The sequence below is a fragment of the Amblyomma mixtum genome, chromosome 1 (genome assembly GCF_055824585.1).
Source record: "Amblyomma mixtum isolate Tamu chromosome 1, ASM5582458v1, whole genome shotgun sequence".
Classification (NCBI taxonomy): domain Eukaryota; kingdom Metazoa; phylum Arthropoda; class Arachnida; order Ixodida; family Ixodidae; genus Amblyomma; species Amblyomma mixtum.
The window spans coordinates 309,887,822-310,003,159 of NC_143012.1; the positions used below are offsets into that span (position 1 = coordinate 309,887,822).

At 47.0% G+C, this 115,338-nt stretch overlaps 3 protein-coding genes and 1 non-coding gene across 6 annotated transcripts; 3 read left to right on the top strand and 1 right to left on the bottom strand.

Moving 5' to 3' along the window:
- Window positions 1-47,779: 47,779 nt before the first annotated feature.
- LOC149372393 (uncharacterized) lies at window positions 47,780-79,190 on the bottom strand. Of its 3 annotated transcripts, XM_089566857.1 has the most exons (8): window positions 78,477-79,190; window positions 77,792-77,864; window positions 74,651-74,743; window positions 59,017-59,251; window positions 57,891-58,028; window positions 53,450-53,659; window positions 52,098-52,232; window positions 47,780-47,950 (listed from the first exon to the last, which is right to left on the bottom strand). In XM_089566857.1, the coding sequence occupies exons 4-8, from the start codon at window positions 59,212-59,214 to the stop codon at window positions 47,858-47,860; spliced, it is 774 nt and encodes a 257-aa protein (XP_089422983.1). In that variant the 5' UTR covers window positions 59,215-59,251; window positions 74,651-74,743; window positions 77,792-77,864; window positions 78,477-79,190; the 3' UTR covers window positions 47,780-47,857. The 3 variants fall into 3 exon arrangements, with proteins under 3 accessions (XP_089422983.1, XP_089422981.1, XP_089422982.1); XM_089566855.1 differs by lacking the exons at window positions 74,651-74,743; window positions 77,792-77,864; window positions 78,477-79,190 and having other exon boundaries at window positions 59,017-59,733; XM_089566856.1 differs by lacking the exons at window positions 52,098-52,232; window positions 74,651-74,743; window positions 77,792-77,864; window positions 78,477-79,190 and having other exon boundaries at window positions 59,017-59,733.
- Window positions 48,823-48,896, top strand: TRNAT-GGU (transfer RNA threonine (anticodon GGU)). Its single transcript has one exon. It is a non-coding gene; the product is annotated as a tRNA-Thr (tRNA).
- Window positions 65,717-86,868, top strand: LOC149372395 (beta-galactosidase-like). The gene is made up of 16 exons (XM_089566854.1): window positions 65,717-65,785; window positions 67,786-67,946; window positions 70,265-70,415; window positions 71,408-71,471; window positions 71,567-71,661; window positions 73,397-73,598; window positions 74,687-74,695; window positions 75,186-75,366; window positions 75,520-75,563; window positions 76,117-76,235; window positions 78,676-78,750; window positions 79,953-80,039; window positions 81,177-81,284; window positions 83,023-83,154; window positions 84,470-84,700; window positions 86,662-86,868. The coding sequence occupies exons 1-16, from the start codon at window positions 65,717-65,719 to the stop codon at window positions 86,866-86,868; spliced, it is 1,935 nt and encodes a 644-aa protein (XP_089422980.1).
- Window positions 86,869-98,577: 11,709 nt separating this feature from the next.
- On the top strand, window positions 98,578-114,334 carry LOC149372396 (beta-galactosidase-like). Its single transcript, XM_089586276.1, has 16 exons — window positions 98,578-98,646; window positions 101,340-101,500; window positions 102,100-102,250; window positions 102,862-102,925; window positions 103,065-103,159; window positions 103,617-103,797; window positions 104,453-104,461; window positions 104,560-104,740; window positions 104,995-105,038; window positions 106,879-106,997; window positions 109,148-109,222; window positions 110,274-110,360; window positions 111,475-111,582; window positions 112,167-112,298; window positions 113,266-113,490; window positions 114,128-114,334. Exons 1-16 carry the CDS (start codon window positions 98,578-98,580, stop codon window positions 114,332-114,334), a joined length of 1,908 nt encoding a protein of 635 aa, XP_089442402.1.
- Window positions 114,335-115,338: the final 1,004 nt, after the last annotated feature.

Genomic DNA, 115,338 nt, shown 5'->3' on the forward strand with positions numbered 1-115,338 from the left:
AAGAGGCCTTGAGACAACTGAAAGCAAAAACGCAAATATGGCTTCCGCCGGCGCCTGGCAGCGGATGCGGAGGCAGACGTGGCTCATCGCAGGTTTCGGGGTTCTGTCTCTAAGACACAGTCGTATTAGAAATGGCTGGAAATTAACGCTGCTTTTTCGTCCCTTTATCCTATCCTAAGAGCTGCCTTTTTTTTTTCTTTTGGTGCCTCCACTGCACCAAAATTATAAAATTGTACATTGTCCAGCCCCATTTAAAAACTCTAACCTGCAAATTTTTTTGCAAATTTTCGAAAACCGCATCACCAGAATTTCTGCTGATTTTTACGCAGTAGCAGAAGGAGCTCGTTCTACTGAAAACCTGGCGCAGTCCGTCGTCCTTTGTCAGACGGGAAAAATCCCTACAGTTTCAAATAAAGCTAGCGAATTGTGGGAGGGTGCAAAGAGAACCAAAATTGGCGAGAAGATTCCTCTAATAGGAGGTATTTCAGAATATATAAGTAATCGATGAAAATAAGTTAGCCGCAATTGTGGGTCGAACCCAGGCCCACTGTGTGTCAAGCAGGAACTCAATACATAAGCCACGAAGTTTTAATTTTTTTTTTCAAAAAGGTATTGATTACAACGATGTGGAGTTTTATGTACATTAACTGTTCACAAATATTAAAATGGGGCAAATCAACACGCCTAAGCAACGAAGCGCGAGAAAAGAGCCAATGCAGACAACAAAGCAAGTACATCATAATACGCCACATCCAAGCAACAAAGAACTAAATAAAGGGGGGGGGGGGGGGGGGGGGGGGGTGGGGGGGGCAGCACTAAGAGCTAGTGCCACTCCGGTTCAAACTCGGTCTGGGCATACAATTATTTTAGGTTCACATCATTCTACTGGAATAGCCCGTAGCTGAAACAACCGCATCACAATGTCAGTCCATCATGCGTGTTTTCCACAGGCTCTGTAATCTAACCAAAAATAACATATCTAAGGGATCATCAACAAATAGGTCGTTAGTTCAAGCAGTGTAGTGTATTTGACTTTGTAATGTATGCTTGAAATGTGTGTATGAGTGATTGCTAAAGGTAATAGGTAATCCGTAATTGTGATTGATAATTTGTAATCAGTGATGTGATCAGTAATTCAGACTGTAATTAATGACCGTGATCAGCAAAAGGATCATGTATTAGTTCGGTTTGGTTTGGTTTATTTGGGTTTAACGTCCCAAAGCGACTCAGGCCATGCTTCTCTTCCTCATCGGGGATATTTTTATCTTGAATACATCGAGTAAAAGTTCTGCCATAGAGTACAAAAAAGTTTCAAATTTTCTTGTCTGCTACTATATTAATATGAATGTATGGGTACAGTTATTTACAGCTACAGCTGTTATTCGATGCTCTTCCCGGCGGAGTCACAGGGTAGACCTTTAAAACCCAGTCACATTAAAGGGCAACTCCGGCGATTTTTCAGCCATTTCAAGTTAATGGCTGTTTTGTGTTCCTAAAAATCTCTTGTAATGTGTACGATACAAGGTTTTCAAAAGCAACCCTAAAATAATTTTTAAACAGCAAAAAACGCAAAACTCGAAACCGAAACCGCGAAGCCCAAACCGGGGAGGTGCTTTCGTGCGGTATTTACCGTGACGTCACTAGCGTGTTCGCCGTGCTGCGAAGTTCGGAGCCGCGCAGTCGCAGTGACTGAAGCGCGGAGAACAGCTTTTCCGAAACCAGCGAGTCTTTAGAAGACGACACATTCGACGATTTCGGACTGGATGAGTTGCCTTTCAGGTATGATCCACCGCCGCGCTAGCTAGCCGAGTCACACCACAGGCCGCGTCACCTGCAGCATGGAGACGGTCTGAACTCGGAGAAGTAAGTATTTGAGTCATTTCTCGCACATGCATTTCTGACACAGTCGTCAAAAAAAAAAAGTTAATGTAATGCTCCCGCTGATAGCTGTTCGTGTGGCGAGTGCCAGCCGACCCAGCCTGATGAAAGAATCTGCTGCCGGAACGTTGCCGCGGTGCACAACATCCTTACAGGGGAATGCATCCCCAACAGTCCTCTCTTTGCGAAGCTTTGTCTCGACGGCGAGCTTTTGGAAGTGAATTCAGGCCAGCTACAGTTCTACAATCTAACATACTTTGAGCACGCTCACTGTGGTCCGCTTCCTCTTGACGGCCGCGCTTCGTTCAGCTGGCCGCTGCGATGGGCGGTTGTACTCGAATAACGTTGGCAAAGAATCTGCCTTCAAGCGCCGGTTGAACGAAGACTTAGCGAGTCCAAAGCTGCCTCTGAGGAACACGCTGTCTTCATAGCAATCTGGCGCGAAATGTTCCGAGCACAAGCGGGAATGATTCCTCGGAGACCAGTTGACACGGCGGACAGTTCTCACCCAATTGTCGCGAAGGTTCTTATCGCTAGGAAACCTATGGTAGATCATGCCCGTTGTCACAGATGAAGAATCTGTGCAGCGCACAGCACATCAGAAGTTGCCGTGACATATCCCTCTGGCGTACACATCACATCAGGCACGTTGAGATGGCGCGAAATTGCACAGGTGGTCAGATTAATTCCGGAGACCTGCACTAACTACAGCACCTCTTTCTTCTTTCACTCCTTTCTTACGTCGCGGTTCGGGTGTCCGTTACTGCGTCATTTACTTTCCTCAAAATCAATTTTCAGTTTTCCCCTGCACTGCCAACGCCAGCGCGCGCCCGACCAGCTTGACACTATTGACACGCCGACACGCTAGTGACGTCACAGTACAGGGTGGCCTGTAGAAGTTGCTCGATCAATGTGTGCCGCTCGCGTCGAGGAGCGCTTGTCTTCAAAATTCGCTTGCGAAAAAACTACGCCGCTTTCAGGGGCGAAATTTTACGTGAGATATGAGACTACCATAAAGAATACAGACTTAAAGTTTCATTTCGATCGATGAACATCTAAAAATCGCCGGAGTTGCCCTTTAAGGTGAAGGACGCACGGTCATGTGACCAGCACCCGGAACGTGGCCCTGTACCCGTTTCGATTGTTATGATAGTTCAAGTTGCCGCAAAGTATGCAGGCTTTAGACGTCAGTCTAGGTCATATAAGTATTAGCAAAATGCAGCCAACAACATGGTGGCAGCTTTCGCTGAGTTGAGCGCGCTAAGTATTTTGTTTGCCTATTTTAGTTTCTGAAGCGAGATTCAACCAAAGGCACATTGCCATTATGTCTAATTTTTGATGCCAAATCCTCAGCACATCTTGAACTAGAGCTAAGGCAACTTGTCAACCTTTCTACATTGTTAAGATCTCTTCTTTCTCCTCCGCCTCTTTCTCAGTCGATAGGATCTCCGATTTCTACGGATCATCTATTATCAAGGCTTTTTTTTTTCAGATGCGAAGACTCTTATGCGGTGTTTCGATCGTGAAGGACGACGTAGACACTTGTAATCGCGTGGGGCATGAACACTTCTCAAGACCGTTTACGCAAAAGTATAATCAAGCTGGTCACCCAGCGTAACTAAGCTAACTAGAAAGATGAAAGAAGCCAACAGCCACAGAAACCAAGGGGCACAGGGGATCTTTGTTTTTTAATTTATTTATTTTGTGGTGTTGATCAATTTAGAATATTACTGAATATGTTATCGCTTAAAGCTAATTGATTAGAAAAGCAGAAGAAAAAACAACCACATGCCGCCGGTGGGATCCGAACCCACGACCTCCGAATTACGCGTCCGGTGCTCTACCTCTGAGCTACGGCGACGGCTGTCAAATCTTCTGTTTTCGGGGGTATTTATGTTTACAAGTAACCTAACCTTGAGAGTGTTCATCAGCGCCACCCACGTTCATAAGCGGCGGACGTAGAACGTCCTGCATTACCGCATGTGTGACGTAGAACGTCATCGAACGGAGAGGGTGGAAGCTGCGTGAGAACCCTCTTATGCTTCCTATGGCGTCAAGGCTGCCAGAACCGAGGCCCTCGCTAAGCAATTAAGCAAACAAGGGAAGGGGAATGAGGGGCTCGTTATAAATATGAAAGAAGTCAACACCAGAAAGACCCTTTATGCTGACAGGCAACATACACATTTGGTTCAGATGAACACGTTAAATGTTCATCGTTAAGCAGCGAAGCCGCAAAATAGTTAACGACGACTCCACATAAAAAAAAAAACTATTTTGCGCAGGTGGGTGTTACACGTGGAGCCATGCGTAAAGTGTGAAAGAGCACGTCAACGCGAGAGCACTAGTATGTATCCTTAAGGGTAAGTCGCAGAATTTCCTCGCGTGTATTGATAAAAAACAAAAACTAACGGTCTGCAAGCCCGACGTAGTTGAGAAGCTACACGTGGATGAAACTTGACATCTCCCGTGATATCTGTGTCAACGAGCGTCGGAGGAAAGTCGTGGAAGAACCTCTCCAGCTCCCAACCCACGCGTTGCGCTAAGGGCGGCGTTTCGACAGCTTCAGCGGCTCTTCGGCACGTTTCGCAAACACTCCACAAAAACTCTCGTATAGCGCCGCACTGGCGCAAAACCTGACACCGGGCGCTCCGAGTGCTGTACAAATCCGGGGAAACTGCGACAATTACGAGTGACGTCAAAGGGAACGACCACAACCTCAATATTACCAACGTTGGAAATATGAAACAAGATTGGCAGCGATGGTGGTGCCCACCATATTTCGGTTATAAGGAAGCAATTTTCGCCTACAAAATATTCTCTACAAAAGCGGTGTGGCGTCGTTCTTGCTATATCAAGACGATCGCCATGGAAACCTCATATCCTGACCTGCTTTTTATGACACCCACACAAAATAAAAATAAATGGCATGCCTGAAAGAACTGTACGTCGATAAAGCATATTTATTAAGTAAAGAAGGCTAAAAATATGGTATCTATGAAAACACGGCCAAGATTCTTCCTTTTCTTGTGTGTGTTTGACGGCATGAAGTTTTTTCGGTCTACCGGCATGACACGGGAGCTTAATTATGTCACCTGATCTGTCAAGTAGTTTCTCCATTGCCGATATAAAAGTCATCTTTCTTGCCTTCGTTCTTTCTTTCTTTGATCTTTGCTCAGCATTTCCTTGCGCCTTCCGTGCTTACCTGTCTCTTGACACATAGCCGTACAATTTAACAGAATTCCTAATAAATGCTAACGAATGGCCTCCACACTCATCTGTCGGATATGATCCGCGCCGCCCTCCGACTGACGGTACTAGACACAGTGGACTCAGCGAAAGTCGTTCCATTAACGCGTCCATCCATCCTGTGCATGCGTGCCTTTTTGCATCAATAATTCACTGACTTTTTTGCACCTTCTTTACATCACGAATGCCTTCAGAGATTTATTTTTGGTAAGCGTCGAGCGCTGTGCAGAAATTATTGTATCGCGTTCATAAATATTAATCGCATCACTGAGTTTTCCACTCAGGTTAATTATATTTAAGCTTGAATATCTTTATGGCACTCATAGCGCCCTATGCTGAGAGCATCGCTCGATAAAAAGGCATTGAAGAACGGAAAAAAAGAAATACATTCTCATTCTTCGTGACGTTAATAGCTTTTCATCGTCCGCTTTTCTTTTTCTTTCCGGCTTACAGCCGACTGCGCTTACAATAAAAAAGGGTAAATAACAGAAACTGGTGCTCTGCCTTTAAAACCTTTTCAATCTGCACAGTCTATATTATAAGCTAAGGCAAAACAAAAGCTATGAAAAAAGTATAACCAAAAAGTGACGGTCGATGTGCGTAGTTAAGCAAAATCCTAATTAGGAGCACTAGCGTTTTGTGGTTCTTGTTTTGCATGGCTTATCACCCACCTGCCACCTACGTCACGTGCCCCTGTGACGTCATCACAGCCTTCCAGGTCGCTCTAGGCCAGCAGCGATTTAATAATTCGAATGACTGTAGCTTAATTCTATTTGTTCTGCTGTAACTGTTATTGCTAACAGCGACTGCTGACGCGCCACTGTTACTGCACCGTCGGCGTCCTCTGAGACCAGGGCGTATGCAGGAGGACGTGTTCCCTCCTTTTGCCCTTCATCAAGGCCAAGAGCTTTGTATTACCTCAATAAACAAGAAGTTCGCCTTGGAGAATTACGTCAATGTTCTTCTCCTGTTTGAATCTGTAACGCACCCTGGCCAATATCCCCCGATGGGTATGTACCGCTCCACCAGAGGCCAACAACAACAATAAATGATTTTATAGCAATCGCCCATCACGTCTCATTTTTCTTGGCGTCACGGAATATTTGTGGAAGCTTGCGGGGTATCACCCAACCCTCATCCTCCTGGCCATCATGCTTCGGCGCCTAGCGTCTGCGTTGATCCATCGGCTGCGGGTTCCTGGTCCGCGCCGTCCGGATGTGCCCCAGCGTGCTGGACCAGAACCAACCTCGCCATTGCTCACCCGCACCGTCCCCCGCCCCGACCCCCTGACACGACGAGACGCAACCGATTCAATGACCCGACCATCCGACCACACCGACCCGAGACGCCGCCCACATATGTGGACACCCCCTGCCCACGTCGTTCGGTGCGCCTAAGGGCCTCGGCTGGCGCTTTCTGGCGCCATGTAACCGGAACCTTCGTGGACCAAGATTCAGTCACCCATCTCCTTCGTCGTGACAGCCGGCACTTCACCACTTCGTCATTTCTGTTCTATAGTGTAACCTCAAATCCGTCACCATTTCTTGCGTCTCTTTGTCAGTGTCTACTATTAACGATCGGGACTACCGCTCCATGGCTCCGGGTAGTGTCACAAAGAAACCGGCGGTGGCGCGGGGCGAAGCGCTCGCGATAGGCCAGCAACCATTAAATAATCTCAAAGCTATCGATCCTCATATCCCAGTCTTCGTCTTGCGGGCAGCCTGCCATAGAGCAGGCTTCGGACAAATAAACACATAACGGCTAAATTTGGGGAATGGCCACAATAAGTGCTGGCGCCCTAAAACGTTGGGACATCACACTGCATTAGGAGATGTAAATGCTATATTATCCGAAGCTGTTGATGCATTTGCTAGAAGTCACTGGTGGGGCTTTCGAGACACAGGCTGCTCTTCCCGATCACCTGCCACGGTTGTTAGGCAGAGTAAAGAAGAAGACTTGGGCAGTCGAGGGATATTCATGGTGAAAAACAAAACAAACTAGACGGAACACACAAGAGAAAGAAATCAGATAAAGAAAGGTAGGAATATAGAAGTAGAGAGAAAGAGGCGCCATGGCCGATAGAGGCTTCACAAAGACGAACCTGGTATGCTGACATCACTTCTCTCCAGCTGATGGGCATTGCCGGTCTGGTCACGTCACTTCTGGCCTGTGACGTCACTGCAGGGCTAGTGATGTCCCGTCCCTTCAGAAAATGAGATTTCTTCGCTCTGGTGACGTCACTGACGACGTCACTGCCAGTCAGCCAATCAGGATTTTTCTGGACGACGCCAGACGGCGTCGCGTTTTTGCTCCAGTGCGGGTTCTATGCTATCACATAATATAAAGCTACGTGCACCTTTTTGTTTTCTTTTTCTCTTTAGAGGTGATTTTGGTATTTTATTTAAGCTTATTTCGTACTTTGGGAAGATTTCCAATGAAACTAGGAATAAAGAAGTTCAGAGGTGACCTATTCATAAACTAAGTACAGTTTTATAGACTGAAGGCCGAGGAACTTGCCTACAATTCCCAAATCATTCGCTTGTCCACCATTTATCACATCAGCAGCATCTAAGTGCTCGCTCACACTCAGTCGAAAAAATTTATTGACCACGAAGTTATCAGGAAGTGATAGGAAACGCACTGGTGTTAGCGCTATGCCTTCTAAAGTAATATTCTTCATTCAAAATTCTACTTATTCAAGCTGTATTCTCCATTTAAAAAATTAAGAAGCGGCAATCAGCTCTAGACAAAACTTAAAGTGGATTCAGCCACATGTTAGTTTGGCTGTACAACAGTTTTACCCATGCAGTACTCAGAAAAATGGTACAAAACAGAAATAAGCAAGTATTCTGCATTACAAATAGAGTTCGGTGCTGTGCGCAGTACCTTTGAATCTGGAAAAGGCGTTCATATAGGATTGTTTGTGAAATTAGCGCATCATGACTGTGACGTACCGTCATTTCCAAATATAACCAAATCACGGGGCTCGCTTCCTAGTCGTGTAACAGAGTACTTAAGGCACCCTTCGAGCTCCAAGTTTACCTAAGGTAAGGAGGACTCTTGTCCTCAATTTTCGAACCTTTTGGACTGTGGAGGTGCCGTAAGACTCCGTTATACGGCTGACACGCAAACCTTACTGCCTGTTTTTTTTTTAGGCAAAGAAGGTATATTAGGCTTCTAAAGAAATATTGCAAAGTAATATATTCCAAAATAGTTATACACACCACTCGAATACAAGAAATAATAAAATAAAGTTCCACAGCTATGGCAAAAATTCAGAAAGATTCAGTGGCACGTGCATTGATGAAGGCCATCCTGGGCTTTGAAGAGCTCTCTAGAGAGCCTCACAGTGTAGTGCCCGTCTGAAGGTAATATCGATCACTTCAGTGGGTCGCACCTTCACTCACTCCCCAGAAAACCAACCTTCAGCATTATACGCGCCGGAAACAATATCGATTTCGATCGCTCTGTCTCATGGGGGAATGAAAGCGTACGCCTTGCTTAAGGTAACCCACGTATTCCGTCTTCTGGGGGAAAAGTTTCGGGCTCGCAAAAGATGTAGTAGGAATGAAACTGAGCTATCAGTCATAGTGAACACAGAACCCGTCTGACCACAACGCAAGTCCTCTTGGGACCGGACTACAGGGAGCTGCGAGCATTATATGCAGTGCTAACCCCTACGATAAGTTAGTACAAGAAACAAGGCACGTTTAAATGCGAGATAAGTTATGCGCTGGTTATAGTCATGAATATCAGAGCACTGTTCCTAAAAAAAAATGCTGTCGGAATCTATGTCGAAACACGTTCATGCTACTTCGTCTCAATTTCTCGCTGTTTGGACTCCTTTGCCTCGCCTTACAAAAAGCTGAAAGGAACAACTGCAGTGCAGTTCTACGAAGCGGAAAAAAATATATTTGTGCCCATCGTAAACTAAAAAAAAATGTTTTTTTGTTGTTCTTTGCTGGCTCTATGATAATTCTCGCTAGGACGCAGTTCAGAAGTCATATTACCAAATATCAGCAAACTAAACTCGAGTTTTAGAAATCCGATAGAAGGTTAATATATGCCGTAGTTTGGCATATTTTCTCAAAGGAATACACTATTTATGCGAATTTCGACATTGTTGGCATTGATCCGAAAATTCTAAGCCAAGTTCTGTTAAGCAAACGCGCGGCTAGTGCAAAGAATAATTCCCATAGGAACTTCGAGTGCAGCGAGCAGACAGAACCTAAAGAAGCACAGATTGATTTGGCTAAGCATGCCAAGAAGCGGATAGACCCTTAGAGACGTCCTACAGATGCTTTCGCAGGAATAGCAACAAAGATTACGCCAAAGTGAAGGTTGTTACGAAACCGCGACGACCTTTTCAGAACTGACTCCATCCTGGCTCCCAAGCGACCGTACTGCGCCATAGCCGTCACGGGCGTGACGAGACAGCTTCTCTCGTATGTCTGATACAGAAACGTTGGCGAAGTTTTTTCGCGCAAAACCAAGAACCGCTCTATCGGCCGCTGACGGTGCGTGCTTCGAATTTTATCTTCTTTAGTTTCTACACGGTACGCCGAGTCTCAAATTAATGCGTCTGTGTGAGCGCAGACAGCATGTGACTTACTACAACATGAGGGTTAGCTAAAATTGTAAACCTTGCGAGAGTGACGAGCAGCTAACTAATGACAACGGCTTTTACGACGATGGCTGGCAGAGAATGTTCGTGCCGGGTAAAAGCTCGAGGAGAAAATTAAAAACACCCAGACTTCCCGCTTTTCTTTTTTTTTTTTGCCGAACAAGTGGTGGTGGTGATAGCGATAGCTGTAAACCTCTCCAAAAAAAAGACGAGCAGTCATCATCAAAAGCCTAAGGGATACGCAGCCTCTCTAACAAATTTACTGCAGCGCTTCCACATCGCGCAATCGCCCGTTATTAGTACCAGCTCAAAGAGCACGCACGTCCCTTCATGTCAGCGAAAAGGCCAGCTTTGGTGGCTGTCGTGACTGTCCAGAAATTATATTTTTCCTCGAACTTGCAACTACCATCTATGGCGGCCGACCGACATACCACTCGTGTTCTTTAGACCATGCGCTGGGTTGGTCCAATGTTACGTTCTAGTCAGTTGAACTTCCGAGTGATATGAAGGATTAATCGGTGTCTGGTGTCACCTTTTGGCTTCTTCGTAGCTTCTTCTCCTATTTTCACTGTACTATTTGCCCTACGCATCCATATATTATAACCGTGAACTCGCGTTGTCTTTTGAAACAATGACAGTTAACTAAAACAAGCATTACTGAGACAATCAGGACAGCACACGCAATGATGGAGTTGAGAGCATTGAAATGTACACCTGCCTAACATACCTATAACTGTTGAAGTTTTCTTTTTATGCATCAATTCTTCAATACAAAGCTTTTCATTCTATATTATCCGACGTTCATTGCATTCGGGTTCTATATATTGGGGTTTGACTGAGCCGCCCATCCCCACTATTCTACGCAGCGTAGAAAGGAAAAGCAGATTAGCCGTTGAAAAAAAAATGCAGAACGGGCTGAAGGTCTTCTCCGGGTTCTCGAACGGCGCATTCATGGATAAAAACAGTGACACCTCTTCCCCGTTCATGCAGTCTACATATTGTGTTAGTACGCGCAAGCACTGGCCAAGGCTGAACGTTTACTACGATTGCTTGTACTGCCAAATAGCTTTCGACGAAACAACGACGGGGTGAGATAGAGTGAGGCAAAAGTTCAGTACGACGAAGAATGGAGTGGCAGACCGGAGCGGCATGTCTCTGGCCTGCTGCTTCCTACTACGAAGAATGGAAAAGGCAGAAACAAGGTGACTGAGAGCAGGGGATGATGAGGGCTTAGTACAGTGAGAAACATGCGCAATATCCGAGGTAAATACGCCAGTGCACATGCATTATCGAAGACAAATGCGCTAGTGCGCACATCCCGTCCACACACATAGCCTGATCAAGCACATAATTGTTTCAAGGCAGTGCCAAGGGCGGTCTTATTAGCAGTAAGAGAGCGCCATCTTTGACTGTCTTGGATTGGACAACGTCTTTTAAAGGAACTTTTCACGTGCGAGTAACTTGCAAGCGACCTCGCGTATGCAGTCGACAAGGCTTCGATCCTCGTTGAAGCAGCAGCAACTTGACCAATAAAAAAAATTCTATGGCACTACGACACAGTGGGACATCGAAAGGCTTCGCTCTCTCGTTTTTAGCAAGAAAGCATCGCTTCCAATCAAGAGGCACCGAATCAAGAGTTCCGAAGAAAGTAAATAAACGGCGCCTGAGGAACGGCGTGCACCCACGAGGAAGAGCCGTGGAAGCCAAGAGACAACGGCCTCCTCCCAGCGTCCCGAATCCGGGACAGTCAGAACCCCGCCGGAAACTCGACGCTATCCAAACGACGTGATCACACAGTACACCCAATTACAGTGTCACCCGCACCAGTAATGGAGGGTTGTCGTCATGCGCGCTAGAATGCTAGGTGATCGCTCTTTCTGCTTCTTGAAACAATGCGGAATCCCAGAGGCGAAACCTTCTGTACCGTCATTTCGCCTCCCCCTCCTTCCCCCGTTTCCTGACAACTTCCACACGATTGTGGATCCAGTCGCAGAAACTGTCGCAGTGTCTGCGTCCCTGATTGGGCAAGAACCGTAAGGAAAGCGGCTGAGATTGCAGCTCTCCTTGGCGCCGCGAAAACCCAGGAAGTTGTTATCATTTCGTTCATTTTGTTTATAATGCCGCTAGTCTTAAGGCGAGAGCACGCCTGGAGCCAATCAATAATATGCTTAAACGAAAAATAAACGGGAACTGTGAAAGCACAAAAAATAAGCCAATAAAAGTATGCCTATAGAAAAAAGTGCCGAGCGGTGATTTTGCAAAAATAACGATTTTCAGAAACGGCTTGCTTAACCTCATAACACAGTCAACACCTTATGCATTAACACATTGCAAGAGAAACCGCTGTTTTATTATCGCTCATTTGTATGCATGGATTAAAAACCTTTTTATCATTAAAGAAAAAATTTATTACGAAGGCTGTCTTGAACTACGCGGTTCTTTGTCGAGCTGTCTAGTTTACCATGACAAACTAGCATTATATTCCCGACCAGCTGTGCTACGTTTGCATATCAATACCACGAAACAGCAGAAAGTTAGGAGCATTGAAGTTCGACGCTGATAAAAGTTGTGCGATATTTAGTGTTGACCTTCCCTTACCAATTTGCCTTCTTTTTGTTTATTAAGCACTGGTTTTGACGAGAATCATTAAGAGGAAAGAACTGTTTTATATAAACCGTCACACAGTGTTTCTGCTATGGAGCCATATATTGTAACGGCATACGACCTTCGCAACCAAGAGCGCACTGCGGTATACAAATAAAGAAGAGGCGCGGCGCGAGCGCAAGGGGAGAGCGCGCGGCGCTAGCGCGTGAAGCAGAGAACAAAGGTGAATCGCCGCGCCGGTTATGTCTGAGTCTCCTGTGTCTGAGTCTCTGTGCCTTTCTCTGCGCGGGCCCGCCGTCCCGTAACATTTGGTGGCAGCGGTGGGATCATGCCGCTCACCCGCTCCCAGAATCAAGTCCACGACGTGCCAGTCGACAGGACTCCGCCACCAGCCGACGGCGCCGACGACGCCGCGGCCGGCATCGCTACACCTGGGCGCTCGGAGGGGTTCGGTTCTCCGCAGCGGCTGGACGCCGGTATTGAGCGCCTCCTCGATATTTTTACTCAGCGGATGGACGCATGGGAGGCCCGTCTGACTGTCCAGGCTGGGGAGATTCAAGTGAGGCCTGTCAAGCATGTTATAAGAGTTATTGCCCCTGTTCTTGCAGATATATTTAACTTATGCTTTACTACGGGCACATTTCCTAAAAAAATGCAAATAGCCAAAGTAACGGTTTTGTATAAGAAAGGAGACCGCAATGATTTAGGAAATTATAGACCAGTATCGATACTCCCAATATTCTCGAAAGCTTTTGAAAAAGTTCTCTATACACGGTTGTCTGATTTTATTGATAAACATGACCTTTTGTCACCTAATCAATTTGGGTTTTGTAAAAATAAATCTGCCGAGTTAGCACTACTCGAACAAAAGGAATATATACTAACACAGTTTGAAAATAAGGCCTTTGTTATTGGTGTCTTCGTGGACTTCTCGAAGGCATTCGATTTAGTAAACCACAGTGTACTCCTGAAAAACTTGGAGCGTTGTGGTATTCGTGGACTGGCTCAAATGATCCTGAAATCATATCTTTCGCATAGAAAACAGGCTGTAAGCATAGACAATGTGACATCTGAACTAAAACTTGTTACTTCTGGCGTTCCCCAGGGTAGTATATTGGGACCATTACTTTTTAATATGTACCTAAATGATATCTCCAACATTAACTCCGCCGCAAAATTTATTATCTACGCTGACGACACTAGCATCTTTTTTACTGGAAATGATCTTGATCTCCTTGTTCGGGAATGCAATGACACCTTGAGTGAATTACAAAAGTGGTCCGAATCCAGATACATGCGTATAAATGAGAAGAAAACAAAAGCTGTCATATTTCGTCCTAAAAACAAAGTACTTCCTTCCCCCATCGAGATTAAACTAAACTCACGACGTATAGACATAGTTGAACAATTTAAATGCCTTGGAGTAGTTTTTTCTTCCAGCATGTCTCGGGAACACCACACGGACCATATTGTCACGAAACTGGCTCAAATAACCGGAGTCATAAGTCGGCTCAGATACGTCATTCCAAGAACAGTAAAGTTACTCCTCTACAATTCACTTTTCTACTCCTATTTAAACTACTGCCATCTAGTGTGGGGCACAGCTACGGTTAGCTGTCTTCAGCGTATCTACATTTTTCAGAAAAAGTTCCTTCGTCATGTTTACAATGTCCCCTGGGACTCGCCAAGCAAAGATCTCTTTCTACAAAGTGGTGTGCTAAAAATACACAACTTGTATAAATATCGCTTGAGTGTCCGGTTTAAACTCGAAACACGTAGAAACGTAAACCACATACGTAAACTAGCTGAACTGCATACCCGAGATGCAAGCTACACAACAAGGCATGCGGAGACGTGGATAGTCCCGACCCCACGGTTAAACTCGGGTAGAGAACGCCTGCAGTTCACTCTTCCGTCCCTGCTAAACGCGTATATACATAATAATTTTGACCTTTTCAGTTCGTCAAACAGGTCTTTGCGTGATTTGTATGCTAGCATGTAGGATTTTTGTTTTGTGTTTTTTTTTTTTCTCTCTCCTTTGCTTTCATTACCTGTGTCTACCCAATGTGAATATTGTGTCAATATTGTATAATGTTCTTTCGTTTTCTCTTGTATTGTATACTTGTTATCACCTTCTGTATTAAAAGTCTTGCTGTCAAGCTGCTGCCAAGCGAAAGGGGGCTGCGGCTTAGTCAAGCTGTTTCTCAGCTTTTTCTGCGCCTCCGCTGTCTGTATGTTTACAAGGCAGAAATAAAAAGAATTTGAATTGAATTGAGATGGAGGCGATCCGGCGCGACTTCCGTCGCCTTCTGCCAGGCGAGCCGAACACGGGTCCGGCGCCTCTGGACGTGCCCGCCACCGCTGTACCCAGCTCCGCCGTCGCTGTACCTGTGGTCGTAGCCGCCAACAGCGTACTCGGCGCGGGCGCATCATTGGACGTCGTGGAGTTGCCCACGTTCGACGGCACCATTTCGTGGGATGCTTACCGCATCCAGCTGGACAGTATTGCGGCGGCGAGAGGCTGGGACGAGCAGATGAAGGCACGGATGCTCGTCGCCAAACTGAGAGGCCGCGCGACTGAGCTGCTGCAGAACGTGCCACCTGACCAGCTGGGCTCTTATACTGTCCTGGCGGGCCTCCTCGCCGACCACTACAGTGCCTCAGGTCACCCCCGTGTGCAGTACCACCGCCTGCGAGTCCGCCGTCAAGAGCCCGGGGAGACATACCAGGACCTCGCCGCCGCCATTGAACGCCTGGCTCTGCAGTCGTTGCCGGGGGCGCCTCAGAACGCCGTGGCCCTGGTCGGCACCGAGGCATTCGTCGACGCCATCCGACTCCCTGAGGTGCAGCGCTTGGTCCGCTCTGGGCGTCCTGAGTCCGTCCGCGCCGCCATGGCGCTCGCCGTCGAGGCGGAATCGACTTTGCTGGCCACGCGGGGGTCGCCACCGTCTTCCGAGCACAGCGTCCCGGTGCAGGCTCCTCGGTTCTCAGTCCCCACAGCGGCCTCTACCCGACGCAGGCGTAATGACACCCGCACGACCTGCTTCCGCTGCGGCCTGAGGGGACACTACGCGAGGGACTGTGCTGGCCCTCCGACGTCGGAAAACGATTCGGTGGAACGGTGCCCCCGGATAAAGTCCGTCCCCGCACTCCTTAGTTCGGCGCGTCCCCTTCTTTCGTCGGCTTCGATGACAACGGAAGCTCCCTACGTGCTCGTTGACGTCGCCCTGCTTGATCGGCACGTAGCGGCCTTGGTCGACACTGGAGCGGCTGTTAATGTGCTCGACAAATCGCTTATTGTCAACGCGCCCCACCTGCTTCTTCCAGCCGCCAAAACCCGGCTCGTAGCTTTTAACGGCGCCCCGGTGGAGCAAGTCGGACGTGTTACCATCAACGTGACAGCACTCGGAAAGACCATCTCCACCGAGTTGTCGCGGACAGCCCTATTTGGCCAGTGGTCCTCGGGTGCGGGTGGTGCCAGCAAGCCGGAGTCGTTCTCAATTTTACCACCACAGAACCACGTGCGAGCCAAACTCTGTGTGGGCCGGGTTGGCTTAGCTGGATTTCCAGCGTCGGTGTCACCCTGTGGCAGTCCCTGGTGTCGGCGACCAAGCGTGCTTCAGGATCTGTGCGCTACCTCGGAACGAAGTGGCCACGTCGGGTCAAGCCAGTCGACGTCACTACCGTGACTGTGGCGACCGCCGTGACTCTGCCACCGGGTGCGGCAACTTGGGTGCATGCCAAGTCTGACAATCCGATCACAGCGGATGTGATTTTCGAACCTACCCGGTGTTCGGCTCCGGCCCGAGAGATGATCTCCCCTCGAAGCCTTCTGTCGGTGCTCAATGGAGAGGCCCACGTGTTAATGCTTAATATCAGCCGCGCACCGCTCGTGCTGACTCCCGGCACGCAATTGGGTGCAGCGTCAGTCTTGGACTCAGCATCACCGGTTGCGTCTTTGCAGCATGAAAAACCATCTCACCACACTCCAGCGCCGGCGGTCCTATCATGGGACGCATTTAACTTTGGGCCCACCCTGACCTGCGCGGAGCTCGCCTCTCTGAAGGCCTTGCTGCTCGAGCATCGCAGTTGCCTTGCTCTAAGCGCCAGTGAACTCGGCTGCACTTCCTGGGCCCAACACCGGATAAACACCGAAAACCGTGGGCCTATTCATCACCAACCTCGCCGTGTCGCGCCAGCTGAACGGAGAGTCATCCAGCAGCACGTATGCGACATGCTTGACCAGGGAATCATCGCCCCTTCTTGTAGCCCTTGGTCCTCCCCTGTCGTCCTTGTGCGCAAGAAGGATGGAACACTCCGCTTCTGCGTAGATTACCGCAAGTTGAACGCTATCACTCGTCTCGACGTGTACCCGCTGCCCCGCCTCGACGATGCACTTGACCGCCTGAACGGGGCCCGTTATTTTTCCACCCTAGATCTGCTCTCGGGCTACTGGCAGGTGCCTGTTCACCCCGATGATGTGGAAAAGACAGCATTCGTGACTCCCGACGGCCTCTACCAATTCAACCGTATGCCGTTCGGTCTCTCAAATGCTCCAGCCACCTTTCAGCGCCTCATGGACCGCGTCTTAGGCCATATGAAGTGGACTATGGCGCTGGTCTACCTGCATGACGTCATTGTCTATGCGGCCACGTTTGATGAACACCAAAGGCGACTCAAACTCGTCCTCGAAGCCCTTACCTCTGCTGGGCTTCGCTTAAAACCAAAGAAATATTTCTTCGGTTTCGCAGAGGTCAGGTACTTGGGTCACGTTGTGAGCCGGCATGGCATCCGTCCCGACCCGGAGAAGCTAAAAGCGCTTACGGCTTACGAAGCTCCCACCACTGCCAAGGAGCTCAAAAGTTTCCTCGGATTTGCTTCATACTTCCGTCGTTTTATACCCAACTTTGCCAAGCGAAGCGCTCCGTTGACCGCCCTACTGAAGAAGAATGCAGCGTGGAGTTGGACACCGGCCCAACAGCTCGCGTTCCTTGACGTCAAGCACGCGCTCCTCGAGCCTCCTACGTTGGCCCATTACAACGAATCGGCCCCCATCGTCCTCCACACGGATGCCAGCCAAGATGGGCTCGGCGCTGTCCTTCTGCAGGAAGACGAGTCTGGTGACCATAAAGTCCTAGCTTATGCCAGCCGCCAGCTTTCCGACGTTGAGCGCCGCCGCCACTCTTCAGAACTCGAGTGCCTCGCCGTTGTCTGGGCCGTCGAGAAGTTCCGTCCCTACTTGTACGGCCGTCACTTTACCATCGTCACGGACAATAGCGCTCTGACTTGGCTGCAGTCTGCCAAACACTTAAATGCCAAGATTGCACGCTGGTCCCTGCAACTTCAAGAGTATGATTTCACCATAGTGCATCGGCGCGGCTCTGCACATCAGGATGCCGATTTCCTTTCTCGCCACCCTTGTTCTGTGACAGCTTTGACGGACCTCAGGACTGCGCAAGCGCAAGATCCCGATGTTGCTGCCATAATCCACTCCCTTGGCACCGCCGTCGGCGCAGGTCTCCGCAAACTGCGCCGGGTCTATCAAATGAAGGATAACCTCTTGTGTCATGTGAAGTGGTCCCGTGGTCGACCACCCGTGTGGTTGCCAGTTGTGCCGGCAACACTGCGGTCGCAAATCTTGCGCGGCTTACACGACGCTCCCACGGCTGGTCACCTTGGTCGCAGCAAAACCTACGCACGAGTGTCGGAGCGCTTTTGGTGGCCTAATATGTCCAGAGACGTCAAGGAACACGTGGCGTCCTGCCAGACGTGCCAGTTCAGGAAGTCATCCACACGAGTAGCCAAGCCACCCCCGCAGGCGTTTTCGCCGCCGAGTTCACCTTTCGAACTGGTTGGACTGGATCATTTGGGCCCGTTCCCGAAGACACGCGCCGGCAACCGGTATATTCTGGTTGCGGTCGACTACTTCTCCAAGTGGGTCGAAGCACTGCCCGTTCCCGACACGTCGTCCGCTCATGCCGTCTTGTTTGTGGAACAACATCTTGTTCTTCGGCATGGTGTGCCACAACGCCTCATCACGGACCGCGGGAGCTGCTTTATGTCCCAAGAATTTGAGCGTGCCCTCCGCTCCTTCGGCATTGCGCATTCCACTACATCCGTCAATCATCCCCAGTGCAATGGCCTCGTGGAGCGTGTCAACGGCACCCTCACGGATATACTCGCTTCCTACGTCGCTCCGTCCCACACAAACTGGGATCGTTTTGTTTCTACTGCAGCTTTTGCACTCAACACTGCGGCTCAAGAAACAACGCATGTCACGCCGTTCTCAGTCGTCTATGGCAGAACGCCCTCCATCCCTCTCGACGCGCAGTTGGGCCTTCGCCATCCTACTGCGTCACCGACTGACTGCGCCCAACGACTTCGTTCCGCCCGCCTCGACGCTCAGCGCAACCTTCTCACGGCCCATGCGCGTGCGCAAGTGGCCAATGCTGCAGCACCACCACCTCCCTCCTTTCGGTCCGGTGACTTGGTCCTCGTTCGCCGCACCATCCGCGCGACTGGCCGTGCCGCGAAGCTCTTGCCCCGATTCCGCGGCCCTTACCGTGTAGTTGCACGGCTCGGCCCCGTTACGTACCGTCTAGAAGACCTCCCCGAGCTTCGACCACGCGGTGTACACCACATTTTTCCGGAACATGTCTCCAACATGAAGAGCTATGTCTCCGGCACCCACCGTGATCCCGACTTGGCTCCCACGTCCTCCCTAGTGCCGCCCTCCCGTACCAGCACCAGGCCTCCCTTCCTGAATGCCGCCCCTTAAGTGGAGCGCTGCTCCGTGAACGCAATCCCAAGTCCCGCGGTGCGAGAAGCCCTCGCACTTTTCGTACGGCGAGGAGTCGCCTACAAGCAGCCCCGGGATCTACCGGGACCGTCTCGTGTCAGACGACACTGTCATCACGACGTGACGATGCCTCCTGCGCACCAAGCTGCGCCGGTGCGAAGAACCTCAGCCCGGGCTCATCGGGACGAGTTCGATGCCGCCTGCAACGCGAAGCACGCGCTAGGGGACACCAGCGATGTCTTCCCCCTCTTATCTTGGAGACCGGAAGAGACTCTTATCTTCCACCTCTCCCCCCACCCCCCCCCCCCCCCCCCCCCCCCCGGTGGAAAGATGTAACGGCATACGACCTTCGCAACCAAGAGCGCGCTGCGGTATACAAATAAAGAAGAGGCGCGGCGCGAGCGCAAGGGGAGAGCGCGCGGCGCTAGCGCGTGAAGCAGAGAACAAAGGTGAATCGCCGCGCCGGTTATGTCTGAGTCTCCTGTGTCTGAGTCTCTGTGCCTTTCTCTGCGCGGGCCCGCCGTCCCGTAACAATATCAACAGGTTCCGCAAGCCAGTTAAGAAGCCAATATACAGGTGCGCAGTGAGCCTGCGCTGTGCTAAAGAAACTGCCACATTGCTCACTTAAATGCTCACGACGTGGGCAGTCACCCGGACAAGCTGCTCTTGAAGCAGTTTTTTTGTGGCTGCTCCTTTTCTTGTGCCGAGGGAAAGTAAACTCATTATTATTATTATTAATCTCGTCATAATGCCAAGAAAACGTGGTCTCTTATAAACGAGGTGAAAGGTTTGCCTTCAAACTCGGCTAATTACCATCAGAACAATTTATTCCGATTTTTCAACAGTCGCTAACAACTTCTAGAGGCAGGCTTCAAGAATTACTAAAGAATGAATGGTAGATTTTTTGGTTTAGTGCAATCTGTTTCGCTTTGTCTGATTTTGCGCCTTTATGCTCCTTTTAGTTTGATTTTGTACGGACTTACTAATTTTTAGTATGCTCGTTTCATCTTTAATATTTTTGATTTTCTTTGTCTATATACGCATTCTCACGCTTTTAGTCACTATGTATGTATTTTTTAGGCATGGTCCTACAAGCCATCTAAAAGCTTAGACCGGCCTGTCTCGCCTGGATTGCTATTGACGGTGACAAAATTTATTATTGTTATTATTATCATTATGTGCAATAAAATATTTATTATTATTATTATTATTATTATTATTATTATTATTATTATTATTATTATTATTATTATTATTATTATTATTATTATTATTATTATTATTATTATTATTCGATAACATTTTCACAGCCCTTGGTCTTCCATCCTTTCGAACGCTCTTTCTACTGACTGTAGTGGTAATGCATTTCTGGGACAGCAATTTCAAAGTGCATCATGTAGCTTCCCGAAGCCTACGTAGTACCATTCGTTTTAAGGTACCGCGCTCCTCAACAAGGTATGGAGAAGCCAGGCGCTGTGTTTATGTTCCCCAAATTTTTAATGATTTGCCAGAGGAGGTGCTTTCCGCAACATAAAAAAAAAACATTAAAAATCATGGTTCAGTCACTGTAACACGGTTATTATTTGTCTTAATTTTCATGATCAGGCACGAAGTGTTAAATTACTATTGTGTTAACCTTGGCTCTTGCAGTTTATTTTTATCTCTTGTTGATGTCACTTACCTGAACTGTTACACCTTGGTCACTACTCATTTCGTGTTATTGTTTTGATATGTTGTGTTAATATTATGCTCATATTTCATGTTTGTATTGCACGTCCGCCTGCCTACTTTGCCGGGCCTAGTCCCTCAAGCCACTAGAGGCTTTGACAGGCCCGTTTCTTTATTCTGTATTTACTATGTGCAATAAAAGATATTATTATTATTATTATTATTATTATTATTATTATTATTATTATTATTATTATTATTATTATTATTATTATTATTATTATTATTATTATTATTATTATTATTATTATTATTGTAGTGTGCCAACTGTGACAGGTTCCGCTACCGCCATGCGCCGACACTGCGCTGCGCCTGACGACGACGAAGTTCCCCCGCTCTCTTGGTGCTGGCTACGCCCGTCTACGCTGCCAGACCCTGCACAGCGGTTCGGTCTCTTGAGGACGCCTAATAAACGCACCCCTACAATTGGTGCAGGTGCTGGGTTCGTCCCCTACCAACCTGGAACTCCGGAGCCGTACGCTGCCGCCTGTGTCAACCATGCCAAATGAGACTGCCCCAACACCGGCGGCCAGTTCAACCACCGTCATTTGTTCTGGCGCCATCCGGCAGCGTGATCCTGCCCTCTTCAGTGGCACTGCCGACCAAGACGTTGACGACTGGTTGTCATCGTATGAGCGAGTAAGCAGCTACAACAAATGGGATGACACTATCAAGCTGAGTAACGTCATCTTTTATCTCACGGACGTGGCGAACCTCTGGTTTCGAAATCATGAGGCGGACCTACCCACTTGCCCCGTATTTAAGAAGAGTTTTGCGGAAGTATTCGGCCGCCCTGCGGTGCGCAAGCTCCGTGCCGAACAGCGCTTACGGGACCGCGCTCAACACACCGACGAGACCTTCACAAGTTACATTGAGGACATCGTTGACCTCTGTAAACGTGTCAACGCCGCCATGCCAGAAGCGGACAAGATCCACCACATCCTCAAAGGCATCGCTGACGACGCATTTCAGATGCTCCTCGCGAAAAATCCTACCACCGTCAGTGAGGTTATTAAGCTTTGCCAGAGCTACGACGAGCTCCGCAAGCAGCGCGCTTCCACACGGCGTGCCGGTGTCTGCGACGAGGCCCTCTCTACACTGGCCCTGGGCGGTACTTCTCCTGAGGACTCCCCTCTTCTCAACCAAATCAAAGCCTTCGTTCGTGAAGAGGTCGCTCGCCAGCTGTCCCTCATATCACATTTTCAAGACCCCGCCCGCCAAGTTCTTGACTCGACCCCGTCTTTGGCTTCGTGCAAGACCAAGTCGCTGACCTGCTACCGTCAAGCCCTGTGCTCCCGCCTGTGACAGCACCCCTGACGTACGCCCAAGCAGTGGCCAGGCCACGACATACGCCGGCACCCGATTCCTACCAGGCCGCCCCTTCTTTCCGTCCGCCGCCGCCGCCGTCTGAGCCCCCGTCTCAAGCTCCGTTCTCAAGAGTTCGCCCACATCCTACGAATCCCTGGCGTACTGCGGACAACCGACCCATCTGTTACGCCTGTGGTCGGGCCGGCCATGTCGCGCGGCTTTGCCGCCAGCGCCTTCCGCCTTCTCGACCTGATCTGCGCTCCTACCCGTACGATGCCGAACTATCCTCGCCGAGAAGTCCACCTGGTCCCCCCTTTGTTTCCCCTGATCACCAAATTTACACCACTCGCCGATCGCCTTCCCCTCGACGCCGTTCCCCTTCTCCGATGCTGCGACGTTCTAGCTCCGCACTTGAGGGAAACTAACAGCCGCAGTTCCGGGGGCAAGAACTGCGCTTGTTTCGAACTCCTCAAGTCCTCCGTGTCGTCCCGCTAATGTAATCGTAGTGTTCGTGGAAGGTGCCAAGGTTCTCGCCCTCGTCGACACGGGCGCTGCAGTATCTGTTATAAGTGAAGCTCTCTGCCGCCGACTCCGCAAAGTGACTACCCCACTTTCTGACTTTTCGCTTCGCACCGCCTCATCGCAGCGCGTTCATCCCTCAGCCGCATGTACGGCCCGTGTCCTCATTCAAGATGTTTTGTACACCATCGAGTTTATTGTGCTGTCTCACTGCTCACACGACATCATCCTGGGATGTGACTTCCTTTCGACCCATCGTGCCGTTATTGACTGCGCTCGAGCTGAAATCGCCTTTTCTCCGCTGTGTGATGCTCCCTTTTGCGACGTACCTACGCAGTCTGCCAAACTTGTGGTCGCGACTGATACCGACATTCCTCCGTTTTCTGCTGTCCTCATACCCCTCTCCTGTGCCGGCGTCACTCATTCAACTGTTTTCTTCACGCCTTCCGAAACCGCTTCCCGCCATCGCTGCCTCCTGCTTCCCTTTGCTGTTCTGACGATCGACCATGGACAAAGTGCAATTTACGTCTCGAACCCATCTTCGTGCCCGTCAGCAGTGCTCCGAGGTGAATGCCTCGGGCGTATTGAAGAACTTGATTCCTGCCTTCCCTACCCTATTCTTGATACCACCGCTTCCTTCGATGTCGATGTGCTCAGCTCCTGTGATGTTAAGAATGATCCACCGCCCTCCGACGTCTTCCACCGTGCCATTGACGCTGACCTTCCACCCGCGCTACGTGATCAACTCGTCGCCCTCCTCCAGCGCTTCAGGTCTTCTTTTGATCTTCCTCAGACTGCCTTGGGCCGTACGTCTGTCGTTGCGCACACCATCGACACCGGTACACACGCCCCTCTTCGCCAGCGCCCCTATCGTGTCTCGGCTTCTGAGCGCCGCGTCATTTCTGATCACGTGGACGACATGCTCCGTCGGGGTGTCATACAGCCCTCTCACAGTCCCTGGGCGTCTCCTGTTGTGTTGGTAAAAAAGAAAGATGGTTCCATCAGGTTCTGTGTTGATTACCGCCGGCTCAACAACATCACACGCAGGGACGTCTATCCCCTGCCACGAATCGATGACGCCCTGGACTGCTTGCAGGGAGCTGAGTATTTCTCCTCGCTGGATTTGAGGTCAGGTTACTGGCAGGTGCCCATGGCTGGCACTGATCGCTCAAAAACTGCCTTCATAACACCTGACGGCTTATATGAGTCCAACGTCATGCCGTTTGGCCTTTGCAACGCCCCGGCAACTTTCGAACGCCTGATGGACACCATCCTTAGTGGACTCAAGTGGGAGAGTTGTCTTTGCTATCTCGATGACATCGTCGTCTTTTCTGCGGACTTTTCTTCTCATCTCATCCGCCTGGAGCGCGTTCTGACTTGTCTTACTGACGCTGGGCTCCAGATGAATTTGAAAAAGTGCCGCTTTGCTGCCCGACAACTCACCATTTTAGGACATGTAGTCTCTAAAGACGGCATTCTTCCGGACCCCGCCAAACTTCGTGCAGTTGCCGAATTTCCGAAGCCCACCTCACTGAAGCAGCTCCGTAGCTTCGTTGGCCTTTGCTCGTACTTCCGTCGCTTCATCTTAAATTTCGCCTCGATCATCGCTCCTCTGACCCAGCTACTCGCAGGCAGCTCCAACCTCTCCGCTTGGACGCCTGCTTGCGATGACGCCTTCGACACCTTGCGCCGCCTTTTGGTTTCGCCTCCTATCCTGCGCCACTTTGACCCGACTGCGCCTACTGAGATCCACACTGACGCCAGCGGTATTGGACTGGGTGCCGTTCTCACCCAACGCAAACCTGGCTTCCGTGAATATGTGGTCGCCTACGCCAGTCGGACCTTGAGCAAAGCGGAGGCCAACTATTCTGTTACCGAACGAGAATGTTTGGCCATCATTTGGGCCATTGGAAAATTTCGTCCATATGTCTACGGTCGCCCGTTCTGTATAGTAACCGACCACCATGCCCTGTGCTGGCTGGCCTCTCTCAAAGACCCGTCAGGCCGCCTAGCTCGCTGGGCTCTGCGATTGCAGGAGTATGACATTCATGTCATTTACCGCTCCGGCCTCAAGCATAATGACGCGGACGCTCTTTCCCGCTCGCCGCTACCTAGTGCTTCATCACCTACTCCTGTGTCTGCTTACGACTTGTCCTCGCTTGCCACTGCCGACATGTCAACCGAGCAGCAGAAAGACCCTTGGATCGCCACTCTTATTAACTTCCTTTCGAGTCCTTCGACTGATAATTCGTCCCGTTCTCTCTTACGTCAAGTCCGTCACTTTTCTATTCGGGACGGTCTCCTCTACCGTCGCAATTACCTGTTCGACGGACGCAAATGGCTCCTAGTGATCCCCCGCCATCTACGCACCGACATTTGCGCCGCTTTTCATGCGGACCCACAGTGTGCCCACGGCGGCGTGTTGAAAACCTACACGCGTCTGCGTCTTCGATTCTACTGGCGTGGCATGTACCGCTCTGTTCGCCACTTTGTGCGATCTTGCCCATCCTGTCAACGGCGTAAATGTCCGCCTCACACCTCGCCTGCTCCACTGCAGCCGTTACCCTGCCCTGCCCGCCCGTTTGACCGCGTTGGCATAGACCTCTACGGCCCCCTCCCTCCCACTCCCGCTGGTCACCGCTGGATTATCGTGGCCGTGGATCATCTCACACGTTATGCTGAAACGTCTCTATTACCATCTGCCTCCGCCCGCGACGTGGCTTCCTTTCTTCTAAAGAACCTGATTCTTCGCCATGGTGCTCCTCAAGAACTGCTCAGCGACCGTGGACGAGTATTCCTGTCTGACGCTCTTGAGGCCCTCCTCAAGGAATGCCGCATTATTCATCGAACCGCTTCGTCTTACCACCCTCAGACCAACGGCCTGACCGAGCGTTTCAACCGAACCCTCAGTGACATGCTGTCCATGTACGTCGACGCCAACCACTCCAACTGGGACCAAGTTCTTCCCTTCGTCACCTACGCATATAACACTACGACACAAACCACCACTGGATTCTCTCCCTTCTTTCTTCTGTACGGCCGCGAGCCCCCCTGCACGATGGATACTCTTCTTCGCTACCGGCCCGATATTTCCGAGTCCACGCCACTGTCCGACGCTGCCAGGTACGCCGAAGAATGCCGCCAGCTTGCTCGCTCGTTTACCACGCAGACCCAGTGGCAGCAAAAACATGACCGCGACACTTCCGCGGCCTCTACCTCCTACCCTGCCGACTCCCTTGTGTGGCTCTGGGTGCCTCCCACAGCTCCCGGCCTTTCGCGGAAACTGCTGCATCGGTATCATGGTCCCTACCGGGTTCTCAAGCAAACATCTCCGGTCAATTATCTTGTTGAGCCTGTTGCACCCGCTGCGGACTTGCGTCGCCGTGGCCGTGAAACTGTCCACGTCGACCGACTGAAGCCGTACTACGACCCCTCTGTTCTTCCTTCCCCTTAAGACGCCAGGATGGCTCCTTTTCACCCGGGGGAAACTGTAGTGTGCCAACTGTGACAGGTTCCGCTACCGCCATGCGCCGACACTGCGCTGCGCCTGACGACGACGAAGTTATGCGCCGACACTACGCTGCGCCTGACGACGACGAAGTTCCCCCGCTCTCTTGGTGCTGGCTACGCCCGTCTACGCTGCCAGACCCTGCACAGCGGTTCGGTCTCTTGAGGACGCCTAATAAACGCACCCCTACATTATTATTATTATTATTATTATTATTATTATTATTATTATTATTATTATTATTATTATTATTATTATTATTATTATATTGGTGTTGTAGATATATTTGTGCTAACAGAAATCAATGTTCCAGATTCTTGCCTAGATTTGTTTACGCTGAACGGTTATCGACCAACGTTCGCAACTCGCTCTTCACGCAGAGGAGGTGGAATTGCTGTTTTTTTCCCGAGACACGTTTGTTGTATCTAGGATAGATATATCATTTGCACATGCAGAATGTCTAGCGTTGGAACTTTGCTCCAAGCTAACTTCATTAATGTTGCTGGCAATTTATCGACCACCATCAAACAGTATCAGCCGTTTCCTACTGGAATTGGAAAAGATTTTGCAGGACAATAGTACAATAGATCAAATTTGCATAGCAGGTGACTTGAACATTGATACATTATGTCCCACGAAAACCGTTGTGGTAGATTACCTAGCCATTCTTTCAGCTTGCGGCATAGAAAATGTTATCATCGCACCGTCTCGCGAGGAAGTGCTTGGCGGTAGATTAGTTCAGTCTTGTCTAGATCACATAGACATACGTGCTCCAAACTGCAATCTTTCTTCAGCGGTCATTACTCAACGTCTAGCCGATCATTACTTTACCGTTTGCCTATTCCTTGACCGTACTAATTGCAAGACTCTAGGGCCGTCATCTTCTAACGTCGCTCAAAACGACTTGCGCGTAACTATAGTCGATCAACACAAATTAGACAATCTAATTAGAAACTTTGACTGGTCGGCATTATGTAGGTCTAATCCCCCCTATTTAGTTTATTCTTTATTCTGCCAACAATTAAAGATGTTTGAACAAGCTTCGAAGCGGGTCATCCGCAAGCACCAAAGACGTAATCAGAGCTGGTTTAATGCAGCAATTATGAAGGCAATTTTATACAGGGATTGGTTATGGAAGCGGTGTAAACGCGCCCCTAAAAATCCTGAACTGCGCAGCGACTACAGAGCCGCAAGAAATAGAGCGGTTGCGCTTATTCGTTCCGCTAAACGGCATTATTACCGTGAGCAATTTAAACTAGCTGCCAAAAACCCCGCCAAAACCTGGTCACTGATTAACAATTCAAGGGGCGTGGACAGAAATGAGTCGTCTATTAATGATATTTTTTCAGGTAGTCCTCAAAAAACAGCTGAATTATTCAACAAGCACTTCGCGAGTGTATCTCAGCCCAATTCATCCTTGCCATAAAAATAGATGTTCATTGACACGTGCCATATCTGCGTCCGACTTTTTACCAGAACTGTCAGCAGTAGACCAGGCGCGCATAATCTTCAGTTTCAAACGTAACAAACCACCTGGGCTTGATGGCATTGCAGCGTCTACACTCCAGAGAAATTATGTAAATCTTGAGAATATCCTTCTTTTTATCCTTAACGGATTCTTAGAGACTGCCGCAATACCCACCATGTTAAAAACAGCGATTGTGATACCAATACACAAAGGTGGCAAGAGAGAGAACCTTGAAAATTATAGACCAATATCCGTTTTGCCAGTACTTTCCCAAATTTTAGAAAAATTTATTCTAGAGTGCATGACTTCTTTTGTGAGAACATTTTCTATTCTGTCTGACCGTCAGTTTGGTTTCATCGAAGGTCGTGGAACGCTTTCACTTCTAGAAGAATTTGCAGATGAATTGTATGCAACTTTTGATCACAATCTGTTTGCATGTGGCTTGTTTCTAGATATCTCCAAGGCATTTGACACTGTAAATCATAAAATTTTGTTGAAAAAATTATACCTGCTTGGATTTAGGGGCCCGTTTCATGACCTGTTGAGAAGTTATTTAGAAGATCGCTCACAAGTCGTAGCCCTTGATTACACCACAGCCGTTAGCAGCCGTCAGATGTTGGGGGCTGGGGTTCCTCAAGGATCTATCTAATCACCATTGCTTTTCAATTTATTTATCAATGACTTCGCCTCAGCAGTAACAAATGCCTTGGTCTTTCAGTACGCCGATGATACGGTTTTACTTACGAAGCATATTTCCTACAAAAGTGCTGTTGCTTTACTGCAAGAAAATATCTGTATCGCAATGAACTGGTTTTCCATGAATGGTCTTTTGGTAAACCAACAAAAAGCAAAACTGGTTTGTTTTAGAAACCCATTGAAGACAACAGTACTGAGTGAATCGGTTTTTTTGCACTCCCACAATGATAAAGACTGCCATTGTACTCCTGTTGAAAAGGCTGATTGCATAAAATATCTGGGGATTTACTTTGATAGCGACCTCTCATGGCATAGTCACATGGCTTACGTTTGTGGCAGATTACGTAGAACGGCATGGCTACTGTTCACAGTTAAATCTTTCCTACCTTTATCGGTAAAAAAGACAATCATGCATGCACTTGCATACAGTGTTATTAGATATGTCATCACACTGTTTGCACACTCTTCGCAAAGGTGGCATGATCGGGTAGACGCTCTTCTAAAATATATGTTGAAAAGTACCGCCTGTGAACTTTCCTTTCCCCCTCATGTAAACTTGTTTAATTTTCTTGGTCTTCCGTCCTTTGAAACTTTATATAAGCACACTGTTATTCTTCGGCACTTTTGGAATCCTGCTTTCAAGACGAGAGCAGTTTCTGCTAGAGCACTACGGAATTGTCAACGCTACACGGTCGCCAGATACGCAACCAGATATGGCAAAGCAAGACGATGTGTATATGTCCCTACAATCTTCAATACGCTTCCTGATCAGGTGTTGACCGCTACATCTAAAGCCACCGTAAAACAAATGCTCAAATCTGTGAAGTTTTAATTCGAAATTGATGCAATGTGATTTTTTTTTTCATCTCTTTTATACAATGTATCTTCCTTAGTATTTGTATTTCAGTGTTTGTGCACTTACCCTGATATTTTATTGCCTTTACTTTTCGCTCGCCGATTTTGCCGGGCCTAGTCCTGCAAGCCTCCCTTGGCTTTGACAGGCCCGAGTTTGTATGTATCACCATGTGTTGTGGCAATAAAATTATTATTATTATTATTATTATTATTATATTGTTATTATTATTATTATTATTATTATTATTATTATTATTATTATTATTATTATTATTATTATTATTATTATTATTATTATTATTATTATTATTATTATTATTATTATTATTATTATTATTATTATTATTATTATTATGAACTAGATATGGTAGCGCAATTCTGCGGCAGCTTGGCAGGCCGCCTAGTCTCCATAGCTTCACAAGGAGAAGTAGAGGCGGAGTGCAGTCAGACAGTAACGCCCTCTGGGGAGGAAGCTCGCAGGGACCCATAAAAAAAAAAAGAACAGTGCTCTTCCAAACATTACGCGCAGGACGGCGGGAATGTCAATGCCGCCATAACGTCTCAGAGACAGTATTTCCCTGACGGCCCGTGGTCTTTCTTTCGTCAGCTCGCCTTTTGCCTGCATGCATAAGGATAAACGATGCGGAAGAAGTTACGGTCGTTGCAAGTCGAGACGATTTGTTTTCTGTGCACAACGCATTACCTCGGAGGCATCACTTCGAGGGGAAACAAAAATTCATCGAGGACAAAAAGAGGACTGCGCATCTTTCAAAGCCGCGCTCCTTGCATTTTCAGAAGATCCCGCTTAAACAGAATCAGTAAACAAACCACCAAATGTGGAATCACAAGGAGAAGCATGTGCTACTTGCGCGTTGGACGGCTCTCTGAAAAAACAAAACACAAAAAATGCAACGCTACCGACTGAGATGGTTCCGAGAATATCATTTCTGGAGCTTAAGCTTCTGTTGAAAGAAAATTGCGTTGCCTGCTAGTAAAGAAATGAAAAACTTTTACTTTGTTCGCAGCACCAACGACAAAAATAAGAAAGGAGAACTGGCATAACCAATCCTCTTTGCCTTGACATTTGTGGCTTCTGGAAGCGCGCTACCACAGACGTTTTGGTGAGGTGCGCTTTTGTGACCACGCTTTGCGGTACCTTAGGCTGCATCTATATGGGCTGCAGTTGTTTACCCTGACAACTTGGTCTGGAGTAGGAGAGGTTCTTTGCAAAGACAAAAAAATAAGCAGGTGGCCTAGCAAAATGCTCCGTGGAGTTATATAAATAAGACTTGAAAGCATAGGACTGCACGCTGTCAACGCTTCTCGCATCTTTCTGTCGTTTGAAGACTGCTGCCGGAAATGAAAACAGAAAACTAATGGAAAATTCAACATTTCTCTTATTCAGCTAAAGCCATAGTTTAGAAATACTTCGCTGGCACTAAATTTTGCGCACCGGCATTGCCAAACACCTCAGTCCTGCCCTCTTCCCGTAGGTACGCAAGTTTCCAGACGCTGCTTGGCGATAACAGCAGACGTTGAAATTAGTGAGACCCAGTAAGGCGTAGTAGAGGATAGTGTACACATGGCGAGGATGTTGAGTTTGACTGCGAGGATCGGAGTGTTCGCGGAGCTGGAGAGAAAGTCCGATGGCGGTCATGGCTATAATAGTGGGCATGGGGCGACGATGCCAACGACAAACGACATAGAACATCGGGACAGAGAATGTGAGGAGTTTGGCCACGATGGCGTCATGGCAAATATGCGAATTATACATGTCGCAACGGCGGGCACAGAGATCCTAGTATGCTAACCGCGTTCAATGTTACAGCCGCTTCAGATCCAGTGATGTTCACAACATTGACGTTAGCAGCAACGGGTTGGTTCAACTAGCGGAAATAGAATGCCCAGGCGAGGTTATGGTCCTCGCTGCCGACTTGAACAGCGAGATTAAGAATTCCGGGCAAGCAACGACAGGTTTGGTTATTGGGTTATTGGGGTTTAACGTCCCGAAGCGACTCAGGCTATGAGGGACGCCGTAGTGAAGGTCTCCGGAAATTTCGACCACCTGGGGTTCTTTAACGTGCACTGACATCGCACAGTACACGGGCCTCTAGAATTTCGCCTTCATCGAAATTCAGCCGCCGCGGCCGGGTTCGAACCGGCGTCTTTCGGGCCAGCAGCCGAGCGCCGTAACCACTAAGCCACTGCGGCGGGGCAGCAACGACAGGTAGATCTTAAATTAAGAGTGCATCGCCGCAGTTGTTACGACCAGTGATCTCAGACGACCACAGCGCGCGAAGGCGTTTTCTAAATGTTTTTACCTCATGGCGCCTTGCAGGAAGCGATACCACGAATTTTGAAAGGATCATTTTCATCGTCACCGGATCAACGATGACCCAATAGGCCATTACTGAAAGGGGGAAGAAAGTGTTGGCTTTGGCCCAAAAGTGCTGCCGACATGACCACTCTGGCACCGAAACGGTTCATATCGCTGCGAAAAAATAGTCGTTTTCCGGCCCCGGAACGATCGCTATCTGGGTGATCGATGACCTTGCGAAGCAGGTCGCTACATGGCACGGTGATGGTGCCGTTTTATAACCAATATAGCGACGATCGGTCTGAACAAGCGAGAGTGTGAAGGGCGGTTTCGACTCCCGGCACGGAAGTTAATCACGTGGTTCGCGTTCGTGTGTGTTGTGCTGTGCGGGCGACTAGTGGATTGCTCCGGCTAGCGCGATAGCGGGGGCGTTAGACGAAGCTGTTTGGTGAGGGACTTAAATTTTCGTCACACCGTATATTCCTTTGTTACATGAGTGCATTAACACTTCATTGGAGGATTAAGGCCAGAGGATTCTACTGGCCTTTGCCATACATCCTCCCTTCTCGGTGATGAGCTACTCAAGCACTCGGGACAGCAGGAACTGCTTTCTTCAAGAAACGGGAAATAAACGGCAACTCGCGCCCCACTCTCATGGCATCGACCGCAATAGGAAATCTGCGCAAGAAAGAGAAACCAACTAAAAGCTGTTGTTTGTGAAAGGGAATATTTTGGAAAAAAAATTCCAAACGGACGGGGGATCCTTTCACGCATGCTATACTTCGCTCGCGCAAGAGGCATTGGAGCGAGAACAAAGTGGGCATAGAGGTGGACTTGAGGGCAAGCGTAAAGACACTCATTCACGCATGAGTTATTGAAGTAAGCATATTCTGAACTTCAAAAGAGTAAAGAAGATGTGAAAAATGCATGCGCTTTCGCAAGTATCGTGTAAATAAGCCCAGTAAATGTCGAGTAAACTTGCACACCGGCTTAAGCTGTTAATTTATATCAAATGTATTGCAGACAGAAATAGTATGATCTCAGATACCGTCATGTGAGCGTATGCTTATCTCAGATACCATCTTGTGCGTTTGTGCGTGCGTGTGTGCGTGCGCGCGTGCTTGTGCGTGCTTATTCGTGCGTTCATGTGCGTACGTGTGCACGTGCGTGCGCGTTGCGCGTGTGTGCGCGCGCGTGCGCGTGCGTGCTTGTGCGTGTGTGTGAGCGCGTGCATGTGCGTGCGTGGGCGTGTGTGTGTGGTTATATGTCGACATTGTGCCCAACTACCGGCGGCACCAGTTTTGACGTGATATCATTAGGAGTGTCTTGAAGATCAAAACTGTCCAGCGTTGGCGTCTTCCTAAATCCTCTACCTACCAACCATTCCATGTAGGCAGGTGGTATTTAAGGGTTTTCCTCTCTCTCCATCTGCACCATCCCCATCCCCACCCCGGAGTGGCCAGACTAAGAATGGGTATGCAAAAATAAAAATTATTACTCTTTTTTTCTTCACGAGTTTTATTTTGCTTGCGAAAAAATAGCGAAAATTAGATCCTGGTAAAATTTGGTATAGTGAACACTCCATCTCACTACTTCATACAATGGAGCTCGAGGCGACGCATTCCAGACGCGCGTGGTTGATTAGCGAGAGCATCGGAACAGCGCACTTGTAAGGTGAGCTCGTACTTTTCATTCCACTGCAGGAATCTGTCTGATGAAGTCACGACAAACGTGGGGCACTCTTAGGCTTGCCGAAGTGCAAATACGCACGATGCAAGATGGAAGCACTGTCTGCCCTTTTCGGAGAACATGCTATGCGCACCCCCTACACCCTAACGTTGACCACGATATCTATTTCTCCATGGGCTTTTCCCACTTTGCTACGATCCATTTCCTTCTACTTGCTTACAACGCTACACGCAAAGAACTTCGAGACTGTGGAGGAGACGTTTTCTTCTTCGTCTAGACCACTCCCAGGAGATATATGCGACTGCCTAGCCGCTCGATGCGTGTGACGGCTGGACGGCTTCTTTAACTGCAGTTGTTTGCTGCGCATACCACGTGTCTGCCGTCGATAAGAGCCCCTGTTGCCGGGGAAGTGCTTCCCCAAAGCCACATGAGAGCCTTAGCGTGCTGGAGCTCTCGTGGACGTTACGCAACATGCCACGTTACGTCGTGAGAGAGTGCCTGTATGAACCTCTAGTTAAGGCGGCTTTTCATTTACTTTCGGATTCTTTTTTTCCGAGGCGCAGGGACAGCACACTGCGCCACTGTCGTGCCGTAAAAGGACATTCCGCTTTCTCTACTGCTTGTCATTGCGGGATAATAAGAATTGATCTGCGGGGACTACTACTCTGCCTTTCCCGCCTGAGAGAGCTGTCTGGGTTTGCAGCCCTGTCTGTGCCTCGCTTACCTGATCTCGTGCAGTACAGAGAAGGTCACTGAGTTAACTACGTTAGCAGCTGGAGGGCTGACTGCATACTCCAGTTAGCGGAGGCGTCTGAGTTTATGCACTATGATGGAGTGCAGGCCGAGGTGAGGACTAATAATAGTCCCTCGGTGTTTGTTTTCCGGCCGGAACCTAACGCTAGCTTTGACTTGAACAGCCAAGCTGCATCGCATTCCGGTGACGCTCTAGGAATTTCGTATGTACAACTGGGGCCCGCGACAGCCGGAAAAAAATTAGATAAAACTGCATTGCCGTGTGGTCGGACGCTGCATTTCTGGTGTCGAGACATCGCAATGCGTATGCGCGTCCTTTTGTGTTCGCAGGCCTGTCTGTTTTCTTGCTTGCAGGGGACTAGCTGATTACATGCAGCGCTTTGCGGTAGGGGTCACTTTTTTATTCACTACGTGACGCGCGCAGTTCGCTGGGTTCACGGCTAGGGTGAAGCGTGGGCTGCTCACTTTGCTCTGATTAGACAGATAACACATAGCGGCGAGATTTCTGTTCTCTGAACGTGCTATTGTTCATCGCTGCTCGCAAGTGGCTTTTTTACTTTCTGTAAACACGCAGGAGGCATTGTAATTTTCATGCTTAGTAGGCGCGAGAATATTGCTCCGGAGGAGTGTGATCATACATAACACTTCCAAAAATGTATCGTACTATTTGAGTCATTATAGACTTTCTCTCCGAAAAGGTTACGGTCATTTCGTGTATGTGATCACGTGAAGCAGTGGCTTGTCTGCGTTCAATGACAGCTCAGTGCAGCGGCAGGTATTGTCCCTGACAAATTTTCTATTGGCGGGAACATGTTCCCTAGTAAAAAGTTTAAATTCCACGCCTGCCTGTCCGTCGATTCTATGTGCCGGTGACCTTACCTGCCGTCATCGCCTCGTGTCTGTACGTTCCTGCCTCAGAGACTAACCCGTAGAGCAATTTTTTTCTTGTTCATTCGGCTTTCTTCTTACATTGGAGACAGCCAACGAATAATGTCTCAATAAATATTTCCTCATAGAGCCCCTAATTTCTCCAATAAACATTACGTCAACGCAACAGGAGATTTATCAATAAAACAATGCATGCACCTGTGCTTCCCAGAAAAGGCATCTTATCCTCACCTGGTGAGATCTAAAGCGTTTTCAGCCGTAATGTTCTGCAGCAGAACAGGAACCCTTAAATCGCCGAACAAAAAACAAAAAAACTAAAAAGGCCAGCGAGAGGAGCACCACGCCAGCATGAAGGTTTATCAACAAAGCGAGCAAAATGATCCTCTGGGGTTCGTCTAGAATGCGTCTGTGGATCGTCAGAGCTAAGAAATGGCACAACATCGTTCAAGTACCAATGCCCTTCATATCTTTACACACATAGAGCGAAGGGAGGAAACATTGAGCATCACCCGATGAGAATTTAACGCACACATGTAGCGCTTAGCAATGGACGAAGGAAACAATTTTGATCTGAATACTAGCACCATTTATTGTTACTCTAAATAATAAATAAAAAAGCAACGCCACCCGTTTTCCACACAAAAACTGCTATTAGAACGCTTCTTTTTGTCGCACATGTAATGTCTCACGTAGCCTCGTTTTCGTAGTGACACTTCCTCTACCACTAATGGAATTTTACCTACAGTTTCTCTTTTACTTAATTGGCCTTCAGAGAAATTCAGCGAAAGAGCTTCCCAACACCATGGTATACACTTTCGACGAGCTACAATAAATTACCTCTAAGCCTTCATACGAAGCATGTGGTTGTATATATTTCGAAAGCGCGTTGATAACCACAAGAAGGAGGTCGCTTCAGAAAATTGGCTTCGGCAAATAGAATAGAAAAAACTAAGGAAATTAGAAATTTTGTTGTGAAGTCCTGCTTTTAAAAGTGGGTCACTTTCAAAGATGCCAAACAAAAGTTATCGCTCGCCAGCAAGAGTTATGGAACAGCCACGGACATTACTGTTTCCTCTCGGAAACAGTCAGTGTCCGTTAGGCGGAAGGAGCCGCTCTCCACAAGCACTGATCTTAAACTGCTATCCCGCCTAGTGTCTCCGCCCACTTGAAGGGTGACAGTTACGGTGCGCTAGGTAAACGTTTGGTAGGGAGATATTGGTGCTACTCAGTTACGGCTAACGACGCATGCGAAACTGATGCCAGTAACATGTGGTTAAGGTGGTGTTTGCATAGAGGCATTGGTTCACTGCTTACGTAAAAAACAAACACTGCACGAACTTACTGGTTATGCACTATTTTCTTTATTCCTGCAACTATAGTCACTAACTGATTTTTCAACTTCTACGCGGTTCTTAGTGCAAAAGCACCACTTAAGGGGGTCAAATCCAACCAAGAATCTTGTGTGAAGTCTCAGAGTAACTCGGGTAAGCTCGGGTCAGTTCGGAGGAGCGTCACGGAAGCTTCAGCCAATGGGAGGAAGGCGTAGCGCCAGCTGCCACCGAGTGGAGAGAGGGTGTGAAGATAGAGAGCAAGAAACGCGCTTGCGTGCACATGCAGATGTCAGAAAGAAGAGGCGAAGAATGAGCACATGCTTTCGCTCGTCTACTCTGTTTAACTGCATTAAAACCCTATTTTCATTTCAAACTTTTGGGATTTCTTTTAGGAAAACACCTTGAGAAGAAAGTGTTTATGGTTGTTTTCAACGCACTGAAGACATTTGCAGCTGTTAGACACAGATGTAGTTTACAAATACAGTTCATATCATGCTTCTTCAAAACATAGATAGACGAGAGAAAAGCTGCTAACGGCAGTTTGACAAGCTCTCACCACTCTGTTTATACAGGCAACAACAGAACAACGATTTCCTTTTAGTAACCCGCCGGAGCTTCTTTAGTGCATCTGTAGAGCCACTTCTTAAAATGAGAATTTTTCGGCGCAATTTCGTAAGAGCTATACCAGCTTTAGAGTAAAGTCACTCTGGTACCGCGTTTACAAAGAGTAGAAAACGGGCACACATAATACCAAATTGGACTCCGCAACCGTTTTCAAGACTTACAGTGCTCCTAACTGTCAACCTAAATGTTTTGCGTGTGTCCAACCATTCTAGGGGGCACAAGGTTGATTGGCTATTCTGGATGTATAAAGTTCAAATGCTTTGGTATGTGGTATGTCGAGTTCAACGTCCCGAAGCGAAACATCGTCTATGCGGGACGCCGTATACTATAGGGCTGCGAATCAATCCAGACCAACTTGGATTCTTAACGTACGATGAGAATGCACAGCGCACGGGAGTTTCTGCATTTCGCTTCCATTTAAATGCGGCCGCCACGATCATGATTCGAGCCCGCGACTATGGAATCAGCAGTCTAACGCCAAAGCCACTGAGCCACCACGGCAGTTATATAGTTCACTGTATTTAGAGGAACCACCCGATGTGAAGTAGATTTCAATAAAGAAAGGAATTAGTCATTAGCATGTATTTAAACTAAACAAAAAAATCGTTCATGGTCCCGGATCAGAACAAATGTTTCTTCAACACAGAAGCTTCTGAAAATACGCTGTATCTTTCTTTGATATCCATAAGGCTGCGTTCAGGTTAAGGATAACGAGTAATTACGCCTTATCATAATTATTCATTTCGCAGTTATGTAAAGGTGTTTCACTTTAAAATAAAGTTGGCAGCGTTGAGAAAGAGCACGCAACAATGACAACTTTATAAAACGTGAGAGTCCCAGTTACACGCTGATCGCTCCCCTGTTCGCCAAAATGTCCTCTCTCCTCAGACTCTATCAGTTCAATGAACATGCGCAGCGCGATCAAAAAGTGAGAAAATAAAAACATAAAAAAGCCGTGCAGTGAGGATTCGACCGATGATCGTAATTGCGGGGCGCATACAAAAAGTCGGCGCGACCACCACCCTCGGCTGTCGGAAGGAAATGGGCGACGAACACATACTAAAGCCTCAGGAAGTTCGATTCGGTTTGCAGTGACTTGGCGTCGTTTTATTAGATGGATCCCTAGCACAAAAAAAAAAAGAATGGATAAAAGGGCAAGCTCGCGGAAACGGCTCATCTTCAGAGGGAAACGACCGTGTTGGGAATCCCTTTCTGCACTCCACGTCGATGCGTGATTTTCCGTGGTTGCGGTCTCAAAAGAAGCAGTCTTCGTGTACCCGAGTCGCCAATTTGTATGTACTTATCGCATACATTTCTGTTTCTGCATATGTTTACCCCTTTCTCGTTTCTTTCTTCTAACCTCTGCGCGTCGAAGTTAGTCCTGCGAACCTTTCATCATCATGTCGGCGACACTAGGCGTCGCTCCTTTGCCTTGGTGCATGACATGTTCTCTACGTTACAAAAAAACAAGCTAAGAACAGACAACTGACAAGCAACGCTACATTCCAAGTTTCGCTACTTTGATACGCACTCTCTTATCACTCTCCAACGAAGGCCGTGTGTTGAGCCAGCAACTTGTATTATGCGGCGCAGAGTTGCCTTTTTTTTTCCCTGAAAGCCTCGCCTTTTTTGCACACCCAGCTTTAGCAGCTGACTACAGCTGAAAAATAAAAATGAGCACGAGCAGAAACGATCACCTTGTAATCTCTTCAGACCACTGGCGTTACTTTACAGCTTTACGGGGGCCATAAAATGCTCGTTATGCGTCGGGACTTGCTTTTATCGCGAACAATTGACTGCATCTTTGCTGGAAACTCAGGAGTATTACTTTTTGTTGTTGTTAATCTTTCACGAGACGTTTCCTCCTTTTCTCGAGCATAACTCGAGCGGCAAGTTGCTCGGCATATTTGCAGGCAATAAAGGCGGCGACGTTCGCGAAAGCTACCTGGCGAATCTACACCGGTACTCCTTCAACGACCTATAAAGCGTTCGTTGCAGGTTTACTGCGTGTAGCTGGAGTTATAAAGAAGAGAGGAACAAGATTCAGAGCGAGGAACGCATGCTGGCACGGAACCGGAACATTTATATTATGCTGCATAGTTATTGCTTCCGTTGGTAACGCTAAGTAGCTGCTCATGAACATGTAGCGAAAGCTACTCAGCCGCTGGCGTTAATCTGTGCTTTCTTATCTAAATAGCGCGGGCCAGTTTCACGCTCATGCTTCCAGGAGACGAGTTCTGCGGTTTAGCAAGGTATGGAGCTGTTGGCTTGCCAGTATACTCAGCAAATGATGTGAGAAAAAGTGTATACATAATCCGAAATGCGCTTCCTGAAAGTCTTTACCCTGGCTAGGAAAGTCGAAATAAAAAATTCGGTGAAGCATTACTAACTACTCGCTTTTGGTAGATAGAGATCAGTTTCGCCTTTCATGTGGCGCCGGAATCCAAACGCTGTCATGGGCTGCACGCTGAACTTCTTTCATCGCATGTAGTCTCGGCCGTGTGTGTTCGCTTTTTTTTTTTATCGCCCATATCACTTGAGCTGCTTTGCAAGCATCAACAACCCCACACTCTTACCTTTGCGAGCAATAATTGTTGGATTCGGCATTAGTAAGGCCTCCGTCGTAATCAGCTGAAACGGCAGCGCTATATCTGGGCACGCAAGATAGAGAAGCAAAAAAAAAAACATCATCGTTACTTTCGAAGCCATGTTTTTCTTACAGAAACACAAGCTACTTTCATGAGTCGTAGTTTTGCGCGACACCATTCATTCGTTCTTAATACAGCCAACATATGCTTCTTATTATAAGGTCATCTAGTCCAAAGCTAGCCGATGAACAAAAAAGGGCGCGCCAGAGACATCTGTATTTTGTACAATGAATGCCTTACCTGCAGGACGTCACGGGGAACACCTGTTATACCAGTCTTAAAACCGGAAGTAGTTAGGGATCTCAATTTCAATGCTGCCGGAGCACGAAGAGGCTCATCAAAAACGCGGCTACGCCAGTCTTGCTCGTGATAGTACATCCTTGCATGTACCGCGTTCTGCCAGCAGCGCAAGCGGCTTAACTACGGAACATCCATTCCGGTGTGCGATTGCCTGAGCTAACTATTCTGGAGATACGCGCTGTTTGTGTCGAGAAGTAAGGAACGTGCCTACACATGACAGCAGGAAAAGCTGCAACAATGCCGATGACATGAAGTGCGCGACCAGCCGTGGATGTTGATGCTTCTTTGATGACACGCGCGACTCTCTCTGAGAACATGAACTGCGCCAACGGATGACAGTTCATGGACTTTCAGTCATTCCTTAATTAGCTGGATGTCTGGGCGAAGAATCACATTTTATTTTCTTCTTTTTGACCAAGTACGAGTGTGTGCGTGCGCACATGTGAGCGTGTATGTTTCGTATTCCTAATGCTACTTGCCAACAAGTGACAAAAGTCATTCGTTTTTGTTATTTCCTTATTTTTTGTTCGGCACAAGCTTCAGAGGCGCCGTATCAAACAGTTTTAATCTTCTGTTCCTTCATGCAAAAACGAGAAAAAAAATTATCGTTTGCATGCTGTACAAGCACCCGGTCAGTGAATTTATACTCCGAGGGACTTGACAACACTCTCAAGATACAGAGGAAAATCGAAAGCAGGGACCTGAGGGCCCCGTGGCCTTTTCGTCCAGACACTAACTCCCAGCTTGTCTTCCGTTGAGCACGCTTTCATTGTCCTGAAGTCTCCTGACGAGGCCGATTCAGAACCCAAAAAGCCCAGGCGACGCAGTCAAAAAAAGGAAAAAATCTAAACGCTTGGAGCGTGACCGCAATCTATTATTTCGCTGCCACTCATTAGTCAACCGCTTTAGTCCGAAGGTAAAGAAAAAGGGAACGAAACAAACCGTGAGAGACGGGCACTTCGTACCCGCAAGAGTCATTAGATTCGCTTTAAGCCCAAGCAAAGGCCTGACGAAACAAGCGGCTTTCTTCCCAAGGCCCTTTGTAACCTCTCGGTCTTGTCTGTGGTGGCTCATCAGGTTCTCTTTACGTTTCGTAGTCCTCGAGTGTGAGTGGAATGAGTGAACCCGCGCATGCGTTGAGCGGCGTTGCGAAATGGCGGAAGGGACGCTGCGGCTATCGGGGAACTTGATCCCGTCTTTCTGCACCGTTCTGTAGCCCCTGATGGCCAGGTTGTGACATGGAAGGCAATTAGCGTGGCAATCTGTGCGGCGATTCAGGTTTGTTCTGTGCCATTGCAGGACTGTAACAATAATTGCTTACCTTTCTTGTAGTCCGGCCCGATGTCATAAATTCCTCCTATTACACTTAACGCAAATCTGCAACCATACATTCCGGTATGGTAACTTTGTCTTTGTAGTATAGCATGCACGTCGTGCTTCATCGTGTATTCTATATATTAACAGAATTCCAGGTTTAGAGGTGTGCGAATATTGGAAAATTTCGAATGGCGAATCGGATATCCTCCTATTCGAATTGAAACGAGTCAGATAATGTGTTGTTAAAATTATTCCAAGCGAATCGAATATGTTTTCAACTTTTCAAATACTTGTTTAATTAAAACTGTGGTGCCCATCAATATACACATAAGGAAGCCTCGTTGGACCATAATGGTTTTTCCTGGGCGTTTTTTTTTTTGTCTTCAAGATTAGTTACAACGGACGTCTCGCTTTATAGATAGTTGTGCGCGGGAGGCAAAGTGTTGATACTAACGAGGCACGACTGTATATTTAAATAATCCCGATGTCGGAGGCCCACCTGAAACACGCAAACTGATGCCCTCTTTCAGTCCCGACTGAATCTTATAAAATCGCATGGCCAAATATGGAATACTGATGGGAGCATCCGCTTCCCTACACATACAGCAGGACTACGCCATCAACACATTTTCAACGTCCCGCCGCTGAATACGCAAATTTTTCGTTGACATAAACCCCGCCATAAACGTGCAACACTCGCCATATAACCCTTAAAAGTGTCTCAGGAAGCAATCGCTATTTGAAAACAAAAAAGAAAGGCAGAAAGAAAGCCGCCAGCATAATTATTCAAGCCCAATTCAGATGCGAGACGTGGCTAACCCTAACCTAACTTTCCTTCTTAGATACTTGCAAACTCGGCTCAGAAAGGGTGTTGCCGTTCGTTCTAACCGCAGAGCAGCTGTATTTGAACGCACCTCGGATTTCTGCCCAACTTATTTTTTGGCAGGGGCACTGATGCGCACGCCTTAACGAATACCGAACATGGAGAATAAAATAACGCTGAGGTCGTGCAAATTACCTCGGTTTCAGCATACATGAGAACGAAAATCGATAAGAAAGAAAGAGGGAGGAAATAGAAGAGGGTGGTGAGAGCAGTGCAATCTAGCAATGGAAGAAGTGCGTTCGCGCGAGTTACAGAGCCCATGGGTTCCCCATTGCCGACACAGAACTCAAGCCTAGCTCGCTCCTCGCAGAATTGGTTTCTTGCTGCTGCTGCTGCTGCTGCTGCTGCTGCTGCTGCTGCTGGTACGGGCTCCTCGGCATTCAACGCTGCTCCACAGGCACAGTGATATGCATTTCGATTCGTCTCCGGGAGAAAAAATAAATAAACCTGTGCTTTGCACACCCGCGGAAGTCAACTAACGAAGTGAGTGTGAACTGTACTTTTTTTTGCGAATATTGTAAATTTCGCTGTTCATCTTGCTTCTCTACCCAGGGTAACCTTAACGCTTAAGCAGGCCTGGCAATCCTCTCGTCTTCTCCTGGCAAGCGGAAGGGGTTTTCCGGCCTCTGAGCAAGCGTTGAGCTTTTAGCGCAAACCGACAAGATCGCAATTTATTCCGCACCTCTTCTGTATTCTAACTTCGGCATACCCCAATAATAATCCTACCACAAAATTATATTAAAAATTCGATGCTTTCTGCTCTAAAGGGTACAAAGAAATTACAAGCACTAATAAATAAGCAATAAAAGTCGAATAAGAAAAAACAACTGGAGATGTAAATTGGAATTTGATGGTTACATCTATTACATAGAAGAATGTAATGACAGACTTATCAAATCACATTCAGTGGTCATCGCATTTTATCCTGTAGTGCTAGAAATTGCAACCGATTGTCGCTGTACTCGCGGTGTCTAATAAGTTTGTGTCTAATAAGGAATACGTGTCCTGTTATACGTTGTTTTTCTCGGTGCACCTGCGACAGCAACAAATAATAGGTGCAGCATGGCATTCTCGAACAAGTAACGCTACCTCTCTATCTCTCTCGTTCACCCGAAATGCATGCTTATCTCTTCTACAGGTTGGGATAGGCACATTTACTACCTGCCAGAAAAGTTGCTGCCATCAACAGTCTTTACAAGAACGCAGTAAGGTTCGGGCTGCTACGCCATCGATAGTTGAGCGCGCTTGAACGCCAAGTCGAGAACCTTTTGTAGCGAGAGCTACACTACGCGAGCTCTTCGAGCCTTCAGCGTGGCGCCTCTTGAGCTCCGTGGCGGCTCCGTTGGTCACGTGGGTTGGTCACGTGGTGCGGAGCAGCCACTGGTGCCGGCGAAACAGAGCTGCAACAGCTGCGCGCATGCGCCGTGTCGTGTGGGGGGGGGGGGGGGAGTGGAGAGGGGGAGAGGTGTCGCAGCTGCATAAGTCGGCGGCTCGACGGAGCTCTCGCGTCACTCCAGGTTTAACCACAGCTAAACCACAGCCAATTTTTTTTTTGTGTGTGAGAATTCCACCTTGAAAAACTGCATTGCCAGCTTACTGCTTTTCCAGAAAGCTGAAACCTATGCCTACCTCTATGGCCAGAGGTTCATAAAGCGACAACCGACTGCAGTTTATTGATGATGATTGCGCTCATCGGCGCTCTAAGCTCTCTTCTGCTAACGACTTGTGATTTCAGGAAAGCAGTGATAATTTCATGAGTTTCAATTTTTACACATTCGGGTGCATATACGGTCATGAATTCGACCAGCCTAAGGACCAGACATTGTTTGGAAACAGTTTTTGTGACTTGGGTTTAGACTTCCTTTGTTTAGCAGTGAGATCTCAAGGCCACTCTGCACTAAACCGAAGAGAAGGCTGAACGAGGGGGGCCAAAAGTAGCAGACGGATTAGTTTAGTGTGAAAGCTCTTAAAGCAAGTGAACTAATCTTGACGCCAGAAAAACTAAAATAGAAGGAAGAGAAAAGTTCTGAAGTACGAGGACGCTCTCACTCCTACACTGTGATTGCTTATTAATGTACTTTTCGCGAGAAAAAAAAATAAAGAAAACAGCAGGAGTACTGCTGTGACGCGCTACGGACGTACTGAGTAAAGTTAAACTTTTTAATCAGCCAAATGGGTTTCCTGCAAGATTTTATGCGCAACAGTTTGTAAAGAAACTTAACCTGAACTATTGGGAAAGGCTTACAACCCAGAACTTTGTTTTCAGAAAAAAAAAGAGCCTGAAGCAAAGACTGTCCCTCCCCATAAATTGGGTGGTTAACTGGGACACGAGAGCTATCCATTTTTCGCTATCTCGACAGGTTCAGAACTGCTTGCGCAAAAATTAATGAGCCGATAAGTAAATGAAAATCACTGAACGCCCACCGTCTGAACGTAAGCAGCAACCATGCACATAAAGAGCAACCGTACAGGCTTCTAGTTAGCTTTGAATATGCTATTGCATTAACGGGAAAGCAAAAGGAAGTTTATTCAAAGAACCCGTCTCAAAAACTTCATACAGTTGCTGATCGCATGTCACTTTTTGCTCTCTAAGCTCCGCAGAGTGCAGACACCAGACCGTCAAGCTCATACGTGTGCACGCATATTCATGAATGCGATTTACTGGCCGTAAGTTAATAAACCCATGAGGCACACTCGGTCAATTTTTCTCGCGTTTTCTCTCTCCGTCTTCTAACAAAACCATCCTAGCATGATCAAGTGAAGTACCGATAATGCGCCCTCAGGGCGATATCACAGAAGCTTTAGCAACGGAAATGCGCGAAACCTTCGACATTCGCATCGCACTTGGCGCAGTCCATAAAGTGCTCGCTTTTTGGTGCAAGCGAAATCAAGAATGCTGTATAACAATTTCCTCGGCTGTAGTTTCTATCACAAGGGTGCAGAAATGCTACGAAGATAGGCGAGTGCGAAATATTCTTCCATGTAATCTTTATTTTTCATCTAATGCAGGGGCGAGATAAGCTTTAAGAAGAGTTAAGGTACCTTTATCAGCACACTTAACACGAACGGTCCATTCGCGTCCTGCACTGACATTAAAGCCCTTGAGCGCTGGGCGCTGAGTCCGAGACAATGCTGCACGGTGTTTGGGTGGTTGGAGACAGCACGTGCCCTGCTTCCACCCTACTATTATCTCAGACCTGGTGGTCAACCCCCAGCGGCGCTAATGTCAGTGGAAGAAACGCCCTCCAGCGTTCCTGTTAAGCGGGCTGACGGTCCACTCACTCCGCCTACCACGCATCACAGATGCATTAAAGGAAGCCCATAGCAAGGGTAAATGTGTATATACTGAGCAAGCAGAAGCAAGCGCGTCAAGCAGATATACAACCGGCTGTACTAATTCCCCATCGGGTCTTGTTCCGCCCATGCTTCAATGTCGTTAATTTGGGCTTATTACGCTTAGTCACTAGAGGCAGCAAATCATTTTTCTGCGCTGAAAATCTCCAAGGCTCCTCAGTGAACTTTCAATGTCAGTCGACGAGCGTAGCGACTGCGTTAAGCAGTGTGCAATGCATAATCTATCTCCCAAAAATGCTACATAGAAATGAAGTGAAGAAATGAAGAAAAAAAAATAAAAAAAGTGCTTCAGGAGATTATGAATGAACAAAGCGCAAAAAAAAAACGGGACACAAAGGAACAGACACACAGGAGAGCTGAATTGCAACTAGATGCATTTATTGCGCGAGCGCATACGCACATGTGAAGAGGCTTCTGCAAAAGAAGAAAACATCACTAAAAAGAAAGTGCTCAGGGTTCGCCATTCATGAATTTGAATACGTCAACTCGCGGCAGGACAGCGAGACTGAAGGTTTGCTAACATATGATGTCTCCCCGCGCGCGATAGTACACGCTTCAATGATTTCCCTTGTACATTCATCGGAATGATGATAGAGGATGACGCACCGATAAAAAAATGGTAATGCTGATCCGAAAGACGCGGGTTCTATCCCGGCCGCGGCAGTTGAATTTCGATGGCGAGAAATTCTAGAGGCCCGTGTAGTGTGCGATGTATGTGCACGTTAAAGAACCCCAGGTGGTCGAAATTTCCGGAGCCCTTCACTACAGCGCCCCTCGTAGCCTTACTCGCTGTGGGACGTTAAACCCCAATAAACCAAACCAATATGATTCTAGTTCAACGATCGTAGGAGTTCAGATATCATTTTAATACACATTCTTCTCCAGAAAACCAAGAAATAGTAAACATCCTTCGCAGCTTTTGTAGTGAAGCGCCATGTTGCTGTTTGGGGCGGCACCATTCAGGGAAGAAGCATGCTTTCAGAGGCGAGCTCTTATCGATTATTGCTTCGTAGGGCAGCAAGAGCACGCCAGTGAACTGTACAAATGTCGCGTAAATCTACGGCGACGATTAATGTGCCGCTTCATTACTGTCAGGCGTCTGTGCATCATTCCCAAGGGGCACAGGTTTGGACAATGTTGTACTACGCCCCTTCACACGTTGGAGCAGCGCTAATGGGCCCAGTGATGGATGTGGCAGAATGCACGCTATGCAGCAGACACGTGCCCTGAGAGCGCTTGCTGAAGACTATTCGTAGAGTGTACGGGTACTAAGCAGTCATTACCGCTACGTCACCTACGCTGCTACATTACCTCTTGTACAAGGTAGCGAAATTACGTATGGCTGAGAGCACTCGCGCAGTGTTCTGCGCGGAATATTTGTCTACTGTTCTCTTTCCTGTCTCGGAGTGGCCGTCGCAGTGGGGGCGATATTTTTCGCCCGACGCCCGTTGCTCGATACGCCTGCTTACTTTTCTTAAGATACGTGTCGAATTTTCCTTGAATTTGTTCTTGGAAAATTATATTTGCCAAAGAAAGCAAGTGGCAGATGTAAAATCCCTAGTGAGGCCCCTTTGTGAGGAGTGAAGCCATTTACAATTATCGCTAGCGTGTTGAGGACTTTCGGTACTCAACACTGGGTCGGTTTTCTTTGACACCACAATCATGGTGCACGGGCGGCGCATGAACTTGCCTTACACGATCAGACTTTCGGCCAACAAACTGTGGGAACTGGTTTCAGTAGCCCGTGCACAACCGGCTCAGCAACGCCGTGTAAGCAAAAATCCCCCCCCCCCCCCCCCCCCAAACCTCGATTTTCGGCGGAGCATTAGGTCTGAGAAGTTCCGAGAACACAAGAGGTCTTATGAACAGTAGAAGCTTATTGTTCTTAACTATTTTTATGGACATTCGACAACAGTCTACATCTGCATGGAAATTATCAATTAAACCGAGTTCGTTTCGAGTGTTCCGTTATTTCATTTTATAATTCAAGCTACTCGAGTAGTTCATGCCAGTGAGATAAACATGTTGAATATAAACATAGTTCTATATAACTAAACAAAGCAGCCAGAACAGCCGCAGTCGGAACGAAGAGCAGTCACCCAGATTTTTTACGAATACAGCAATTAAAAATACAGTTCAGATTATCAGAGTGATACCACGGCGTGCAGGTGAGAAGAAAGAAATAGCAGTGGCATAACATCAAACCTGCCACAAATCACTGCTGTCTTCAACGGCCAGTGCTGGGAAGCAGACGACCGACGACCGTACGTTGGGCGTGTTAGTGATTGCGCACCTGCACGACGACTAAAAAGTCGGTCCTCGCGTGATACTGTTTTGAATTCAGACATTACAACATTGTTTAATGGACAAGGCTGGTTCCCGGCTCATTAGACTGCTCACTGGCCAGACACGGCCGTAGCAGTGTGAAACAGCAGAGCAGAATTTATTATCCGAAATCAATGCATGAGTACAGATGTTCGTTCAACTCACACTTCCCCAAATTGTTCCTCACATAATTCATTAAGTGAGGCCTAGGACGACATTGAAGTCGTCGGGTAAGTTGTGTTCCAAACCAGACACATCCGGGGATATGTAGAGGTCAGGCTGAGGCTCCTGCAAGACAGTGCAAAGGTGGCAAGATCATAGGTTGTCAGGGCCATACTCAGGCGTGTCTGAAGGGGAAGGGCCGCGGGGAAGGAGGGAAAGACGTTTCCTTCCAATCCCTGCCCTCTCTGATTGCGCGTATGGAATCATCCCCTTCTAGGGTTGCCCATCAATGCGAACTTAAAATCACACTCTTGCCACTTGAGTGGGCTGGACGTCATAGACAAAACTGCCCACGAGAGTGGCAAGAATTTATAGCTTAATCACGACAAACCTAGGTTATTTAGTGCACAAAAAGAAAAGTCTATCACAGACTAAGTTATGAAGGGATGTTTTTCCAATCTCACCGTCTCAAAAATTTCCGTAAACCTCACGCTGCGAATAATAGCACAATCATTAGTGAAATGTTGGCAGATCACACCAAAGTTTCGCGCCACTGTGGCGGTAAGTTAGCTGAGAACTAATATCAAAACTTTCGAGGCGTCACCAATCTATAGCTGACTGCGGCTAATACTCGCAGTGTCTCCGTCTGCTCATACTGAAGAATTAACGCCTCCAGAAAATTATTTGATTATGAATAATTCACTTTAGTTTACCATGACACTGATACCTCAAAGCGTTTAGTACTCCGGTTCATATGCAAACAACAAAAGTCTATTTTGTGCAGATTCAGCTTCCCAACAGAGTCAGGCTAAAGAGGCCCGAGTGCACCAATGACATGTTCGTGAGCGCAGCATATGGCAACGGTCGCGAACAGAAATTTAGTAGTTCGGGCCACTTCTTTGCTATCGACTGGACTTTCTTTCAGCTTTACTGCGAGAGCATTAAAAACTGTTTCGAGTTATTGATCAGTTCGCTCTCGCCCTAGCGTAAGCTTGCCGTCCCGGTTAGCTCAATTGGTAGAGCGCCTGCTCTGGTGAAGCGGTGGTCCCGGGTTTGAACCCCGGACCAGGATGAATTTGTCTTTAACTACGAAGCTTCCGAGAAATCTATATAGCTTTCCTTCGTAGCGGTATGGCTCCGCTCGGGTGGATGTCAGTGAGTAATTACTCACTTATTATAAGCATTACTTGGCTATGTCGACGATTTCGTGTCCGCAATACGTGTCGGCAGCTATTTCTCTGTTCGTGTGACAGTTAAGCGAAAAAGAATGACTGTGTTTGATAGAGGATGGTGTGAGAATGACGCACGTCAAAATTTGGTTAATGTGGTGTAATGAGTTAATTAGATAAAAAAAAATATCACTTCGACGTCAAAATAGTATCCAACGTCAATACAGTGCGAGGACGTGAAAACAGTACTAGATGTCAAAATTGCGGGAAAAAACGCAACCACGGGACAGAGGATGATAAAATGTTGTATACCCAATCTGATTGATGTGGAGTAATTAGTTAGAGGCCAAAAGGTCATTTAGACGTCAAAATGGCCTCGGGCGTGCGAGGATGTGAAAATAGCAGTAGTCGTCAAAACTGGAAGTAAAAAGAGAGGCAAACAGTCAAAAGAGAAAAAAAGAGGCAAAAAAGAGTGGCAAACAGTCAAAACAGAAAGAAAGAGACAAAAATAGAGGCAAACAGTCAAAAGAGAAAAAAAGGCAAAAAGAGTGGCAAACAGTCAAAAGAGAAAGAAAGAGGCAAAAAGAGAGGCAAACAGTCAAAAGAGAAAAAGAGGCAGACAGTCAAAAGAGAAAAAAAGAGGCAGAAAGAGAGGCAAACAGTCAAAAGAGAAAAAAAAGAGGCAAAAAGAGAGGCAAACAGTCCAAAGAGAAAAAGAGAGGCAGACAGTCAAAAGAGAAAAAAAGAGGCAGAAAGAGAGGTAAACAGTCAAAAGAGATAAAGAGGCAGACAGTCAAAAGAGAAAAAAAAAGGCAAAAAGAGTGGCAAACAGTCAAAAGAGAAAGAAAGAGGCAAAAAGAGAGGCAAACAGTCAAAAGAGAAAAAGAGGCAGACAGTCAAAAGAGAAAAAAAGAGGCAGAAAGAGAGGCAAACAGTCAAAAGAGAAAAAAAAGAGGCAAAAAGAGAGGCAAACAGTCAAAAGAGAAAAAGAGAGGCAGACAGTCAAAAGAGAAAAAAAGAGGCAGAAAGAGAGGTAAACAGTCAAAAGAGAAAAAGAGGCAGACAGTCAAAAGAGAAAAAAAAGGCAAAAAGAGAGGCAAACAGTCAAAAGAGAAAGAAAGAGGCAAAAAGAGAGGCAAACAGTCAAAAGAGAAAAAGAGAGGCAGACAGTCAAAAGAGAAAAAGAGAGGCAGAAAGAAAGGTAAACAGTCAAAAGAGAAAAAGAGGCAGACAGTCAAAAGAGAAAAAGAGGCAAAAAGAGAGGCAGACAGTCAACAGAGAAAAAGAGAGGCAGACAGTCAAAAGAGAAAGAAAGAGGCAGAAAGAGGTAAACAGTCAAAAGAGAAAAAGAGGCAGACAGTCAAAAGAGAAAACAGAGGCAAAAAGAGTGGCAAACAGTCAAGAGAAAGAAAGAGGCAAAAAGAGAGGCAAACAGTCAAAAGTGAAAAAGAGAGGCAGACAGTCAAAAGAGAAAAAAAAGAGGCAGAAAGACAGGTAAACAGTCAAAAGAGAAAAAGAGGCAAAAAGAGAGGCAGACAGTCAACAGAGAAAAAGAGAGGCAGACAGTCAAAAGAGAAAGAAAGAGGCAGAAAGAGGTAAACAGTCAAAAGAGAAAAAGAGGCAGACAGTCAAAAGAGAAAACAGAGGCAAAAAGAGTGGCAAACAGTCAAGAGAAAGAAAGAGGCAAAAAGAGAGGCAAACAGTCAAAAGTGAAAAAGAGAGGCAGACAGTCAAAAGAGAAAAAAAGACGCAGAAAGACAGGTAAACAGTCAGAAGAGAAAAAAAAGTGGCAAACAGTCAGAAGCGAAAAAAAGAAAGGCAAAAAGAGAGGCAAACAGTCAAAAGAGAAAAAAAAAAGAGGCAAAAAGAGAGGCACATAGTCTAAAGTGAAGCAAAGGGAGGCGACGAGTGTGATGGAGGCATCAGTCAATGCTCCAGCATTTTCCCATTTAGGGTCGCCGCAGTGATCTCTAACGCTTTTGCTCTGCTTCGCACGACCCCAACCACTTTTAGCTTGTCACGTCTCGATAACCAGCGCGGCCGGCCAGGGTGGAGAGACTCCATTTTTTAAGGCGAAAGCCTTTAATGCCTCACACTGTCGTTAGCAGCCGTGTCGGCAGCCGTGTCCGCAGATGTGTCGGCAGCCGTGTCGGCAGCCGTGTCGGCAGCCGTGTCGGCAGCCGTGTCGGCAGCCGTGTCGGCAGCCGTGTCGGCAGCCGTGTCCGCAGATGTGTCCGCAGATGTGTCCGCAGATGTGTCCGCGTTTTGACGGATGTCCACCGAGATATGCGAGACAGTTACTGCGTAATTTCCTTTCTTCAAAAACAAGTTTCAGTTTCTTCATTACGGGCCCCTCTTTCTCTTTCTTCTTTCACTCCCACTTCCTCCCTTCCTGTACGGTGCAGTTCAGGTGTCTACCGAGATGACAGAGAATTACTGCGTCATTTCCTTTCCTCAAAAAGCATTGCGTTCAAAGGGCAAGGCATCGCGCCGAACGGGTGGTGGCGTTCCGTGTACTCCCTGGCAGCGCTACAACACGCTGTCGCGTTCCACTCCTAAAGGCGAAGCTTAAGCGTCATTAATTAGCAGTCAATTAGTACTTAGTCATTGATCAGTAATTAATCATTAATTAGAAATTTGTCACTACTTCGTCATCAATTCTGTGTGACGTCATCCAGTGGTGACGTCACTAGTGTCACATAGGCAAATTGTTGCGGAAAACGCTTTCGCCTCTACACACTTTAGACAGTCAAAGTGCCCCCTGAATTTTTTGGTGCAAGTGCTCAACAATACACCGCCACAGTATCATTCCGAAAAGCATTATTTGCGATTTTCTAGGACACTAAACAGCCCGATCCTGCCCTCAGGCATCGAAGTATTATTTCAGATAGAAATTTAGAAGAATACTCACCACAGAAGAAGTCATTGAAATTTTCTCTACAGTAAATGACACCTCGCTGTCAAATAATAATTTCCCCTCATTGAACCGTAAGCAGAGCTCTATCAAAGCACAATTTTGGTGAGCTGAATTCGGAGCGCCATCTTCAATGCACCAATGTAGCAGGTCTATTTCCCGAGATGGCTGTAAAAAACTGTCTACTCACCGGTAGTGTTACCCACAGAGGGTAGAATCTGCGGATGTGGGTATAAAAGTGCTCGAAGAGGAGGATCCGTGCAGGCGCTTCGACCAGCATCGCGAGGGTAAGGTAAGCGTGCTGTGCAACAGCCAGAGAGGGATCCTTCACAGCCCGGTAAAAATAAATAAAAATAAAAGGCAAATGAACGATCATTCAGCTGTTTATGACTAGAGTGCAAGCAGCTAGACGACGAGATGCTCCATTGTGCAAGCCTCTCGTCGTCGTCATCCCCATTTAGGGACGAAGAAGTAATAGCGACTGCTGTCCCATCTCTCTCTCCCTCTATTTGGAGACCCACTTGGACCACGGGACCATGCGAGTCCATTTTACCGCGAAGTAGGCGTCCCGGCTGTCGCCACTAAAGATGCGCCGAGTGATTTGTGTGCAAACCATCGTGTGTCCTACTTTACAGGCGACGAAAACAAATTCGCATCGTGATCACCATCGAAAACTGTCAACACGTGCGTAAATGCAAACACGGAGTTGAGCACTTTGTTTGAGCACTTCGAGTAGCTTTTGGTAGTATATACAGACCAGCATATAAACAAAAGAAAGGTATATACACAATCCAAAGAATGAAAAAAATTACGGACGATTTAGCATGGTTTGTCCTAATGCGAATGAGATGCGCTAGCACTTCGGTTTGCACTTCGGTTTCGGGTCGAGGCTCGGTTTTCAAGGTCAAGCAGGCTTCAGACAAAGATTGGCGAAATAGTCGGGGGGGGGGGGGGGGGGGCTTCGCGATAAAACTGGAGCGGACACTTAAGCTCCGCCTGAAGGGTATGACGCAATAGCGTACTCGGTTAATTCTCATATATGCGGTATTGGTAAACCTATACTTTACGTTCACAGATCCCTGGGAGTCCACATACCATTCCTGCTGCCGTGGTATAGCGATTAAGTGACGCGCCCATGCCCTGCGATGGCAGGTGCTGCCACAGATGGAGCTTGTGAGAACCAGGTCGCTCTTACCGAGCAACATCTCACGACTAATGAATTGAATCGCCACGGTGGGCAGTTTTCTCACAACACGGTTGGCAGGCTGCGATGACGTCACAATTGTACGCCTAGTTAGCCCACGTGCCTCCCAAGGGGTGTAGCATCCGGCCACCCAACTCTTAAGGATCGCAGAGAGACAGCACAAGAAACGGCTAAACGGCTGAGTGGAAGCTCTAGCGCAAGGCTGCTGAGAAAAGTCTACGAAGTATTCAATCACTGCCGGGCATAATTCCGTGATAATCAGGCTGCACAGATGCACGAAACGGCTCGCACACTTGAGAGTACGGAAACACATACCCGCACTGTCACGTGCCACCCACCTCAAAGCGCCTCCATGCGGAACGAGAGGGCTGGAAGGACTTCAGGAGCATGCCCCATTTCAAAAAGAGCTCGCACAACTTGTGGTAGAAGCAGAGCCTGACGACCGTTCGCATCTTTTGCAGGACGATGCGACCACGGGTGGCCAGCGTCAGCTGGGGAGATATGTTGTTGTAGTGAGGGGAGTAATGCCGATTGTAAAGGAACATCCGCTGCGAGATAGAGAGAGAGAAATAAAAATTTAAAATTTCCGACTTAACTGTAGCGACGTTACTTGGAAAGGGCTCATCGCTATGGCCAATCGCGGTTGGCGCAAGGCGCATTACTGCGCTGTTACACGTTTATTTTTCGGTGAAACTATTACACTCTTGCTTTTCCACGCCACTTTTACACCCACTTCGCGTCTGCCTTTATGAAAATGGTCTATAGGCAGTCTAGATTTATACGCTCTATGCCTTCCTATAGATATTTCTTTTTGTCTATTCATAGTCTATAGAGTGTCTATAGACAGAAGTCTACTAAAAGTGTTTGGTTTTGGTTTTATGGGGTTTAACGTCCCAAAGCGACTAAGGCTATGAGAGACGCCGTAGTGGAGGGCTCCGTAAATTCGACCACCTGGGGTTCTTAGTCGTGCACTGACATCGCACAGTACACGGGCCTCTAGAATTTCTCCTCCAAAGAAATTCAACCGCCGCTGCCGGGATCGAACCCGCGTCTTTCGGGTCAGCAGCCGAGCACCATAACCACTGAGCCACCGCGGCGGCTGCTAAAAGTGTGTGGCCATAAATGTATAAATTTTCTATAAACTGTCTATAGCATTTGTATAGCATATAAACTGTTCTCTAGGATTTGTCTATAGAGTCTATAGACTTTATAGACAAGTCTATGGACAGACTACAGACTGCCTACAAAAAATTTTGCAAGGGCATACCTCGCTGCAAAGCTTCTGCGTACACACTGCATAGCTCGCCTGGATACAGTTTAAGTCCATATAAATTTAATAATACCGCACTATGCCGAAGTATGTGGAAGGGCACGTTATCAGTACTCTTCATGGAAGCTCGTCACGGCAAAATAGAAACAAACAACAAAGAAAACCATGAATGAAAAAATTATCCGCGACACAATACAAAAAAGGTTGGGGGCGATTATTGAGAATGCATTTCTGAAGAAGTTGCACGCAGCGTTTCGTGTGTGTCTCTGAAGAACGCCTGAGCGTGGATTATGTCCTCAAGGTCCAGCAGCAATGCTTTACATAAACGGGAAAACGTTATCGGAGTGATAAAACATAGAAGGTTGCGATGATGGGGACCCTGTGTCCAGGCGACATAGGTTGCTACACTGTCCAGCGAGCGGTAAACCCATTGATGTCAGATGCCCGATCCTGGTTGGTCCCAATGCAAGACGCACCCACAGCAGGCGACGGGTGTTCGCTGTGATGTTTCGACTAATACAAACTGGGCATCCGTGGGGACTAAATCGGATTCTAAGTAGCGTGACCTCATCTGTACGGGTAAGATCGTGATAAAGACACCGCACACTCTAAACCGCACACACTCTACACACCGCACACACTCTACACACCGCACACACTCTACACACCGCACACACTCTACACACCGCACACACTCTACACACCGCACACACTCTACACACCGCACACACTCTACACACCGCACACACTCTACACACCGCACACACTCTACACACCGCACACACTCTACACACCGCACACACTCTCTACACCGCACACACACTCTACACCGCACACACACTCTACACCGCACACACACTCTACACCGCACACACACTCTACACCGCACACACACTCTACACCGCACACACTCTAAACCGCACACACACACACTAAACCGCGCACACACACACTAAACCGCGCGCACACACACTAAACCGCGCACACACTCTAAACCGCACACACTCTAAACCGCACACACTCTAAACCGCACACACTCTCTAAACCGCACACTCTAAACCGCACACACTCTAAACCGCACGCACTCTAAACCGCACACTCTAAACAGAAAGGAGTGAAAAGGGGGTCTAGCGCACACCCTTTAAAAAGAGTAGTGCGCTAGAGTACCGCTTACTCTCTTTTTACTCCCATATCGGTGTATTCGTGTTCAGAGTGCACGGGGAGGGTATAGAGCACGTGTGCAGAGCTGGAGGTGCCTTTTTCACAACAAAAGGAAGTTGGGCAGAGTAGTGTAGGAGGCGACGATGCGGGAGCCGCCACCCGGACTGCAGCTAAATTTGTCTGGCTGTGTACCTAAAGGAGTTATCGTGTGACGCACCAAACTGGGGACGGTTGCGAGATGCATGTCGCAAAACAGCGCAATACTCTGGCGAACTGTGCGGATGCAGTATGTGCGTAGAAGTAGGCGAACCGTTGATGATTTCTAAGTTGTTGCGCGTCCCCTTTAAACTTTTTTTTTAATTGAATGGAGAGTGAGTGCAAGACACTGAAGCTTATCTTACGGCCTTGTGGGTAAGATAAGCAAGAGAAGCGTTAGATCTCACCTGATGGTAAAAAGAAAGCTGCAAGTGTAGCAAGAAAAATAAGATTTATTAAAGCAGCAAGCGGCAAGTTTTTACCTGTTCGTAACTGAGCCAGAGCGGGAAGAATCACACCATTTCTATTTTGTCTTTGCCTGAGTAGAAAAAAAATTTTCGTTTTAATAACTGGTTCTTCTCGCCAAGAGCCATTGCAGACCACTATGTAAAGCTTTGGCGAAACGTTCTTCAACGTCAGTGTTTCATTTGTTTCGCCCCTTTGAGGCCTTGCAATTGTGAACAGAAACCGTTTCTGAGAACGGCGTTCTGCCGCATGCTATCGCGGCAGCGCACAAGATGCTACTCTGCATTATTGCTCGACAAAGGGCATTGTGGAATGTAGGCCCGCAACTATATGGCATGCAGGCCATTGGCATCCTGGAGCAAAACTGATCAATTAAACTTTTTTAAGACGCCTCGCATCATTTTCCCCAAAAACATTTCCCCCAAAATTAGCCTCCGCAGGCCTCGAGATAGCATATAAGTTTTGGAATACGAGACTTCAAATGTTACTTTTCTGAAGACATAGCAAATTTGAGAAAGCGTCGAGTTGTTAGAAACTAACGACCCACACACTAGAATTTCTCGATGAAGCATTCGAGGGACCGCAGGGTAGTTTCTTTTGCACGAATATGCAGGTAACTCCAAAACTCAGTGTAAAATAATATCACAGATGCAAAATGGTGTCTGCACGACTACATCGAAGCACCTGCTACCGGCCTCAATGTTTTGAGAAATATTTACCACTTTCTCAAGTCAATATTTAAAAAAAAAATAGGTTGGTTGGTTGGTTTATTGGGGTTTAACGTCCCAAAGCAACTCAGGCTATTAGGGACGCCGTAGTGAAGGGCGCCGGAAATTTCCACCACCTGGGGTTCCTTAACGTGCACTGACATCGCACAGCACACGGGTCTCTAGAATTTCGCCTTCATCGAAACTAAAACAAAAATAAGTAGTAATTGAATAGTGGTTACTTTGTACGGAACAAACAAAAAATATCACACCTGTAGCGCACTGGGGAAAAGCTGCGAGTTCACTATGTACTGATCTCAGCGTTATTAAAGGGAACGCGCAAGCACAGGGTATATAGTCTTCAACCCTACTTGTGGCGACGCGCGGTGGCCGCTCTCAGAAACACAGAGGTCAGATTGGGCTAAAGAAAAACAATACCCCTGTCCGCCATTGTCAGAACCAGGCAAGCAAACAACCATTTCCACGACGTTGCGAAGAGGAGCCGCCGCGTATTGTCACAAGTAGGGTTAAAAACCATTCGCCACGTGCTTGCACGTTTCCTTTTATTTATTTATTTAATTTTATTTATTGTGCCCTCAGGGCCAAAGGCATTACAGAGGGGAGTGGGTTAATTAGGATAAAGAACAATGAATATAATACAGTGAAAACAGGTAGTACAAAATAAATTTTCTCCAGATTAAAACAAACAACATTCACAAAGCGTAAATAACATAAAATCAATGTACATAACACAGTGGAAACAGATATATCACATGATCAACTTCTTTCAGAATAAACAATGTTAGCTATTGCGTCGTGAAAAGTTCTGTTATCTGCAATGGCTGCAATATCGGGGGGAAGGCGGTTCCATTTCACAGATGTGCGAGGAAGATATGACTGAAAAGAAGATTTGGTGTGGCATGTTGGGATGCCAACCTTGTGGCGGTGATCGATGCGACGTAAAAAGTATTCTGGGGGTGATATGAAATAGTCGTGAAGTGTAAAGTGATGATATAGCTTGTGAAATTGTGTTAGGCGACCAATTTTACGGCGAGATTGTAACGAGATTATAAAACCGACGGCAGTATGCTAATGTGTGCATAGCATGTAAAAAAGCTGAGACTTGAAACCGAAACGCACCCAATCCAGGTAGTGGTCGACCCTCATAAGAAGCATGTGGGCCGAGATCCAGACGACGCGCAGCGTGACTATCACGCCATCGAAGTGAGCAGCGATGCCGGCAGCGGCTTCCCAAAAGATGTCTCGAGCACCGTCCAGCTGGGCAAAGGCACAAAGTTTAGACGCCGGTGGCGTCGAGTCACATCTGGCACAATATGTTGGGTGCAATGTCCCAAAAGGCTACAGGACTTGCCGCAGTCGAATTAATTTTAAATCACCTGAGCTTCCTCAACGGTCATCCCACAACCTTGGGCTGGGTATGCCAATCGCTGCGTAACGGTGGGGAATGCAGCGCGCGCTACGCCCAGCGTTCATTTAATTTAAGAGAGCGTTATGGTGACTCGGTTATCGCAGCCCGTAGTAGGTGAATCGTATTAAAATCAATTAGCTTCAGAAAAAAAACCGGCTCCCGTCGTCCTCGAGAATCCTCAGTGTTAAAAAAATGCGGGGCTCGAGAACATGTTCGCTACGTTGCCGTCATATATGTCTGCTCAAAAATTTGCGCAGTTGGACAACAGCGACCATGACGCATCCACTTCGATTCGCAACAAACTCTTAGTGCTTTCGGATCTTTATCTATTCGAATCTCTCTGTTCTATTTACGGAATGCGTCGATTATTACGCCCTTTTCAGTTGCTCTGGTGGCTACTATGACAAGTGCACGAATTCCACCGCAATAATTACACTGCAATGGGAAGAAACCTTTGGTGATACGTTTGTAGGCTCTGTTCGCGTACTTCACATCACACTGCTTCGTAGTTTCCCACAATCTCGTTCGCTTCGAACTGTCTCCAGTCTTTCCCCAGAGTGATAGTAGTCTGCTGACCATTCACTATTTCCCATGGAAGAACATCACAAAACGTGTTACTATAACTGGTAACAAACACTTGGCCTCGTGCCTGGATGCGTATATGCCGACGTAGTAACCTGTCAAAACTCGAGCAAGCAAGAACAGATGGTTGCCATCAGACTCTTGCATACAGACCTTCAGCATCAGCGCGCGATAAAAAAAAAAAGAACGGAAGTTTCTGGCTCAAGTTTCCCTCCAGCAGAAAACACGTCCATCATCAATTCGGTATGCACCAACCTTTGTCCGAACCCAACGTTGCAGCTGCGCGGCCTTCCCATGGAAAAAGGCCGCGACGTCAGCGGCAATCTCTTGAGGTCGGCGTAGAGCGCCAGGGTAGCGTATCTGCAGTTTGTCAAGACACTGACAGGCGATCCGGTCCGCGTACTCCAGCTGTTCACCAAGGCCGGTCCTGACTACCAGTTTGCACCGTCGCATGACAGCCGTGGCAGCGTTTTCGACCGGTGACAACGCCCTGGCGAGCAAAGATGAGCGAGCCTTGGTTTCGCCGTAGCACCGATAGGCTTGGTCAACCACGCCGGCCACCAAAGGAACAGCAGCGAGTCGAGCTAGGAAACGGAATCGCGGCTCATCCTGAGGCTCGTTGACTGCAACATCTGGTTCGGCTGCAGCCATGTTCGTTAACCCTTGCAATAAAACCTGCTGTAGAAAAGCCTAAAGGCCCCTTTGTGGGTGGCTGATCTTACCACCCGCTTCCGCTCAAGATGTCCGCTAAACTTCCAGGGGCAGCAGGTCTGGCGAAATCATGACCAAATTCGACCCTGGGCTATGCGCATGCGTGTGTGGCTCGGTCATCGGCAAGGCTCGAAGGTGGGTATCGCACTATCAGAATTTCTGTTTCGATAGCGGCTTAGTTTTGCACTGACTTGTGTCTTTTCATTCATCCCAGCTTCAAATCGCGCCGTATTATTCAATAAACAACCAACTCACCCAAGCTTCAGTTTTAGTCTTAGCTGGCGACTGCCTGAATAAAGAATGCCGCTTATTTCTATCGATGAAGTTGCCATTTCATTACTAATGGCTGAGCACGTGCTTTCAGTTATTACAGCGATAATTGTATGAAGGCCTTTTAGGTAAACGGCGCATAGTACATGGTAGCAGAAAACTGATGATCAGATGGTCAGTAAGGGCCTGAGCCGTAAGAGACATGTGGACTGGGCAGGGCGCGCTGTCGGCAATATCTGGTCAGCGCCTAAGGGATTTAGGTGGGACTGACAGAGGCTGCACTCTATATGATAGGGGAATAGAGCTTAGAGGGCGATAGGGCTATCCCTATCACTATCACTTCAGCTCGGAAAAGGGCGAAGGTTTTTTGTTGTTGTTTTTTAACTGAGCAGGATGGCATAATATGACAAGTAGTTACTAAACTAGACGCTACGAACTATCAGAAGTACAGCAGCTTTAATTGTACATGCGCCTAAATTGAACTGATAAAATAGTTATGTAATCACTCTGGCAGCAACAGTTAAGCGGTGCTGCCCCCTTTCGACACTGATGATTCATAAACTTACTAATCATGCACGCAGATTGCAGTCGGTGTAAACTTCATGCACCTGCACACAAAGAGCACTGCTGACAGGCAGCAGACATATTGTGCAACAAACGGGCATGGCTCAATGTGGCAGTCAGCTTGCAAAAATGTGAAGGCCGTGCCGTGATGCTTGAACAAAAACTGCCGACCCGCGGTACTCGTTAAAGGACGAGCGCTCGAGTCATTTTCTCTAGCATTCAATCGCTTTTTTCTTCTATTTCTTCCTGAGAAAGTGTCTAATAGGAGGCCTAATCGGACTAAAGGCTTTTTAAAGAGCATGACGAGGCCTTGGCCCTTTGTACAAGGTTTCTCGTTCCCTGAATCACACTCACAGGCATGAAAGCTCGGACAGAAGTAAAATTATCGAGGAAAATAGACGCGCAAAATATATAAATTGAGAAATTTTCGTTGCTCTGTACCGAGATATCAGGCATAGGCGATGTAGAGCCGTAACCAAGCAAAAGAAAAAAAGACACATCTGATAGCATTTTTCAGGTCCGTGCGAAAAAGAGTACAGGCAACAAGAGACAGGAAGTGTGAAATCAACACAACGAAACTTAAAACCAAAACCAACGCATCAAGAGCGCAAAACTCACACTAGACAAAGCAGCTGTTTACCCAATGGTAAGCGGTAACTACACGTGCCATGTACAAACCTCAGAAACAATTATAGTTAACGATAGCACACATTTGGTGTTAGAAGTCCTAAGTATAAATGGTATCACAGAGTTTCAAATCAAAATTAAACACCTGAAACGACCAAAATTTTGTGCATTCACTGTTAAAAACAGTGAAGATCATCTTAAAGTCAATGGCTATTTCAGATCTGTTTAATAGTTTAGCAGAGCTTAAAGTCTGCCTCCACTGAAGGGGGATGTTTAGTGGTTCAAGCACAGGTGCAGAAGTGAATAAAGAGGGAAAGAGCGAAAGAGGCTGGTGGCCTGTTTTACACATCGTTTTATACAAAGGGGATAAATCATTTTTAAAGGTCGTTGTTCGCTCAATCTATAAAACACAGGAAACAAGCGATCCACATTCTGTACAAGTGTGCTCGTTGTTGTTGTCTCATTGTTGCGTAGTTTTGGAGCCGAGTGACCAGCGCTGGACTAACTTTTGGTGTGAGTCCATGGGTTTCCCGTTTTCTTTCATCCATTGTGCAATGCTGCCCATTTTTTTATTTTTCTCCGTCTTGGGTATTAGAAAACATGTCAATGATTGTTACTAAAAATCACAGTGAAATTTTCGAAGTGACAGAGAAGTAATGTTCCGACCACTCTGACAAGAACAAAAAAAAAGGTTGAACGCTTCAGATTCACGCAGTCTCTGCAGTCTAGTACAGGAGTCTCAGACCCCTTATCAATGCTAGGGGGGGTTTCGAAACTCTATGTTTCCATGTTTTCGTTCCGTGTTTTCTTTGCTTGATCCAGCAGAAAAGACTTCGACCTCGTCAGTATATATTACGATGTCACCATAGCCAGTTATTGAATTAATATCATCAATGTAGACTGGAAATAAAAACGTCCCTAAAATGGAGGCCTACGGAACAAGCTAAAAGTAAGATTTTCCTTTTACTAGATGATATGCCGTTAACGCTAATTGCTGCTAGCGGTCCTTCATGTAATTTTTATTTAAACTCAATGTTATTCCTCGTACACCCAAACGTCAAGGCTTTTTAACAAGATACTACGCTGTACAGCTGCAAATATATTTCTTAGGACCAACAATAAACCAAGGCTTAAAAGTTTGTTTACAATATTTTGCAAAATCTTTTCTGTAATGAGTCAGTGCGATTTCCTCAAATTGTTTCCTTAGGAAGCCGTATTGCGCAGGAGTAATTATATGATTTTTTTTTTCACAAAAGGAAACCAGCTGCTGTTTAAATAATTGTGTCGAATATATTTTTAAAAAACGGCAGAACAGAAATCAGGTGCAGTTAATCATTTCTAATCTTTCACTACGTTTATATGCAGATGTGATTTCCGTAATCTTCATTTAATCAGGATATCCTCCAGACTCAAATATCGCGTTAACAATATGCGTGAGTAAAGGGTTCATTACAGGTGCGGTGTATTTCAGGGGCAAGGCTTTTATTTCGTCGTCTCGGGCAGCTGCGCCATTTTCTAGGCCTGCGATTATCGTCTCAATTTCGGCAGGAGTGGACGGCAAAACCTTAACAGGTCCCGGCAAACTTCTTCCTTGATGGCAGCAATCTGGCCGTCTTCCTTCCTCCGCATACTGGCCGCTGTTAAGGAATTGCCTGTTCATTTTATTTCCCAGTTATTGCCCAGCCCCACTCTCGACGTTTATCAAAATTTCCTTTGCACTATCACCAGTTTGTTTTCGGCTCATAAAAGCACGTGGTTAATCGGAGCTCATATTTTTCTCTGCTCTCATTCAATCTGAAGAAACCTGCTCCGATACAAATCTGAGTTTGCTTTCTTTAGATCGAAATTCAATTTTTTCCTCATTTTCTTGTACTCAGTAAGCAAAGCGAGAATCATGGTTTCGTGTTAAAGCGTGATGCTTCTTATTTCCATCTTTAGTTCTTTCGCACAATTTTTTGGTTACCTAAGGTTTTCTTAATTTTCTGTGCTTGGCACTACTTTGCCACAGAGGATAATCAGCGTTATAACAAGCAAGAAATTGTTCCCGAAGACTTTGATGTTCCGTTGTAGGTTTGCTCTTTATATATATATATGTAATCAAAGTTTGCTTGCTCGAAAAGAACGGAAATATTCTCATGTTTCATCCTTCATCGTGCGGACGAGTAAGGTACTGTGCTTCTCTTTTTTTTTCGTTGCGACATCAACTGTGCAAAAGATTGGCATGTGATCACTGATATCCTATGTCATGACACCAGCAACAATATGGCCGAATTCGATGTGTGTGGAGCAAACATCAAGACACTTCGCTGCGTCAGCAGTTACTTTCGTTTGTAATGACATCACATCATGAATAATGTCTCCAAAACCTCCAGCACATGGACTATTATGCGAGGCAGTGATGCCATCTGTCGCATTCTTACAAAACCACGTGTAGTTAACCGCTTGCGCGGGAAATTCGTTCTCCAATTCTCGTCTCTGCTTTGGTTTGGTTTGGTTTGGTTTATGGGGTTTAACGTCCCAAAGCCACTAAGGCTATGAGAGACGCCGTAGTGGAGGGCTCCGGAAATTTCGACCACCTGGGGTTCTTTAACGTGCACTGACATCGCACAGTACACGGGCCTCGAATTTCTCCTCCAAAGAAATTCAGCCGCCGCGACCGGGATCGAACCCGCGTCTTTCGGGCCAGCAGCCGAGCACCATAGCCACTGAGCCACCGCGGCGGCCCTCTGCTTTGAGCTTGCCTGTTCACCTCCATTGTATCCACCTTTCTCCCTGCCTGCAGAGTTTGAGTTTTCTTCACGCTTTGAGACGCACCCGACACATCAGGAACTCAAGCGCCACTAACGCCTCCTGGAGGATAAAGTTTTTTATCTGCCATGAATCACCAACTAGCCCAGCCAGCCGCGCTCGCAGTCAATAATGCAGCGAGGGAGATTGTTTCATTAAATGACAAAACAAAGAAAAGAAAGCTCGCAGCACAGCAGTAGGGCAAATTATTTCTTGTATGCAGTTGTGGTCAGGACATTCGGATACGAAATATCGCTGTCAGATGCAGTGATAATTTTTTTTCCAAACACGGACAAGCAATTAAAGCTTAATTTACCGTCAGTTGTTACACCTAAATGCTGGCTTTGTGCAAAGGAAGAAATGTGGACTTTAATCTGTAAGTATCCGTCGCAACTGGGGTGCCGCGGTTCTCAATACGCTCCAGTGTCAAACATAAATTAATAATCGCCAAGTCTCAAATGACGCAGTCGTAGTCTACTCTACATCTCACGTTACTGAACCATGAGAGCATATTACACTGGCGGCTGAATTAGTTCGGGCGGATATCGGAATCCGTACGTCAATGGCTAAATTCAAAGCACTTTCCGGCTTTGCTCAATTTATTAACTACAGAATGCTGACTAAAGGCGCTCGGGCGAGACTCTGCGGTAACTTCACCACTATACGAGAGCTTGACCGCTGCCTGGGTGTTGTCTCTTTTAAGCGTATGAGCGTACTATGTTAAAATGAAATGGCGCGGCCTCAAATTGCAAAGGGAAAATTATGCGCACCAGACTAAGCCCTGCGAACAAGACCTTGTCTTTCTTGAACGAATAACTTAAGGCTCTTGAGCATCATCGCCATACAACTAAGAAAGTGCTTCCCACTGATCGTCATCGTTAAGCAATATATTTTCAGGGTGCCCTGCAAGCATGCCTTTCTCAAAAATGAGCTTCCAGGGCACCTGTACCAGCACGTGTGGATCTTTCATTCATGCATTGTTTCTTGGTCATAAAATAGCACTACGGAGGGACAGAAAAGTAAGTGAAGGTTATCAGTGCTTCATGTCAGGTTGAACCTTGTATCTACTTGTCGCATCAAACTACTGCGAAGAACTTCATATATAAAGGGGGACTGTGTTATCATGTTCTCCTGGGAAGATAACTTTTCTTATTCTTTTTATATGCCCAGTTTGAAGGGCAATATAGCTAGATGTATGTTTCAAAACAATGTAAATCTTAGCGCACAGTTACGCCCTGTGTTAAGCAATCGTTAACTTCATTTTAGAAGGTACGAGGGAAACGTCGCGTTTGCCTCGTACCCTCTAAAAAAGTTGGACTTAATGCGCAAATGCACGCTAAGATTTACATTGTTTTGAAACATACTGAGAAGAACAGCGCTGGCAGACAAGCGACGAGGACAAGGAGGACACGAAGCAACGCAGTTGGAATCTTAACCAACTCGCCCAGTAACATACTTTGAAACATACATTTAGACATAGTGTCCTTCAAACTGGCCGTATTAAATCAACCCGATATCTTATCCTCACAGGAGAACATGATAACAAGTCCACCTTCGAATCTGAAGTTCTTCGCGGCAGTTGCATGCATACGAAGGACGTCGCAATATATAACGCTTTGCAACGTGCGCACTCTGCCTTTGGCAGGTACTCTTCCACCGGCAGGTGCAGCCTTGAAAAAAGCGCAAGCAATTTATCTTTTAACTCTGTTCTTTTCCAAAGGCAGAAACCCGCGACTGTAGCAGATTACGCCACAGCTTGCAATGCCTAGCAACGTTCCAAAAGGTCACCCGGTCCACGAATGGGCCATGGACTTCTGCAAAGAGAATCAGAGGAGGAGCTCACTATAAGCGAGGCGGGAAAAGAGGTTAGGAGGAGAGAACAGCTGGTAGGGTGAGGGGAAGAGCCGGGCATCGATAAGACAGCCTGACCGACGGCTGCTTTCTTGTTTTCTACGCTACTGTTGAAGGAGCGCACGGTGGCTTGCTTTCCTCTGGGATGGAGTTATTTCCGATCTCCATACTTCTTGCGTTGGCGTTGCTGGCTCCACTTACGGTCGCTCGAAGGGTGAGTACGAATAATGGGCAACTTTTTCCCAGCCCACAGTGTCCTGCCACGTCAGTCGATGATTCCTCGAGCTTGGATCTTGGCCAAAGCAAAGCTGACATTTATCAATGGGAAGCATTTGTCTAAAAAAACACATCGGGGGGGAAGGAGAACAGATATTTTTTATGCTTGCGAGCCGATATCGTGCGCAGCTGCACTTTTGCGACTTAATGCACTACCTGAGATGTGGCTAAAAATCACAAAAAACGGCGAGATTATAGACAATAACTGGTGCAGCGTGAACTTCTTGTTGCGTGCCGCTGCGTCTCAGCGTCTCCAATGCAAAGATAACACGTAACGTGAACAAGTACTCTTACAGATGTCAACTTGCAGACTTTTTTATACTTTTTTTAGACTTCAATTGTCATAGCTTCGAAGGGCTGAGAAAAAAGTGATAACTTATATACACTCGCATGTCGAATTGTTGAGGGGACGAAGACAAAAGAACTTTTAGAGGACGAAATGTTGAGAAGCGAAAAGTGATTCTTAAGTTTCCTTCTCAATATCCTCCTGATGCGCTGTGTGGCCCTCAAGTAAGCAGTACGCTTGAAAAATTGTTTATTTTTTATTTATATTATTTTGTCTCGCAGAAAGGGCCAAGACACCGCCTCAAGTCCTTTGAGGTGGTGTTTGACTTCTTGGCCCTTTTTGCGAGCCAAAATAATACTCTGTGAAAAGAATTCAGGATGAACAGATATTGTACTTGTAATGTTTTCTAGTTCGAAGAATTTTAATTTTGTTATGCTATTTGGTCTGAATGTTAAGTACGGCACGGCCGGAAGATAAAGACAGTCAGGCGTGGCACCCCAACGCTAAAGGGAATACGTAACTGTGCTCTACCCGCATCGCTGTGTGCAACTAGGACGCATGCCTCCTACGGCAATAGAGACGGAAGTGGATTATATTTCATGAGCTTCAAAATCTTCAGAGGTTTGTTTTTAAGCCCATCCGACAAGGTATACTAAAAGAAAATAATGTGTTGTTAAATTGGCCACAGGTTCGTAACACCGCGGCGGCTACAGATTGGTGAGTGAAAGACAGTGGAACCATAATGGAATAGATTAACGAGTGAAAGAAAAATTCTACGGCATTTCCTCCGCATCAGCCCAATTGATCGCCCTTAAATGGCTGCATCGTCATTCGTTTCAAAAGTGTGATCACGGAGTTCCTTTCGGTGTAGACGTCATGAGTTTGGACAGACGATCTGGAAATTTCTAAATGCAATTTTCTGTCAGCAATAACCGTGTCTTGAGCTGCCGTACAAACACCGACAAAGCGAGAAACAGCCATGGGATCGACTTTTATTAAAAACAAAAATTAGATAGCATTGTCCTCCATGTCGCATTATGGACACAATATTTGCTGTAATTTAATATACACACAACATTTTGTATTGAAACACACTATTTACCGTTATAAGAACACGAAAAACTATTTATTGCGGAAAGCATTAGCTTAAATTTTAAAGTTTATGTGTCTTATTAACAAACCTACGAATGCATAAGTTAACACTGATGTTCCTTGATAAGGTTAGCTGTGTCAAGAAAAGGCAGGCATACAGCCATGTGTAAACAGAAACAACGGCGTGAGTTTTGTAGTGCAAATAATGTCCACTTTTTTCGGAATGCATTGGAAATTTCAGTTTGTATTCAAGTCGGGAAGACTTTGGGGAGTAATAATTTCTATCATCTGTGTGTCGCGTCTCTAAATCTCTAAAATCAATGAAGGAACAGACATTTTTACTTTGTCCACCTTAGTACACGTAAGTCTGCATCTCATAACCAATATCGGTGAGCTGTTTTGAAAGCTGAAGGAAAGGAAAACTTATAAGCAGAAGGAACCGAAAAGGTCCATTAGGAGAATACAACTGCATTAGTTTTAAGTAGTGCCTTGTGAATTTGACCCTGATCTCCATGGTCTCACAATTTTTCCTTTTTTTCTATTTCTGCTGGATCCAAAAGTCGAAGTCCTTCGTTATCGACTACAAGGAAAACCGGTTCCTGAAGGATGGCAAGCCGATACAAATCGTGGGCGGGTCTATCGACTACTTCAGGACTCTCAGACAGCAGTGGGACGACAGGCTGGCAACCATGAGAGCCGCCGGTCTCAATGCGATACAGACGTGAGTCTACTCTATGCATTCAGGTGTTCCGATCACGTGGTACGAGCAGCCGCTAGTTGCTGCGTATAATGAACTCTGTCGCTCATTGGCACGAATACCTGTCACTCTTTTCCTTCTGCCTTCTTGCTAAAAATCGGTTGCACTCTTTTCCTTCCGTGTAAAAAGTCAACCGGAAGCAGTGTTCCGTTCGTTTGTTCTCAGTATTATTCAGAATACACCAAAAGGCAATCATTACGAGGACATCACAAGAGGAGGAGGGACACTGTCATTAGTGGCATATCATGAAATATAGGACTAATTGTCATGTTACAGATAATCAGTCAATAAAAAACAAGCCAGAACTAATTAATATTGCGAAGAAACCATTCGCAATTTGCACCACCATTCGCAACCAATTGGAAAGAAATTTGAGATATCGATGATAACAAGTAGTAAGAATTCGCATTTTGTCCAATTTGTACACCTATACTCCGAATCGAAGGCGTCGAACCAATTCGAAGATCCAGAGACACCGAACAGTTTCTGTCCAACAAATGTGTTCCTGTTTTCCTTTGCAACATTTGTCAGAAAACGAGACGTGGAATTATTGGACGCTGGCTGCAAGTAGCACATTCTCTCCCCCTTTTTCTTCACATAGTTTGCCCATAAATGGTTTCATGGAAAGCGCTGGTTTTTGAGACCACACTGACATCAAACATTACAGACGCCCAGAAAATCTAGGCAGACGGTTTTTGTTTTATCGGCTCCCCACGTGCCGTCCGGCGCTAAACGCTTAACACCATCCCGGGAATTTCGAATGTTGCGTACATTATATTGAATTTCTATGGCAGTCAAAACCAGTCGGAGCGAGCGCAGGAAGCATTTTGTAGGTCAGGTTTTGCAGCCAGTTAGAAGAGTTGGTCGTGATAATCCCCATTTTCACGCAGAATCTCGACAAAATCTCTTGTACCTAAAAATGACAAATTAAAGATAACCCCCATGGGTTACTCGGTGTTCACTACTTGCGGCCAACAGATGGCGCTAGTTGCTAATCTCAAAAAACCTGGGCATTCATGTGACGTCGCATGGCCATTTTGTAGTCCAGTGCATAGCTTCAGCACTGCAGGTCGGAGCGGAAGGCAACAAAATCTTTAGAAATGCCGGTTGCCTTTCGCAGTGCTTCAGACAACAAAATGGCGGCCGTGTGAAATCAGTGAATACTGCGGATAGTAATGAGTACTCGGCGTGCAAACGATATGCCGTGAATTCGCGAGACTGGGGCAATAAATGTTCAAGGCATGGTGTGGAATTCATAAACGTCCGTGCACTGACACTTCGTTGCGTCCTGAAGAACGTGCGCACCGTGTCCGAATAATTCGCTACGGCAAAGTTTGGCGGTGTGGGTTCCAAGCTCAAATTATTAATTGTACGATTATAAACTTTTAAAGCAGGAGGCGTTTAATAAATGTTATCCCAAGTGTTCATGTCCGGAAATCACCGTCACGCTATAAACACATTTGTAACGTTACAAGAAATCGGCTCATACAGTTACAAAGGTTTCGAATGCCAATGAGATTCTTCGGTAAAGCCGAAAATTTTGGGGAGTTATGGTCACTATAAGTTATGGTCTGCCTGGTCGCTCATACGCTTTATCTACACCGGGCGGGTACCGCCCTCTCTGTTGTGAGCTATACACTACCGAGACAAAAACACTCATTCCTGAGGGCGAGAAAGATGGCGCCATCTTCACAATTTCGAGCAGCAACTCAAACGCAGCCGAGTGTAGAGCGAACACCATAGATGGCGTCAGCTGGCGTGGCATCCACCAACCGTTTATGCATCCCTGCATTGTCTTTGGATAATAATACATCGACAATGAAACCAACTTTATAACAAAAGGAGACGGTTCGAAGCACGGCTCTCAAACAGGTCTACTGTAGAGTCGGGAGTAAAAATGATTAGCACAGTGATCGACGCCCGGCTGTGCGGAAGAAAAAAAAAAGAGGAGAATTATTTGCTCGCGATGACATTGCGCGCTGAGCTCCTGCAATATTGAGGATTGAGTACGGCCAGTCATTTTCGTTATTGGAGCTTTCGTGAACCGGATCGAGCCCACGAGCGGAGATTATTTCGCAACTAGCGATCGATCACATGAGCTAATCTTTTCTACTCACAACTGCGCACGATGAGAGCGGTCACATAGGCCAAGAGCACTGCCTCTGCATTCGGCATCTAAGCTGTGTTTCAAAGTGAACAGGTTTTCTAAAGGAGCTCAAAATGTGAAGACAATGATGGAGATCATCTCTGCGCGGTGACCATGTGCATCTCTCAAAATGCAGCTACGTCGAATGGAGCAGCCACGAGCCAGAACAGGGCAAGTTTTTCTTCAAAGGACAGCAGGACATCGTCCACTTTTTGAGACTGGCCCAGAAGCACGGATTCCTGGTCTTCCTCAGACCTGGCCCCTACATCTGCGCCGAAAGGGATCTGGTGCGTGGACGAGACTTCGTTATCAGGCTAAAATTATAGTGAAAGCAGGAATTAAGTGTAGGGGGTGATTGGCGGTGGGAGTACTGCTTACTGGGTGGGCCTTTGTCACGAGCACGTCTACACCGCAGGTATGGTAGCGCCGGGCACCATTCCTCTATTTTTGCGTAGTTTTGATATTTTATCGATAGCCAAGGCTATATCCAGAATTGTGAGCGCACGCACTGGACATCACGGGGAAACGCAGTGCACTCCAGATTTTGCCGAGAATAATCAGAGCGAGAGAACAAACGCGCGTTAATGATATCCTAGTTGAAATCAAGAGGAAGAAGGGGGCTTGGGCACGGCATGCAATGCGAAGGGAAGATAACCGCTGGTCCTTAAGGGCAACGGAGTGGATTCCAAGAGAAGGCAAACGTAGCAGGGGGCGGCAGAAAATTAGGTGGGCGGATGAGATTAAGAAATTTGCGGGAATACGGTGGCCGCAACTGGCGAAGGACAGGGTTAATTGAAGAGACATAGGAGAGGCCTTTGTCCTGCAGTGGGCGTAGTCGGGCTGATGATGATGATGATGAAACGGAGCAGGCAACTTTTATTATGTGCTTGTGGGAGACGGGAATTCTTTTCCGCGTTCATACTAGTTGCTGCGAACTGATACGTACAAGCATGCGGATCCGCGCGCACAGTCTTTCACATAAGTTTCAGTCCCACAGCTGCAATAGATGGAAAACGTGGAGTCACGCTAGTGTATATCTGCCGCCCAGCCTGCGGTGACGTTTGCCACAGATACAGATTTATACGCGACGGCATCGAGATGAGAGCAGTAGCTATTGTGAAATAATTAAGTAGCTATTTTATTTTTTTGATAAAATTAAAACTGGTGTTTATGGGCTGCGATGTTTAGCGCTTGTGAGTCGACAAGCTTGTTTTACGTGATTTTTTTTTTCCATTGATATAATATGCGTAGTCTCTTCTCAAATGCTATAACCTTGCAGGGTGGGTTTCCCTACTGGTTACTGTCAAAAAATGCTTCCATTGGACTCAGGAGTAGAGATCCAGGTAAGAAATAATTGTAATGCGTATTCCCATGAACCGATTCAACTCGCATGCTGACTGACAGCTTTCCTTTCTTTTTCCTTTTCATCATCTGTCAGTCTATCTTGAGTACGTGAAGAAGTACTTCTCCAAGCTCCTTCCCCTGTTGCGACCACTCCTTTACGCCAACGGAGGGCCTATTGTCGCTGTTCAGGTGGGTGAGCATATTGACATTTTTTTCGGCTGGATTCTTAGCACCGTGACTAAGAAAATATTACTAGCTGACCATCAAAGATGGCGCTAATTTCAGAGTTACATGGTAGCTTAATGCCCATGTCACACGCGCACAAGAACGGACAGTAAATACCTAAGGCCTTCAGTTTGTTAATGCCATTATTTTCGGAGTCGGTGCTACCCGTGCAGTTTTAATACACGTCACGATGATAATAACGTCCGCAAGCCAGTGAGAAATTTTACCTGAATGCAAGCAGTGCTCATGAACATAAAATCTCGTCAGCAATGCCCAAATGCAATTTTAAAATTATTTTGCGGAACATTCTCCTTTTCTTAGTTAACAACTCGGAAAAGTTGCCACAATATCTCGTGTCAGCACATAAGCAGAGATAATATGTCAAAATTGCGGTAAAAATGGCGAGATTTACATTGAAAATGCAATAGAGGTGCCTCATCTGACTGAAAGTTATGGATTAGGATTTGCTACTTGATAGGAAATTGGTACTAACAATGTTGCCTGTGATTTTCTGCGTGTGAAATGGTAACGAGAGTACGAATTTCTTAGGCGTACGAGTTTTGGCAAACTCAGCAAGTTTGCGAATGGCAACAAAGTTAATGCCATTAAAACGGCGCGTGTGGGCCTCGCGAATACCATTAAAACGTAAGGCGGTAAGCACTAGTTGGCGTTAAATTTGTTACGTGTGGCACGGATATAACCCTGCCTCCCTGTGATGTACCGGATGAATAATGTGGTTCAGCGTGCAGCTAACCCCGAAGCCCACTGCATCATCGAGTGTCTGCTGCGGACCGAACACGCAGAGCCGAACAGGTTCACACTGAACTGAAGCTAATACGCCCTAGTAGCACCATCGCGTTTCGCTTGTCTCATGAGTCCGGAGGCTTTCCCTTACAAAACTTTTTTTAGACAATTTATAGACTGCCCATAGACGTCTGTCTATAAAGTCTATAGACTGTCTATAGGCAATCTATAGATTTATGGTCATACACTTTTAATAGATTTTTGTCTATAGAATATGAATAGACAAAAAAGAATATCTATAGGAAGGCAATCAGTTAGAAGTCTATAGACTGTCTATAGACCATTTTTTATAAGGGGGCTTCGTGGGAGAGCACTTCCTGATCTATGCGCCGTTGTCTCATCGCCAGCTAACACGTTAGGGTCTCACATTGATTCATCGGTTCGCAACTCCGGATCTTCACGCAGGTTACGTTCGCACTCGCGTTCACGGCGATGTTGCAAAGTTCTTCAAAGTACCGCTGTAGGCAACCCATCTTCCTCGCCACAGGATCAAGCGAGTGAGTGACGACGCGATCACGATCCACATACCATGCGCCCACAAGATGCTGGCTTAAGAAATACACTATGGCTAGAAAACAACCTTACGCGGCCAAACGTCCAAATAACCCCCAACTGACACATTTTTTTTTTTTTCAAAAATGGTACCAAAATCGTCATCTAGGACCCGAGCTGCCATCTGTCGGCAAACCAAGAAAATGCTTGCTCTGGACCTCGCATTAAGCCAGACGCAGAGTGCCGCAGAACACACGACAATCTGAACTCGCCATAAGTCAGAAATGGCAGCAGGCTTATGACGAGCTTGGTTCGTCCAAGTCTACTAGGATGTTAAAGGCTAGAACTGTAAAAATACAGTGGCGTGTAACAGGTGTATGATCTCGTCTGCTACTTCCTGCAGATCGAGAACGAATATGGCAGCTTCAAGCGAAAATACGGAAGCTACGATAAATGCGACTCCGTATACACAACGTGGCTGAGGGATCTCGTGCGCAGTCATCTGGGCAACGATGTAATTCTCTACACCACTGACGGACCCTCTGACGAGCATCTGAGGTGCGGCAAAGTCGACGATGTCTTCGCAACCGTTGATTTTGACACAGGTAACAACGCCGAAGAAAAGCACAAAGATAACGCCCTCGTAACTTCCGCAGAGCACGCGGAAACATTTTTTTAAATTCGCTTTATGCTGAAAAAATTGTGAGTAAAATCGATAAACACTGTTGTCTCCACTTTCACTCCCTTCGAAATCTTACTGTGCAGTGGTTAAAATGAGATAGATTTTTTTTTTTTTCCCGCGGCCGTGGAAGCATGCAGATTCGTATTCCTGAAAGGTCCAAACGGTGTAATTTAAAACAGGTTCTGCGTTCAGAACGCTCTCTCTTAGGCGCCACTGAGACATGTGGTCTGCTTGCGGTCTGAACTTGCGGTTAATGTTACGGCGATTATATATTCACAGGGACCAATGCTATACTTCAAAGCTGAAGTAGCGAAATGTTAAAGAATGCAGGATAAAGAAAAGCAACGTACCCGTTGCTACTCAATCCATGTCCACTTAAATGTACTCATACGATTGGATGGAGATTAGCTGCAGTAACCGTTAATAGTGAGCTCAGCAGCTACCTATTTGCTGATGACATTGTCCTGCTAGGTAACTCAGGTGATGAATTATTGAGAATTATTGAGGCCCTAAAAAGGCAAAGCGCAATGTTAAATTTAAAAATTAACATGAAGAAAGCTTAAGCAGCGCTCAACAGTATGAGAGGGGAACTGAAGTAATGGAACTCGTAAGCCTAGCAGTGCGGCACAATGAAGCATCTATTGCTTTCCACTCCGACCTTACTAGTCTACGAGAATAAAACGAGCTCTCGCTTTCGTGCATTGGCAAGCCAAGCCGGTGACGAAAAAGCAAGAACAACGTGCCGTGAGGTAGTGAAAATTGTAAGGCAGCGTATCTGTCTAGATGCGTTGAACTGCACTCTCCAGGCTCTCCCAAGCTATGAACAGCAGCTTGCCGATATTCCGCAAGAAATCAGCGTACAAGCAATGTATGTACACAGCCCTCAAATGGCCACCAAAAACGCGTTTAATGAGTCGAAACACAATAAGCCAACATATATAAATGCAAATGAAATGTACAAGATGGTCCACTCACAGGATAGATGCGTTAGTGTGTGGCCGCGCCCGTCAGAGCTCCATTGCATTCGACATGGCCGCACCAGCTGCGCATCCAAGCAAAGTGGCGCCCCTGCAAAGAGAACTGTGTGGGGTGATTCACGTCGTCTGCAGCTTCGCTTTGATGCGCGGCCTCAACGGATGCACTGGCGCTCCTAAGAGCGCGGCCACACATTCACGTGTTCGCCCTAAGTATGGATATCACCCTTTGCATCTAACGTCAGTAGACAGAAAAACGTGGATTGGATAACAAAAGGCAGTTAATGCAATCCTTTTTCAGTTACCCTTGGAAGATTTTTATAGTTGCAAATAGACTTTGTCACGACATGTAATGCGCACAGCACGTAAGCCGTTTGTCCTGCCATGGAGTTCAAACTGTGAGGAGACGATTGAGTGACGTCTGCTGGGCGTAGGCTGAAACCCCTAATAGCGAGCGTGTCGAGTGTTTAACATGATCGGTACTTCAGTGGCCCCAAGTGATTTCTTTCATCACACTTGCTTTCCAAATTTCCCAGGCCAATGCGTCGAGGAAGCGTTCGCGACCTTGCGCCGGTATCAGGAGCGCGGGCCGCTAGTGAACACGGAATTCTACACAGGCTGGTTCGACCACTGGGCGCAGAGACACTCGACGACCGACACGGACGAAATCGTGCACCATCTGGACGAAATGCTCGGCATGAACGCCTCTGTCATTTTGTGGGTGTCCAAGCAATTTTGATTGATTGATTGATTGATTGATTGATTGATTGATTGATTGATTGATTGATTGATTGATTGATTGATTGATTGATTGATTGATTGATTGATTGATTGATTGATTGATTGATTGATTGATTGATTGATTTTCAGGTACATGTTTCACGGAGGAACATCTTTCGGCTATAAGACAGGCGGTAAGTTGATAATAAGCCTCTACACTGCTTGCAATGCCAGTCCGACCTGTTCATTAGTACAGTTATTAGCAATGAAAGTCAATAAGTGGAAGTCATACCCCCTCCTGAACGTAATGCATTTGGAAATCAGCGAGAGCTAGGCAATATTCACGTATAGTGACAGGGAGTACAGAGGATGATTAGATTCAAAGTTCTGTTATTCATCTATTTATTTTTATTTATTATGCCCTAAAGACAAATGTCATTATTGAGGACAGTGATTAATTGCATTAGATAAACACAATAGAGCGTAGTGAGTAGCACTAAATTTTGGGCAGGGCGGCTGAAGCTGGCGCAGTACAAGAATAACGGATATAAATGGGAAATGAATTAGTTCTGCAGCGTACGTAAGCTGGCTGATCATATTGACCATATGTATTTGGATGACGTGATGACGAGTTCCCTGCTGTTATTCCGCCAACTTGAGCGCCTCCTCCCAGTTTCTCCTCTGCGTGAAATCAGTGCTGGTTGTTCTAACCAGTTCTTATTTTTTCGACATTTTCTATGAGCGCAGCCCATGATGATGATCCCGAATTCCAACCAATTATAACAAGTTATGACTACGATGCACCCATGACGGAAGCCGGCGACCCCACGGGCAAGTTCATCGCAATCCGAAATGTGATCTCCAAGGTAAAGATATTATGCGCATAATGAAAATCATACCAGTAGCACTGCAATAGATGACCTCGACTCCTACAAACGAATGTTCAGACTTTGTGGGATGCTAGAGAGCTTTAGGAGCGCTTCGCCCACGTAACTAGAGCTACAGCCAGCTCAAGGAGTAGCCAGCGTTCACAGCGCGCCTGCGCTCTCGCCTCGTAGGAAGGCGCAGTCAAATAAGAGCACAGGCGTTCATCACACAGTATTCTGTATTAAAAAAACACTATACTAATCCCCAAACCTCAGTACAACATGCATTATTTTTGCAGCACCCTTAAGCGGACCCGTGGAGCCTTGAGTTCAAAGCAAGGACTACACAAACGTGATGGCGCAGCTAAGAGCGATAGCGGGTCGCAGGCCACCCAAAGGGTTAGACTGCGCGACACAGCACGACGGAGGTTGGCGCGCAGCACGTCAACAACACAAGGGTCGCACGTCGATGGCACAGCGCACGTCGCCACTGGCATAGGTCGCTGACAATGGAGAACCAGCCAGATGAGGCCTTCACGACTGTAGAGCACCAGCCCATAAACATAAAAACTGCTCAATGGATCGGACACAGAAAAGTGGTTATTTTCCGTGTCCTGTCCTTTGCGCAGTTTTTATGTTTATAGAATGTCGTGCCAAATAGCCCCCAGCCACACTTAGCGGCAAAGCTGGCCAGGCGGGCGACAGGACTCCGTCCAGGCCACGGCTACAGAGAAAATAGTAATAATAGTATGTGGTTATTTATTAAGTAAAACAAAAAGGAATTTAAAAAACTTTTGTCGGCCCCGACATCAGAAGAAGAAGAAGAAGACTTTATTTCCACCATGTGCAGTACACAGATGGAGGACGACGGAAAAAAGCCGTCAATAGGCGGCTTGACGAGTCCGTCGCCCCACTTAATGAGCAGCGTTTGGTCAACAGCAATCAATTCACACAGTCAAACAAAAGAAAATGAAAACGCTTGATCAGTGCAGAACAGAAGCAAAACAGAGTGGTCCGAAAAATGAAATCCCGGGATAAGTAAAATCAGTTATTCATCCTCAGTAAACATAGAGCGAAGCTTAGCAGTGGAGCAAATAAATAAATCAAAGTTATTAGACAGATAATGGTTTAACAGTGATGGTAAAGAATAACATAGGCGTTCCATGCCAGAGTTCAAACGGGGTGCAACGATTTTCCAACATTCTCCATGTCTTGTAGCATAATATTGTTCATTCTTTTCTAAATATGCCAGAGTACCAAGGTTATGTATGTTATATCTTACTTCATATTTAAATCTAGTACTCAGACGGTAGAGATATAGTTTATGAGCCGTAATGACATGCGCTCTATGAAAAAAACCTGCAGTTGTTGCATGATAACCAGCGTTGTACACATGACGTAGGTATCGCTTCTGCATGACATAAATTTTTTGTAGATTAGAGAATGTAGTTGTACCCCAAACAAGTTGTACCCATCTGCTGCGCGCGTTTCACCATCCGCTTTCTTGGCCCACTGGTAAAGGCCGGGTAACCGGGAGGAAAACACTACATACGTACCATGTTGCTGCCAGGCTCGTCCGTGTAAAAGATACGGCGATATTTCAGCCGTCTCCAAAAGCCCGGTGGCGCGCTAGGTGGCAAGGGAAAGTAGGGTAAAGCACTTCTCTTGCATCCCTCAACACTCATCCTACTGTCTGCCTCACAGTTGCAGTTCCTGAAGCACTCCATAAATAAAAACCTATTCTTTGTCTGCCTCACAGTCGCAGTTCCTGAAGCACCCCATAAATGAAATTCTAAGCATTCAAACTAAAAAATAATCCTTTTAGTGACCACAGAAATGAACTACTTCATTTCTTTTTGTTCTTGCCTTTTAAAAAAATGGGGGTAGGTGGACAGGGGGATAAATTTGTGAAAGTGAGGCATCGGTACAAGCTCAAACTCTATTATGAACTACGTGTTTTGCCTTGGTATTGAGCTATTGCCTCGGATGTAATATGATGCCAAAGACGATCACAACGTCTCAGAAAGGCACGGCTTGTTTAAAATGATGAAAAGCAATTTTCGTGACAGGCATGCAACTTCTGACAAGATTAGGAAATGCTCCATCCTAGTCAAGAACTTATGATGAATAGTAACAGCGTTGGCCCCTCACGTCATGTTATTGTGGTCTCGCAAATCTTGCACCATGAGCGTGCAAAGACGATACAATATGCGAAACAGGAAGAACGCCTCTGTTCCTCACTTTACTCCACAAGACCGGTGTTAGGCTCGTCTCGAAGTGGTCTGGAAATGAGGCTTAGGGTTCCGGTTTTTCCAAGCTTTGTTGATGTCTGCTGTGCTTTGCTTCGGCGAGTATCTGAGCACCTCCCGCAACATCAGCTTCAAAAGAAGTACGCCGAAAATGCGCTGATACAAGCATGTCACCACCTTCACATGCGCAGTACATCGCTATGCCGCCAGTTCCTGTGCCGATGCCCAAGAAGAAGATGGCGCTGGGGACGATCAAGCTAGAAAAGGTGAGTTCGCAATAAAGGAGCTCTAAAATAACATTGCGCAGTGGCAATGCGTGGCCATTTAAGGCAGCTGCATTTCTGTGTAACTTAAAAACAGCATGTCGTTGCCATCGTACGATAAGGAGGCGCAGAAAAGTAGACCGCGCTGCATTTGATTCATGAAAGCGAAGCAACCTCACGCTGCTCTTTTACAGCGACAGCTATTAGAGACCTGCAGCGCAGCGCGCACCACTACAGTGTATCGCGCCCCGCCAGTGCGAACGCGCTGATTGGTCCCGACACCGTGGTACCGACGCGACGCGGCAGGCGTGCTTGGCGCTGGTCAGCACGTGGCACCATCTGTCGCCCCCAGGGCGATCTTCTCATGCGCACTGACGGCGCGCACACCGCTCATACACACGCAACGATAAAAGCACTTTTTTTTACCCAATTCTGTGGCCTTGGCGTTGTTGGCTTAACAGTGTATCACGCTGATTGGTCAACATGCTGTGGCGTCACGCATGAAGTCACTGCAACCTGCCACACTGAGTGGTCCGAACGTCGCCACTTACTAGTGACGCCACGCGCATTCTACAAAAGGACAAAACTGTAGCGTAGCAGAAGACGAAAGACAAAGTAACGCACACGAACTGCACAAGAGCTGAGCTACAGTTTTGTTTATGGAACACACGCCAACAAACCACGCTTCTACAAGAGAGAATGACAGGTAATAATGAATAAACAGTATTGTATTCACCACTACAAGCACTTTAACTTAATCTCAAGTTGAAGACCAGTAACTCCCGAGCGGGCTTTTTCATTCGTGAGTATTGTTAAATATATGACACTTGAGAAGTCGCAGCAATAGAAATGGGACATTTCAGAAAAAAATGTCCTCAAAGCACTTTTCCAGCTATCCTTCACCTTACAGCAAATGTTGCCCGCGAGTGGGGACCGCACCTGTAGCGGGTATTCTCTTAGATCATTTTTATCCTGATCGCGATTAGGCAGCTCTGCCATTAATACTGCAGCCGACGACAGGTATGCTCTCTTGCTATCCATTCCAGCGTCAAATGCGGCAGTAATCATTGCTGAGTTGCGAAACAACGAAACTGGCGAAAACTCGTTATAAAATAAATCTCTCCTATGCAGTGGCTATCTTTCTCAAGCAGTAGTAAAACTAACTAAACTAATACCCATTTCCCTGTACCCTCATTTTGTTCTAGTTGTACAACGTGACCGACATTCGGGGCATCTACGCCCACGTCACCACACATTCGGAGAAACCTCTGTCATTTGAGAAAATTAACCAGGTAAGATACGCACACAATCTCCCCATTAATTTATGTCTATGATGTGCATCTGTGTGTATTCAAGACCTGTGCCGCGAGTGCTGTACAATAGAATCTCCGCGGAGACTAGCGTCAGCCAGTTTTTGTGTGGACATCTCATTGCATTATCACATCAGCACCACCCATCTGTACTCATCTCCATTTCCTTCTCTTCCTCTTTTCCCCGTGTAGAGTAGCAGCCCAGGATCATGTTTTCGCAGGCCGACCTCTCCGCCTTACCTCTCATTAACTATTACTCCCCCCCTCTCCCCGCAATTAATTATTCGGGGAGTATGCACTTCAATATAACAGCGGAGAAACGTGCGCCTGCGAGTGTCTCCAAAGTCAGTTGCTCACTGCATGTATCATACGACGAATACTGGACTGCCGTTAAGCCTTGATTGACAAGACGGACAGATGTGTTTTCACTTTCGTATAATACATTCGCCGCGTGTAGGCATGTTAGTTACCTGGAAAAAGTAGGTGCTCACCGAAAATCTACCGCGCTACTGCGTCACTAAATTTGGCCATTTTTACGTACACTTCAGCTCCGCATTTAGAGGAGCGTATAGCTCTGCAGTTGTGGTCTTTCATCGCTCGCTACTGAAGCATAAGTGCGATGCTCTCCCGTACTAACCATGTATATGGAAGGAATCACGTGTCCAGCTTTAACGAAGAGGTCAAGGTAGCTGTCAAAAGTTCTGAAGACCACTCCATTGAAATCATTCATGGTATCGAATTCCAGCGGCATGACGCTGGTCCTACGGGTGGGGAAATGTTATCTTGAATCCTTTTTTCGAGAGTACCAACATAGCTGCTGTATCTATAGCACCCGTGTTTATGGTCAACTGCATCTCATATCAAAATGTTTTGGTGCTCCGTTAATTTATTTTATATGATGTGGATAGCTGCACATTTTTATTAAAGATGTGCCAAACGAGAAGCAGGTAATGTCCAGACCTTGTACCGGAGTTCCATGCCTTGTAAAATTAAAAAGTACACTTTTTAAAGTTTTTTAATAGCTGCGTGAGGAAATTGTGTCCTTTAATTAATTTCTACTTAAACCCCTGACACAGCACAATGTCTACCACTAAAAGCGTGACCCAACCTCGTTCACAGAGTCAAGCCCTGGTCCTGTACGACACGTGGGTGTCGTTCTTGCCCAGGGATCCGGCTGTGCTCAGAGTGCCTGGGCTCCGAGACCGAGGATACGTCTACGTGGACGACGTGAGCGCATCAGTACAGTGCCTGAATTCTACTGTTTAGTGTGCCGAACACCGGCAGCTCGCCATGAGAAGGAGGGAATCAGAGATTACATTGACTGCCAGTAGCCGCCAATTGAGGGCGCTGTGTGCGCCACCAGCAGACGATCTCGTTTAGCACCGTTGCAGTGTGCAAGAGTGCATACTTTGTTTGGTGCATGTATTTCGTCTGGTGAGCGCCATAAGTTTGATGCGTGCATATCGTGACGCTGATTCCTCATCTAATTGTCGCATAGCAAAAATGTGCATGGTAAAGTGACCTTGTAAAGGACGAAAAAGCTTTGCATCAATGCGCCTTCACAGTATGCGTTACAGTGTGACGTCATTGAAGAAACCGCAGTTTGTCTGCTATGATGCATATGTTGTGAGTTAGCATGCACGTTAATATGGGCTACGCTAAAAATAAAGGAATAAAGCAAATCCGCGACCGCGTCGGCGGCGCCCCTATGTGGCAGCCGCTGGCAGCCATTGGTGCCGGTGCAACCTCGGCGCTCTTGGTCTGCACGCCAGCCATTATATTCTAGATACTGTAGCATGAGCGCAAGAACGGATCCATATTTCAGTTCCTGCATTTTACTATTTGGAGAGTTCGGGGGAGTTTAGGGGTTTTTGGAAATAAATAAAATAAATGAAAGCCGTCATGAAATCATTGAATGGACTAATAAAGAATTACATTATATTGTGTCACGGCGGAAACCTTATGCAAGCTATTTATGTAAGAAAACTGTCATCTCCAAGACGAAGCGTTTTTTTTTTTCATAGCTCAATAAGCATTTATGCAGTGCATGACCGCGGGGAGTGTCCGCTATCGTGCTTTCATGCAGACACGTGCCCCACCAGAAGCTTAGCACTTTTTCGTGACATAATTATAGTTTGAAAATTTATGATCTCGGCAAGAAAACAGCAAACATTGTTAAAACACGCAACTCTCTTGTTCCTCACCTCGCGGCACTGAATCAACTTGAAGTGTTAATAGTATCTTGGTCTTAGAATTGAACAACCAATATAGAGAATAATAATATTCAGTCGCTCAGTCGAAGCTGGCTTTATTTTCAGTTAGCATTTCCATAAATATTTAAAGGAAAATCCGCCTTTGGCGCACATGAGTTGTCCGCAATAAGAATTTTTGTGTCACTTTCTCTCGTTTCTTGACGGAAGCAGTACCGGCATTTAGGTATTTTAGGTTACCTCTAGTTCATTACATGCAATGTGCTTGTCAAGTGCAGCTTTATAAACTTTCTTAAAGTACTGCGGGCCATAACAGGTCTAGTACTCTAAGCTTTGCGGGTGCATAAACCGCCCTCAAAATTACAAATCTCGTCATGACTTTCCAGGTCAAGCGGCAGTCTAGTTTGGTGCACAGAACTTCACTGATTAAACCTTAAGTATTCATGTTATTACAGACTTACTGCATTTGTCTAGAGCCACCATTATCGCTTCATCATTCTTATTCACAGAGTCTGCAAACGCATTTCATGGCCATCCAACTCACACTGGTCTCATTACTGTTCGTGGCATCTGTCACTAAAATCGCTCCACCTACAAAGAAATGCCCCTCTTGCCCCACGAAAGAATGCACCATCAAGAAAAATACCAATCTTAGCACAACAGATACCTTGCACATTGAATGCATGGCCTGCCCGGCATTTTTAACAAACTGTTTTTACTGCACGGACATGTCTTCGATATCTCTTGGCTCGCAGGTTTACCAAGGCATTATATCACGCACGGACAAGGTCTATGATATTATGATCCCTGTGACGAAAGGCCAAAGGCTCACGGTTCTGGTGGAAAGCCAAGGCAGGGTCACCTACGGAAATTTAACCGACCCAAAGGTGAGCTGACCTACTGCCAGAATTAATGATACGATCATCAGCTTTACCGGTCTTTGTACGAGCTGCGCGCCTATCGCGCAGTCGAGCAGCTTCGTTGTGTAACAACGAAGCCCTTGGCACTGCAGGTGAGACGAACGTTCGGAGACTTGCAACTTCCCCTCCTCTATTTTCACTGGTTACTGACTTTCATGCCGGGTCAATTAAGGCAAAGAGGGCTCATTATGGGGCACGGGGAGATGACACCTAATCGCACAAAAAGCTAGTCTCCAACGCTACGCTGTGCTAAGGAAAATGAAAGCAAACGGGAGTACCAGGGGCACTCCCGGTTCTTTTTTTTTATTTCCCAGAAGTGATTTTGCCCGTGCTTAGCAAATATTTAACTGAACGACTGTGTGATGAAAATGAGCGTGAAATTGACGTTGCAGGTGAATTGTTATGACAGCCGAGCCAGTCACAAGGTGCGGCCAGTAAGCGAGTGACTGCGACTCATCCGTTACTCTCGCACAGCTGCGGAGGGGAACATCTCCTCTTTGTGTACTATCAAGGTTCGAAATAATACAGGTAAACCTGAAGGCTCGCTCAGGTAACGTAACACGTAGGAGTTCAAAGCCACCTATAAAGGAGGCTATGTTGTGTAAGTTGGTCACAGGGTTATGTACTTTTGACGGTTAATTTCGACAAATAATAATTAACGGCTAGTGGTCATGGGAACTTGACATGTAACGTCCTCACTTAATACGGATGTCGCCATCAGCATTAAAGGGGTCTAGCAACTACAGGCGATATGAAAAGTAAAACGGCTCACGACACAATACTCGCGTCCATTTACAGGTATCTGGGTAAATTTTGTGTTCAGTTTGCTTGTGCACAATAAACGTCGTGCATAAACTGCAGTGCGTTGCGGTGCCGAGGTTTTACTGAAGGCGTCGACCGACGACCATATTGTTATCGACACAGCAGAAGCGTGCGCTCGCCTTGCATGGCGAGTATGTCCATTGTTCCCCATGCGTGTCATCTTTTGCGTCTGCCACACCAATGGACCCTAGTGGAGGGGCATTGGCGATGAAAAGAACCTCTAAATGAGGCGCCTCCGCGCCAGGGCTGGCAGTCTACGCCCCCTAGGGGGCATTGGCCACGCTCGACGCACCCTCCTCGGCCGCCTCGCGACCTCACGGGCTAAGCCACGCCCTTTTACATCGCGAGTCTTCTTGTCATAGTGGAAAAGGCAGACTAGATATCTGCTTATCTGCACTTCACCTACACCATCATGTCCTGGAGCACCGCAAGTGAAAGCATGCCTTTCGTACCATTCCAGGGTATCGTCTCAGACGTGACCCTGAATGGAAAGAAGCTCACCCACTGGAACATGACTCGAATCGATGAAAGAGACCACTCGGGCGGATCTGTACGTCCCGCTTCTCCCACGAGGAAAAAGACCTCCGAACGCGGCGCCTCCGCGCCAGGACTGGCAGTCTACGAGGCGAGGTTCCCGCTTCGGCAGAGCCCAGCCCTGGACACCTTCATCAGGCTTGACCACTGGAAGAAGGTTAGAACCCATCGCAGTCGTCCGGCGGTCATGGCGTTCAGCACAAGTTCGCGGGCTGCCATCTCTCGCCTAGCGGCCTCATCTCGATAATAGCAAAATTCAAGAAACAGCCACGTACTGAAGTTGCAATCTACACTAAAAAAAACATCAGGAGATAGCGGCCTAATGATGAATTCCATTCGCAGTTCGGTTCTTTTCGGTATAACTTTTTCTGCTCTTCTATGAGCAAGGTTATTCCAGTGGCAGATTGTGAGCGCAGGCTTTTATTAACTAGACACTACGGACGACTAAGTCGATCCCATATTCCTATGTTCCTGTTTATACAGCACCAAAATGATGCCTCTTTTGCCGAAGCTGCCAGGTAAACTGGGTTCAACATTTTGCGCCACTCGATTTAAACTCGACCTAAAGATCGAAACGTGGACTCTGCGATCGTCATATGGAAACGAAAGGGGTTTCTCAGCCTGAGGGATCCGCACGTATTTAAAAAAAAAAGAAGTGTTGTCAGCGCACCCCAGTTTGCTTGAGAGAAATGGCGGAGGTAGCGACATCTACATTTCACTTTTTAACCTTTTCTTGCTTACAGAAGGTCTGTTTTCTGTGAAAGACGCGTTTTAGTCATTGGAATGTGGTATTCCAGCTAAGCGGGGTACCTTCATTTTGTCTTTAGTGTCCCCTAGACCTCAGATTTGGGCAAATGTTTATCTTGATACAAACAACACAGCGACAAGGAAGATGAGTATGACTCGGAAAGAACAAGCGCATTCTACTTGTCTGTCTCTGCGCGGTGTGAAGTTATGGAGCAGAGAAACTGTATTCAAGTAGCATAATGGGAGTGTTTCTTGAGCCAAGGTCACTCCTTATAGCAGTCAGCAGAGCCCATCGGAAATATGCGCAACGTATTTTTATTCACGTTACACATTACGTAACACCCAATAAAAAGAAAGTTTTAGAGAAATAATGAAATGAAAAGCAGTAAAACAGACTGAAATGAAATGAATCCCTAGTTGGCGCACCGCCTCTTCCGTTCCCTCTTGAGGCGCCTTCAGTCCATCAGGAAACATTTCCCGCTCTCGCTGAAGCTACAGGTGCAGCTTGAGATTGGAGCTCGGCTAGCTGAAGGAACCTTGTATATTTATGAAGAAGGATATTTCCTGCAAAGTACCTAAGCAGGGCTTATATTGGACGCGGCATTGGAAACTGATATCACCCAGATTTCTCCGGGTTTTTTTTTTCGTAGTTTTCTTTCTTGTTTTCTTACTTCCTTTCTCGTTTTTTCCGGAAGTGCTTTTGAACGTTAAGGTTCGGTAGCTGTGTCAAGTGTGGCGTACCACACTGCCCCCTAAACATGTCTGCTGGGTGAACCCAGATTTCTGGCGCGGTGCGAAATGAAACGACTCTCCTTGAACTGTGTGCATTGCGGAAGACTATGGTGCCCCCACAGAAAGCAGGATTACTGCATCTATATTTTACAACTTAATTTACGTTTAGAAGAAGAGCTCCAAGAAGGACAGGCGTAGCCATCTTCATATGAAAGCAAATATATGTAGGTGGAATTAAAGATCCAGGACTATGGGCAGTATTTCCTCACACTGAATGAAGGTGCTCAGTTTTTCTACATCGCTTCATAGCCAGCCATGCCTCAAAGCACAAGTTATGTCATTCAAGGTTTTCTACATTGTTTCATAGTGAACCATGCCTCAAAGCCCAAGTTATTTTCATTCAAGTGCTAGAATTCGCTGCTCATGACATCTTGGCCTCACGACACGTCAAGAGCTTGTGTAATAATCCCGGCTTCCAGCATTGTTTCAGGCCCTAGTGTACCAAGTATAATTATGAATTCACATTATACCTAGACACTTTCAAACTTAGTGTTCACAGTAGTGTTTAGCATGAAACTGCGTGTTTATAAATAAGCAAGATTTCATTTCTTTACTTTTGTTCTTTCTTCGACAACATAGGGCGCAGTCGTTCTCAACGGCTTCAACCTTGGTCGCTACTGGACGCCCATGGGTCCGCAGAAGACGCTGTACGTGCCGTCGGTGCTCTTCAAGACTAGCAACGTCCTCCAAGTCATCGAGTTGGAGCAGGCGCCGTGCTCAGAGGGATCCGTCAACTGCTTCGTCGAGTTCGTCGACAAGCCCGAAATCGACGGCACCGTGCCATGATTTCATTTTAAATACCCCAGACGATTAAATACCCCAGACGAAATCAGAGCGATTACATGAAGGAGCTTCTTTAAGTGTGCTATAATAGTGGGCAGAGTCGACCGGAATCCTTCCGAGTTCTTTTTTGTTGTTGTTGTCGTTGCGCAGACTCCAGGTTCTCGCACGGAATCACTGCCACAAGTATGCACTAATCAATGGAGGAAAAAGAATTCATTTTTTGCAAATTCCATTGGAACAACTTTCATTTATCATTGAAATCAGGAATGTCATTGTGTAGACTAAAGAGAATATTCAAGAAGCACATTTCTGATTGCTCAGAAGCATAATATTGCTCCTCATTTTTGCTTTTCCATTTGGCACACTGTTACAGCACATTTACTTCTCTTTAGTTTTTGTTCCTTACTGATTACTGTTTACCTCTCGGATTGTCATGCACGCACAAAAACAATGCACCTTGTTTTGTTTTGTTTTTTTAATCACCAAAGGCTCCGTTCGGAGTTTCGAGTTTCGGGCCTCCTATTGAAGAAGTCATTTGTAACCATAGAATGTAATCTCAACTTGATATCTTTAAAAACATTCACAATCTGCCACTGGTCTGCAGCAAAGAGAGCAATCGGCAGGTTGTGGAACAGGCAGTCGGAAAACCGGCACTTCGGCTCGAAGTGCCCATCAGGGCCATGAGCGATCAGCGCTAGCATTCGCTTAGATCACACGCGGTTTCGTTCGGCATACGGGGTTTAACGTGCCAAAGCGACTCAGGCTATGAGAGACGCCGTAGTGAAGGGCTTCGGAAATTTCGACCACCAGGAGTTCTTTAATGTGCACTGACATCGCACAGCACACGGGCCTCTAGAATTTTGCCACCATCGAAATCGGCCCCCGCGGTCGGGATCGAACCCGTGTCTTTGGGGTCAGCAGCCGAGCACCATAACCCTTGAGCCACCGCGGCTTAGACCGCCTATAGTGTCTGGCGATGTCTGCGATTCGAGTGAGGGAACAATGAAAAGGCGCAAACTTGGCAATGGAGAGAGACACAGATAACTAGACGTGGATGAGGTAAGAAGTGACGACCATTGATAGAATCTGGACTACTGGTAACAACTAGGGCCCAGAAATCTATAAGCACTGTGAAGTTCTGGGATAAGCACGAATTTAAGATTGTGGGATCGTCATCACCCGAGTGTGACCGTGTGCTCATTAGGTGGCACTTCGCCCACATATCGCGGGTTCGGGCCGGAGCGAGCTGAGGGCACTGCCAGCGTTTCGTGCGCGCCTGCGCTCTCGCTCCGAAAGAAGGAAGGCGCAGTTATTCGAAAGCACAAGTGTTTATTACACAGAAAGCTGCATTACATAACACTGCACTAATCCCCAGACCTCGGTGCAACCCGTAGCCCCGCCGCAGCACCCGAAAGCGGGCCCGCGGAGCCGCGCGCGCAAAGCAAAGACTACAGACACGGGGGACAGCACAGCTAAGGGCGATCGCATGCCGCGCGGCCAACCAAAGGGTTAAATCGCGCGCAGCGCAACACGAGGGAGGATGGGGTCTACGCGGAGCACATCTTGACGACGCAGGTCGCACATCGATGGCTCATCGCGCGTCGTCACCGGCAATGGCCCGGCGATGACGGAGAACCAGCCAAATCAGGCCCTCCCGAATCCGGAGCGCGTCGGCGCCGCACAGGCGGGCTACACGACTCCAGAGGTTCGGGCCTGGACTCAAGCATACATACTAGATGCGCACGTTAAAGCACTCGCGTTCTTGGGCCCCCGGCAAAGGCCGGGGCACCCGGGAGCCAAACTCTACGCACCTTTCTGCTGCCCGAGTCGGTGGCGATCTCCCCGCTCATTTCCCGCTCGGGACCTCTCGCCGAAACAACGCCCCCAACTGTCACTCGGAGTGACCCAATGGGGACGCGAGGTCGAAGCGGGAAGAACGGAAGGGAGGGTGATTTACTGCGGTTCTCGGAAGAGCTTCCCTTGCAAGGGAGGACAAGCAGCGCGGCTGCCCGCATTCCGCTCGCGGACACCCCACGGGGGGTCCCTCTAACGAACGAAACGGCGGAAGCGGGCGCACACTCGGGTAGCCCAAGAAGCTCAATCCCCACATCCCCCTCTTCTTAAATGCCCCCGTCCCTCTGAAAACAGAGCGACGGTCATTACACAAAGCGCAAAACTGTCTGCACTAGCATCAATGAGCTACCAGCCTTTCGCCATACCTCCAGCCCTTAAACACACCCACACAACAAGATTATTGAGAATTCTAACTACAAAACATCACACATGCCGCACTACGCAATAAGTGCACACAAGTATTCGCGCCATAGAAAATTACAAATGCGGTCACTCGAACATCACATAATCAATGCACTCTGTATACATCTTTACATAAGTTAAAATCTGGAATATATATACGTGCGTCCATGCTGCCACAATGAATCAGAGCGCGCACGACGGGGCGCCGGAAAACGTTCGACACAATTAGCCGCCGGAGCCGATATCTCCGACGGAATCGGTCGGTCCTGATGAACAGCAACCGATATGCACCGGAAGCAGCTCACACCGACGTCGTCGCGTCGCGATGGCGGTGCTCTCCAGGCACCCGATGCTCTGAAGACGGTGTCTCAGCAGTGCTACGGTGCGGACAGCCCCGCACAGGTTGCCTCTGAAGTTCCGCTGATAAGGCTTTGGCACATACCGCCGAGCCTGGGACTCGCGCACACGCACTCAAGGAACCAGGAAGCGGCGACAGGCGTCCCAAAACTAAAGCATAAACATGGCAACTCCATGGCCCTTGTCCGCAGCAAGGCTCCTGACGGGCAATAATACCACTCAACAAGAAAAAGTATTTACAAACAAACACAATTTCCCCCACCCCCGCGGGCGAACGCCCGACGACGCTACAATGGTCCGGGGTAAGGAGGATTGCGAGCAACTTAGACACTGACTGCTAGCGCACACACATTCCGAAACGTCGATAACAAGCATGCCCCTCAGCGGTTTCTCGGCATGCTCTTTTTTTTTACCTTCTCTTGCAACATCTGGGCCCCGTTCGACCGTTTCGTGCCCGCGCGCACAGCCTCTCCGACATCACTGAACCATTTGGCGAGCGAGAGGCGCAAACGGCAGCAGCTATGCGGCGACCAGGCACAGTGGAAAGGAGGAGGGCGCCGGCCCACGCACACGCACAGAGTAAAAGAAAGCTTTTCACCCCCACAGCAACAGGCCCTCCCGGCTCCTCCGGGAAAAAAGGAACCCCGCACACGACCCTTCGCGCCACAATAAGACAAAGAAGGCCCTCTTCGGAAGTGACCGGAAACGCGGTTGCTTATCTACAATACTACACTGTACATATGCGAGAAAACAAAGCACTTCAAAACACATATTATACAGACGGGAAATATTTAGCACGAAAATACACTTTGAAACATTCACGGCACTGTACAGAAACGAAACATGCATTCTTCCACTCACATATCGGGCTGAAGGCTCAGCGAAGTAGCTCGCTCCGGGAACGCCGCGGAACGGCCTCGCCACGGCGAAGGCTGGTAAAGTCCGAGCTCAGCTCTCAACGGAAGATGTCCGATATCAAGCACGGGACAAAACACAAAAGTGAATGTCGCCTGAGGAGGCACCGAAGAGACAACCGAAAGCGATCGTATGCTTCGGTCGTGCCCGCTTGCCAAAACGTGAAATCAATGGACCTCAGCATCACCTATATCGCTCACAACAGTGAGCGATCAAGTCGGCAGCGTAACCCGACTTCTTCGTGCGCTACAGAGGACACGAACAAGACGAGAGAAAAACTGCGCGTAGAAAGGAAAGATCCTTTCGCGCCATCTCGGCCCTGTCTCTCGCCGCGGAACAAAGGTTCGCGGGTATCGCTAGGGGAGGAATCTGCGGATCGGCTCTCGGCACCTCGAAAGCGAGGACGAGTGCCTTCTCGCGGTCAGTCCGCTTTACAGACCGTCAACAGCCGTGGGTCGTGAAGGAACTTTGTTAATTTAGAAAGAGATACTGCGATGCTGTTGGGCGGACTCGATATTCCAGCACGAGCCGTCATGACCCATCAAGGCAAGCCCCGGGGACGCCAGTTCCGTCTGGCTACGGCCCCTCGGCGCACGCTGCAATGCAAGCTAGCGTTCCGGCGCCAGGTCTCTCTCAAGAGACAGAATTCCACGGCCTCATGCGCGCGACGCAATACCAGCGACTTTCCGACGCATTGTCTCCCTGAGACTACCGTGAATTCTAAACGCGAGAGGGGTCACCGCGCTGGGTCCTGAAAAGCTCTTTGGCCTCCCTTCCCTTCCCTTGCAAGGGAGGACAAGCAGCGCGGCTGCCCGCATTCCGCTCGCGGACACCCCACGGGGGGTCCCTCTAACGAACGAAACGGCGGAAGCGGGCGCACACTCGGGTAGCCCAAGAAGCTCAATCCCCACAAGATCTTGACGTAAGTATTTTTTTCCATTGCCACAAGGCGACCTATGTAGTATTAATAAATAAAAGGTAGCCGAAGTCGAGTTCCTAATATTGCTATTGTAAAAGGTAAGCGCCGTAAAAGGCTATAGTCGACCTCAGAGCGCTCCCAATCCTCGAAGTACGCATCAGTAAACGACCTTCTCGATGCTCTAAAGCTTAACGAACTGAACATTAGCAAGCGCAGCGGGAGGAACGAGTTATGTGATGGTGACGTTACTGCCCCATGGCCAAAACCCCAAAAGCGCTGTTTGCCAATTCCCACCTGAAAATAACACGTCTGACGCCTTCCTGGAACTACAGCGTTCCTTGCCGCATCTCGACTTGCCTCCACGTTTGTCCATAAGTGGGCCCACTGTTTAAAAAACGTAGCAAAATACTGTCTCGCAGCTGCTACAAGTCGACACTAGTACAAGTACAAGGAAGTGGCTGCCAGCGAGCACCGATAAATTCAGAATACGTGCGGCATTGAAAACTAGTCAAGACTTGGCACAAGCATCGGAAATCGGGCTTTTAAGGAGACGCCCACGCACAGTTAACGTGCGCACGCCCATGCGCGCAGCTGTGACTAGTCAGCCCGACGGCCGACGCGAGGGAGCCGGGAAGAAAAGAAGCAAGTCACAGGAAACCTAATCAGTTCACGTGAGTCAAGTGAGTCATGAAAATAACAAGTCTAATCACTTATACATTTCACTACAACAATGAAGTCAGCCTGCTTCCAGAACTGTAATTACAGTAAAGGACGTATCAGCAGTTATATTGCCACTTTTTTTATGCGTCACGAGACCTAAACACTAACTACACGTCACAGCCATCGTGCATCTGACGAAAACGAAACCAAAACATCATCATCAAGAAGGAATTCAGTTATAAGTTATATAGCGGTCGTATGCGAATACCACCTGGTAATTCACAGATTGTTCAAAATTAGCCATTAATGATTCAAAAGATATACCAAGATAAGTGCACAAAAACCATAATTGTAAATGTGTTATGAGGCCAAGCCGACACAAACCATGAAAAAAATTCATCGTAACCTGAGTAACTAGCTAAAGTTTATCAACTTTTTATGTACTACAGTCAGAGTGCATGGTTATACTGAAACTTAGAGGCAGTGGCATTCAAAGACTATTCTCTTTTGTACAATTTTATTAAGGCTCCTGTGCCCTGAGATATGTACTATAAATTTTCAGTTCTATCCGTCTAATTATGCATGCGAGATCGCGGCACTCGGCATCAAGTTCCTCCCTGATGTGACGCAGCTGTCGCGCATGGCACTTCGGCTGACAAGAATGTGGAGATAAGGCGACGGTTTTAAACTTTGGCTCTTGGACAGCAGTGTGGTATCGCTGAGCTTGACCGCATGCGAAGTTCAGATCTGCAGCCCTCCCCAGGAGGGGCAGATATGTAAAAGCAGAACCATAATGGACGGTTTTGTCACTCTTCTTCTATAAAATGTGTTAAATTCGTTTTGCGTTCCAGGAAATCTATAAATTTGCCCACTGATGGAGGCAAGGCTTCCGATACCTTGCCTTATGTGATCACGTGACTGAAGCCTTCTAGGAGTTCAGTCGCTTGGTGACCTCGTGCCCCTATGATTTCGCGTAGCTGTCAGCGGTGAAGGCAGTGCTCTCCACACATCTGCACTATGTGATTCGTGTACCTTTCTAGTATAAGAGGCTCTGCTACCACTACGTAGTCGCCATAACATGGCATCTAGGTGGTTAAGGCACTGGCACAGTGGAAGGTGGCAATCAGCGCTGGCTGGTGGCCATGGCAGCGGAAGCCCAGGTTGGCCGAAGCTGATTCCCAGTGCGAGGACCACCCGTATCCCACAGGGGCGCGCGTAGCGTGCCGGTGAGTGGCGACACCGTGGGTTACCCGAGCTAGTGCGCGTCTCATTCATGTTCGAAACAGGGTCCCGCAGGAGCACCTTTGTTGGCCCTTGGGTGTCGGTGTGTGGCGACACCGCGTACTCCGAGCACAACGCGCTTCCTACCTGAGCCCGGGGGAGCCAGCCCACAGGAGCCCCGCTGTCAGTCAACAGCGGACGTCGGTGAGTGGCGCCACCGTGGGTTTCCCGAGCCAACCCAGGGGCGCTTCGAGACTGCAATGGCATGGCAGCCGGAGACCCCGGTATAGCCGGCATCCGAGGCGGCGTCTTGCCGCCAGGGCGTCGCCGCGGGTGCCAAAAAAATAGCGCCCTTCTGGACTCAAGTTGGGAATGCAACCCACAGGAGCAGCATAGCGTGGCACGCCACGGTGCTGTTCGGTGATTAGCGCCACCGTGGGTACCGAGCTAGATCCGTTTCGATTCCGGATGCGACCGCACTTCGCAGGAGCACTTCGGTTAGCCACCGTTGGTGTCGGTGTCTTGGCGTCACCGCGAACTCCGAGCCAATAAATATGTTTTGCAGGATTTGTTAGTTTTATTGATTTATTTTTTGTTATTGCATGATGTTGAAAGAGCCACAAGCAAGATCATTCCGGAGGTCTCGTGTTTGCTGACATCACAAATTGATTCCTTACTTAGCAAGGTCACGTAGTACACCCGGCCAATTCTTTAACAGTACCGCGCGAGCGTCGACCAAACTGCTTGCCAGCGTCTTGTCGCTGCGCAGAGCGGTGAAGCCAGCGAGAATAACCGCGCGCTCACAAGTGTTCCTACACAGCGGTTGTCGTCTCCTGGTAAATTGGTAAATTGGTTTTTGAGGAAAGGAAATGGCGCAGTATCTGTCTCACATATATCGGCGGACACCTGAACCGCGCCGTAAGGGAAGGGAGGAAAGTGGGAGGGAAAGAGGTGCCGTAGTGGAGGTCTCCGGAATAATTTCGACCACCTGGGGATCTTTAACGTGCAATGACATCGCACAGTACACGGGCGCCTCTTCCGTTTCGCCTCCATCGAAACGTGGCAGCCGCGGTCGGGTTCGAACCCGGGTACTCCGGCTCGGTATACTGGCGCCTTACCACTGAGCCACCGCGGCGGGTCTTCCCACTATCGCTGCACAACCCCGGCCGCGTTCTTCCCCTCAGCCCCGGTTGGTGGCAGTGGCGTCATGGGAAAGAAAAAGAGCAGCGAACGACAAGGTGGCCAAGTCTTTGATTAAGTTCGATGAAGGCATGTCGCTAGCTTTTACCTTGCTGCAAAATTCATTACGCTGGCACATTCGGTGACAACGCAGCTACGGTTGCGTAAAAATTGCAGTCGCCCAGTCGAAATTGTCCCACTAGCTGTCCAGGAGCAAGAAGAATGCCCCACGCATCCTGGAAGAAACGCGGCTGCGTATTGTAGCACTGGAAACAGCGGATAAATTTTAAAGGGAGATAGCTAGGGAATGGTTTGGTTTATTGGGGTTTAACGTCCCAAAGCGACTCAGGCTATGAGAGACGCCGTAGTGAAGGGCTCCGGAAATTTCGACCACCTGGGGTTCTTTAACGTGCACTGACATCGCACAGTACACGGGACTCTAGAATTTCGCTTCCATCGAAATTCAACCGCCGTGGCCTGGATCGAACCCGCGTCTTTCAGGTCAGCAGCCGAGCGCCGTAACCACTGAGCCACCGCGGCGGGGATAGCTAGGGAAGTTGGAGTGAGGAAGGCAACAGTTAATAGGATTTTTCAGGCCTTTCATGAATAAGGTCGCATCGCGCACGCGGCCAGGTGTTTAAAACGCAAGAGAGCCCCAGAGCAAGATATGACCATCGTTGCTGTAGCTGCTGCGTATCCCTTCATGACTGCGGGCCAAATAAAGGGCATTGTAGGCCTGGACACAAGCTACGAGCTTGTGCGAGAACGGCTTCGTGAAGCAGGCCTCACGAACAGGTGCGCGGGAAAAATTCATTACTTTCGGCCGCCAGCAAGGCAGAAAGGATGCGGTTTGCGCGTGAACATCTCCAGTGGACGACTGGGGTCAAGTGTCATTCACCGACGAGTCGGCATTCTGTACCCAGTGGGACCAAAAGCAAAGAGTCTATCGTCCAGCTGGTGGAAGGTATGCAGTGCACGGGTTGTCTGCGATTGTAAAGAATGCCCAGGGTGGGCTTTCCGCTCAGTTTCATGTTACTCACAAATGTGCAAAAACGCTCACTGTCTTCGCAAGAGATTAACAGAGCAGCTTTTTTTCTTTTGCGTAGCCCCTAAGTTTTTACTTGAAATTGAACCGAGAATGTTGTATTGTTCTCAGATATTAACATCACCTGTTTTTGTACAGGTATGACCCTTACTATTTACAGGCCGTGAAATGAAGTGGCCGCAGGAGTGTTAATGTCTGGGGAGCCGTCACCAAGGGAGGACTCGGGCCCATCTATCGGATTCCCGGACGTTTCTGCCCGGACGCATGTACTGAAATTACTGAGCACAATCTCCTTCCCTTAGTGCTTGATATGTCCCTTTCAGGGATGGTTCTTTTCATCTTCAACATGACCTTTCCCCTATTTATACTTCCCGATCTGTGAAGGCTTACCTTGAGGAAGTCGACGTCATGACGCTGCAATGGCCGCCCCAAGGAGCCGACCTCAACATAATTGAGAATGTTCGGGGAGCAATGAAGAGCGACCTCTCAAGAATGAGTCTGCACCATGCGACTCCCGACCAATTCTGGGAAGCCGTCCAGGGAGAATGGGAATTGCTCAAATCCGACATAAACCTCGTGCCTGCTCTATATGACGCACTACCCAGACGCATGGCTGGAGTTGTCGAGTCTGATGGACATTTCCTGGCTTACTGACCACGTACTGAGGGCACACACGCACGCACGTGCACTGAAGTGCACGCAAGCGTCATCGCATGCAAGGTGTGGAAAGTGCCTCAATAAACAGTGCCTGACTGTGCGCCAACATCCAACGAGGCGCCTTCTTTTTCGTTAAACGAAGAATTTTTTTGCTTGTTTTGGTAATCTTTTTCCAGCGTATGCGCAATCATGCAGTAATGCAGGCCAAAAAATGCAGCCTGGTTTGACCTGTCTCTACTATCTCGGTTCGGCCAAGAATTTGCGCACTCAGCAACCGCGGCCGGGGTTTTGTAGCGATAGTGGGAAGAGCCAGCAGACCACAATCGCTGTGTAGGAAAACCTGTGAGCACGCTTTATTCTCGCTGGCTACACCGCTTCGCGCCGCGATAAGGCACTGGCAAGCAGTTTGGTCGACGCTCGCGCGGTACTGTTAAAGAATTGGCCTGGTGTGCGTGGCTGATTAAAATGAATGAAAAAATCTATCAAATCAAATTGGCATACGTGACACACTAAATGTCAGCCTCCCGCCTCGCCTTCTTTGCACACGCAGAACAAATTAAGTAAACGAGCCACACACGCCATTGCGTGTGTGACTGACGCTAGGTGAGGTCCCTATTAGGAGAGTAGCTAACTTGTGCCTGACAGGTTAAACAAGCAGTGGAACTACACCAAGACTAAAAAGTATATGGGACAAATACCCTGGAGACTATCTAATAAATACCTGTTGCTCTTGTGTGCAGCTACCACTGTATTAATTTTTGCTTGATGTCGAAATTTATATTGTCTCATTCCCTCTTAGTTTTCTGTTATAGGCTTTGTGTCTTGGTCATTCCGTCTCAAACGTCCCAAGTGTGGCGTTCGACCACCTCCGATTTCTGCAAAAAAGATTGTGGTAATTGCGGGTGGAGCCTGATTCAGCAGCTCTTAAAGTGAGGATTCGTGCGGGTATAGGCATGCGAAAAAGTACTTTTAAAAAACACATATTTAGCCCACAAATGCAATCACTCTTTTTCCTTGAACTCCACATGTTCCTTCATACTGCAGTATAAACCAAAGATGAAAATTCGTTTTGTGTTCATTTGTACAATTGTTTCAATATCCAAAAAATGTCACAATTTCGCGAATTTTTTGCATAAACATCTTTTCTTTTCGGGCCCATTAAACAATTTTGTAAAGTTGGCAAGACGTTGTACAGCAATGTAAAAATAATTTTCGGACATGAGCTGCATTTATATGCGCAGCGTAAAATACCAAATACACGAAAAACACCAATTTTTCTCAAGTTTGGCCGCAGATTACCTGCATTGGCCGTCCACATAAAAGCATTCGTTTTTCATGACAGTTTGACGCTCACGAAGGCTATAGCAAATGTTTTACGACCAGATGCTCTTTGTGATCGCTATTAAGTATGTGTGCGCAAATGGAACATTTTCGAGTTGTGACAGAATACGAATAGTTAGCTTTGAATATTGAAAAGAATAACGAATAGTAAAGTGGAAATGCATTTATTCAAAACAATATTTTGATTTTATATCGTTCACCCCTGAACTCTGTTTAAGAATGTTTTCGTAAGCTTTACCTCGAACGGCATGGTCTGGATCAGTAAAATCGCAGGTAAAGGAAAAATACCTGTTACGAGAACAGAATAACTAGCTATATTGTCTCGATTGCAAGAGACCCTGATGCAATCTGGGAAAAAAAGCATTGGTTAGAGCACCATCATTATGTTTACAAAATATTAAAAAAACGGATCGTGCCCTGAAAAAAATCGGCCTACCCTCCCGGTCCCTGGGTTATGCGCGGAGCCGATGTTGTCGATAAAGTTCATTAAGCCGAGGCTGCGAACACGAATGTTCATGCTTGTGAAAGCACTGCTGTCTATTCGATTTGTCACGAATACTCATGCTTTCCCGAATATTCGAAATACATTTTGCATTGAGCTTTCTAATTGAATACTAAAGATAAGAGTGTAATATTCGATTCACATTCTAACTTTTCGAATATTCGCACACTCCTAGTTTAAGTTTCCTCTTTAACTGCACCAAACTCACTCCCGAAATTCTTAGCTCGGGTTTTATGCGCAGTTAACGACACAGCGATTTGAAACGCGTGCACGCTGCCTTTCTCAGGTGCCTTTCTGCCGGCAGCCGCATCCTGGAAAGAATGCTAAAGATTGTGTTTTTATTTTATTTACTTTTCCAGGAAAGAAACGCGAGATCTATGCTTATCGCGCCAGTGCTTGCGATGCCTAGCAACATTCAACACTGTCACCCGATCCGTGAATCTGCAGAGGGCCTCGGGCTGTTGCGAAAAGAATAAGAAACGAAGTTAAAGTACAGCTCCCTTTGAGAGAGAAGGAAAATATGTTGGAGAAGGAGGGAATAGCTGTAAGAGCGAGCGGCACTGCGAGGCGTCGACAAAACAATCTGAGAAGCGGCCGCTTTCTCTTTTTCGACCATACCCTGCGGAAAAAGGAGCGCACGAAGGCTCGTTTTGCTCTGGGATGGAGTCTCTTGCCATTTCTACTCTACTTGCGTTGACCTTGCTGGCTCCAGTGACGGTCGCTACAAGCGTGACTGTGAGTATTTGGCAATTTGTGCTGAGCACAGACTGTATTGCTACGTGCGTTGTTGAGTCCTAGAACTTGGAACTTTATGAAGCAACCTCGACAATTGTCAACTTAAGGCATTCATTTAGCAGGCACTCGAAACCACACCAGCGAGGGAAAAGCGGTTCCTTACTTAGCCTGTGGGACAGCGCTGTTGGAGCGTCTTGTAGTGTATTTGATAAGCTGTCGAATTATTGCGATGTGAATCGCAAAGTGACGAAGTTAGTGAGAACATTCTTTCAGGCTAGTTGGTATACATTTGCCAAATTTCTAGAGCAAAAGGACGAGCACCTCCCACTGGTCTAGAATTAGTCCTGATTTGCACAGCCTACAGACAGCCGCTCCCGTACCTTTGATAATCTAACCTCCCCAACGGGCCCTCTACCGCCCTCGCCTGCGTTCCTGCTCTTGATTTCTACGCTGATATCATCGATTGGAGCCTGTTCTCTAATGCATGCTAATGTTCCACCCGTCGTTAATCTAATTTCCCGCTTTTCGATAGCTTCCAGTTTCAGCTCGACAGCTGAGAAGTGGTAGGATACAGCTTCTCTGTGCCTATCTATCAAGATTGAATAAAGAACCTATATTTTGTAGAATTTTTTTTTATATTTGCGCACAGGAACGGAATATATTTATAAGCTGGGCTTCTGCCAGCGAGGAGGCTTGAAATTACTCGAGAGGTGTCGAGCACGGAAATTGAGTTACACGAACGACTTAGCACACGGAGTAACTTAGAAGGGTTAGGTTGGGTTTTGACGACTATAGGTAGTCGTCCGCGGGTGAATCAAAAAACAGATAAATGGCTTTCTACAGTTTTTAAGTTCGTGAACTGCCTTATTACTGGGCTGTTGTCATTTCACTAGAAAAAATTCGATCCTGTGAGCAAGTTCAGTGTTTCCTAGTCGAAGTGCAATGTCAAGCATTCTGATTCAGAACTCAGTCACTAATTTTCTCGACTCGGACAACGTCTCCCGTGCAGTATCCTCGGCGCCAAAAAAGCAAGGCTGCCGCGCAGGGTTCTTCACAGCCACACAATCTGACCGCCTAGATCGAAGCTTGTCTCGCACTATCCTCTGAAAGTGTCTTCTCGCGCCTTTTCCCATTTTCCGGCAGCCGTCTTCCACATTTGCTAGGTTTCTTTCTAATCTAATCAGAGGTTTTTATCACTTTCAGAAAGCTTAGAACGGGTCGACTTCATCTCTCTGAAGACAGCGATATGGCCAGATCTAATTCCGTCTTGAGAGATAGTATGTAAGAGGACGCTTGCGTAGAGCTGAACACGTGCAAAGAGCAGAGATTGGTTATCTGTTCATTGCTGTACCCTTAGTGCCAAAGGCTCTAAAAAGGGACAGCGTTCGTGCTAAATGAACGAAATAATATTAATAATAACAGCAAACACCTTAACAAAATATGATGTTATACTTCAGCTGGCTTAAACAAAAAAAAATAAGAAGACGTGCAAACGGGTGAAGCAGAAACCTGCAGCTACAGGTATTATTGTGTGACTGCGTGCCTTCATACATATAGTGAAAAAGATGTAAAAGTTAGACGGATCTCTACAAAACTACGGGGGTGCTGAATTATCATCACGCGATGAAAATGCGTTATCGTTAGTTCTTTTCCTTGCATTTAATTGCTTCTCTTATACTTCTTGCCTTCTCTTCATGTTGGCTTACATATTATATACCTATACAATACATAACAGTCATTATCAATTTCAAGTCATATCTTCCTTTTTATTCACTTTTTTATTCGCCGTGGCGCTTCTAATGCCAAGGCATTAAAACAAATGATGAAAAAAAAAGGCCCACGCAAGCGAGAACAGAAACGCTTGAAACGCTTTACTCCGGACGCACGAGCCAGTTTCGTTTGAAGTTTTGATGACGTAAAGAAAATGTAATCGTTCCCGGGTGTACGATTTTGGCACCTGTTATGCCATTGTATATCGTTTCGAACCAAGCAATGTTAGGCATCAATATCAAGCACATGTGAGCCCAGTATAGGACACATTGGCCTCACAAATCACTCCCGATTACCCCTCCTTTGTGCCAGCCTCAGCCATGTTATTCAGGAGAATTTCGTCTAACCACCGACAGCCCTTCGATTGCATTTCCCATTCCTCAATATACCTTCTGGTTTATTTTTTAGGGGGTTTAAGGTCCCAAGGCGACCCAGGCTACGAGGGACGCCGTAATGAAAGGCTCCGGCAATTTCTACCACCTGGGGTTTTTTAACGTGCACTGACATCGCACAGTACACGGGCCTCTAGAATTTCGTCTTCATAGAAATTTACGCTGTAATAGGCAACCGGGCAAGAAGAATAATTTCGACTATCCGCCTGAACACATAGCAGGCATTGCGCATAAATAATTGTCATCACTAGTGCACTCACGAATACAACGAAGAATATGAAAGCAATTTTCTTTCTAGTCCCCCCCCCCCCCCCCCATTACATTAGTACACGAAATATCGGCAATAGCAGATGCTTTTGAACTTCTTGTTCTGCTGAATAAATTTGTTAAGTTTATGAAGTCTGACTGCTCTCTCAAGCTTCCGCCATTGCACGAATGTTGTATAGTGTGTATTGCTCTCCTTTACCTTCACCTCTTCTTAGCATGGTATTTCTCTTTCATTTCACTGCTTGTTGCGCCAAAAAGTCAAGGTCGTTCGTGATCGACTACGACAACAACCGGTTCCTGAAGGATGGCGAGCCTATACAGATCGTGGCCGGATCCATCGACTACTTCAGGATTCTCAGCCAGCAGTGGGATGATAGGCTGGCAACCATGAGAGCCGCCGGCCTCAACGCGATACAGACGTGAGCCTATTTCCTCCATTACTCTCGTCGAATCACGTGGTCTCAGCTGTCGATATATAGTTGCTTTCTATATCACTCTCACACACGCGCGCCAGTACCGGTCACTATTTTCCTTTCTTCTTATGTTTTTCGTTCACTTCTCACGTGTGAAGCACTCAGCAGGGCGCAGTGTTTAGGAAACTTGGTGTTTTTTTTATTTATTTTGTTCTGCTGTGACAACAGAAACGGGATCACCTCTGGAACAGGCACCAAAGGAGTACTTCGATGAGAGTGCGTTTTCAAACGATGCTGGACGTGCAAGGACGGCAACAAAAATTCATAGGGATACCTAATACTGTTATGTGTTGGCAGTCAATGCGATAGCATTAGCAGCTGTTGATGCCTTTACCAGAAGTGACGTCATTTCACGCCAGCCATTGGGAGTGCTCCAGTCTCGTGACGTCACTTCCTTCCAGTCAATGAGATTGCTCCAGTCTGGTGATGCCACGGCTCTCCAGCCTATGAGTGAATGTTATGACCGATGACGCATTTTCGCTCAATGGGGTTGCATGGGGCTGCGTGGGGCTGCGTGGTGACCGCGGATATTGTGCAAAACGCAGCTACATCGAATGGAGCAGCCACGAACCCGAAGAGGGCCAGTTTTCCTTTCAAGGAGAGCAGGACATCGTCCGCTTCTTCGAACTGGCCCAGAAGCACGGGTTTCTGGTCCTCCTCAGGCCTGGTCCCTACATCTGCGCCGAAAGAGACATGGTGCGTGGACTAGCCTCCGTTACACCTCGAAAACGGAAAAAAAGAAAAAAGCGGCGTAGCCAGAGGGCGAGATGGGAGGGGGATGGGGGGGGGGGGGGAGGGGAGAGAGTCGGTCGGGTTTCTTCCAAGCTCCCTCGTGTGTGTGTAGAGGGGTGGGGGAGGGGGTGCGGCTTAAACGCATTCAGGGACAGTAATGTTTTCCCATTTCTATACGTTAGCGGTCTTAACGAATTTTTGCAGCTTATTTGCCTCAGGTTCGATCCTGGCCTCCACCGTTGTGAGCGGAGGCGGTACAAATAAATAGGCACGAGTAGGTGTGATGAGCGTGTTTGTCTGGATTCTGCGAAAGATGTGTGATTCAGATATGATGCCAGCAGAGTGGGGCGCATAAAGGTTTGCAGGATCTCCAACACAATCGCATTAATGCGCGTATTCGCACAAATGTCTTCATGAGGGGAGGTGATTCAAAGGAGTAGTTTATTTCTAAATAAAAGCAGCAGAAGTGTTTACAGGCTGTTATGTTTTTGTGCCTGTTAGTTTAGTGTTTGTATTGCTTGATTTTCTTTTTGAATACATATGTACCCTCCCCCATGTTTCTTGATCCGTATCAGGGTGGGCTTCCATACTGGCTACTCTCAAGAAATGCTTCCATTGGACTGAGGACCAGGGATCCAGGTAAACGCCGTCCTTAATATATGCCGCCCTCACATAGGCAATTGCGAGTTCAAATCTGCGTTCTCCCAGATCAGCTCTGTTCTTGTTAAGATTTGCAGCGCTCTTTAGTATTTTCCTTTTCTGTTCTCGCTCTCTTCAGCGTACGTGGAATACGTGGAGAAGTACTTTTCGAACCTTCTTCCACTATTGCGCCCACTCCTCTACATCAACGGAGGGCCCATTGTCGCCGTTCAGGTGAGAGCGCGTGCACTGTCTTTCAAAAACTTACAAAACGCAGAGATATTGCTAATTAGTTCACTTACTCTCGAGGCAACGCCACAGCGCTTAGATCATACCCGTTACGAAGCTTCCCGTGCGGTCTCTGTATCAAAATCGGGCGCCCTGACAAGCTCAAAGCTCGGATGCTAGCTGAATCTCACGCCACTAGCGACATCTAGATGAGCTAGATGAACAGGACCGCCCAAAACACGGACATGATGGAGAAAGAACTGCTTGGCGTTACTTATGGCTGAATTCACTGTTCAAAGGTGGCGCCTGTATCGATGACCTTCAGGACACGACACGCAGCACACGTGCCGATTTTGTTTAGGGGTTGCGTTACTTCTAGGATTAAACAACCCTGACGTTTACCTGAAGAAGGCTGACTGACGTGGAACTCTGAATGGCCTTACCTTTTGTTAATTTCCTGCAGATCGAGAACGAGTACGGCAGCTACCACGCGTGCGACTTCGTGTACACGACGTGGCTGAGGGACTTGGTTCGGCGTCACCTGGGCAATGACGTCATTCTCTACACTATTGACGGCGCCGAGGATCGTTTTCTCAAGTGCGGCAAAGTAGAAGGTGCCTACGCGACCATCGATTTTGGCAGAGGTACGTGGGAAGGAAGGCATGTGGGAAGTTGCTGCCTTCGCTAGCAACCGCTAAAAACTCGGCGACGATCGTAGGAACTCATCTCTGAGTGATAAACTTTGGCTTGCGATAGAAGTGGCGGCAATTATTGGACAGTATTGCTGGATTGTTCTAAAGGCTTGCAACGCAAACGGTTCTGGCGGAATAACAAGTTTTTCTATAGCGACCATTGGCCGTCCGTAAACCTTCCCGAACCGGCCTTTTTCGATCACTATAGACAGACCGGGATATTGCCAAATAAAAACCAACATTTCATATACCTGAGTTTAAAAGCCGTTCTCGACTGCTTTTTACGCAGTAAATAAAATAAAATGCTAAAATTTTCAGCAAAAGCGGCACTGCTATCATTTCCTTCCGTAAAAAAATGGTGAGAAAACACTCGTCAGGCCAGTTGTCCTCACGGGCACATTATAATCTTTCGGCTGGTATTCACTGTGCATGGTTGCAAGTTTTCAAATCTCGGTAATAACGACTGTGGCATTTTTCTTCCCACTAAGCAGCTCGAGGGCTGAGTAACAGCAATTGATAGAAATGACCGCGAACTTAGGCGAAGTACAGCAGTAGGCTTAAAAATTGATAAGAAGAAAACTGAAGCGACACCAAGGGTGTGCCTGAGAAAGAAAAGGTAGTGAGGCGCCGGAAGCACACCATGTGCATGGAAGGAGTGGTCCCTGATTTTCCATAGTGTCTTCTTCCATCGCGTTTGCTTCTAAAATGTCGCAGACGAAGACGTCGAGGAGTCTTTTAAGGCCCAGCGACGGCACCAGGAACGGGGCCCGCTTATGAATGCGGAGTTCTACCCGGGATGGTTTGACCTTTGGGCGGAGCGCCACGAAACTGAAAGCACCAGCAAAGTGGCGCGTCGTCTGGACAAGATGCTGAGCATGAACGCCTCTGTCAGTCTGTGAGTGCCCATATGATTGATTGATTGATTGACTGTTTGATTGATTGATTGATTGATTGATTGATTGATTGATTGATTGATTGATTGATTGATTGATTGATTGATTGATTGATTGATTGATTGATTGATTGATTGATTGATTGATTGCTTGATTGATTGATTGATTGATTGATTGATTGATTGATTGATTGATTGATTGATTGATTGATTGATTGATTGATTGATTGATTGATTGATTGATTGATTGATTTTAGGTTCATGTTTCACGGTGGAACTTCGTTTGGCTACAAGTCAGGCGGTAAGATGCTACAAGCCCTCTATCTACCTGTGCACTTTCGTGATGGCCGCGCGATCTATCGAATGGCCAGTTCTTAAAATTTGCAGTTTGTCTTGTTGTCGATAGTAGGTGAAAGCACTGCGTGAAAGGTGCGGCACGTTCTAGGAAGGCTCACAGGCGATGCTAGCTGCATGCCGGTTCTAGCTGCTGAACGCGCTCCCGCCTTCGCCCACTTTTGTTTGTCGAGCTACAAATTCCGCTGGGACTACAGTACGGTACGGTGTAGTAGTAGAAGCATCTCGCTTCTGCCAGTCTGAGGTCGGGATGAGGGAAGCAATCGCTGAATTATTGACAGTAATGCCAGCAGCAGTAGGAAAGCCAGCTGTCCTCCACAAGCACGACCCTCCAGCCACGTCCCCCCCCCCCCCACCCCCCTAGCCAGAGGGCTGCCCACCGCCACCCTCGACCCACCTCAGCCCAACTTCATCGTCCAGGAAAATTCCGTGGCGTGTGTGAAGCCTCAGCTGGATGCAAAAGCACCAAAGTAGTCATCGAGAGAAAATCTGATTGGTTTCGCAGAATTGTCCCATCAGGTGTCTGATCGTCCCATAACTTTTTTTCTGCTGGGTGCCATTCACAGAAATTATTTCAGAATTTTTCAGACAGGTACGGCTTTCTGCACAGCTATAGGTTTGCCGCGGTTTCCTGGCGATGCCTGCCTGAGTTTGTGTAGAATGATAGCTGAAAGCATCTCATGAATAATAATTCCACTCCATACGATTACACCCCATCCATTCCTAAGCACAATGTGCCATGAATTAAGCGAGAGGTATCTTCCAAGTCAGGCTTTAATTTCTTTGCTGACAAGGACCCAGGGCCACTCCTTGGATAATCGAGATGATCCCCTTAAAATGCACAACGAACACTGCCCGTTGTTAATGCCTTCCGATAGCTATGTGCAGCACTCCCACGAGGTAGCGGAGCGCGTAGCCAGCAATGTCTCATGAATCATGCCCCGATTACTATCTGCGGGACCGACAAGGCTACGCTCATGCATAGCAGCACATAGACACAGGGAATTCATCGTTCGAGTAGGGTCAGTGACCTTCATTTTTATTCATTCTCAGCACTATATAAAAAAAATCAAGGAAACTGATGCCATTTCATTATGATCGAGGGGTAAAGCGCAAATAGAAGATTGGGCTAACCCTGTACGACGCCTTCATGGCTCCTTCAAGAAAGCTTCCATAAAATGCGCCTCGAAATCATGGATTCAATGCTTCAACAAGCATTTAAATCTGTTTAAAGAATATTTTTGTACTTCGGAGCAATTTGATGTTAATTTAACACGTTGCAGAAATGTTGTCTGTAGCGTCTATGGTGGCTCTGGTTAGAATCACGTCATCTCAAAATTTGGTTGCGCCCAGATTAGTACGCCCTGCATGTGATCCGCATATTGACGGCATGCTGTCAAGAAGCGTTACCATAATGGTTGTTTCCCCGGCCAACCACAATGCTGAGAGGATGTGCATCGGATTGCGGTCGCTGCTTTTGTTGCGTAGGGTCAGTATAGGCCTTTGCAATAAGCGCTTCCAAGGAGTCACCATACTGCTAGATGAACTGCTGAGTGCACTTGACGCAAGCAAGGTGGAAGAGGCGGCACAAGCTGTCTGCCACTGCTCGCAACAGTCTAAAAGCCGTTGTTTCCACATGTGCGTATACCCGCTGGAAAGGTCTATCGGATAGGTCTCAAGGCCTTTCTCGAGTTTTCCTGTGTTTTTGCAACTGCCTTCGTTCTGCTTTATTTAATTGCCGTTACAACAAGACATCCCAATTTATTCCCTCCTTGCTACGAACACAGCTCATAATAACACAAAAGGGTTCCGGACAATGCCAACAAGCTACGACTACGATGCGCCGATGACGGAAGCCGGTGACCCGACAGACAAGTTTGTCGCCATCCGAAACGTCATCTCCAAGGTATGACCATTGCGCTCGCGGCTGAAACCATACATACGACTAGCGCTGAAAGAGCTGGGCTTAATTTCGTTACCAACGAAGATTTAAACAGGATGATGTTCGAATAACCTTTAGTTCAGTTGTATAGTTAAATGTTGTTGTAGTAGATAGCGTGAACCATATAGCTAGCAGAGAAGACAAAAAGAAATGAAGAACTGGGGAAATAATTTCCAACCAAAATGCCTCTTAAGTGGTGACACAGCAGCGTAGGAAGTCGCACCGTAAAATAACAAAGCACAGCACAGCAGGAGCAAAGGTGGTGTGGAAGCACAACCGACCTACCTTCGATGTAATGCATTTAATTAAATGCTTTGTTTTACTTGACTCTGGATGCTATATGCAAACCACAGTGGTCAGAGTCTCTGAATAAACAATGCCTTGTTCAGTTGCCTAATACTTCTTTCCATGGCCGTGCTATGCACAGACTTTTAAAAGTACAGCCATAGCCATATATGTAGTCTCTCATGATATTTGAGAATGCGCCATCGAAATGTCGAAACTTTCGCACCATAAGCAGAGGCGGTAAAAAGAAGTGTAAAACAAGAAGAAGGCCAAGCACGGGCCTTTCTGCTTACGTTTGTAGTAGGAGGTTCATCTTTATGCTCATGCACACGCATAGTTTTGTACGAGAAAGAAGAAAATATAGCCTGAAAAGCCGGCTTGCTTTGCCCTATCCATACGTGCATATACAGGGCTTCCCAGGTATCTTATGCCAAGGCGCCAAAAAAAGTGGTGTGCCACATTCGTGTGAAACGGAGGACATATTGAGCACCCTCTACAACTTAAAGGGACAATGAAATGGACTCAAAATTAGTGATAAACGTGTTCATTGTGTGGAAGGAATGCTTTGAGCAGTCACGCTATGTTTGAGTCCTCGGAATGGCACAGGTGATAATTATTCTTTAAAACCGTGTTGTTGCTTTTTTTTTAATGCGCGGGCCGGTTGATGTGCGCGTAATTACGGTTTTGTTTTTGGAACTATTCTTCTAAACGGTATACGTAACGATTATTGCGATGTCATGGTGAGCGACAGAGAGCACGCGCTGCCATTCGCTGCTAACTTGACGTCACGGCTACACTTCCGGTTAAAGGGTGGATAGCTGAGCTAGTTTGCTCATACTTCAAGGCACCTGCAGGTTCGGCCACGCCTGTCTCTTCGTTCCTTTTCTTTGCCCTCGCTACACCAGTTCTGCGGCAACCACCCTGAAGCACATTTCCGGTAGTGGGACAGTCGTCTGCTCTGCTACGGCAGCTCATCTCCCGTAGCCCTGCAGTCGTCTCCGCGGCCGTCGGGCGCGGTCGGAAATAAAAGGAGGGGTCCGACGCTACTGCGCCGCTGTCTGTGGGTCCGAGTGCCGGGCGACGAGTCGTTGCTGTCCGTGCCGGCGTTCAGGAGATGGTTTCTGCGCACAGCATACTTGTAGGGATCGAGGCTTATCGCGGCGGTCACTTGTAGAAATCCCACCTTGAGATCCGAGTTCACTATGCTTCGGCATCCCGCAATGGCAGCGATGAAACGTACGCAAGCGTTTGCGCTGACGGGCGGGTAAGCGGGGGCCGCCACCAGAAATAAACAAACCGGGTGGCGACGCGTGATGTTTTCGGGGCGCAGTATCAACCTGTTTTCTTTATTTTTTCTGGTGCGCCGGAGAGTACGAGTTGAGGGGGGAGAGGGGGAATGTTATTTTTAATCGCCGATATCTTCGATGTTACTGAAGCTAGCTCAAAAGTACTCGCGGTGGGGTGACGAGTGACGGAATACCTATCGAACGTCCGCTTTGTTTAACCTCGGTAAATATAATTTCCTAGTCCCTTTACCGAAACGTGCTCGGGCCTCAAATTAAAATGACGAATTCTGTGCAGTTAGCATGAGCTAATTCGCAAATTAAACAGGATTTAAGAAATGCTCTGAGCTGCTGTGCCACAAGATGGCAAACAATATTCCATTGGCTGCATGCGTCTGCAGGGCGTCACTTTTTTTAGCCTTGGCTCAAACACCTTGTACGCCTCTTGTTTCAGCGAGTTCTTTAACAAATAAAACGATGCCAGTATTTGGAACAGTAGGTTTAAAACCGGTGAATCCCAGCACGTGACCACATCCGCACGCGCAGTACATGCCCGTGCCGTCCATTCCTGTACCGGAACCCAAGGAGAAGATGGCGCTTGGAAAGATCCCACTGAAACTGGTGAGTTTTACGGAGCTAAAAAAAAAAACGATACGAAAAAGACCCTGCGAGAGTGGAGTGACACACAGAGTATAACTCCGTTTTTGTGTAACTAAATCCATGGCCACGATTGATTTCAGATTGCTCTTTTCTGTAGCCAGCCCTTCCCTATGATTCCTAATGGTGCCGCATCATGTCTTTTTTAGGAAATAACACGAAAGCTGCACTTTTTCCATGCGGTTTGTCAACCTGGTAATGGTGCCACCGTTCAGGGTGGAAGGCGCCGCGGAACCTACATTAGACGTCACGCTGAGTGCAATGTGTGCATACAAAGCACACACCCTTTCACGTGGTAATGTCGAACAAATCCTCGAAAGCGTTGCCTTATGCAATAAGCCGACAGGCGTGCAACGTGCTCTGATAAGCGCTGAAAGCCGGCGTGTGTCCGTCCGTCCGTCCGTCTAGTCCCCCTAAACATGCTTTCAGCAAATACGTGCCAGTGTAGGGACGCATCGCTTACCCAATCAGCACAGATAATCAATCGGCCCAGTATTGCAAATGGATGGTTTCACTCCGATCCTTTGTAGGACCGGGCTTTGCCAATACATTTCCAATATTGGTCCAATTACCCGCGCTACTTGGGTAACTACTGCGCCACTGCGACGGTGATGGTATGTATGAGGACTCGCCGCGATCTAACAATGTGACACATTTTGCGCAGTTGCGTAGTCGGAACTGGAATGTAATCAGAATTGGAGTAGATTGAAGAGTCGACAGACGTAGACTCAAAATTCTAATAGCATCCTAAATGGAATAGAATCAGAATTGGAATAGTCTGGCGAGTGAACGAAAAACGCTATCTCATTTCCTCCGCATCAATCCAATCGATCTCCCCTAAATTTTGTTCATCCTTCTTTTCTTTAGTGACAAAACATTCTGCATTTTTCGTAACATTTGTTCCGCGTTTCCATTTCCTTGTCATCACAAAAACGAATAAATTGTGTGCTTCATAAAACATTATTGTTCATATCTTCCACCAAGCCTTATCTCCTTGTTTTCTCGTTCTCTTTAGTTGTACAACTTGACTGATATTAGGAACCTCTACTCGGCCGGCACGGTAGCGTCGGTGCGACCACTGTCGTTTGAGCAAATCAGGCAGGTAAGACCCATGCTCCTCCCATTTCAGATTCAAGGAACGCGCGGCTTGTCTTAGAGCAGAGAGGATGCATGCATGGACATTGTACCACTAAGTTGTGATTTTTATACGTGCACAGTATTGGAAGAAGCGGGCTGAACGCGAGCACCACTGCATACACTCCATGTGCACAAGGTGAATAAATGGCACAAGGATAATCACAACAGGTACTCTGAATAACCGTGAAGAATTCAACAGCTATACACTTCATCGCTATATGCTTTCATTCGCGGTAGGTAGCTTAAATGTGATTAGGTAACTTTCTGGAAGTAACTTCTGGTTTAACATTCACGCGCTACTAGGTCACTCAGCTCGTCTAGTCTTATTATTTTAATGTTATTATTTTATTGTCATATGCGCCATATGCGCTGTGGGTAAAAGCTACGCAAAAAAACATATTTGCAAGGGCCTGCACCCTCTCAACAAGGCAGCAACCACACAAAAGGACACACACACACACACACACACACACACACACACACACACACACACACACACACACACACACACACACACACGCTCAAAATAGAACTGTGCAATCAAGCCATCAGTGTAAATAGTAAAAATCTAAGGCACGCCTTATTCAAATTTTGTTTGGTATCGAAGCCTCCAAGTCGATAAATGGCGCCACTTTATAAAAACGTTTTGTCGTTCTGTAGATTTATCTGCTGGTAGTAAACAGCTACCAAATCTCTTCGCATATCTTCGTCTAATTACACGTCCTCTGTTTCAAACATCAAGACCAAAGAAACAAAGCAAAGCCTCTCACTACTGTCTTTAGAGCTTTTAAGTTGAAACATAGGCGCAAAGTTCCAAGTGTTTCCAATTAGTCATCTTCAATTCAGTCACATTTTAAATTTTGAGAGAACTTTTAAGTGATGCATTGTTTCTCCACCACTATACCTATGGATCTGAACAGTTTTCTTCTGCTACTATTGTGCTTGTATCGCCTATTATTTGCATCGATGGCCCGACTTCCCTCCGGAAGTGCAAGATCAAATGCATCCTGCTTTGTGTTCTTTTCTTTATTTTCGCGCAAGTATTAGTGACTCGCTATTACGTAATATCTCACTTTCAGAGCCAAGCCCTGGTTGTGTACGACACGTGGGTGTCGTTCCTGCCCAGGAATCCGGCTGTGCTCAGCGTGCCTGGGCTTCGAGACCGAGGATACGTCTACGTGGACGACGTGAGTTCTCATTTAGTGCAAAGCACACACCAGACAAAAAGAAAAGAACACATAAGACGAAGCGCCCGTGCTTCGTCTTGTGAATGCTTTTCTTTTTGTCTGGTGTGTGTGTTTTGCGCTAAATGAGATGTATATAATGGCTAAAACCAACTAGCTCATCAGTTGACTCCTCTGTGAGTTCACTCATGTGCACAGCGGCGAACCAAGGCGTATTGTATCTTCTTTGTTTACTTATTTATTTTTTGTGGTGTGTACTTTGAGTGGCGATGCTAGTTATAGCGATGGTGTTAATGGTGATGACAAATTTAATAAGAGCCTATTTTTCACTTTGCAGAATTTTATCGTCCTGCTATAGTTAGGTCGCCTATCATGATAGTTACAGGTGAATAGCGCCGCTCTCAATTAATTGTAGAAAAGAAGTGGAAAATGCGTCCAAGAGCGCACTGCAGAGGAAGATACAAAAAGTAGTTTGCAATGAGGCGCGATGGATGAATTGCAAGGGACCAGTGACTTCACCAGTATTTCGTGTAAGTTGTTTAGACTGAAAAGCTATGGAACATATTTTCGTTCCGCTTGATGTGCAGGTTTACCAAGGCATTATTTCGCGCATGGACAACGTGTATAAAATTATGGTCCCAGTGACAAAAGGCCAAAGGCTCACGGTGGTGGTGGAAAACCAGGGAAGGGTCAACTACGGAAACCTAACCGACCCCAAGGTGAGCTGTCTCTCTTGCACCTGGAAACGTGAATTGTACCGTCCTCAGGTACACTATTCCTGGTGCGAGCTGCGCGTTAGTCACGTGCTTTCGTCGTGTATCATTGAAGCCCTTCGCAGTGTACATAAAAAACACTACGCGTTGTACTGGCGGAAAATTAGAAGAAAAATACAGGCGCACAGCTCAATCCCCATTCCTTACCCTTCATTTGTTAAATGTGTGGATATCCATGTTGCCTAAGATAGAAGTGAACAGTCCTGGGTAAGTGTCCTCTGGTAGGCTGTTCTGGATAACGGACCCAACCCCACTTGCTTTTGAGTCCGTTATCGTCCTTTGCTCTGTTTATCCTGCACGCCGCTGAGAAGAAATTACAGAAGGCAAATTGATACCGCCTTCTTTCTTGTAGCAAAGAAAAATGTGAGGTGATAAGCCAAATAATACGAGCAGATGTCGCTGGTATCGCGCTAATATGTGGCCTTTAATTAATAACTTGATGGCAGCATTCTTGGAAAAAAAAACAAAGAAAAAGATGATAATGTGTTAATAGAAACAGGGGTTGGGTCAGTTTCACGGAACAGCCAAACAGAGGACACTTGCCCCCTACTGTTTATTGCGCTCATGCGCGTGTTATCGCACATTTCGCCACTGTGCGCGTTCTTGTTAAAAGTTTCGAAACATGCACCTGTTCCAAAATCACATTCCCACCGTTTGCCCACTGATGTTCATGTATTCTATCGATGCTATCTTCTCTTTCTTTGTTCTCTACTTCTGCCTCTTCTTCTAAGTTCATCTGTATAACATGGATAACGTATGCTCCTAACTATGTGGCCATCTTCTTTTCAGTTTTCTTGTGCACATAAAACTTCATATATAAACTGCAGATTGGTGGTCTGCGTATCTGTATTTCAGCCGTATAGTTATGTCCTGGAATACTCCAAGTGAAAGCGTCTCTTTGATGCCATTACAGGGCATCATCTCAGACGTGACCCTGTCCGGAAAAACGCTCACCCACTGGAACATGACTCGAATCGACGAACGAGAACACATGGGCGAATCGGGCCAGCCTGTCCGCGATGGTGTACCCTCTATATGCGGCGCCTCCACGCCAGGACTGGCAGTCTACGAGGCCAGGTTTCCGCTTTCTCAGGATCCACCCCTGGACACGTTCATCAGGCTTGACCACTGGAAGAAGGTTAGAATCCACCGCGGTGGCCACGACTTTTAAATAATGGGAATGAGATTGTCCGTCTCATTCTCGACTTTGGTGACCTTATTTAAAGTGACGAAATGCAAAAGGCATCCGTGTGTTGAAGGTACGGTTGAAATTAAAGAACACCAGAAAATGGTACAATGCAGAATTCCAGCGGCAGATTCGGGAAACTTCCGAAACAACCTTTCCTCCTATTTCTAGAGCCATATATTCAGGAAATACATAGCTCCGGGTATTCCAGTAGCAGATCGAGAGCAAAGATCAAGGCATATTGGCAAATGGCCGTGACAGCTGCTTAACTTTTTGACAATTCCACAATATTCAAGGATACAAATGTGTCAAGTCAGGGTTAGAACGCCGGACCAGGACGAATTTTTCTTTAACTACGAATTCCTAAGAAAACTGTATAGCTTTTCTCTGTAGCAGTAAGGCAGCGCTTGGGTGGATGCCAGTCAATAATTACTCCCTTATTACAGGTATTACTATCAATTCACTTTAAGCCAATATGCTTTCAAATTTGGTGTTTTCTCAGTAGCATTTAGCATGGGCCTCCGTGTTTGCGAATATAACTTCTCATTTCTTCTTCTTTTATTTTTATTTACTCTGTTTCATTACATAGGGCGCAATCATTCTGAATGGCTTCAACCTGGGCCGCTACTGGACACCCATGGGTCCGCAGAAGACGCTGTACGTGCCGTCGGTGCTCTTCAAGACTGACAACGTCCTCCAAGTCATCGAGTTGGAGCAGGCGCCGTGCTCAGAGGGATCCGTCAACTGCTTCGTCGAGTTCGTCGACAAGCCCGAAATCGACGGCACCGTGCCGTGATTTCCCTCCTTGAAGAAAGAAGCAACATTAAATGAGCTCGATTCCATAAATGAACTCTTTCAAGGCCGCAATAATTGTGGGCGCAGTCGACCAGGTTCCTGCCATGTATTACAAACAGGTGTTGTTTTTGTCGAGTTTTCGCGCAGTCTTGCAGCCGAGAGCGGGGACGAATAACAACTAACATACCATTGCTTGTCTTTTTTTTTTTCATCTCCACTTGGAGTAACTTGAATGCATTACAGAAATCAGGAATCCACTGTGTGGTTGCCGAAATTATTAAAACAGTTTATTTTCGCATCCTCAGGCGCATAACACTGCTTTCCATCTCTACTTGTTCCAATTTACTAGCTGTTATGTGCATTTATTTCTCTTCCGTTGCATATCTTTTTTTTAATAGTTATATTTCGCACCCCGGATTTTCATGCGTGTACTTACGAACGCACTGCACTGTGTTCCTTTAATCACTTGGGGTTTTAAAATTTACAGCTGCCATTTTAGAGCCTCGTGCTCAAAAAGTTACATTTACCCATGTAATATATGCTTTATTGCCTCGAAATAAAATTATTTAAATGTCGTGAAAATAAACTCGGTCCACCGATCGGCAGAAAAGAGGCTAATTCGGAGCTTTTCCAGTAGGCCTGCCGTGTCTAGGCGCCACCAGCGCCGTGAGCACGGCAGTCTGTCACCACTAGCATTTTCTAAGAGGATTTTGCATTTCTGGAATATAGTGCGGTTATTTGAGACGACGATGAAAACGCCAGCATTGGACGACGGACGCGATGGTAAAAGTATAGTGAACTAGAATCACCATAGGTAAAAGCAATGAGCACGCAGTCGATCCTGATTATAAGCCATCCTGGCTTTCTGAGCTGTTGGTGCGTTATTCCCAAAAAAAAGCTTTAGCGTAACGGAATTCGAAGGAAACAAATCATAGCTTGCACCTAAAATTCTATAGGAACTAAAAAATAACCTGGAAGTAATCTGGGCTCGAGAAATGAAGAGAA

What these genes read in the sequence shown, in the direction of transcription:
- LOC149372395 (XM_089566854.1), top strand. Translation starts at nt 65,717, where the DNA reads ATGGAGTTATTTCCGATCTCCATACTTCTTGCGTTGGCGTTGCTGGCT. An exon ending in GGCCTATTGTCGCTGTTCAG is followed by an intron (nt 71,662 to 73,396) that starts GTGGGTGAGCAT and finishes TACTTCCTGCAG; the next exon opens with ATCGAGAACGAATATGGCAG. An exon ending in GATACGTCTACGTGGACGAC is followed by an intron (nt 81,285 to 83,022) that starts GTGAGCGCATCA and finishes CTTGGCTCGCAG; the next exon opens with GTTTACCAAGGCATTATATC.
- LOC149372396 (XM_089586276.1), top strand. Translation starts at nt 98,578, where the DNA reads ATGGAGTCTCTTGCCATTTCTACTCTACTTGCGTTGACCTTGCTGGCT. An exon ending in TCTGCGCCGAAAGAGACATG is followed by an intron (nt 102,251 to 102,861) that starts GTGCGTGGACTA and finishes GATCCGTATCAG; the next exon opens with GGTGGGCTTCCATACTGGCT. An exon ending in CGTTTGAGCAAATCAGGCAG is followed by an intron (nt 110,361 to 111,474) that starts GTAAGACCCATG and finishes TCTCACTTTCAG; the next exon opens with AGCCAAGCCCTGGTTGTGTA.
- LOC149372393 (XM_089566855.1), bottom strand. Translation starts at nt 59,412, where the DNA reads ATGGCTGCAGCCGAACCAGATGTTGCAGTCAACGAGCCTCAGGATGAG. An exon ending in AACGTTGGGTTCGGACAAAG is followed by an intron (nt 58,029 to 59,016) that starts GTTGGTGCATAC and finishes GCCTTTGCCCAG; the next exon opens with CTGGACGGTGCTCGAGACAT. An exon ending in TCGACCACTACCTGGATTGG is followed by an intron (nt 53,660 to 57,890) that starts GTGCGTTTCGGT and finishes TCTATCTCGCAG; the next exon opens with CGGATGTTCCTTTACAATCG.